The 144,179-nt window shown below is 45.8% G+C and overlaps 1 protein-coding gene and 1 long non-coding RNA gene across 4 annotated transcripts; one reads left to right on the top strand and one right to left on the bottom strand.

The window, feature by feature from the left end:
* Positions 1 to 3,858: 3,858 nt before the first annotated feature.
* On the bottom strand, positions 3,859 to 10,959 carry LOC142831085 (uncharacterized). Of its 2 annotated transcripts, XR_012906750.1 has the most exons (4): positions 10,791 to 10,959; positions 8,573 to 9,199; positions 7,007 to 8,460; positions 3,859 to 4,468 (listed from the first exon to the last, which is right to left on the bottom strand). It is a non-coding gene; the product is annotated as an uncharacterized LOC142831085 (long non-coding RNA). The 2 variants fall into 2 exon arrangements; XR_012906749.1 differs by having other exon boundaries at positions 8,573 to 10,959.
* A 25,921-nt stretch (positions 10,960 to 36,880) lies between these two features.
* On the top strand, positions 36,881 to 127,587 carry SLC12A4 (solute carrier family 12 member 4). Of its 2 annotated transcripts, none has more exons than XM_006121105.4 (24): positions 36,881 to 37,088; positions 78,457 to 78,551; positions 81,834 to 81,965; positions 90,495 to 90,641; positions 94,901 to 94,955; positions 97,427 to 97,557; positions 98,111 to 98,352; positions 101,582 to 101,796; positions 103,814 to 103,978; positions 104,079 to 104,177; positions 105,705 to 105,762; positions 108,048 to 108,222; positions 109,144 to 109,262; positions 109,756 to 109,854; positions 110,457 to 110,576; positions 111,082 to 111,186; positions 111,971 to 112,139; positions 112,733 to 112,928; positions 113,192 to 113,361; positions 115,978 to 116,109; positions 116,197 to 116,304; positions 117,772 to 117,956; positions 124,503 to 124,636; positions 126,636 to 127,587. In XM_006121105.4, the coding sequence occupies exons 1-24, from the start codon at positions 36,947 to 36,949 to the stop codon at positions 126,725 to 126,727; spliced, it is 3,285 nt and encodes a 1,094-aa protein (XP_006121167.2). In that variant the 5' UTR covers positions 36,881 to 36,946; the 3' UTR covers positions 126,728 to 127,587. The 2 variants fall into 2 exon arrangements, with proteins under 2 accessions (XP_006121167.2, XP_014428041.1); XM_014572555.3 differs by lacking the exon at positions 36,881 to 37,088 and adding an exon at positions 64,138 to 64,366.
* The last annotated feature ends 16,592 nt before the right edge of the window (positions 127,588 to 144,179 follow it).

Genomic DNA, 144,179 nt, shown 5'->3' with positions numbered 1-144,179 from the left:
CACTTGGCTTAAAAAATTAGATTTTAAAATGTGGCTATTTTTTATTTGCCTTCTGATGTTTGAGTCTTTAGGTTCGAGGTTTTCTTTTACATGGTCATAAAGTTGAATCTTTTTCTATAGAGAGAGCTGAGATTCTTACATAATCACATGACTTAAGAAACTTAGGCTTTAATAAAAACAAATATTGAAAATACACAATAAAATTAAGTTTGCATTGCTGACTTTATAAAGCTGCTTTGATCACGTGCGGGATCCTGGAAGTCCCTTTACTACTCAGTAAATCTGTTTTTATTATGGCTTCTTTAGGTGATTGTTGTGTAAGGTAATTTATTGTAGCATTAAACAAAGGCCTGTAATTGAACTAAGAATGATCTTTGTAAAAAACCACATGATACCTAGATCATAGTAACAAAGAGAATGCTGATAATTTCTGTAATGCAAACAGGAAATCAAAGAGTCTCAGTCTGAAAGATCCTATACAGCACATCCACAAATAGGGTACGTCTAAACTACATGCCTCCGTCGACGGAGGCATGTAGATTAGCCAGATCGGCAGAGGGAAATGAAGCTGTGATTAAAATAATCGCGGCTTCATTTAAATTTAAATGGCTGCCCCGCTCTGCCGATCAGCTGTTTGTCGGCAGATCGGGGCAGTCTGGACACGATGCGCCGACAAAGAAGCCTTTCTTGATCGGCACAGGTAAACCTGGTTTCATGAGGCATACCTGTGCCGATCAAGAAAGGCTTCTTTGTCGGCGCGTCGCGTCCAGACTGCCCCGATCTGCCGACAAACAGCTGATCGGCAGAGCGGGGCAGCCATTTAAATTTAAATTTAAAATAATCGCGGCTTCATTTCCCTCTGCCGATCTGGCTAATCTACATGCCTCCGTCGATGGAGGCATGTAGTCTAGACACACCCGTAGGTTGCTTGAAGAAGGCCAAGTTCATTATTGTGGCTCTGAAGCAAAGCCCCCTCTAGAACACATCAACTTTTATATTCCTTCGTCTAGCTATAGCCCTGCCTGGTCCTGATCCAGCTGCCTGTTATTACTGACAGAGCCTAGGCACCTCAGCCATGGACTGGAATCCTGTAGTATGTGTCCATGCAGCATTTGGGAGAGAGACTTCCAGACCCGGTTGACAGACTTGGGCTAGCAGTGCTCTAAAGACAACTGTACAGAGAACACTGGGACGTTGTAACTCGGGTGGAGCATGAGCTCAGAAGTCCATGCTGCCCCTCAGCTTCAGTGCTTAAGCACTGTCATGCCAGGCTGAGAGGCTCCTTCCAAAATGCTGTGTAGACATGCCCTTGACCTCTATTCAGACGCACACAGTGAGGCCAACTGGGATATGCCAACACAGCAGCTAGACACCTGTGACTGGCTGGTGCCATGGGCTTTGGGCCGTGGTGCTGTTCCACTGCTGTGTAAACATCTGGGCTCAGGGTGCAGCCCAGGCTGTAAGACCCTGTGAGGTGGGATGGTCGCAGTGTTTGGCTCCAGCGCAAGCTTGTAACTTTACACAACAATGACACAGCCCAAGTCACTGGCATGAGCCAGCTGCAGGCTTTTCATTGTCCTGACTGAAACTCTGCCTTCGATGAGGTTGCCAAGGGTGTGAATCAGGGCAGAAGCCTGTATTCAGGCTTTGTGACAAGGTGCCCACGCCACACAAGGCTTGGAAGTGTTAAAGTGGGGAGGCAGGCCAAATAACTGCCTAGGCTGCACCTGAAGAAGGAGGCAGGGAGCAGGCAACCAGCAGCAAACAGGCTTGTCTGGGAAGGAACCAGGAGGGGCTTGTAGAAAGCCTAGGAGACATGAGCAGTAAGAGCCCTGCAAGGAAATGCTCTATAGTCATTCTACGGGAGGAGGGATCCGCACTCTGAGGTTGATGTTCTGGTAGTTGATTTAGCGCTCACCACAGATTAGCAAACCAGAAAGGGGAAGCCAGAAAATAGGAAGAAGCCTAGGGGATCTGTAGCAAGAGGTAGGACTGTATAGTCCTTGGCTGCTTGTTGTAGGGTCCCTGGGTAGGAGCCCAGTGTAGAGGGTAGACCAGGGATCCACTACCAGACACTGGAGAGGCCAGACAGACAGCTGGTTCCAAAGGACTGCAATTAGCTTGTCAGCTCTCCAGAAGGGAGGCCATTTTGCAACAATGGTGTCTGGTCCATCCACTTCCGGAGAGTTGGCAACCCTAACTGCAATTTCCCTAAAAGTGGGAGGACGTCAGAGGCCTATGTGCAGGGCCAAGCTGCAAACAGGAGGCTGCTGCTCCAAGGGGTGAGAAGGGACTTCCGGTGAAAGAGCTACAGGACAGAGACATGCCAGAGGAGGGTAGTGCCTGGCAAGAGCTAATCCCCACAGGCGCAAGGAGGAGGCACCATATGCAGTGAGTGGTCCCCATGACAGGCTTTTAGAAATGGCTCTCCGTGTTCCAAATCCACATTGCTTGGATTCTTTGTTCACTCTGCATGTTGGTGGGTAGCACCCATTCCCTGCTTACCTTTCATTCCTTGTGTTTAAAGCTGCAGTTAAAAATATGTATTAATCTTTCCCATGGGGAAATCTAAAAACATATTGATTTTTCTTTAGTAAGTTTTTTACCTTCTTTCAGGAAGAGCTTATGCACGACTTTGGATGGGGTTGCCTTTTTTCCCCATCTGTTGTGTTCAGCTTTATTGGAATACAGGCAGTCCCCGGGTTACGTACAAGATAGGGACTGTAGGTTTGTTCTTAAGTTGAATCTGTATGTAAGTCGGAACTGGCGTCAGCCGCTGCTGAAACTGATCAGTTTCAACCGCGGCTGAATCTGGATGCCAGTTCTGACTTACATACAGATTCAACTTAAGAAACCCAGGCGTCCCCAAGTCAGCTGCTGCTGCAACTGATCAGCGGCTGATTCCAGGAAGCCTGGGGCAGAGCAACTCTGCCTCAGCCTTCCTGTAGTCAGCCGCTGGTCAGTTTCAGCAGCGGCTGACTTGGGGACGCCTGGGGCAGAGCAGCTGGGGTGCTGCTGGGTTGCTCCAGTAGCACGGCTCCTCGGTGCTACTGGAGCAACCCGGCAGCCCCCAGCTGCTCTACCCCAGGGGTAGGCAAGAAAAGCCTGGTCTGCTGGGGGGGGGGGCACTAGCTGCACCCTCACCCCCCAGCAGACCAGGGAGACAGGGGTGGCAGGACCGCCCAAGTCCTCCACGGCTTTGCTCCGTCTCCCTGGTCTGCTGACCTGGGAGACGCGGAGCAAAGCCGCAGAGCATGCGGGCAGCGGGACAGTCCAGGCGCGCCGCGGCTGTCCCACTGCTGGCGTGCTCCAAGGCTTTGCTCCCCATCTCCCTGGTCTCCCTGGTCAGCCGTGGGCGGCTTTGCTCCCGGGCAAACGAGCAAAGCCGCCCAGGCGGCGGCTTTGCTCGGGTGTCCCTGGTCTGCTGGGGGGGTCCACGGCTTTGCTGGACCCCCCCAGCAGACCAGGGGGACCGGGAGAAGCTTTTCTCGCCCCGGAGGACACGGGTGGCGACCCGCCGCCTGTTAGCTCCGGGGCGAGAAAAGCCCCGTTCGTAAGTGTGGATCCGACATAAGTCGGATCCGCGTAAGTCGGAGACTGCCTGTATGTTGGCTATAGTCTGAATCTTGCTCTAGGTACTGTGTTTTTAAACCTAGCCATGTTGAGTAAATTAGAACATTTTGACTTATATTTCTAAGAACTGCTTTATCAAATATTGGCGTCAGGTGTGGCTGTACAACTGGAAATAACAACGTGGAGTTGAAATAATCCTGGCCTTCCCAATGTTATGTAGCTTGCACAATTCCATGTTCCTGGAGCGCATGATAAGTGAAATGATTAAAAGAATTGAGTGGAGTGTTCTGAGTCCAGCTGTGTTATTAACTTTCTGGAGCTGTGGGCAAGTCACCTCCTCTCTCTGCCACTGTCTTAAAGGGCAGTATTGTGATTGTGACCACTCACTTGAGTAAAACTTTGCAAGTATAAAATGTTCTCCCTCCCCCCACATGTAATGCTCCCTTTATTTGCATAGACGTACCCACACTGCAGCGCTGTATTCAAAATGCATTCCTATCATCAGAAATAAAACCTGGCCCAGGGACACCTACGCAAGTCAGACTTCTGCTTCCTGTACTCTACCAGATATTTGCTGTTTACTATCTTACTTGAGTCACATTATTTTGTACTGAGGTGCTGACCACTCTGCAACTGATAATTCCAACATCAGCGGCAACGTATGTGAAGAAAAGATAAAGAGACGGTTTTATTCAAATAGCAGTCTGGGTGGTGTAATCTAACCAAACAGCTGCAATGCCCGGGGCTGCAGAAACCCTGAGAGCAGTAGATTCGGTACAACTCTGCTGCAGCGGGAAGGGCAGGATCTAGAGAGACTCAAGGGGAGAGGGGCTTCAGCATCTTCTCCACACTCAGCACAGCTCCAGGGAAGCCACCACAGCAAGATCAGGGGGATCTGAAGAAGGGAATAGAGGGTCTATTAGAAGGAAGTAGTTAGACAGGAGGCCTAAGCCCTACTTAAAGCCACAGCTGCTATTGCAGTTTGTTGGTCAGAGGATTCTAGAACATCAGAACAACCATAGTGGGTCAGACATAAGGCCCAGTATCCTGTCTGCTGACCGTGGCCAATACCACCATGCGATCCCTCCTCTGCCACCCAACTCCAGAGAAACAGAGGCCAGGGATACCATTTCTACCAATCCTAGCTAATAGCCATTGCACCACATCCCGGTTAGGATCTATGAATCTATCTAGCTTTTTTTTGAACCCTGTTAAAGTTCTAGCCTTCACCGCATCTTCTGGCAAGGAGTTCCACAGGTTGACTGTGTGCTGAGTGAAGAAAAACTTCCTTTTTCTGACCCCCCTGGTTCTGATCACACTGAGTAAATGGGACTGAGCAGGACAGAGCTGGAGTTGGTGCAGTAGTCCCTGAATGCAGCATCATTCATAAGGAATTCTGGGGGCAAACACAGAACATTGTACTCACAAACTGGTATAACTAGACTTGACACTCTCCATGTCAGGAAGTGAGAGACAGGCTTGAACAGAAAACTATCCAAATAGTTTCAAGGTGTTAAATGCCTTGTTCTATGCAAAACCTTAACTGGGAAAATTGACCACTAGCTTTCCCAGGGCTCAAGCTGAAGCCTCATGCTTTATCATGAGACCATGGGGCTTGGGTTCTGTCTCCCCACTTCCTGCCCAGGGTCATGTGGTATTTTTTGCTCAGAAGCGGGATGTGGTGCAATGAAGTTTGAGATCTATTGCTCTGGGATATAGAGCTTGAAGAAATAATTCTGCTCATCTGAGAGATCATGGGATCTTAATAGGCCTTTCTCCTGCCTATTGGTTACGGTTAATGTACTCAAGGCCTGTCTCTAACATGCCAAGTGGCAGACGATTGCTAATGCTGTTCTTTCCTAAAACAAAACATTGTTTTTTAATGAATTGCCATTTCTGCTGCTCTTTATCCATCTCATACTCTGTTCCTCTAGTTGTGTAAGGTTAAGGCTAATATTAGCACCTACCTTTTCCTTAGAGTAAACTCTTCAGTACAAGCTGAAACAAAAGACAGAACTATGTAGCACTTTAAAGACTAACAAGATGGTTTGTTAGGTGATGAGCTTTCATGGGCCAGACCCACTTCCTCAGATCAATATGTGGAAGAAAATCGGCACAACCATATATACCAAAGTGATAAAATAAAAAAAAAGTGAACGCATGTGAAATTGACAAATCAAATTTTAGAACAGAGAGGGGGTAAGGGGGGAAGGTAAGTTTCTGTGAGGTAATGACATTAGGGATGATAATTGGAGAAGCTATCTTTGTAGTGGGTGAGATAATTAGTGTTTGTTTAAACTCATACATAAAGAGTCAAATTTAAGCATGAATGACAATTCTGAAGCTTCTCGTTGAAGTCTATGCCGCTGATCTGGAGGTATAAGTTGTCACCAAATTGGAAATAATTGTGGGTGAGAACAGAGTTACACAGGTCTGCTACCAGAATGGCAGTGGTATCCTCTGGAATAGTGTTTCTAATTGCTTGTAATCCGTCTTCATGTGGAATATTGGTGTAGAGAGCTTCTACATCGATGGTAGCAAAGATGGCATTATCAGGGAGGTTATTGATGTTTTGTGGTTTTCTCAGGAAGTCAGTAGTATCTTGGAGATAGCTTCCTGTTCATCCAGAAATATAATTTATGCCATCATGTGCCTAAAGTGTCCATCTGCTATGTACATTGGACAAACGTCTCAGACACTTCGCCAAAGAATCAATGCACACAAAACAGACATAAGACTCTCTCACAGAGAGAAAGCTGTTGCCTGCCATTTCAGCCAGACTGATCATTCACTTAATGGCCTTAAAACATGCATATTGCTTCAAAGAGACTTTAACTCCAGACTTCAACCAGAAGCTTCAGAATTGTCATTCATGCTTAAATTTGACACTTTATGTATGGGTTTAAACAAAGACTCTAATTATCTCACCCATTACAAAGATAGCTTCCCCAATTATCACCCCTATATCACTACTTCACAGAAACTTACCTTCCTCCCTCACCCCCTTTCTGTTCTAAAATTTGATTTGTCAATTTCACATGTGTTCACTTTTTTTTATTATATCACTTTGGTATATATGGTTGTGCCGATTTTCTTCCACATATTGATCTGAGGAAGTGGGTCTGGCCCATGAAAGCTCATCAGCTAATAAACCATAGTGGATGGAGCCCTGAGCCTCTGAATGGGCGGGGCTAATTAATCGCCTGTACTTGTAACTTACAGCTGTAGGTAACTGTCTGTTATGTTTATGAGCATGCTATCCAGCATATCTTTGCATGTGTCTTTTTTTGTCTTGGATGGGACAACCCCCCCAAAAATTATAACTCAAAGGGAGATGCTACTTAAATTTTGCAAATTGCTGCTTTAATATGAAACAGAGCTATTAAAATGGGGTGAAGAAGGAGAAGCTTTCATTTCACCATCAGTTGCTTACGTTTGCATCCCATGACAGTGTGAAGATCTGCTGGCCATCACTTCCTGGAAATGCTTAGAAAAGCTTGATGATGATCAGTTGGAGTTGCACACACAAGCTGGCAGTTTGCTTTCTATTTGTAGCCTTGACCTTAACAATGTGTAAAAAGGTGAGTTAGTAGGGTTTTTTCCAAAGCAAATCTCACGCTTGCTAGAAAATTTGCCCATAACAAATGGCTCATTTTTTAAAAAGTGGAATCTTGAAACTTTATTTGAATTGACCCATGTGGATTTTTTTTTTTAATGTGGAGAGTATAAGGACCTCAAGGCTATGTCTAGACTGCAAGCCTCTTTCGAAAGAGGCTCTTTCGAAAGATACTTTTGAAAGAGCCTCTTTCGAAAGAGAGCATCTAGACTGCACGTTGAACTTTCGAAAAAGCGGCTTGCTTTTTCGAAAGAAAGCATCCAGTGAGTCTGGATGCTCTCTTTCGAAGAAGCCCTATTTACATTCAAGAACGCCTTCTTTCGAAAGAGGAACTTTCGAAAGAAGGCGTTCTTCCTCGTAAATTGAGGTTTACCGCCATCGAAAGAAAAGCCGCATTCTTTCGATTTAATTTCGAAAGAACGCGGCTGCAGTCTAGACGCAGGTGAGGTTTTTTCGAAAAAAGGCTACTTTTTTCGAAAAAAACCCTGAGTCTGGACATAGCCCAAGGTGGGGGTCAAGTAGAGATAGATGAGTGAAATGAGGTAATGGAGTAATTACAAATAACTCTGTCTCCAAAGCTGAGGAAGAAAATGCTGGCTAAAATAACCAGTGCCAGTGAGGAAGACATTAAGGGCACGTCTACCCAGCAGCGTTATTTTGAAATAGCAAAGTGAGTGTCTACACACCCAACCTGTTACTTTGAAATAATTTCAAAATAACGGGCTTCTTATTCTGCATTCCGTAACCCTCATTGTACGAGGAATAATGCCTATTCTGAAATAGCTATTTCGAAACAGGCTGCATGTAGACAGGGAAGCTGAAGTTATTTCATAATAAGTGGCCTCCAGGGCTTCCCATAGGTGCGCTGGTAGCCACTCTGTCCACATTCATCAGAACTCTATAGTTCCCCTTCCCCTGCGGCCCTTAAAGCTGCAGCCACAGGGGAAAGGGCTGGTGGCGTACAGCAGGCCCAGCTTGCAACGTGACGCACAGCAGATCCCTGACAGCTATCGCTGCTGCCATGGCAGATCCTTGTGCTCCCACCAAGCCCCACACGGCTGCAAGGAAGCAGGCAGCCACCATAGAGGGTGCCCTCATGGATTGACGCAGAGAGCCTGGATCTCATTGGGGAGAACACGCCAACATCCAGGATCTCCGCATCAGATGGCGAAATGCTGATGTCTCCGGCTGGATGTCCAATAGCCTGGTCAAGAGAGGGCACAGCTGCACTCTGGACCAGGTCAAAATGAAAATAAAGGAATTCCTCCAGCCTGTGCCAAGAACAGAGAAAAAAGCTTTCAGTCAGGAATGGCCCCCGAGACCTCCCGCTTCTTCACCCATTCACCTCCCCTCCCCTCGTCGTTGTCTCCAGCCTGGTCACACCTGTTGTCTGATTCCCAGAGGGCATGGCAGGGTAGGAGGATGATGCTGAGGAGGAGGTGGCCAGCACAGATATCATGCTGTCTGGTGGACGGGGGCTGGATGAGGTCTTGGGTGCTGTCAATAGCCACACCCTTCCTTTTCTTCCCCCCCCCCCCCCCCCGCAGCTGGGGCAGCCCATGTCAGCAAAGCCAGTGACCTGGTGCGGGGGGGGGGGGGGGGAGGGAGCGGGTTCTGCATTGCCCAGGATGATGACCCTGCACAGCAGGACAGTGTTGGTGGCCTGCACCACCTGTAGAAGGAGACAAACAGAATCACAGAGTTGGCAGGGCCCCCAGGAATTCCCCAAGCCCAGCCGCCCACCCCCCACACCAGGCCCAACCCCAATGAACCCCATCCCTCAATAGGGCAGGACTGAAAAACCTTCCAGGAAGGGAACTTCCACCACTCCCCCTACCTCCCTAGGGAACCCCATTCTAGCAGTTCACCACCCTTCTAAGATGATAGCACCAGAGCACCATATCTGCATGACCGCAGCCCCATCGGTCGATTTCCCTCGCCGTACTGGTTCCCAATAGATTTGTAGCAGTCCAGCGTGGTGAGCTTTCAGATAGCAATGACGACCCGCCTCTGGAGGGAAACGGTGAGTTGCATGTGGGTATCCCATCCCCGAGGGCAGGGCGAGCCACTCACACAGCTCCAGGAAGGTGTCCTTCTACATGTGGAAGTTCTGGAACCACTGCAGGTCATCCCACCCCTCCATGACGATCTGGTCCCACTAGTCAGAGTTGGTGTCCAGTCACCAGAAGCAGCAGTGCACAGTGTGCAGGGAAGGGTGGGTGGGATCATGCTACATGAGCAGTGTGTGGAGAGAGAAGAGGTGCCCCACAATGAGCTGGGGGTCCTCCTCCTGCAAAGCCACAAGGGCAGCCTGCAGTAACTGGACCAGGAAGTGTGGCATGAGGTCTAGGAGCCATCGAGTGCTTAGAGGCAGGTCCAGCTCCATAGCAGAAGTGCTGTGGTGTCTGCAAGGGCAATCACAGCAGGCAGTGGAATGGGCAAAGGAGAAGAGCCTGAGACATGGCTATACAGGGGAGGTTCCTTTAAGCACGAGCCTCAGATGCAGGCTCCAGTAAGTCACTGCTGTCCTGATGCCCTGCCTGAAGTGCTTCCAAGGGGCTGTAAAATGCATTTCAGGCTCTAACCAGTGTGGACACTTCTGAAATGGCTCAGTGCTGTTTTGATGGGCATTTGCAGTGTAGATGCACTGTTTCCAAATAAGCTATTTCGAAGTTTTAATTCTGAAATAGCTCATTCCAAAGTAATGCTGCAAGCGTAGACCAAGTGACCTGGTTCCTTGAGACTAATCTATGATTTCATGATCCTTAAGGAACAAAATGCAAAGTCATTATGGAAGACAGTCATAGTCGCATACCTTGCAGCTGGCTACCTGCATAGAAAGTACAGTTGGGTCATTTCCCTGCATACTCTCAAAACATGCACAGATACAAATTTCAACCTCAGGAGAAAATAGTGTTACTAGTTGTGTAACTGAAAAGCAGAACATCATCAGATACTGATATGATTGTTACCCCAAAAATTCCCACTGAAGACCACCCAGGGTTACACTAGCATGAGTTTATTGCTTGAGGAATTAACACTCCACTATTTGCACTACAAGGTTAAACTAAAGAGGATAGAGTTGCCACCAAAGGTTTAAACTGAAGGGGATAGAGCTGTCATCAAAGGTTTTAACTAAAGAGGGAACCAGCTATCTCTCTCTCACACACACAATCAAACAAGCACACATACCCCTCCATTCATTCATTCATTCATTCATTCATACACACACATTGGCTACGTCTAGACTGGCATGATTTTCCAGAAATGCTTTTAACGGAAAAGAGCGTCTAGATTGGCACGGACGCTTTTCCGCAAAAGCACTTTTTGCGGAAAAGCGTCCGTGGCCAATCTAGATGCACTTTTGCACAAAACAAATCTCAGCTGTCTACACTGGCCCTTTTGCGCAAAAGGGACTTTTGCCCAAACGGGAGCAGCATAGTATTTCTGCAAAAAGCACTGCTTTTGCGGAAATTCAAGCAGCCAGTGTAGACAGCTGGCAAGCAGTGTAGACAGCTGGCAAAATCAGCCGCTTTTCCGGAAAAACTGGCCAATCTAGAAACAGCTATTCATTCCTGCCCTCAGGCACTCACACACTTACACAGGCATATGGGTTGCAGAAGGAGCCTAGGTATGTAGATTCTGGAGGGTCTGTCTGCTCATCGTGGCTGGGGAGCTGGTCAGGAAAGAGACTTGCTGTAGAGAGGAGTTTCTCAGGAGGAAGGGAAGAAAGAGAGAGAGTCTTACATGTACTCCCTCTCCTTTATATTTTGTTTGTATGGCCCCTGTGACTCATCCACCTCATCACCAGGGAGCATGCCCAGACTTCCCTTTATCCAGCAAAGCAGCAGTCTCTGATGACTCATCACCATGTGCTCCAGCCTTAGCCTTGCAGCTTCAAACACAAACACAAACACACACACACACACACATCACTCAGGGGAGAATGCAGTTTAGAGCAAGTTACAAGCAAGGTGGCTGAGAGTTACAAAGATTACAAAGTTGCAGCTTACAGTAAGTTTCTGAGAGTTACAAAGATTACAAAGTTTTACAAAGATTACAGCAAGTTGCAAGGTTTGACAAATACTAAAATGAGTTGTAGTTTAAAATCTTAGACCTTAGTGTTAGTTTATCCTCAGAAAATGCATGTGTAAAATCAAGTAAACTCAGGCGGAGGCTTTTTTTATGCAACAATGATCTCATACACTGATGTGACCTCAGGCAGAGAAATCATAGTTGGCTTGAGGCTGAGAGGTCCAAATGTCCTCCACTCCTCTTTCCCAGAGCTGCTAAGAGGAAAAAACTCAGCACATACCTCAGGACGTATCTAGACTACACGGAACAGAGATGCATATCTTCTTCCAATCGCACTTTTGAAAGCTCTGCTTTCAAAAGTGAAAGTAATTAAGATGTGGCTTTTTCGGCAAACCACCCCTTTACTCAAAAAGCCGCTTTTCCTCAAAAAAGGAGGTTTATGCAGCTTTTCAAAAGTTTACGCAGCTTTTTTACGCTGAAAAAGCTGCATCTTAATTACTTTCACTTTTGAAAGCTCCACTTTTGAAAGTGCGATTGGAAAAAGATATGCGAATTCCTGCAGAATTTGCATATCTTCTTTCGACCATTCCCTGTAGTCTAGATGAGCCCTCAGAGACTATGACTACACTGCAGTTAGACACGAGTGGCTGGTCTGCACCTCCTGACTTGGGCTTCCAGGGCTCAGGCTAAGAGCTATTTAATTGAGGTGCAGATGTTTGCATTTGGACGGGAGCCCTGGTCCTAGCACCCTGCGAGGTGGGAGGGACTCAGAGCCCAAACACTACACCTCCGTTGAACAGACCCCTAACCTAGAGGTACCATATTTCAGGTTCCCAAAAAGAGGACCCTGCTGAAGGTAGGGGAAGCTGGAGAGGATATTTGGTGGCAAGGCTGCATCTCCAGTTGTGGCGCTCCTCCCCCTTCCCCTTCTCCCTCCCAGCAGCGGGAAAATCCAGAGCAGTAAATATTTTAAAAATCTGCCTGGCCAGAGAGGAGCAGACCAAAATGGAGGTTATTGCCTGGGAAATCCAGACATAATTTGGAAACATCCTAAGGCACCCCAAGCAGATTTCCTTATGGCAGTGGTCTCCAATCTTTTTAATCACAAGATCACTTTTTCAGTGTAAGTGCAGTGTAAGCTCTACCTCAAACCCAAATACTTCTTTTCCCCACTTCTCTGAGGCCCTGCCCCTGCTCCACCCCTTCGCCAAGGCCTCACCCTACTCACTCCATTCCCCTTCTTCCCCAAATCTCATTCACTTTCACCAGGCAGGGGTAGGGGGTTGAGAGTATGGGAGGGGACACCCAGAAAGTAGGGAGGTGGGGTAGGTTCTGGAAGGGGATAGGGCATTTGTCTTGGGAGCACAGGGTTGGAGGCTCGAGTCCTTCTGTTCATCCTGGGAACAGCCAGACAGCTGTTCCAGGGATGGAGCTGGCTCCTGTGATAGGAAGGCAGGATAAGGGACCCACTGACAGTGGAGAGGTTAAGTGAGGTGGGTTGTGGAGTGGATTGAATGATAGGGCATTTGCTGGGGGAGCACAGAATGGGATACTAAGAGTCCTGCCACCTCGCTAGCTCAAGTCTCACCACTCTGGGAGTGACCAGACAGCTAACACAGGACAAGCTACCCTCTTAAGGTAGGAGGGTGGTCTGGGCAATAGCCATTTTCCTGGGGAGCACAGGGGTGGGGGCTTAGTCCTGCAGCCCTCACATTAGGAAGGCAGGATAAGGGACATGCTGAAGGAAGTGAGGGGGGCAGGGTGGTGCAGCTCTAGAGTGACTTAGGGGAGAGGGATTGGCCTGGAAGTGCAAGTCCTACCCACCCTGGGAGTAGCAGGATAGCATGCACAGGCTGCTCCACGGAGAGCTGTCCCACACATGAGCAAGGCAGGATAAGGGATCCACTGGAAGTGGGGTGGGTTCTGGAGTGGTTGGGGATAGGGCCTACTGCCTGGGGAACACAGGGCGGTGTGCTTGAGTCCTGCCCCCCATCAGCCCAAGCCCCACCCTGGGAGCAACCAAACAGCCAGCACAGGATAAGGGACCCTCTGAAAGTAGGAAGGTGGTTTGGGTCTTTGAGTAGAAACGAGACTAAGGCATTCACCTGAGAAGAGCAGGGTTGTGGGTTCAAGTCCCAACCACCCTGGGAATAACCAGACAGCTGCCCCACAGATAGAGCAGTAGAGTCAAGGCAGGCTTACTCCTGCCCTGGCCCTGTGCCACTCCCACAAACAGCTGGCATGTACAGCAATGGCTCCATGTGCTGCACCTCATCTACAGGCACCAACCCACAGGTTCTACTGGTCACAGTTCCCTGTTGTTGATCAATGGGAGCTGCAGGAGTGGTGTCTGCAGGCAAGGACAGCATGTGGAGACCCCTGCTCTGACCTCTCAGGGGCTGCAGGGACATTACTTTAATTCAGCTTTGCAAATAAGAAAGCCTCCAGCCTCCAGGAGCACAATCACCACAGGGATAATTACTCCAGACATGGCAGGTTAGGCATTTTAGAACTCACTGCTCAAAGAATTAAATTTAAGCATGAGAGAGAAATGAAAGTGATGAAATGCACAGACCAGTCAAAACCCCAAAATAACCCACTTTGCAAGCAGTAAAAGTAGTAACAACCCCCCATGTAGGTGTTGCGTCGGGAGATAAGAGGGAAGGACAGTGTGTGTTTGTGAGAAGAATAGTGATAGAAATGTAGCCGTGTTAGTCTGGTGTAGCTGAAACAAAATGGATCTGGCCCACGACAGCTCATCTCCTAATAAACCATCTTGTTAGTCTTTAAAGTGCTACATAGTCCTGTATTTTGTTTCCACTGTGTGAGAGTGACAGAGATTTGCGTTACCAAGCTCCCTCCATCCCCTTCTCTCTGTGTGGAGATGGGGTACACAAGTGGGGGGAGGAGAGAAACCCTGACATCAGCCCCCCCCCTCACCCACACCCACACTCTGCACAGCAAGCAGGAGGCTCCCGGGGGGCAGCTCCAAGGCAGAGGGCAGGAGCAGCATGACAGTGGGGGGAGGAGCAACTGAAGTGCTAGTACTGGATAGCTTCCTAGCCAAACTAGTCAGGATCCCCTGTCAGGGGCTCCAAGATCTACTGGTAGATCCTGATCTACTGGTTGGTGACCACTGCCTTAGGGTCATAGTGTGTGCAGACAACAGAAGGGTGTAGCCTGCACCAGTTAGAAAAAAACCTTTGTGTTTGGAATAGGCTGTGGTATCTTTGCAGCATCTAGGCCTAGTACATTCTACTATAGAATGGACAGTGAGTAAAAGGCAGTCAGACAGCATTATAGCCTGTCTGCTGCTTTATGGAGCCATATAGACACTCCGTGGCAAAGCCTGAGCTGCACTAATGTCTGTGTTTGGGGAATATCGATCCCTACTGCTACATAAACTAGTGCATGAAGATCGAGCTGATTTACTAATCAGCTGTCGACTGCTTTAATTCAGCTTTGCAAATAAGAGAGCCTCCAATCTTTCAAAAATGTATTTCAGCCAGCCAGCTCACGTGACACCCCCACTAAGCTACAAACAAAATATTGATGTGACACTGAAGGACATCACTTTCTTTGTGCAAGTATTATTGGTTTTCAAAGCAAGTGGCTGCAGGGCCCTCTGAAACAAACACACTAATCAGTGCCTATCTGAGTAAGGGACGATGCCACAGAGCAGTTCTAAAGCTCTAGCTACACACAGCTGAACTGTGAGTCTCTGTAGTTCAGCTCCTGTCTCTGACATGCATTTGTTGCAAGGAGGTACAGGGTGTGACAGGAATGGCCATTTCCTGCAATATCCTGGACAAAATGTAGTGAACTAATTAAACCTCATTACCTCATTTAAGTTTTTAGGAGTTCATTGTATTAAACATTCTAATGGGTATGTATTATTGTGAGGTGGTATGTAAATGCCTCTGGGGAGAGATGTGACTAATGTGAGTCCTGGGAACTGCTAGGACAGGAGACGAAGAGCCAGAATAGCTGTGGATAGAGTGTGAAGCGACACATATTATGTATTTATTTTTATATATCTATAGATATATAGATATAGTACACAAAATGTAGTGATAAAAATAACATTACAGGACATTTCAGACAAAAAACAATAAAAAAAGTCTCGAGTCACTTAAAAAATTCACAGCCAGTCCATAGATCTTCAGAGAACTTGACAAGGAACAAACATTAACTTAAAAAAACCCAACCCTTTAAAAATACAGTAATATTCCCAAACTAAAAAAAAAAAAGGCATCCCCTTTTTAATCCCCTTGCTTTAAAAAAAAGCAAGTATTTTAAAATTAACACTTCTGCCCTACTATGTCCGGTGAGTTTTCTAAAATTAAATTGAACTGAGAAGTAAATTAGCACAATCTGAAGTGCCTGTTTCACTCCAGCTTGTTGATCTCTGGCATGGTTTCCTCATTTTTTTACTCATGAAGATTATGGCTTTTTTATAGTTTTAAAAAATTCAGGTCTGTCCCAGACTGCAAAATATGAGAGGTTGAAAAACAATAAGGGAGAGACTCATATCTCAGAATAATTGCTTCAGCCTGGCAAACAATAGCCTTTGAATTTTCTTTAAAGAAATACAGTGTAAACCAGATACATGCTGATTCTTTTTTTTTTTTTTTGCCCTGGAATTTAAATATGACATCTGTGTTGGCTTCCTTATTCTGCATCCATGAAGACTTTGAGTTTAAGATGCTTCAGCCCCCTTGCTCTAACCCAATGCCCCAGCTCTCCCCCAGAGCCAGGCACCCCCAGCCCTCCTCCCCCCCCCCCCCCGTTCTAACCCAATCCATCTCCTCTCCCTCAGAGCCAGGCACCCCCAGCCCTCCTCCCCCCCCCCCCCCGTTCTAACCCAATCCTTCTCCTCTCCCTCAGAGCTAGGCACCCCCAGCCTCCCACCACCCCCGCTCTAACCCAATGCCTGGGTCCTTCTCCCTCCAGATGCTGGGGCGCGTGTACAGAGCGGCTGGCTGTGAGCAGTCCGGGCATGCGGCTCAGAACTAACAAGAGCCACATTTCTTTAAGCAAAGAGCCACATGCGGCTTGAGAGCAGCGGATTGGCCACCTCTGTGCTAGGAGCTTAGAGGACTATTTGAAACAATGGGCCAGATGGTAGATGGTATCATGAGCTTTCGTGGGCGCAAGCTACTTCTTCATCTGAAGAATTTGAGCTACGCAAATTGCGTATCTTATTTTGATGCTATTTCAAAATAGCTTCTTTTGTCATTTGGTGCGTCTACACAGTGCCAAATTTCGAAATAAAGTGCTATTCCAAAATGTCCCTTACTCCTCGTAGAATGAGGTTTACAGGGACTTTGGAATAGTGAGCCTGAAATAATGGGCTTGCTGTGAAGTCACGGGATAGCTATTTCAAGATACTCCGGTATCCCAAAATAGCATTGCAGTGTAGACGTACCCTAAATTAGAGTTCTTTGCTTCTCCTTCTGTGTACTTATAAGGATCAAGCCCCCTATCCACGTAATTTGAAAAGCTATATAACCTGTAGCGAGGATCTGTCAGGCTACGTCTAGACTACAGGCTTCTTTCGGAAGAAGCTTTTTTCAGAAGAGATCTTCCAAAAAAACTTCTTCTGAAAGAGAGCATCCACACTGTGAAAGTGCATCGAAAAACCAATCTTCTTTTTCGATAGGGAGCATCCAGACTGAATGGACACTCTCTTGCATGTAAGCTGTGATTGCTAGGGATGGACTGGCCATGAAGGCACCTGTGCTTTTTTCTCTTTCCTCTTCTTCCGAAAGAACTCCCTCTTCCCTGTCCACACAGGATTTTTTGTGAAAGAGCTCTTTCACAAAAAGGCTTCTTCCTTATAGCATGAGGATTACCAATGCTGGAAAAACCCTCTCTGTTCTTTTGATTTCCTTGTGGAAGAATGCAATTGCGGTATGGAAGTTCCTCAAGTTTTGTCAGAAAAACAGCCATTTTTCCGACCAAACTCTGTAATGTAGACATACCCTCAGACAGTAATGGCTGATTTGCCATTGAGTTTTGTTGGATTTAAAGTAGAGACCATCGAATCCCCTGAGCTGTGGAGCCTGTGTTATGTTCAAAACTTAGGTTGAATCAGGCCAAAGTACTGGGGCGGGGGATGTCCCTGGCCTGGGTCAGAGAATGGTCTCGTGGCAAGCTCCAAGAGATGCTTCCAGAGGGAAATTGCCCAGCTTTCTTAGGCGCAGCTGAGAGAGGACTGGCAAATACTGACCCTAGTCATGATGTGAGCTTCCCCCAGGGAGGGGAGGCAGTGTTGGTGGTTGTCGCACGTGTGCGTGCGTGCGTGTGTGTGTGTGTATGTGTGTGTAAATCCCTAAGTCTCACTAAAACTATTCTATTCATGACTGGAGCGAAGAGAAAAATAAAACTGTCCAGCTATCCTCTTTAGACATATGTGCTGGAGACGAGTACACTGTGCCCTGACCTAACCTAGGGCTTTATTTCAAAATAACCCTGCTTAGGTCGAATTTATAAACGGAGCATCCACACTACCAAGCCCATTATTTCAAAATTAGGAGCTGCTTATTTTGAAATCTGTACTCCTGCTTTTCTCGGGGAATAATGCTAATTTCGAAATAGCTGTTTCAAAATAGTGTTAGTGTGAACACTCCAGTGCTTCTATTTTGAAATAACTACAGCCCAGAGTAATTCGAGCTAGTTACTCCTCAGTGCTTCTTGAGGCGCTAAGCTGAGGTAGCATGTCCACATTAACTGAGCCTGCCTCGGACTAATTTCAAGGCTTCCCCATAATGGGGACACGCCAATTTGATTTTGTAAAATTGGGAGTTAAGTTGTATTTAGTTATTTTGAAATAGTTTTCTAGAGTAGACAGGCCCTGAGAGTTTGGATCCAGACCATGTGACAGTAAGAAGGAACTGTAGGTGCAGTGGGTCCCCTCCCTCTTTGACAGAAGCACAAAGTGTGCCAGGGCACATGCTACTTTCATATGCCCCTTCTCTGGGCATGGGGTGAACACATGTAACTCTCAATGGACTAGAACAGGGACCATCATCACTCAAAGAAGAAAGATATTTTCTCAGGAGTTAATTTGGGATAAAACTGTTTCTGGACAAATCTCCCTGTTACATGATACGCTAGTGCCCCCTTGTGGTTTTTAGAGTCTAAGCCTTGGCATACTTTGCAGGACATCTCACCAACAAAAGCAGAACTCCCACAGCTGCAGCTTGCTTGCAAACTTTTGGTAACTATTTTTTGCCTCCTTGGGGATGGAAGGGACCTGCTTCCACAACTGCTTATTTGAAGTAGAAGCCCAAAGCTTTCACTTTATTTGTGACCACTTCTTAGAGCCAACCTCCGGCCTGACCTGGATCACAAGGTGGTTTTGGATTGTTGGCACGATTTTTAGAGGGGTGTATAAAAATAAATGTTTCTAATGAGGAAATTTCATTCACGACACCCTAGTGGACCCTATAGCCCTATATGGGGAGTGTTACCACACTCCTCTTCCAGGAAGTCAGTGCGCACCCCATGCGCTGTACTGGTGAGAGGTTGGCTGGCTGGGCTGGGAGCTCCGGATTCTGCTGGCACTCTGGGCTAGTCCCAGGGACTGGGTGGCTCGGCAGCATAGAATCATATCATAGAATCATAGAATTCTAGGGCTGAAAGAGACCTCAGGAGGTCACCAAGTCCTGCTCCCTGCCCAAAGCAGGACTAATCCCAACTAAATCAGCCCAGCCAGGGCTTTGTCAAGCTGAGACTTAAAAACCTCTAGGGATGAAGATTCTACCAGATCCCTAGGTGACACATTCCAGTGCTTCACCACCCTCCTAGTGAAATAGTTTTTCCCAATATCCAACCTAGACCTCTCCCACTGTAATTTGAGACCATTGCTCCTTGTTCTGTCATCTCTCACTACTGTGAACAGCCTCTCTCCATCCTCCTTGGAACCTCCCTTCAGGGAGTTGAAGGCTGCTATCAAATCCCCTCTCACTCTTTGCTTCTGCAGACTAAACAGACCCAACTCCCTCCGTCTCTCTTCATAGGTCATACGCTCCAGCCCCCTAATCATTTTGCCCTCCACTGGACCCTATCCAATGCATCCACGTCCTTTCTATTGTGGGGGCCCCAGAACTGGACACAGTATTCCAGATGTGTCCTCACCAGAGCTGAATAAAGGGGAATAATCACTTCTCTGGATCTGCTGGCAATGCTCCTCTTAATGCACTCCAATATGACATTTGCCTTCTTGGCTACAGGGGCACACTGTTGACTCATATCCAGCTTCTCATCCACTGTAATCCCCAGGTCCTTTTCTGTAGAATTGCTACTTAGCCATTCAATCCCCAGCCTGTAACAACGTTTGGGATTCTTCCGTCCCAAGTGCAGGACTCTCCACTTGTCCTTGTTGACCCTCATCAGATTTCTTTTGGCCCAGTCCTCTAATCTGTCCAGGTCACTCTGGCCCCTATACCTGCCCACCAGCGTATCTACCTCTCCCCCTAGCTTAGTGTCATCCACAAGCTTGCTGAGGGTGCAATCCATCCCCTCATCCAGGTCATTAATAAAGATGTTGAACAAAACCAGCCCTAGAACCACTCCTTGGGGCACTCCACTGGAAACTGACTGCCAACCTGACATCGAGCCATTGATCACTACCCGTGGTGGCCACACTCCTACCCTGAGCTCCCCCCATACTCCACAGAATCCTGCCCTGTGTCCTGCATGCCACACATACTCCACATCCCTGCTCTGAGTTCCCTCACACAGTATACCTCCCATCCTCTTTCCCTGGCTCCTCCCCCACATCCCCAACCCCTGCTCTGTGTCTCCTACAGCCCCAGTCCCCTGCCCTGAGCCCCCAGCCCTCTAGCTCACACTTATTTCTTACAGGTACTGTCCTGTTGTCCACCTAAGAAAGTACCTTGAAGAAATTTAAATTCTTTTCACCCTGGATGCATGTATTTGTTCTCTCCCCCTCCCCTGCAGAGGTCAAATCAAATCCTGCCCACAATATGCAGGCTGAATATGCACGTGATGCAGAGAGGAGCTGCAAGGAAGCAATGTCCTGTGAGGCCAAATCCTAGTGGTGGATCCCCTGACCTCTCCGGGAGTTATTCTCAGTGGCACACAGGTGATGTTGCTGCAATGGCCCCTGTAATCTAACCCCCCCATGCAGAGAGCCACTTTGGTCCCTCTGCACTTAGGCCACTTTGGGCCCATGAAGTACTGGCAGGGTGTCATCTGGTATTGAAATCTAAAGCTACCATCGTAAAACTCTATTCACGGTTAATTTTTATATGGGCTTTAAGGATTTTAAAGTATTTAATCAAAGTTTTAAGTTGGTGTTTTATATGCCATGGAAGAAACTACAAGCCACTGATGTGACAATTTGTCTTTTCAGGAGCCATAAGGCTGCTGCTGCTGTTCTTGACAGGTTTTCCCTGCATGACTCACTTCTGTTAAAATATTAGGGAACGTCTACACTACAGTGTAAGATCGAAGCTGCAGCTGTTGATTTTCCAGGGTTTGAATTAGCAGGTCTAGTGAAGACACACTAATTCGAACTGAAAGGGATGTTCCGGCTGATGCCGGTAACCCTCCTTTCACAAGGAGCCTGGGAAGTCGAAAGGAGAATATGCTTCCGTCGTCTTCCTGCTATGTAGACAGGCCAAAAGTTGAGTTAAGCTACTTAGACGTCAGTTATACAATTAATGTAGCCAAAGTTGCGTAGCTTAATTCGACTTTGTCCTGTAGTGTAGATGCATCCTTAGTGAAAAGGGATGTGTGCTGTTTGCTGTGGTGAATAAACAAGTCCATACCTGAATGCTTGTTCGTACAGAAGTATAATCCCCAGGTAGATCCATGTGTTGATTGAAATCCTCTCCATATGTTGCTGTACTGCCAAGTTACTGGCTAGGGGGCTGAATCTGTTCCCATTACAGATAATAACAAATCTCCCTTTGACTTCCATAGGACCAGCAGCAGGCCCTAATTTTGTGATCACCATCATGTAACTAGTCAAGGATGGGAGCAGCAGTGATTTACCTCTTTCCAAGATCAAGCCCCCTAACATAGCCTGCAGCTCAGCCAGGTACTGTGAGTTGAGATGATGGAGGTGAGTTTCTCTGAGGTGTGCCTCAACTTTAGATGGCACTGAAAACAGCCCCTGTTAAAAATCATGGGGACCGCTCACTATGTAGGAATGGTGGATGTTAAAGCTGTACTTACTCTTCCATAAGGGAGATTATATATTGAATCTCAGCACTTAGCTACAGTGTAGGTCAGGGGGTTTGTTTTTGTTTTTTTAAGGTTAAGTGGTTAAATGTGATGCAAACTCCTAAAAAGACAATGTCTCAAAGTCATTCTCATAAAATAGCATTTATTGAATGCTAATAAACTTAGCCTTGTAAAATACACATTGAAATCATTTTCACCCTGAGTAGCATCCAGTTTTAAAGGCTCCATCCTACAACCTCTTGGCATAAGTCATGTACACATGCTTAACTTTATTTACAAATGTTTGCAAACACAGATAGTGAGTTATATGGGCCTGTGGAGTCTCAGTGCCAGGAATATTCCAGCCTGGGGCTGGGCTTTATGAAAACTTGACACCTGCCACCCCTCGCCAGCATCCCCTGGTCCCTCAGCCACTTCATATGCTCCCCACCTCCCTGTGTGTCCTCTGGCCCCGCCTGCTGCTCAGGATGATTTAAAATGCCCTGGGGGGCCCTGCCGGCAGTGCAGTGGGGTTAGAGCAGCTTCCAGCCACTCGCTTACCCTGGCTGCCAGCATGTGCATTCCTGTGGCCAGGGGTGGGGGAGATGCGAGGGTCTCCATGCACTGCTCCTGGGGTGAACGGGTCCTAGGGTGGCTTAGGGGATTACCTGGGGGAAGGGCCCAGTACAGGATGGCAGCAGGGGTTGGCCCCACCTCACACACTCACCGTAGTGGTGGGATCTGGAGTGACCTGGAATCTGCCCCACTCCACCCTGCCCCCTCTGCCTCCTACTCCCAGCCTGCAGCAGCAGGAAGCAGTGCACCTGGGCCCCAGGGTGCTCCACTTCTTTCCACCTCGGATAAGGGGGCACAGCAGGCTGGGAGAAGGCGGTGGAGTGGAGCAGGCTGCTGGGCTGCTCTGACTCCCATTGCCTCAGTGAGTGCCGGAGGGGGCATCGACTCCTGCTGTCGCCCAGTGCTAGGCTCCCTGGTCATCCCCTGCTCATGTTGCTCAGTTGAGAGGGCTTTGGCAAGAGGCAGGGGTGGACTAGGGGCTGGGGGAAGCGGTGGAGCAGGACGGGGCCTGCGGTGGGGAAGCTTGCTGTGGGCCCTGTGCTTGGGGCATTGGAGGAGGTTGCCCCTAGGGATGGTCCAACAAACCATACCCCTCCTCCACCCAAATTCCCTCTCAGAGCTTCAGACCGGTAGGGGGGAGGGAGAGTTTGAGTGGGGGAGGGATGTGGGCTCTGGGTATACTGGGCATCATTTGCAAACCTGACGTCCCTGTTTGCAGGGTCAGAGCCACACGGGATTACTGATGTGTATCCCTGGAGGAATGGGGATACACATCAGGAATCTCAGTGTGGCTCCAAACCTGCAGAGCAGCTTCCTCAGTGAGAAGAAAAATATCCACATATGTGGTTTTTGTAATGGTAGAATTACATGGCTGTCATGAGGCGTCAGTGTTTAGGGTGCTGTTTACTTAAATAGCATGTATTCAGTATGCAGTTATAGTACTTGATTTTACTGAGTGCAGACAGTTTTATACGTGTGTTCCAGCTACAGTGTGAATCATTGGCATTTTGTTCTTTACTTACAATTTTCCAATTGCATTGATTCAAAAACTACTAAATGTACTCATATTCTGCTATAAATCTTAGAGAGTTTTGTCTGTCTGTTTGATCAAGAACTCCTCCTAAATGTTAGAAGCAAGGACAATTAAATTCAGAATACAGGTTCCTCTGATCATAATGTAAAGCAACGTAAGGGTTTGTTTGGGCCAGGAAAATGGGATGAGCCTGGAATGGGATTTCATCTCCTAAAACAAAACAGAAAAGAGACAGAATCACCAAAGCAAGTACGGTCCTCAAAATTAACATAACTAAGTGAATGCTGAAAGAGACTGAATTAAGATGAGACAGAAAAATAGGATGAACCTGCCCTAGGATTGTTTCTCAATAAACCTTAAAGAAAAGAGATAAAAGGGAGAAATTTGGATTAGTGCTCTGTTTTGTCACGGATAAATGAATGCTTAAGGTTTGAAAATTAGAAGACAATGTTATTGGAAACCAAACTGACTATAGCTCTTTTTTGTTAAAACATAATGAATGATAAAAGTTTATAGAGATGAAAAAATACACTTGATGGAATTCCCATTTTAAAAAATATACTAGAAAAAATTAAACAAAAACATTTTAACAATCCTTTCTGAAGAAATCCAAAATAAAAATTAACTTCATAAAAATAACACAGTATTTTTTAAAAATACGATCATGTAAGTAAAGCATGTATATTTTCTTCCTATTTTACAAACAAACAAACAAACAAACAAACAAACAAACAAACAAATAAAAACACAAAAAACCTTAACTGAGTTAAGCTCCCAAACAACACTGAGTAAATTTGCTAGTGATAAATAATTCAGCCAAGACACTATTTATTATAGCCTAGGTTCAGATAAATGCAAAATACTCATTCAGCTCTGGGTAGCTTAGTGTTTATTGCAACTATTAGTTCAGAGCAAAGGACCGCAGCTGAGGGTCCTGTGAATTGTTTCCATCTGATTTTAGATTGGTCTGTGCTGCAAGTGATGGAATGTTCTGCATGTTTCAGAACTATATAGAATGGAAACCACTCTGTGAATGGAATGAAAGGGATTTGAGAAAGTAGGAGATGGGAAGAAAATGAAGAAAACATCTAAGTCAATAGGGGAAAAATAAACACAAGACTCCAGCTGGTCTACCTATGATCCTGCTCTTAGTTACTTAAATATAATGTGGAAAATTCCCAAGCAAGCGAGGAGCAATTTTAAGGATCTTTCATATTACTCTGTGAAAACTATAGTGGTATCTTTTCAAAGGATAAGGTTTGATGCGTCTACAGAAGTAGGAATTCACCAGTATTTCTTAAAAGCCTTATGCATGGAAAATGGATAATGCTGCCAGGGTTTTAGGCCTCTGTAACACCTGTAATGAAACACAGTCTCATATGGCACTTGAAAAAAATAAGAAATGACCTTTTCTGCAGCAGCAGACAGATGTCTGCACAACTGCCTGTACAAGCAGTTTGTATCTGATCAAATAAATGACTAAGCTAATAGTAGCAATAAAAACATTACAGGTTGAACCTCTCTAGTCTGTGGTCTGGCAACATCCGTGGTCCAGCATGATTTTAATTAGCTAGATGTTCACTTATCATGGGTGCATGTGACCAAGTTTCCGATGGTCCCATAAAGTTTGTTTAGAGCCACCGGTCCTGGCTCTCAGTGTTCTTTTCTGTTATTTAGTTCTAATTTACCCCAACTGTCCTCTAACTGCACAGTAAGCAGTGGAGGTGTTGGTAATGTAGCTAGACAATATTGACCTCCAGTGATTCAGTACTAGTCAGATCCCAAAGATGCTGGACTAGAGAGGTTTAGCCTGTACATACACTACAGTACTGTACAGAATCCTTTATTTGGTGTAGCCAGGAAATGAAGTATATCATACTTAGAAGGCTAATCACGCAAAGTTCAAAAATGCCTAAGTCCCATTTTCAAAAGTGACATTGTCTCCTAAATTCCTAAGTTGATTTTGAAAATGAGATTTATGTTCCTAAGTCACGTGGTTATTTTAAGAACATTTGCCATTTGGATTGATTTATATAGATCAGGGGTAGGGAATCTTTTTTGGGGCAGGACTGCTGACTCTCAGAAAAATCAGTTGGGGCTGCACATAAGGGAGAAGCAACCCTTTCCCCAAAACAAAACAACCCCCCCCTCATTGACGTGACCCCCTGACTGAGAAGAAGAAAGACGCTCCCCCCCCCCCCACACACACCAGAGCTGAAGGAGGGCAAGGCTAGTAGACTTTGTGTGCTCTAGACCCCCAGGGGAGGTTGGAGGGAAGTGTGTGTGTGGGGGGACAGGGGGAGACTAGAGTGCCAGTGTGGGCTCCCCAATGCTGGTGGGAAGCCCTGAGGCTCAGGGTCTGGATCCGGGTAAGCTGGGGGCTGCATCCAGCCCCTGAGCTTAAGGTTCCCCAACCCTGATATAGACCATTGTGATAAGGCCTCTAAATTTCTCATCTGGATCTATTCTGCTGAACTTGGAGAGATACACGGGACATCACCAAAATTGTTACAGTATCCCATCTGTCAGAGTTTGGCTTAGTATTGCAATTTACAGACTGTGACGAAGTCAGGACTGAGTCTGTCTGCTAGAAGAGTGTAGTTTATTGGGTGTAGCTGTGGCAAACCTGCTCACAGCTAAAGGACCCCATCCCCCCAGCCTTCCAGGAGGATCTACAAGGACCAGGAACTCAACTATTTATGGGGGACAACCAAGAATATAACAGGGACAGGCGTGAAGGTCAAAGGATCAAAACAAGGGAACCTGAAGGGGACATGGAGTAGAAAACCCCAGGCAGTGCCCACTGCTCCTCAAATGTGCCAAGGGAGAACAGTGTGGTCTTCTTGAGTGCTGGGAGGCTGTCGTGTGTTCGGGATACTAGATAACGAGAGGAGCCAGTAAACACCAAAGATAAACTAGATCTCTAACTTTATTATACACAGAAAAGTAAAGGAAAGAAATGCAGAGTTACATCAATTCATTCCAATGAATGGGATAGGTAGCACAGATAATATAATAACACCTACACCTAGGACAGTACACAAGATAGTTAACTTTACAGATATAAGTAGACATGTACCATTGCTATAAATCACACACACAGTTCCACCGTTAGCAACTTACAATTGTCAGATGGAAGGTTGTGGCCTCTTTCTTTCCCCATGCATAAAGGTGTCCACAATGCATTTGCCGGTAGGAACAGGCACCAATTTCTTAACTGCAGAGAGTAAGGTAGTGGGGACCCTTTACCCCATCCCTTCCATTGATTATGTGTTCTGCACCTATATTTATACTCAACTTGGTTGTCCTAATCATCTCTAGCCAATCGATTACATATTGGTAATTATGTATTGTACAAGGCACCTATTACGCTCATATTTGGAGTATATTTTGCCACGCAGGATGTTGCTAAAACTATATGCACAATTGAACAGTTTCATGGCTGTACTCTGTACTTTTTGCTTATTGGTACAAAAGGACCAGTACAAGGCTGCTTGTCTTGTGTGTTTTTGACATGGTCTCGCTGTACCAGGCTTAATCTGCATTGTTATGCAAAACAATTCCTGATTCTCATAGCTCCCCTTTTAACCCATGCCTTGCCTGCCTACTCCATGCCGCATGTAGCCGCGGGCACAGAGTTCGGACTAAGGGGGATTTAAAAATGGCGGCACCCGGGAACATGCAAATGAAGCCCGGGATATTTAAATCCCAGGCTTCATTTGCAACTCCGCTTGCCCTCATTTGCCTACCTAGCTTGAACTAACAAGCTAGTGTAGACATACCCAAAGTTAGAAGTCTGGTCTGTCAGCCCTAGAATGATGAGGGCACTTTTTCCCTGAGTTTAAAAGGTTACTTCAGGTCAACTAGGGACATCCGAATCCAATGAAGAGCTGCCTGTGTCCTTTAAAAACCCCTTTTCTGGCAAGAGAGGGAGGAGGAAGGAAAAACAAGCTGTAGCGTATGTCTAGACTACATACCTCTTCCGGCAGAGGCATGTAAATTAGACTACCCGACATAGTCAATGAAGCAGGGGTTTAAATATCCCCCGCTTCATTAAAATAAAAATGGCCACCGCGCTGTGCCAGCTCAGCTGATCACCAGCACAACGCGGCAGTCAAGACACGGATTGGTCGGCAAGGAGAGCCTTTGCCAACTGATCCTGTAAACCTCGTTTTATGAGGCATAAGGGATTGGTCAGCAAAGGCTTTCCTCATTGACCAATCCGCATCCTGACTGCTGCATTGTGCTGATGATCAGCTGAGCCATCACAGCGCTGTGGCCATTTTTATTTTAATGAAGCGGGGGATATTTAAATCCCCGCTTCATTGACTATGTCAGGTAGTCTAATTTACATGCCTCTGCCAGCAGAGGCATGTAGTCTAGACATACCCTCAGTGGCAGCAGGGAGAAAAGTCTTCTCCTGTGTGGAAGGCTGTTGTCCTCCCTATAATCCTGTTAACTGCTGTTTGGGGAAGTACTGGCAAATTAGCATAATATGGCAACACTCTGGAAAGGGGATGGAGAGAGGTATTAATGCTTGTTTTATGAATGTTTCTTAGTTTCTCTCTCTCACACGTAGGACATCTGCAGAGTAACATTCTAGAGATGCTGTTGTAGGACCATAAGCCATGTTAACACCTTCTCTGTGACTATCACACAATTTATGTTTGAATCCATATCTGGGGTGCTGCATTCTGATGTGTTTGGTTTGGTTGTTCTCACTGCAGTCACTTGGAGGAGGCAAGAAGGGTCTGTGATTTTTTTTCCCATTTATACATCAAGCAGCTGCGTCTTTCATGGTGTGTTTGGATACAGTTCAGTGTGGTTCAAAGTCTGCATGGCAGGTTAAAACTGGGAAGGGGCCTTGTTGGATCAGTAATAAAACGCTTGTTTGGAACAGTAGATCTGGACATTCTGCCATTTGCTGGCTAGATCCAGTGACAGTTGGTGTTCACATGTGATCCATAGTGGCTTTCACAATTTCAGGAGGTGTTGGAGTATGTTATTCATAACCTCCTAGATGGCAAATCTTTGGATCATTTAAGTTCTTATGCTACAGCTACATCTTGAGGGATAGCTGGAGGTTTGTTGTTTGCTAATACAGAAAGCTCCAGGAGAGATGTTAAGGTTCCTGTGATGATTTGCATAGTCTGATTCAGCTGCCTATCCACAAGTTGGATAGGGAAGCTTCTTGTCCACACCGATTCACAGTACCCTCCAAATGAGTACACTAGTGCTGAGGCTACAATATTCACAGCACCAAGACAGTTGATCCCCAGCTTGTTTCGACTAACGTGAAGAATGTCGGTTTGATGTAGAGGCTACTTTGTTGAAGTGGCTATAAAAGTCAGTGGGCAGTCAAGAGTGATAGCAGGATGCATTGATTTGGGTCATGATGTTCAGTTTCACTCCCAAAACTCTACAGTTAGAGCCTTTTGAGTGATTATGTTGTCAAGGTGGAAAATAGAGACTACCAATTTATTCCCAGATTTAATCTTAGCTGCTATTTTAGGACGTACACTTCCATGATTTCATGGTCAGATGAAAGGTCACTTTAAGTTCTTTAAAATTCCAGGCCTAAGTACATTAATAAGTCATCAGCATACGCAAACTTCTACGCTGTTGTTTCAGGCATATCGCTGAGTGCAGACACTGAAGAGTGCTGGAGCAAGAACAGAATACATTGGTAGCCTACTTAATCAAAGGGTTGATCTTCGAAGTATACATTCAGTTGCTAAATAGGGTGTTCAGCAGCCTGTGAATCTGATTACAGGGGCTATCCATGCCAGACTGGCCAGTTTCAGTACTAGACCATCCTTCCGGACTGTGTCATATGCCGCTGAAAACAATATTGGCCTTGAGTTTCCATTGGAATCCAACCCAGTGTCTGTAGTGAGAGCCTGAATCTGGTTGTGGCAACTTCTGTGGAGTCAAAAACCTGCTTGCTCCTTGGGTATTCGGGCTTCCATAGTGGGCCTATTTGGTTCAGAATCACATGTTCCATCATCGTGTCGGTGGTGCTCGAGACAGAGATTGGCCTAACTAGAATGATGATCTGCAGGTTTCCCAGACTTTCAAAGTGCAATGATCTTTGGCTTCTCTCCACACACTAAGGCTACATCTGTTGGAAGAAGGATGTAAACGAAGCACTTCGAAAGTGTAAATGAAGCCTGGATTTGAATTTTCTGTGCTTCATTTGCATAATCGCTTCTTGGCTCTCTTTCGAAAAAGCGCTATTTCAAAATTGAAACCGCAGTCTAGACGTGGTTCTTTAGAAAATAGAAGCCTTTTTCGAAAGATCCTGTAAACCTCAAAAAATGAACTTTCTAGTTCACTACTAGTAAATTGGCTTTCGCCTATCACCTTGTGCCATGTGTGGGATTTGTAGCTCCCAGGTATCTCACCAGGTTCCATGCATGCCTCCTTAAGAGTATGAAGTTGTGTTGTGTGTTGCTTAAGATAAAATAAACTAAAGTGAAGAAATAAAAAACCTTTGGAGTAGGAGAGAGGAGGGAGCAGTGCTGAGGCCAATAAGGCAAAAGAGGTGCCTTTCCATAAGACAAAGAGATGAGATGGAAATCTTAAGCTTATATTTTTAGGTTCTTTCAATATCCTTCGACCAATATTTCCAGTCGATGCGCCTTCAACCACACTACTTTTTTTCCCCTTTAACAGATCCTCAGGAATATATATAGTACTGCTGACTATCAATGGCTGTAGGCTTTGTAGGTGCTGACGTTCTGTATGGTATCCTCATATATTTTAAATGAGTTTTGCATTGACTGATTTGAATCATATACAAAGTTTTCTGTATTAATCAGCATCTCATCATATTGTTCTCATTTAAAAGCAATCCAAACAGAACATCAGAGCTAACTCAGTTTGGCAAGTGTGCACTCTGAATCTTAAAATTCCTTCTACATAATCTGAGCTCTTTGTAAAATTTCTCATCCTTTTGCTTCTAATGATGATCTTTGACACACCATCATTTATTTGCCCGTTACAAAACCTGAAATGTATCCTTAACTGTGATTCCCCCTCCCCCATATAAATTCTGTGGGGATGTAAAATTATGAAGATATGGTTAAATCTAGTTCCACATCCTGGGCATGCATAACCCGAACCTACTAACTTTAAAGTAATAAGTAATAACTTTTTCTTTAAAGGAAATTAGGACCTGTTGTTGAACTGAGATTAACATCAGAAGCTTAGTGGTGTGTTCATTGCAACACATTTAAACACGTAAAACAGCCCCAAATACCATACTGAAATATACAGCACATTTTATAACTACCAGCAGCTGCTGTGCCACCATCTCATGGTGGACTCTAAAAGTCATACTGGCTTCTTTTGTTTGCATGTTAATTACCTGTAATAAAGATTGTACTGTTGATTACACCTGTTTGCCTAGTGTATATGCACATCTTACAACATTAATTTACTGAAGTTTCTAAGTTGCTCTCTGGTGATTGTGCAATCCATTGTTTTGAATTGAATTGCATGGGTGAAATGGAGGGGAGATATTGGCCCTGCAATTGGAAGTTTGATTCCAAACTACTGCTTATTGAACCTAATGAGTCACTTGGGGTATGTCTATACTACCCTCCTAGTTCGAACTAGCGGGGTAATGTAGGCATACCGCACTTGCAAATGAAGCCCGGGATTTGAATTTCCCGGGCTTCATTTGCATAAGCGGGGAGCTGCCATTTTTAAAACCCCGCTGGTTCGAACCCCATGCAACGCGGCTACACGGGGCTCGAACTAGGTAGTTCGGACTAGGCTTCCTATTCCGAACTACCTAGTTCGAGCCCCGTGTAGACGCGCTGCACAGGGTTCGAACCAGCGGGGTTTTAAAAATGGCGGCTCCCCGCTTATGCAAATGAAGCCCGGGAAATTCAAATCCCGGGCTTCATTTGCAAGTGCGGTATGCCTACATTACCCCGCTAGTTTGAACTAGCGGGGTAGTGTAGACATACCCTTGGTGACTTAAAAAATGGGAGTTGGATCCATGCCCTTACTTATTCAGTTTGTAGATGATGCAGGAGCCAATGTAGAATCCAGCTCCTTCTGATTATGAATTCATGGAAGAAGCAGATCTGTTCAGGTCAAAGTGGATACATTTACAGTGAGTTTTCTGACTATATTTGCTTTTTAAATTTCAGTTTGAATAAGGGGAATGAGCAAAATGTCAGGCCATTTTTTTTATATCAGTCAGGGCTGGCGACCAACTTTCCTGGGTCTGGAAGTGGCCAGACCTCAATGCTAGTTAGACCATACTAGGTGGGGGCTCTGGCGGCATTTTAAAGGGCCCAAGATTTCAGTTTCCCCAGACCCTTTTAAATTGCTGGGCCCTGAACAGCTGCCCTCTTTGCCCATCCCATACCTGTCCACAGCCCTGGTCCTAATCAGTTTTCTTATCTCTATCCTGCACTTTTGTCAGATGTTTGCTGACTTTGGGCTCACTGACTTCATTGGAATTTTCTAACATGTAAGCATGACACCCAGATGTATTGATCCTTTCCTCTTTACCTGTGTACCATGTCCATTTTTATTTCAAAAGGCACCTTCAATAACATTTTTAAATCTGTAAAATCAGGTGCTTCACCATTCAATAAGAGCCTGCTTCTGCTGAGCTGACCTGCATATGACTCCTGATGTAATCAGTTGGCTTTGTGTGTTTGAGAATTGCAGGTTTTTTCTCCTCCTTTGGAAAAGAGGAAAGCAAAGGAATATGTAGGTCTTTTACTCTCATCATTTCTGCTTTCAAGGTGCTATCAGTTCACTGAATTCATTTATATATTAACATAAAAATCCAGACCACTTCTCTGTCGGTAATGGGTCTTTTAGATGAGCAGGCCAATAACCTACAATTTTCTTGTTCACCCCTTTGGTATGATGAGAGACAATGGGTGATATATCTTAGGCAAATGGAATGATGCCACTAGAGAAACCGAACATCTGATCCCACAAATGGCTCCTGACCATATCAGTCAACACTTTTAACTGGCTGAGTAACTGTCATTTGTGTCATTCATAAATAATAGTTAGTATTTTCAGTGAAGAAAAGAAATTAAGATGAACAATAAACTGCATTAGTCAGTATAACAGTAAGTCCAGTTACTTTCTTCAATTCTCAGTATGTTATTAGATCCCTAATACCCCAGCTAAAATTCCTGTTCCCTTTTAATCTAGATACTACAAAACAAAGTTATGGAGAAGCAAGGTCTTATCTTTAATTATGAACCTGCCAGTAACCAGTAACCCAAGCTATTTATACAAAAGGATATCTCACCCTCAAATTTGCATAGTTCCCTAGGGGCAAATTGCCTCTTCAGAGATGCAGGTACAATTCCCTTTCAACAACAAAATGGGAGTGGTGGACACAAGTGTGAATGCAGAAGTTTTTTTTTTCTCCGCTGAAATATATTCAGTGCAATAGCTGTAATGAATGGAAACCAAGATGGCTGGTTCTTCAAACGCTTGCACTTTCTGAGACAGTCCAGATACAAACAGTCTAGATACAAACAGAAGCATCTGAAGAAGGCAAATAATTCCCGGCCAGACTGTGACCTCAGACATTTTTAATGCCAACTGCAAGGGTATGTCTAGACTATATGCTTCTAGCAAGAGAGGCATGTAAAGTAGACTACCCGACATAGTCAATTAAGCCGGGATTTAAATGTCCCCAGCTTTTCATTAAAATAAAAATGGCTGCCGCGCTATGCCGGCTCAGCTGATCATCAGCATAGCACGGCAGTCAAGATGCAGATAGGTTGACAGGGAACGCCTTTGTTGACCACTCCCTTATGCCTCGTGAAATGAGGTTTACAGGAGCAGTCGACAAAGGCGTTCCCTGTCTACCGATCCACGTCTTGACTGCCGCGCTGTGCCGACGATCAGCTGAGCCGGCACAGCGCGGCAGCTATTTTTATTTTAATGAAGCCGGGGATATTTAAATCCCAGCTTCATTGACTATGTTGGGTAGTCTAATTTACACGCCTCTGTCGCCAGAGGCATGTAGTCTAGATATACCCCAAGAGTGCAGAATGGTCAAAGAGATCCTTTGAGTCTCATATGTACATTCAAGTTTACCAAAGCATGACGTGAGATCTTACACAAAAGTCGATGTCACACTGGTCATCAATATCATTATGAAATGAATGTACAAATGTGACAAGTTACTTATATATATTGAAAATATGTTCTTAGAGTTTGTGACAGGGCAGGGCTTGGTCACCAGCAAAGGAGAAAAACAGTTTCTCTGTCAAATGAGATGTTTATCCCTGAATTAGTTGTAAATTGAGTATGGCCTCATTCACAATGGGCTTCTTATCAATAGTCTGAACTAAATGCAAATTGCAAGAAAAAACAGAGAGAAAGTAAAAGGGCAGTGAAATAGTATTGTGGACAAGCCCTCAGAAAGGTACTAACAGAAGGAGAAATACAGCAGGGGAGAGAACCTTATCTTGAGGTTTACAACAAAGATATGCTTGACTAGATTTGTGGGGCAGAGAAGATACTCTCTTTGCTGAGGAAGTTATCAGACTGCAGCTTTGCTTCATGAAAAAGGGGTTTCAGTCGAGTGTGGTTGGAAACACAGGGAGGGAACTTTAGGTGAGAGAAACTTCAGATAAGAGGTTAACCTGTTAATTTTTACTCTTGAGAAAGCATTTTCTGACTTTTTATGTGAACTTGATTGACAGGCAACTGCTTTTGCTAATCCAGCATCTGCAGAAAATGATTATAGTTCTAATAACTACTTCAGTTTTGTGTGAGTGTATGACATATGAGGCAGACTTTATTCAACCTCAAATTGAAGGGTTAGAAAATTATCCTCAAGATCAGGCATCCCATAATTGAGAAATGTGGGATTCTTTGCACTTCCCTGTGGAGCAGTTGATACCTGACACTGTCAAAGACAAGATATTGACTAGATGGAACAATGGTCTCATCTGATGTGGTAATATCTGTGTTTTTAAAACCTAAAGTTGAGGTAGATTTTCAGAAGTGCTCAGACTAACTGCTCCAATTGAAGTCACTGGACATTGACTTCCACAGGATCAATGAAAATCCAACCCTAAATATTCAAATATTTTAAAATTAAGAAAATACATGTATCTGGTCAGAAATAGGGAAATGAGAAGATGCTTCACAGCAAAACAAGTGGAATGCTCCAAACCAACCAGACACATTTCAGTTTGTTAACACTGTGAAAAGACATAAATAAAATGTAGATGATAGAAAACTGTTTTCTTTCTCAGAAGTCCTTCCACCTCTCTTATTGCAAAGGGAGTGCAATTGTTCTGGCTTTTCCCAGAGGTGGTCCATCAGTAAATGTGTTAAGTGAACTGAAAAACCTGCATCCCTTTTGGCAGCAGTTGCTCCACAGCATGGATCCTCAAACCCAACTAATTAAGAGTGGAATTATTATTGTGCTCTTGTGAACAGAGAGTTCTCTCACTTGTTTGTCTCCTATTTCTGCTTACAATCAGTACCTTTTGACAAGCAGGACATTCCTCTGTACAGAAGGCAGGATGAGATTAAACAAAACACCTAAGGCAGTGGTCTCCAACCTTTTTAATCACAAGATCACTTTTTCAACTTCATTGTAATGTAAGATCTACCTCAAACCCAAATACTCTTGCCCTGTTTCTTTCCCCCCCTTCTCTGACACCCCACCCCTGCTCCATCCCTTCTCTGAGGCCTCACCCGGCTCACTCCATAGCCCTTTGTCCCCGAATCTCATTCACTTTCACCAGACTGGAGTAGGGGGTTGGGGTGCAAACTCTGGTCTTGGGCCAAGGGGTTCAGAGTGTGGGAGGGGACACCTGGAAGGAAAGAAGGTGGGGTGGATTCTGGAGTGGCCTAGGGGATAGGGCATTTGCCTAGGGAGCATAGGGTGGTGGGTTCAAGCTCTGCCTCACCTTGGCAGCAGCCAGCCAATCAACACAGGATAAGGGATGCCCTGAAAGTTAGGGAGGAGGGTGGGCTCTGGCATGTAAATTAAGCTGGGATTTAAATATCCCCAGCTTCATTAAAGACTTGAATCTCAGAAGGCAAATAAAAAGACTGCACAATTGCTTGGTTTATTTAAAAAATATTTTAAAGCTAATTATGACTTTTTACAGCCTGATTCCTAACCTTTGAACATTTGATATTGGCCATACTGCTGCCTGTTCAGATTCAGCCATGTTTACCTGTTCAGTTCTAAAACTGTTCCTGATAGATATTTGTGAGAAAAGAATAGTGAACAGCTCCACAGCTGTCCAAAAATATCCTTCCCTATCTAGTGCCTCTCAAATTAAGGACCTCCTTCTCCTGCTAATTCACCTTTGCCTCAGAGTAGGCAGGCACTGCCAAATGATCAATGAGATGCTCCCATTGGCTGTCTCCTTGAAGCTCAGCTGGAACCTGTTTCTGCCTCCTCCTGACAGGTTCTATGTGGAGGGGCTTAGCTTGTGGAAAGTGACATAAACATTTCATGCCACAGTCTTAAAAAAAGAAGAGTGGTCCTGTAGCACCTTAGAGACTCACAAGATCGATAGATAGTATCAAGAGCTTTCACGGACACAACCCACTTCTTCGATGAGTGGAGCAAAAGGCACAGAAGCCCCAACATTTAAAAGAGAAAAAGAGGGGAGAGGGGAAAAAGAATAAGTCTCTAAGGTACTACAGGACCACTTGTTTTAATTTTTTCTAAGTTACAGACTAACACGTCTACCCTCTGAGACAGTAGCAGTCTGTTTTCCACAGCAAGAAGAGCTCTGTGAGATTTGCACACAAACTGGCTCAGCTTGCCTGCCTCCTGCTTTCCAGAAATCATCCTTAGGTTCTAGGGGAATTGCTGTCCTGAACAGCCAGCCAAAAAGAAGGGTTCCGCGTGTCTTTTTTGTCCTAAGAGCCTCTATTTAGCAGAGGAGACTAATTCCCCATCTTTGATGGATTGGGGTTCTAGTTGCCTGAAAAGGAAGAATGATAGGTTTCTGAGGTACCTGGGTCGGCCAAAGAGGTGCCCCATCTCTCCATTGGGCTGCCAGGCTGAGCTTCCCCTCCCTATAACTATTCCTTGCAGGAAACCCTGAGTTGGTAATACAATACAGCAAGGAGATGAAGAGATGCTCCTTGACCCTGTCACTTAGCAGAGGGGAAGATGTGGCTTATCTCTGGCTTTACTGTGCTTTGCAGGGGGAAGGGCTCTTCCCTGGTATTGGCGTGGGGATGGGAAAGGCCTGTCTTCATCGGTCCTGCCATTGCTGAGCCTCTTCCCCTACAGTGACTTCTCCCAAGGCCTTATCTCCCCACTTCTGCCCTGACCTCTCCTTTTACTGCCCCCTCCCTTCTCCAGCCACAATGCTGCTTGGATCCCGGCTTTGACTTTTTCTTTCCACTCTCTCCCCCACTTAAGCACAGCTGAATGGGGTCCCTACTCCCAACCTGGCATGGCTGAGCCGGGTCCCCCAAGTCTCCTCCCTTCTTCCCATTGCTGAATGAATTGCGTCTCTCAACCTCTCTCTGCTCAGTGGAATTCTCTCTCTGCCACCACTGCTGCGTGCAGCACCCCCAATGTCCCACCCTGGCACGCTCAGTGATAGTCCCCTTCCCTCTGGATGAGTGGGGTCCCCCAAATCCTCCTCCGAGTCACCGGGATACACCGAACTCGCCTTCCCCCACTGCAGAGCGGAGCGATCCCCTCAATTCCTGGACTGAGTCATGTCCCTAAGTCCCCTCCCCCTCCCCGAGCGGAGCCCCCTCGCCCAGCCCCCCCTTGGAGGCCGGTCGGCCCGCGGGCTGGGTGGGGTGGAGGCGCCCGGGCTGCCGAGAGGAAGTGACCGCACGCGGCTGGAATGCGCAGCTGGCGGGGAGCGCGTCTCGCCCGGCTGGCAGCGACCCGCGGGGAGCCGCCGCTGCCTGCCGAGATGCCGCACTTCACCGTGGTGCCGGTGGCGGACAAGCAGCGCGGGGACTACGACAGCCTGGAAGGGCTGAGCTGGGTGGACTACAGCGAGCCGGGCGGGGCGCGGGGCCCCGCGGACCCCTACGACACGGCCAGCTCCGAGGGTGAGCCGGGCTACGTTCCCCCGCGGGGCTCCCGGGCCAGGCGCTGGGGCGGGCTCAGGACGTGTCGCCTCTGCTCGGGCTGGGGCCTCCGGGCTGCGTCTCCCTTTGTCCGGCGCTGGAAAGGGGGGGGCTCCGGGGTTCCCCCGCCAGCGCAGCTCAGCCGCCCTGAGCCGGGACTGCTGTGGGGACAATGCAAGGGACGGGCGATGCCTTTCCCGGGCAGACAGAGGGTGGTGTAGCCTTGGCAGAGAGTTCGCAAAGTCCAGCTGCTTGCCGGGAACCAGGCTCGTTACAGCAGCTGACGCCGCACACTCCCGAGTTCTCCTTTCAGGGTAGCGAGAGTAAAAGCGCCGGGTTAAAGCCCCCAGCCCCGAGCTGCTTCCCTCCCTTTGCCCCGCGGGCAGCAGGGCGCCTCTTAGCCGCTCGGCGCAGCTCTTGTTTTGTGACTTTACAAAGGGGGCTGCTCCTGTGAATAAAGTTACTCGTTGCTTGAGGGTTGGCAGGATCAGTGTCTGCTCTTCTTCAGGGTCCCTGCTGTGCCTAGCATAAGAGGACTCTGATTACGAACCGGGCCTTTTGGCCACTACAGTAAGACAAAATATTTTAGGAAGCTAAAATAACAGTAAAAGAGCCATACAGTAAATGGAAATGGGTCTCAGACGTGCTTATTCTGTTCTATGTAACTAGAATGCTATTTGGATAGAATATTTGAAGCTGGAATTTCAAATAGCTCCTTAGCACCCTTGGAAAAATCTGTCTGTAATCATGAGACCTGTGATGTTGTGCTACGTTGTAAAGCATAAGATTTACTTGTGAAAAACTTTACCCAGTGACTATCTGTCCTAGCCTTTTGCAGTCTAAGGATGACATGTATGGGAAGATTAACTCAAATGCCACATTTTTTATTTTTAAAATCAATGGGGATCAGAGTTATTTTTGTTCTATTTTCTTAGACATGACCTAATGCAATTGTAGGATAGGCTATCATCTAAAAGTGCTTTTTAAAATTAAATAATGCTGCTTCTTTCCACTAAAGAGTAGTTATGGCTAGTTTTGTTAGTCTTTAAGGTGCTGCAAGGCTATTTGTTGTTTTTTAAGTTTTTCCAGTTACAGACTAACTCTGCTATCCCTCTAAAGTGTATGGCTAGCCTGTCTGTGTAGCACTGTCATTGAACTGGAGACGAGACATAATTTTTGTTACAGTGGTTTTTCTCTGATGCAAAAAGACCGTATGTCCCTGCAATTAAAAAAACCAACCCATCCTTCTGCTTCTGGCCCTATTCCCCCTCAAAACAGTTTGTGCCCTGAATCACTTGTTGATACTTTGTGTTAAATTTAAGTTTTTTAGTGAAGAAGAGTATAGAATTTATGGCCTAGTCCTGCACATGGAAGGATTGTTCATGATTTGTGATAGGAGTGTTAAAAGTTGACAGGAGTAAATATTTAAATGGTCTTCAACTAAATAAATTTATGATAGACTATAGATAAACAATCTAATCTCAGGTTGCTGTTTGCTTTTCCTACTGTGGTTATGTCCTCTCATTCCTTTGGTCTGTAGGTCTGACAGCTACTTTTTTTAAATGTAAAATGAGGGCTTAAATAATGAAGCAAATACTCTGTGCATTGTCTTGGGGCTGCTTTTGCAGCTGCTTCTGCTAGGCAAAACCGCATCTCATTAGCAGTTAATTTATTTAAAGAAGGAGATCTCTCTTAAGAGGGAGGGGCGTATCCTGGGGGCTGATGGTAGGGAAATGGAATTTTAATTAGGCTGCTTTTCAACTGGTTACTGATGTCACTGTTTAGCCTTTGTGGATGTTTCACTGTGACTTTTAAAATGAAATGGAATTTAGAAGATCCACTGTGGGTGACCAAAGTGGCTACAAACTGCAAGCAACAATGGAATTTTAAACAGACAAAATAAAAACAAAATCTAGCTCTGTAAGTGATGGAAACAGGGAGGTTCTAGTGATGCAAGTGACCTTTACATTTTAGTTCTGGTTGTGATCCAGTACTGGGTGGTGGAATGTCAGGTCTCATTGCTATGGGGATCAAGTGGGGGTGCTAAGGCAGCTACCTGCCTGTCCTAGCACCGCAGAGTGCGCTGTGCCCTGGAAGCGGCAGCAGACCCAGATCCTGGGAGGGGGGAGTGTTGGGCGGGGAGCACACAAGGTTCTTTGCACTGCCCCTGCACCGAGCACTAGCTCTGCACTCCCATTGGCTGGGAACCTGCTTCTCCTAAGCACCCCTACTGCGCCACTAACTGGGGCCTCTCAAGGTAAGCCCCTCCTCCCCAGCCCTGACCCCCCCCCAAAGCAGGAGCCCCCTCCTACAGCCCAAAATTCCTATCCTCAGTTTCACCTGGGAGCCCACACTCTAGTCCCATGGTCACCAACCCATTGATCGCAATCGACCAGTCGATCGCGAGGCATTCCGGGCCGCCCATTTTCCCCCACCCCCAAGAAGCCCCACTACCTACCTCCAGCGACAATGGAGGTAGTGGCAGCCTTCTGCTGGGTGGACGGAAGTCCTGAGCTGAGCATCACTTCTGTGGGTTCCGGAAATGCACTGGCTGCTCCTTGCCCCAGGTCTGTGGCATGTCGGTAGCTTACCGGGGGAGTCCCCAGAGGTGCACGCTGGGACTTCCTTTCTCTGCGGGAGGGGGGAGTTGGCCCCAGAGGGGGTGTGTGCACGGGCTTCTCTGCTCCGTGGGAGGGGGGAGTTGGCCCCGGAGGGGGCGCCTGTGCGGGCTTCCCTGCTCTGCAGGAGGTTCATGCCGGACCCGGAGGAGGCGCGCAATGGGGCTTCCTTCTTCTATGGGGGGATAGGTGGGAGGGGTGTTGGCCCCGTAGGGGGAGCGTGTGCGGGTTTCCCTGCTCTGTGAGAGGAGGAGTCGGACCCGCAGGGGGCACATGACAGGGCTTCCCTTCTCTGTGTGGGGAGGAGACCTCTGTCCCCTGCTGCAGAACCCTGTCCCCTGCTGCAGAACCCTGTCCCCTGCCCTCCTGGCACCGTGCCCCCTCTCCCCTGCACCCAGCCGCAGAACCCTGTCCCCACTGGCACCTTGTCCCCTGCTGCAGAACCCTGTCCCCTGCGCTCCCAGCACCCTGTTCCCTTTCCCCTCCCCCCAGCCATAGAACCCTGTCCCCTGCCCCAGCATGCACTAGCACCCTTCCTCAGTCCCATGTCCCCTGCTCCCACCAGCACAGCTGGGGCCACATTAGTGAGGCTTGGAGGGTTTTGGAGGAGTTCTTTTTTTGCATCTCACTTGTGTGGCCCCAACTGACTTTTCTGTGGGTCAGTGACCCCTGACTCAAAACAGGTTCCCTGCCCTTCTCATAAATATAGACAATGCAGAAACTTTGTGTTTGACATAGTATTTTATTTAAAAATGAAGCCTGGCCAACAAACCCCCAATTGGGGCCAAGCCCCCATCTGGCCACAGCATCGTAACACTCCTATACCCCCATTTCCCCCAGACCCTAGATCTGAGCCTATCATACACTGGAACCCCTTGCCCTGAGCCCCTTACATACCCCAATCCAAATTCCTGCACCCTCACATCCAGAAGTCTGTGGCTTGCTTAGTACCCCAACCCTCCATCTGACCCCAACACTGTCCGGCCTGGAGCCCCCTCCCCGAGCCAGCATCCCCTTCCCAAGCTCTTCTTGCATCCAGATTTCCTCCCAGAGCTTGCACCTCTCACCCCTTCCCACACAGAAGTCCCTCATTCCCACCCCAGAGCCTACACATCGTGTCTCAACACAGCGAGGGTACAGCTAGACTGCAGGAGTTTTTTAGGATTCCAGAGATATCCCAGAAAAACTCTTCTTCATCCAGGGATGTTTGTTCTTCCGCTTTTTTTAGTGGAGGAGCAAACATGCTCTTTTGGTAACCCCTGTATTCCTCTTTCCACGAAGAATAAGGGGGCTTCCAAAATAAGGGGTTTTTCTGACATTTGGTCCAGTCTAGACAGGCCAAATGTTGGAAAAACCTCTTCCTACAGAAGAATTGAAAAAAAAAAGCAGCAGTATAAGGGTTGAGGATAGCAAGTGATGGAGAGGAGGAGACTAGAGAAGGTGGGGCGGGGCTTCAAGAAGGGGTGGGACCTTGGGGGAAGGATGGGGTGGTATATCTTGGTTTGTTCTGTCATTTAAAAAGTGATCTTGGGTGTAAAAAGTCTGGAGACCACTGCTCTAGTCAAATTATGTTGGGTTGTGGGCATCAACAGTTTTCTTCAACTGGATGATGAGAAAAAAAAATTTGAAACCCCACTGTTTTAATGTGCCAGGCCAGGGTGTGTTGTAAGGCCAACACAGATTTAGAAAGCTTCAAATACAATCTCCAAGGGTATGTCTACACTACCACCCTAGTTTGAACTAGGGTGGTTAATGTAGGCAACCGGAGTTGCAAATGAAGCCTGGGATTTGAATTTCCCAGGCTTCATTTGCATAAAGCCGGGCGCCGCCATTTTTAAATGTCCGCTAGTGCGGACTCCGTGCCGCACGGCTACATGTGGCACGAACTAGGTAGTTCGGACTAGGCTTCCTAGGCTTCCTAGTCCGAACTACCGTTACTCCTCTGTGTAGGCTGACTGGCTCCTGACTTCTGCAGGGCTGGCTCATTCCTCTGCCTTCGGTGGGCCACAGTTAGGGGGCTGCTCCTGCATCTCAGTTAAGGGTGATGCTTATTGGGTAACCTAGCAGTTATTGTGAACGTTTTTGGATTTCTGTTACCGTATTGCTTCATGACATACAGAACAGATGCCATGATAGTCTCTTGAGGTAAGAGTAATACCAGAAATACGTTGCTTCCTTAACTGCATCCAGCTGCTACAGAGGATTCTGGGTGCTGGGGGATTGCAGCTCTGGCCCACAGGTGGGGGGAGCTGGAGTAGTTGGCAGTGGACATGGGCCATGCAGCTACAAACCACCTTCATGGTATTGTGGTTAAGGGATTGGTCTGGAACCTGAGAGATTGTGGTTCAGTGCTAGGCTCAGCTAGAGGTGTGGTGTTCAGTCTTGGGTAAAGTACTTTGTGTGTCAGATTCCCATCAGTGAAACTTTTTCTCCCTTGCCCCCCTTTATCTGACTTGTCTCTTCAGGCAGTCTGCTTCTGTACCAGACTTTAAATTTCTTTGGTGGGTCGGGACCTGCTGGCCTAGTTTTTTCTTAACTCTGAAAACCTTCAATCTCCAAGTCCCTAAGTGCTTTTTAGGGATTAACCTTCACCTACAAAAATCAGTGTAAGGAATTAGCCCATCAAATTTATTAATCTTCACTGAGTAAAAATGTTTGTTCTTATCTCATCTTAAGCTACTTCTACACTGCACCCTTCTGCCACAAAAGCGTATGCAAATGAAGTATGGAGTGGAATGTCGCCACACTTCATTTGCATAATTAATTAGGGGCCATTTTTGCGCAAGAGGCTTTTGCACAAAAAGGAGCTGTGTAGATGGCTCCTTTTTGCATAAAATCCCCCTGTTGCGCAAGAGCTGTTCTTCCTCATTTTTTCAGGAAGAACAGCTCTTGCATAAGAGGGGGTTTTGCGCAAAAAGGAACCGTCTACACAGGCCCTTTTTGCGCAAAAGCTTCTTGTTAAAAAATGGCCTCATATTATTTATGCAAATGAAGCGTGGTGATGTTCTACTCCATGCTTCATTTGAATAAGCTTTTTCGGAAGAAGGGTGCGGTATAGATGTAGTCTTAATGTGTGGTAATTAACATGAGGTATAATCCATGTGCAGACAAGGCTGTTTGTAGTTTTATCATGAGTTGGTCTTTTCCTCAACTGGCCATAGGAGAAGAGTCTCACTTGTTCCTTCTCCACATGGTGGAGCATTTGATCCTTTCCTGCTCCCAGACACTGGTGGGGGAGGGGATAGAGTAGAATGAATGACCACTGGGATTAGCAGGAGCTACTGCTATCTGATCCATTTGGGTAGAGAAGGGAAGAGAGTACAGGCTTTTGGCTGCATCCACGTTGCCTTACTTAGCTGCTGCTGACGTTCTGAAAGCAACTTCATTTCCCATCAAAATCCCAGTTGTCTGTTCTGCATATTGGCAGGGTGCCGTATCATAGCTCCGTGTGTGCTGCTTTTTAGTTTAGTTGTGTTATACAAAAGTGTGCCCAAAGGGCAACATCTGACATATATCGAGGCTGACAAATATCTGCTGAAAGTTCCATGTTAATGTGTTGTACTTCATCTCTCTCAAAACGTTTTCCATTTCTGTATCCCCCTTATAGAATTTGTGTGGGTTGGGTCACATCACTGGGCATAGGCATGACATAGAGATGATGAATGGGTAGGGCCAGATTAACTCTTCTTGGGGCTCAGGGCTGTTAGATATTTTGGGGACTCCTAGGCTCCATAGTGGGGTCAAAAATGAGGGATTCAGTGTGCGGGGTGGGTAGGATGTGTGTTGAGGCAGGAGCGTGGGGATGGGCTAGGGTGAAGGCTCCAACTGGGGATGTGGGCTCTGGGGTAGTGCTGGGGATGAAGCATTTGGGTTGCAGGATGGAGCTCCAGGCTGAGGCGAAGGGGCTTGGACTGTGGGAGTGGGTTCAGGGCAGGAGGTTGGTGGTGTGGGGTCTGGGTGGGAGTTAGGGCCCAGGAGGGGACTCAGGGTTGGGGCTTGGGGTATAGGATGGAGCTAGGCTACTGTGGTGGGCTTGGAGCTGGGGCTTTGGGTTGGAGTGCAGGGTTTGGAAGGGAGTTAGGGATTTAGGGTACGTCTAGACTACATGCCTCTGTCGCCAGAGGCATGTAGATTAGGCTACCAGGCATAGGAAAATGAAGCGGCGATTTAAATAATCGCCGCTTCATTTAAATTTACATGGCTACCGTGCTGAGCTGACAAACAGCTGCTCAGCTGTTTGTCGGCTCAGCGCTGTAATCTGGACGCGCGGGTGTCGACATCAAAGGCATTTGTCGACCGCCCAGGTAAACCTCATCCCAGGAGGCATACCTGGGTGGTCGACAAATACCTTTGATGTCGACACCCGCGTGTCCAGACTACCGCACTGAGCTGAGAAACAGCTGATCAGCTGTTTGTCGGCTCAGCGCTGTAATCTGGACGCGCGGGTGTCGACATCAAAGGCATTTGTCGACCGCCCAGGTAAACCTCATCCCAGGAGGCATACCTGGGTGGTCGACAAATACCTTTGATGTCGACACCCGCGTGTCCAGACTACCGCACTGAGCCGAGAAACAGCTGATCAGCTGTTTGTCGGCTCAGCGCTTTAATCTGGACGCGCGGGTGTCGACATCAAAGGCATTTGTCGACCGCCCAGGTAAACCTCATCCCAGGAGGCATACCTGGGTGGTCGACAAATACCTTTGATGTCGACACCCGCGTGTCCAGACTACCGCGCTGAGCCGAGAAACAGCTGATCAGCTGTTTGTCGGCTCAGCGCGGCAGCCATGTAAATTTAAATGAAGCGGCGATTATTTAAATTGCCGCTTCATTTTCCTATGCCTGGTAGCCTTATCTACATGCCTCTGGCGACAGAGGCATGTAGTCTAGACGTACCCTTAGAGTGCAGGAAGAGGCTCAGGGCTGGGGTAGAGAATGGGCGTGCGGAGTGCTTACCTGGGGCAGCTCCTGTTTGACAGGGTGGGGGAACAGGTCACTTTGCCCCTCACCTTCACAGCTCCCATTGGCTGTGATTCCCAGCCAATGGGAGCTGCGGGGGCAGACCCTTCAGGGAAGAGGAGAGCGGGGATGGCACTTCTTGGTGTTCATGGCCACCCGGCTCCAGTTGCAGGGAGCAAAGGAATGGCAGTGCGCCAAGCCGCCTTTCCCCCCTCCCGTGTCAGGAAGGACTGGCCAGGAACATTGGAGTTTTAAGCGCTACAATTCAAGGCTCTGGGCAAAGGGCCCTCCTGCCCAGCCTGGGGCCCTAACTTGCAGCCCCTAAAAGCCTTTAATCCAGCCTTGTGCGTGGACTTGCTGCCTCTACCGACATGCTAGCTCCTTGCCTCAGGACCCATAGTTTGGAGGTTCGAGGAAGGGGGAAAATCTTTTGTCCCTGTTTGCCAGTGATCTCCAGACTTGTAGTTAGGGATTGGGAAGTGAAGACCCCTTTCTGTTTTCTGGACCCAGCAAAGGAAAACTCCAGGTCCGGGGAGAAGACAGCTGGCCCTTCTTTTCTCTCCTGCTGGGTTCCATCCTTTTGTGACTGCACAGAGAAGACGATAACGCCCTGTGTCTCTTCTGTGCTTCTGAGACCCTCCCTCCACCTTAATGTAGAGGTGTAAGGCAGTGGTTCTCAACCAGCAGTCCAGGGTCTTTTGGAGGGCAGTGACCAAGCACTGCCAGCATTAAACGTGCAGGGGCCCAGAGTAGAATACAGACACCCCACTGAATAGGGCCCAGGGCCCGGGGCCCTGAAGCCTAAGCAGTGTAGATTTGCAGGGGCCCATGTTGCAGAGGACCCCAGGCAACTGTTCAGATTGCTACCCCTAATGCCGGCCCTGTTTTTATATGCAGAAAGCCAGTTGCTGTGGCACTGGTAGGTCATGGAATGCTTATAGCAAGTTAGGGGCCAGAGGGGAGTGCAAAAGAAAAAGGGGGAGGATCTCTAGTAGGGAAGCATCCAGTGCAAGGGAGAACCAAGTAATGAGGCACTCAGAGTGAGGCAAGCTCCTACGAAAGGCCGGCAGTGCCACCTGGAAACTCTGCAAGTAGCCGACTGGAACTGAGGATGGGCACAGGGGAGGGGAGCAACAGGCAGCAGAGAGTGTTCCAGGATGTTCCATGGCAGTTGTGAGTATGGCATGTGAGTAGGCTACTGGCAGTTGGTGGGAGCTGTCACCCCAGATAGGCTGTTATACGTTTGTGTAATTGGAATGTGTACATTTACAATTCAGTTCTTGATTCTGCCCAAAGTGCGTGTGCTGTTATGTGGGCAGTCCATGCATACATGTGCAGGTGTCACCTGGCAATAAGCGTGCTGGCAGTAGGGATGTAATAGTATAGTCAATTAACTGATAAGCAAAAGCTTATAGGTTAACACTATAGACTAGACACATTTCTCCCCTCCCCCGCAAGTCATTTTTTTAGCAGGCTAGCAGCCTAGCTCAGTTCCAGCTCGCGCTGGGTCCAGGCGCTCAGCCTGCCCCCCTTCCCATCCGGACAGAGGCTGCTGCCACCCCGCACTGCTGCCTCTATATCAGAGGCAGCAGTGCGGGGCAACAGGCAGCTGGTCTGCGAAGGGAGCTGGATTTTAATCTGGCTCCCCTCATGAACTAGCTCCTGCTAGTGGCAGGGGACTCCGTGGGAGTGGGGCCAGAGCACACTGGCTGCCGGCCCCACCCCCGGGGACTATAGAATAGTTGAGGAACTGATAAGAATTCATGCAGTTAATTGACTATTCATTTAACTGATATTTAACATTCCTCGCTGGCACACTATCCATTTCTTCCCCTGTGGGCCAGTGAAATGATCCCTGCCACCAGGGTTGAAGTGGTGAAACTAAACACAGTTATTTTTGTGAGCTTCTTACTTTGGCAGCTTGTTAGTAAAAGCCATGTTTAAATGTTGCACTAGGTAGCTCAGTTGATCATCTGGATGGCCTAATATGACTGAGTTATTGTTTGATCCTGCAAATATAGATTTTATCATGGTAATGCTGACTGTCAACTAGAGCCCGTGTCTCATGCTTTGATAAAGCTGTGCCCCTTTGTGATTCTAGGGGAAACATAATGTGATTCTTCCCTTCCCTCAGACCATGTCTGATTGCTTCACGGAAGTTTTCGTTTTCAATGTTTTAATTTTATTTTATAGGGACATAAAGTGATGCCTTACAAACTTAACTGAAGGGTAGAATTTCACCATTGCAGTTTCTTGTCAAAACTAGTATAGCGCTGTTAGTTTGTAACTAAAAAAAAGCTTATAAAATGAGTGTTCCTATAGCACTTTAGAGGCTAACAAAAATATAGATAGTATCATGAGCTTTTATGGGCACAACACACTTCTTCAGATGACAAATATGGAGCAAGAGACACAGAGGGTCAAATATAAAGCAGAAAAAGAGAGGAGAGGGAGAGAAGGAAAAAACCTGTCAATTACAGTGGTTGTCATTTAAATGAGGCCTTAAGTACCTGATACTTAGCTTCTGATATCATTTGTGTGTTGAATATAATGGCTCATCCAAAAGATGTCTTTGTTCAGCCCCTGGCTAAATGTGTCACATTTGCATATGAAGGCCAGTTCCCCAGTTATTTTCACTAGTTGGTTCCTGAAATTATTCTGTAAGAGGACGGCCACGTTTAGATACATTAGAACAGTGGTCTCCAACCTTTTTAACCACAAGATCACTTTTTTCAATGTAAGATCTACCTCAAACTCAAATACCCTTGCCCGGCTTCCTTCCCCCACTTCTCTGAGGCCCTGCCCCTGCTCCACCCCTTCTCTGAGGCCTCACCCATCCCACTCCATCTCCTTTCCTCCCTAGATCTCATTCTCTTTCACCAGGCAGGGCTAGGGGGTTGGGGTGCAGGCTCTGGTCTTGGGCCAAGGGGTTCGGAATGTGGGAGGGGAGCACAGGGTGGTGGGCTTGAGTCCTGCCTCCCACCCCCCTGCCAGCGCAAAACCGACCCCCTGCTCCCTTCACCCTGGGAGTGACTCGACAGCCAATACAGGATAAGGAACCCTCTGAAGGTAGGAAGGTGGGCTGGGTTCTTGAGTGGACTATGGGCTAAAGCATTTGCCTGGAGAGTGAAGGGTGCTCAAGTCCTGTCCACCCTGGGAGCATTAGGACAGCCAACATAGGCTGCCCAGTGATGGAGCCGGCGGAGCTGGCTCCCGCATTAGGAAAGCAAAATAAGAAATACAGAGTTGGGGGCTTGGGTCCCTCCACCCAGCCAATATCAGCTGCCCAAGGATTGAGCCAGCTTCACATTTGGAAAGCCGGATAAGGGCCCCTCTGAAGGTAGGGCTGTGGGGTAGGTTCTGCAGTGTCCTAGGGGATGGGGCATTTGTCTGGGGAGGGCAGGGTTGTGGGTTCAAGTCTCAAACAGCCAGACAGCTGTCCCACAAATGGAGCAGTGGGGTTAAGGCAGGCTTACTCCTTCTCCAGCCTTGCACCACTCCTGTAAGCAGCTGGTATATACAGTAATGGCACCGTGTGCTGCCCCCCATCTACAGGCACTGACCCCACAGCTTCTACTGGCCACAGTTATCCATTATTGATCAATGGGCACTACAGGAGTGGTGTCCACAGGCAAGGACAGCATGTGGAGACCCCCTGCTCTGACTTTCTCAGGGGCTGCAGGCACATACCAGCCACTTCCAAGAGCACAGTTACCACAGGGATAATTACTCCAGCCATGCCAGGTTAACCCACTTTGCAAGCAATAAAAGTAGTAACAACCCCCTATGTACGTGTTGGGTCTGGAGATGAGAGGGAAGGACAGTGTGTGTTTGTGAAAGTGACAGAGATTTGCATTGCCAGGTTCCCTCCAGCCCCCTCTCTCTGTGTGGAGATGGGGTACAGGAGTTGGGGGAGGAGAGATACCCTGACAGTCAGCCCCCTTCCACACCTACACAGCAAACAGGAGGCTTCCAAGGGGCAGCTCCAAGGCAGAGGGTAGGAGCAGCATGACAGTAGGTGGAAAGGCAACCGAAGTGCCAGCACTTGATAGCTTCCTGGCCAAACCAGTTAGGATCACCTGTGAGAGGCTCCAAGATCTACTGGTAGAGCCCAATCTACGGGTTGGTGACCACTGCATTATTAGTTGTTCTGGCAAGTTAAAATGTTTCCCCAACAGGTTTCTGTGTGATACCATTTTTAATATCTGTTTTGTATCCATTAATCCTTTGTCATAGAGACTGTTCAGTCTGGCCAGTATACATGGCAGAGGGGAGTTGCTGGCAGTTAGTGGCATATTTGGATGTGTAGTTCTATGAGCCTGTTATGGTGGCTTATGTGGTTAGGTCCTGTGATGATGTCACTTGCATTGATGTGTTGACAGAGTTGGCAATGGAGTTTATTGCAGGGGTAGGTTCCCGGGTGAGTACATTTGAAGTGTGACGTGTGGTTACTGGAAATAATTTGTTTCAGTTAGGGGATTGCCTGTAGATAAGGATTGGCCTGTCTTCCAAGGCCTGTGAGATTGAGGGATCGTTTTCCAAGATAGGTTGTAGATTGTTAATGATACGCTGGAGGGGTTTAAGTTGGGGGCTGTAGATGATGACCAGTAGTGCTCTGTTATTTTGTTTGGTGGGCCTCTCGAAGAAGCTGATGCCTGGGTATTTGCCTGGCTCTGTCAATCTGTTTTTTCTATTTAAGTTTTAAGAATGCCTGATTGAGATCCTGAAGGTGTTTGTCTCGGTCTGTGGGATTGGAGCAAATCCGATTGTATCTTAGGGCCTGGCTGTAAACAATTGTAAATCAAAATAACCAAAAGTGCAATGCAAGTAAAACATTGTTAATGAAAATATTTAACATGTGACTATTTAATTCTATCCATTGGCTAACTTGCTCACTTGTAAATAAAACAATCTATTCAGGTACTTCTTACTCTCCCTGCTTATGGCTAAACCATGACACCTCTCCTCATGTGAAGAAGGGATGTAAATTAAGGATGTTAAGGACTAGTCGACTGTCTGACAAGCAAATGCGTATCGGATAGTCAGTCGACTAGTTGATTCCTCCCCCTGCTTCCCCCCGCTGCCTCTATCAGATAGAGGCAGCAAAGGGGGGAGGAAAAAGGGGTTACTTCAAAGCAGCAGCGTTGTACAGCTGAGCCCGGGATCAGCTGTGCAGCGCTGTCCCTTTGAAACGCTGAGGCGGCAAAGAGAAGGTTTGAAATACAAATCTGCTACCTTAAATCTGATCTTTCATAAAGATTATTACTCTTTCCAACCCTCAGAAGGCTAAGCAGTTCACTGCTGTGATGTGCTTGACTTCTGCCCGTACAGATATGACAGTCTCAGATATAAGCCCTATGGAAAGCTGTTTATTTTTCAGTGATGTGTGTGGAATTGAGACTAATGGGCTTGATGTCACTGACCTAGTTTGGGCAGTGGCCACCTCTGGTTTTGCCAATGCACTTTCACGCTTATTTGCTAGTTGTATTACAGCTTTAGTTGAATCCATGGAACTCAGGGAACAGTGCTCTAATCAGGCTAGTAGTATGCTTACAAGTTGTGTTGCTGCATGACTGTGGGGTTTTTTTTTTTGATAGCTGCAGATAGGTAATGATGGCCTGATGCAACAAAGCTATTTATATTGTAAGCTGGTATTTTTAATGGTTGGGGGAACAGAAGCATGAAATGACAATATCTAGACAGTATTTGGTCCTGCCATGAGGGCAGGGGACTGGACTCGATGGCCTCTCGAGGTCCCTTCCAGTCCTAGTATTCTATGATTCTATAGCAAGACTATATATTTTCACTTTAGTCTTCTTCCAAAATAGGTATTTTAAAAATGTCTGATGACAGTATCTGTTTCCAAATAAAGGTGAAACAGCTCTTAAAACTTGGAACACAGCCGATGAAAAATGTGCATGAAAATTCTTATCTGCTTTTTCAGGGATCCTAACTCTGGTATCCCCAACTGGTCTTTTTCCATTTAATCTCTGCTTCATTCTGTTTTTCTTCCTCTACCATCTCCCCGGTTGCTTACCAGTGTTTGGTTTCATTAAAAGCAAATAGCATCCTTTCTCCTTTTCCCTACACCAATAACAAAATTGCCTGATTATGTTTTTATTGATCTTTTAAAACTTGGCTTTCACAGTGAAGCCCCATGCTAAGTGTCTTAATCTCCACTTTGCAGCCCTATTGGCCAGTAAATGCAGCCAGGCATAAACACCATTCACTCAAGTTTAAAAAAAAACCCTCTGCTGCTCATGATTTTCTTTTTAAGTGCCTATAACGAAATGGGGGACACTCAGTGTCACAGAGAAAGAACAACATTTTGTGGTAAGTTCTTTGTATATAGAAAACTCCAGGAACAAGTTAAAACATTAAATTCATCTTGACAGAGTCATTTAAGATTGCTTTCCCAGATTTAACAAGCAGAATTGTTTGATAATGCAGTGAAGCAAATACCACTGTTTCTGTTAGGGCAACAGATATTTAGCGCATCAATGCATATTTCTGTTTGATTTGGCAGGCAACATCTTTATTTCTTAATTGTTTCTTTTTAATAGTGATTTCAACATGGATAGTAATGGATAAGATTAGTATGTTCCCTGTCTTCCTTATGACAGATTAGTGAAAGCAATCAGTGCTATTGTTGTACTGTAGCTTTTTCCTCTTGATACTACTCAGGAAGCGTGTATTTTGTAGTGTTTATGTGTACGCTGTACTGTGTACAGTTGGTTCTTCCAACTGTGGTAGACATTATTTGAGTGTTTATGGCATATTAAGAGAGACAAGATGGGTGAGGTAATACCTGTTATCAGACTAACTTCTGCTGGGGAAAATGACAAGCTTCTAAGCTCCACAGAGCTCTATGTAGCTTTTGAGCTACATAGAGCTTCTTTAGAGCCATATGCTTGTGGCATATGCAGTCAAGTAAAGTCTTCCAGAACTAATGTTTTTGAAGTGGGCAACAAAACAGAAAGCTGTATGTGAGTATTCCACGTCTTGTAACTAATTCAGGTTCTTAATTTCTGAATGCCTGTTCTCCGTCCTGTTTTTAATGTATAGTTTTTTAATATTCACTTGAAACTTTGTCCCAATGTCAGACAAAAATGTATTTGAACTTTTCAGCTTGCAATGTCAAATTTTGACTGCTAAGTGTCTTGCAGTTGCAAATATTTACAATGTAAAGGTCTTGGTGTATGAGACTTTTCTTTAGCTATCAGATTAATTGCAGGAAGCAAAAAAAAAAAAAAATCCTTTAAGTTGATATCTTAATTTATAAATTCCACATGCCTAACACCTTAAGAGAATGCACGTGCCCTCAGTTAAAAAATAATGGGAACACTTTTTAAAGATGTTATTCCAATGACTATTGAATCTGTATGGTTTCTGGATAATAAAGTTTTCATTATAATGTAAGCACGGCGAGCAGCTGTTGAGGACTACATTCAGCTACCGTGTTGGAAGACTATAAGGAAGCTTTATGGTAGTCCATATTTATTGCAAATGCTTTACTGGTTATACAGAAGAGTCCTCAAGTGATTTTTGTATGCAAAATGGCAGCAACACTAGACAGACCTGCATACTGTGGAGCGGGGTTTGTTACACAGAATATCATAAGTTAGGGAATCGCTTGCCAGGTGTGTGAAACGGCTTCCAGAGCACTAGCCTGTTTACACAAATCTATCAGACTGAACTTTATAAGTGTGAGTGAATACAATGTTCAATAAGGCATACTTTTTTTTTTATCATGCATACTTCAAAATCTTTTATACGTGTGCTAATCTTTCTGCCTCACAATTAATCCCAGTTGTTATGGAACTAAATCACAAAAGAGCCAACAGCAGGAACAACAAAAGCTTCCGTTTCTTAGAGATGGGCAGCTCTTTAACATCCAAGTAACAAACTGCACATTGCGGTAGTCTGTCAGGCAGACTATGGTTTGGACTCCTTTCAAGCCAATTAACCAAAATAAATCTACAGTATTTAGTGCAGGGGTGGGCAATAATTTTTACTACTCCAAGAATTTGGTAAGTGGTCAATGGCAACACTCTTCCATTATATTAATGAAGTAGGTGTGGGGGTCTGGGATGGAGGTTGGGTGCAGAAGGGAGCTTGGGGTAAGAGACTGAGGGTGTGGGATCTGGGAGGGAGTTTGGGTGAAGGAGGGGATTGTGACCTGGGGCAGCAAACTGGGGTACAAGAGATGGGTCTGGGAGGGGAGTGTGACCTGGGGTAGGAGTGCAGATGTGTAGGTCATGACATGGAACAGAGGATTGGGATGCAGGGTCTGGGAGGATATGGGTGCAAGAGAGGATTCTGGCCTGGGGGAGGGTTATAGGAAGAGGGAGTGCAGGGTCTGGGAGGGGGTTGTAACCTGAGGAGGGATGTAGGAGGGGATGCAGTCTCTGGGAAGATATATGGGGACTGGAGCAGGGGTACAGAATGTTTGTTACATGGGGTGGGGACAGAGGGTTGGGGGATGGAAGTGCTGGGGTGCCAGAGTCAGGCTCTGGCTGGGAGACCTTACCTGGATGGCCAGCAGACCAGCACATTCTTTAGGGTCCCTGCCTTCCATGCTCCTGAACTGCTCACAGCAGCTACAAGGGCCATGTTAACTGCTGACTACACTGAGCCCAGGAGATGAGCAGGGAGGGGCACTTCACATGGTGCCTGTCCTGTAAACAGGCAGCTGCTATTGGCCAGAAACCAGCCAGTGGGAGCTCCTGGGAGCAGGAGCAGTATGTGAAGCCTCTGCCCCCTTCCCTTGCCCCTGGGTTCTTTCAGCATTCACAGAAGCACATGGCCCTGCAGCTGGCATTTTTGAGTGCCCGAGGGGTGGGACAGATAGGGAGCCAGCTAAGGCTCCTGTGGAATGAATTCGGGGGCTTGGCGGGCCTGATCTACCCGCAGATCATATTTTGTCCAGTCCTGATCTAGAGCATGGATATAACAGAGTTTACAGCAGGGCAACTGCACTGCTGAGACTCTCTTATGTAGTCATTGTAAGAAGGGATGGTTCCTACTTTGAAGTAGGAATAAGACCCTCCGGAAAAGGGCACTTTTTCCGGAGGATCGGGGCCAGTGTAGACGCTCTTTTCCGGCTTTTTTAAAAGCCGGAAAAAAGCGGCGGACATTTTTATTTAAATGCCGCGGGGGATATTTAAATCCCCCGCGGATTTCCCTACGACGACTGGTGAAATTTACATGCCCCTTCCGGAAAAGGGGCCAGTGTAGACGTAGCCCTAGGGAGTAACTGCTAAGATTTGGTACAGTTACATGATTATTCAATTAAACAATATCTAACATCCCTAGTTGTAGGAGAGGGCGCTCGTCAGTTTGGGTATGTCTACACTACAATGTTAGTTCGAACTAACGGACGTTAGTTCGAACTAACATTCATAGGCGCTACACTAGCGCTCCGCTAGTTCGAATTTAAATCGAACTAGCGGAGCGCTTAGTTCGAACTAGGAAAACCTCATTTTACGAGGATTAAGCCTGGTTCGAACTTACTAGTTCGAATTAAGGGGTGTGTAGCCCCTTAATTCAAACTAGTGGGAGGCTAGCCCTCCCCAGGTTTCCCTGGTGGCCACTCTGGCCAACACCAGGGAAACTCTATTGCCCCCCTCCCGGCCCCGGACCCCTTAAAGGGGCACGGGCTGGCTACGGTGCCCGTGCCAGGTGCAAGCCTGCCGGCACCCAGCCAGCAGACCCTGCACCTGACACAGCACAGAGCCACCCACCCGATGTCCCCCAGCCCACCCCCTCTTCCCGGGACCAGGCCGGCGGCTCCCGGGAGCTTGCCCGGGACCGCAAGAGGCGGGCACCTTCCTGGTCTAGTGCAGACATCGTGGACCTTGTCCACGATCTCCGCACTAGGCACAGGAAAGTGGCCGTCTAGGGCAGGAGAGCTGCCAGCCTGGCCACCCAGGAGCAGGTGTGCATGAAAACCAAGGGGGTCCACTGAGACCCCCGACCTTGAACCCTGAGCTTACAATGGCCGCCCTGGGTCAGACCAAAGGTCCATCTAGCCCAGTAGCCTGTCTGCCGACAGCGGCCAACACTAGGGACCCTGGAGGGGATGGACCGAAGACAGTGACCAAGCCATTTGTCTCATGCCATCCCTCTACAGCCTTCCACAAACTTTGGGCAGGGACACCACTCCTACCCCCTGGCTAAGACTACTCCATGGACCCAACCTCCATGACTTGATCTCACTTCCCTTTCAACTCTGTTCTAGTTGTAGCCTTCACAGCCTCCTGCAGCAAGGAGTTCCACAGGTTAACTATTTGCTTTGGGAAGAACAACTTTCTCTTAATAGTTTGAAGCCTGCTACCCATTCCTTTCCTTTGATGTCCTCTAGTCCTTCTTTATGGGAACTCATGAAGAACTTTTCTGAATGCACCCTCTCCACCCAACCCCTGCTTTTAGAGACCTCTATCCTGTCCCCGCTCCATCTCCTCTTTTCTAAGCTGAACAGTCCCAGTCTCTGTAGCCTCTCTTCATCTGGGACCTGTTCCCAACCCCTGATCATGTTAGTTGCCCTCCCCTCTCCCAGCCTTTCTCTTCCCCTCTCCCACCTCCTTTTCCCAGTCTCCCCCAGTTTTGTTCAATAAAGACAGAGTCAATGTTGGAAGAAACGTTTTCTTTATTTTGTACATCAGGAAGGGGGGCTAGGGAGGGGTAAGTGGAAGGAGGTGAGGGAGGAATGGGGTACGAGCCCCCGATGGGGAGGACTGGGCTGGCTCTGCGGGCTTCTGGGGGTGGAAGCTCTCCTGCAGCCTCCCAATTGCCCCCTCTTCCCAGATGGCAGCCTGCGGCAAGTGCAGCTGGTCTGATGGCCGAGTGCTGTGATGTGCCCAGTGTGGGCACTCCGGGCACTCCAAGCCAGGACTGGTTTTCAAGCGGGGCACCCCTGAGAACTGTCTGTCCGGGGTGGGGGTCGGGTCCCTTTAAGCGCAGCCCTCGGCTAGCCTGAGACAGCATCTCCACGCTCTAAGTCCTCCTCTGATGCCCTGCCGGCACTGCTTCCGGCCATCCTTAACCCTGCTTCAGGGTCCACTCAATGTGGACATGCTAGTTCGAATTAGCAAAACGCTAATTCGAACTAGTTTTTAGTTCTAGACGCGCTAGTTCGAATTAGCTTAGTTCGAATTAACTAATTCGAACTAAGTTAGTTCGAACTAACTCTGTAGTGTAGACATAACCCTTTCTGCCACTCACAGGAGGCCGGAGTAGTTAAGCTATGTCCATGTGAGAAACTTTCCCATCAACATTGTGCTGTGCACGCAGGTGCTTATGTTGGTGTAAACTATATTGTTCACAGGAATACTTATTCACCCCCGAGCAATGTAATGTATGCTGTCAAAAACTATAGTGTAGACACAGCCCTAGGCTCTTTGCTGCAATGTTTTGCTAATGGTAGGTGTACGTTGGGAAAAAAAAGTTGTTAAATAAAATATTCCTTCTCTCCATGCATGAAAAGATAATTCTGTGGATCCTATAAGAGAGCATTTTTCCGGAGTGCATAAGTATTAGGTATTTTTGCTCCCAGTCTCTTCACAGACTTTGTTCTTTAGTAGGTTTGGTATGTGTTAGTGGAGTTTGTGAAGATAAGAGTCAGAGTTCAAGGCAACTACACCTGTGTTTCCCCTCAGTGGTTCAGCAGGGGCACCCACGCTCAGGCTTTCATGGGGGGGAAGAGCAGACACTCATCTTACTGCCTTGTGTCTGGGCTACTTGCAGGCTGTAGTTTCCTGCCTTTATTGTGTTATTCCCAGCAGAGACAGGTTCTTCAAGCACACCTGCTTCCTTTCTTTTCAGAGACACTTAACAGGCCTAGTTGCTCCAGTTTGCTACAAAGTACTTTCTGTGTAAGCCTCTTTTATTCCTTAAGGTAAAAGAATTACAGAGAAAACATTAGAAACAATAAAAGAAGCTACATGCATGCTAATAAGCTTACTAGAGACCATCTCAACCTAGGCTCTGGAAGGAGCAGCCCTTCAGCACCCTAGCCACCAGGTTCCTTTGTGGTCACAAATTCATCAAAGCTTCAGCTTCAGCATCTCCTTTTGGAGCATCAGTTAGCACAGTCTTTCCAACCCCTATTATAAGGTTGGAAGAGGTGGAGGTGTGTGGGTGGCTTCAAAGCATGTCTGTTAGCCTCCTCTTCCTCCTACAGAAGTGCTGTATAATTCCACAATAATACAAGCATAGTGGACCTCCTAATTCAGTAAAGTTTAAGTTTATTACTTTAAATGCAGTCCAGGTATTGTAGGAAACTCTCAGTCAGTATATCAAAACTGCTTATTGGTATGGTTCCATAAAAGGTGGAAGGATAATCTGTTCTCCTGGATTTCAAGTCATCTACCCTGATTTCTATGCTGTGTGGCATAGTCAGGCCAGAGGGCTCCTGCAGGGTGGGAGAAAGGTAGCCCAAAAAGAGAGAAAAGACCTGCTAAATAGAAGCAGAGGGCAGCAGGGAAATTAGTAGCAGCTGGGAGGGAGCTGGCTCAGGCAGATTGGGGCTTGCTGAAGGTGGTTTGGGGGAAAGGGGGAAGAGAGAGTGAGAGGACAGGAGGAGAAGTATAGGAGAGACAGAGCAAAAGTTTGAGAGTGAGTCATACCAGCTTTAGTGTAGAAACAGCAGGGGAGGGAGTCCCAGGAGCAGTGGCTGGGCTCCCTGCCACAGAGACCTGCTACAAGTCCCAACTTCTGGGGAAAGGGGTGAGAGACTGGCCCAAGCAGAGGCCTGGGTAAGAGGGGCCCTTGCCACAACTGGAAGTTTGTGAACAGGTATTTTCTTGTATATTGATATTCTGCATTTTGTAGGTTTTTGAGTAACAGTCACCTAATTCAGTGGATTCTGGCCCTAGATGTAAGAATGACCAGTCTGGGACTTCTAAGTGCCAACAAATGTCTTCCCTGCATGTCAGCATACACCTTCCTTGAATGAAAGCTGCCTAGAAGAGTGAGAGGAATCCATTTCTGCTGAAATATTTAGCATTACAAAATGTCGTGCTGAGTTTCTGATGATCTTTTAGTCATTGTTCTGCTCTGTATGCCCACAGGCATACATTTACCTGGCAGTCAGAGTGGAAAATTAAGTAGAAAACTAGCTGCCACTCTCCATCTTACAGCCCAGTGCTTTTTCTTATTCATTTTTAGGCAGGTCCTGTGTATGAGAAGTTTCTTAATTAGGGCATCAGATATTGTCTGAGAAAATATATCTTTAGGGGAGTCAGACCATTGCTGTCTTGGCTTTCATCTCCATTTCAAAGACATAAAGATGCTTGTTGCATGCCATTTGAAATAGTTTGTTTAACTGAGCTAGGGTAACTCCAGAGAAAGCAGACTTGTTGGGGCTTGCTATTGCGTACTTTAAATGGTTGATTACCACAGTCAGAAACACATTTTATACCTTGGAGCACACACTTTTATAAAAAGATTTATAGCACCACCACCTTATGCTATAGCACAGCACTGAACTTGGTCAGTGCATGCAAAGGCTGTCTGCATGGAAACTCAAGGTGTTGCCCATAATCAGTGGGTCTTTGCTGAACCAAGTTTCAAAATGTGGCACCCTGCTGCTATTGGTCTCCTCATTCAGAGAGAGACACTGCTTATGTGTGTTAAAGATCCCACTCTACTTTTGCCTTTCATAAGGCATTCCATCAGCCTCCTCATATTCCAAATCTGGTAGTTGCCTTCCGTCTTTCAAATTCCTCCTTCAGTTTTCTAGTCTGTTAACTTTCTGGCCTAAATTGCCACTTAGTGCGCTAAATAGCTTCTGTTTAATTCCCACAGTGGCCTTCATTTAAAATGGCGTGTGAAGACATCGCTGTACACAAGGAAGCACACTGGGCTGAATACTGCTCCCTTGACAAGAACAAAAATAATAAAAAACCATACCCCAGGCATATTATGATGCTGCCCTAGTCACAAGAGTCCATTGCAAAAAGAGTGCAGCTTCTTCTTGAGAGCCAGGTACTGCTCTGAGGACAGAAGAGCTGTGCAAGGGCCTGAAATGACTAGGTTTATGGTAGAAGCCACAGTGCTTACCTAATACCATAGGCAGAGACAGAAAGCTAATAGCAGTAAATCATGAGTGTGCATCACTTGGAGCAGTATCCTACTTGTCCTCTGAAGGGCTCATGTATTTAACAATCTGGTAGCTTAATTAAAAAACCAACAACAAAACAATAAGAAACCTTCCCTCAGTGGTGTGGGCTAGGGATGTTAAATTTAGATTAATGGGCTAATCAAGTATCGATGCAGGTTGCATTGACTATTTGATTAGTTGATAAGAGCACCTCCACCTTTGAAGTGTAGCAACAGCCCCGGGGCTCTCCGAAGTGTTTCAAAGCGGCAGTGCTGCATTGAGCCTGGGGTGTGGCCCCAGGCCCTGCCACATGGTGCTGCCACTTAGAAACACCCCCTTCTCTTCCGCCCCCTCTCGTCCCCCCTTGCTCCCTCTTTCTTATAGAGTCAGCAAGGGGAGGGAAAGGAAACGAATCACTCATATCCCTAGTGTGGGCTGGATGAAGCTTATTCAGAACCAATTATTATCAATTCTGTGGTGGGTTGCTTCACTGGTGGTTTTAATAGAATGATTTAGGATTAGAGTCACTACATACCTGTGAACAGTTATTTGGGCGCTGTGACTAAGACTATACAGAACAAGGAGGAAGACATGATCCCTGCCCCAAAGAATTAACAATCTGAAAGTGGTGAGCTGCTCCTTCTTTCTATGGCACAAATGGTGTTCTTCTTTCTGAACCTCTTTGCTAATTATGGAGCCCTCCCTGCCGTTTCCTTTTAGCTTGACTGGCTATGGTGAACATTCTCTTCTAGATGTTAATTGGCACAAAATGTAACAAGGATTAGCAAAAGCTATTTTCCCCTTTGGAGAAATGGCAGTGAGCAGCTACCCTATTGTCCACTTTATATAACTGGATTGCAGATCTGTGGCTACTTGTCATCAAAGGGGAAAACAGACCTCTTGGGGGAAGATTGAAACAATTTAATTTTAAAATGTCAGTATCTGACTCCACTATGATACATTTTTCTGATTGGAAATCTTCCTTCATTAAACATTTCTACCTTCAGCTTCTGGGCATGGGATATTATAAACTACCCTGCTGAATGATCCCTGAAAAATAGGGATGTATAATGAATTGGGGCACAACTGATGGTGCTGCTGGCTTCAGGGTAGTCCATATTACAGCATGAGAGGTTGATGGTTTGAGAGGAAAACCTGCGATTCAAGGGTGGGAAAGGGATTTAGGTGATGAAACTGAGCTGGTACTTGAAACTTAGCTCTGTTCTATGCATATTGACTAGAACTTAAATTTTGTATAAGTACGGTGTATCTCATTTAATGCTTGATTTAGGATTTGTTCTCCACTAGGATTTCCTAGGAAGAAAGATGTCTGTAGTATTTGGAAGGTCATGATGGGATCCAGGGTGCATTTTTGCCAAGGTTTGAAATAAAAATATCAAGGATGTTTATCAGAAAGTGTTTCCTAATCCGTGCACATGCAGTCTGATTCTGTGCATTAAAGGTTTCAAGGCCCCACAGAATACAGCTCATCGCACAAGTCATTTGCATCAAAGTTGCCTTACACATTTACTGCCTGGGGACAAAACCTTTTAGGGGTCTGCTAGAGCAGGGCTTGGCAACCTTTTCAAACTGAAGAGCCAAACTGCATTAACATTCAGAGCAAGTGGTCAACAAAGAGCCAGAATAAGGATGCCCATTTGCATGACTGAAAATAGACAACTTAATATTATTGATAATTGACATAATGACTTATAGCACAAATGAAACATTGTACTCACAGACTATTCAGTGGGACTTCTGCTGCTGCTGGGGTGCAGTTTGTGGATGTGGAGGTGCAGGAGTCAGGGGTTGAGGCGTATGAGGGGCTCAGGGCAGGGGGTTGGGGTGTGAGAGGTGCAGGAGGCAGGGCAGGGCATTGGAGATGGGAAGTAGAGAGAGTGTGTGTGTGTGGGGGGGGGAAGGGGGTCTGTGCCCGGATTACCTTACCTGGCTGGGGCTGAGTTGCTGCATCCGTGCAGCAGTGGCTGGACAAGGAGCCGGACCAGGATCACCACAGACAGATTGTGGCCTCCCCTCCTACCTGTGCTGCAGCAGGAGGTGGGGGCTGCCATCAGCCCTTCCTGTGGCTAGATGGGGCTGGACTGTGGGGCCTATCCCAGGATCAGGGACGGGACACTGTGGCCAGATGGGGGCTGGGCCCCGACTGGGGCCTTGTTGGCCAGGCTGTCGCAGTCGAAGCCCAAGGCGGGCCACTGCGACATGGCTGTTGCAGTATTCATAGGGCCACTGGGGCTGGACCCACGGGGTCTGCCTCAGGAGCATGGCAGCTTGGGACAGACCACAGCAATCAATGGGGGTTGGTGCTGGGCCGCTGCAGCCAGATGGAGGCATCTGCCACCACCAGCCCCTCTCACTATTTCATCTGGGAGCTCACACGCGTCCCCTGCAGTGCACCTCAGCCAGCCCTTTAAACGAGCAGAGTCCCCCAGCCGGTTCTTACTGGAGCGCACCGCCTCACTTCCATCTCTAGTTAAAGGTGAAATAGACAAAAAAAGACCAAACTGACACGAGGAATTACGCATTTTTAAACATTTTTTGAATTAATCTTTCCTTTTACTTTAAAAAGTTGTCTGTATTTTGGGAATGACAAGAGAGCCATATTTGGTTGCTGACCCCTGTGCTAGAGTGAAATAGCCAACGCATCAAGATAACCTTTCTGTTTCAGGCTGTTTTTACTAGAAATGCTTCTTTGTAGACATTCTCTGAAGCAGAAAGAAGGTTCTCCCGTCAGTGTAGTTAATCCACCTCACTGCTGACCTAGCACTGTCTACACTGAGGGCTAGGTTGTCGCTCAGGGGGTGTGGAGTTTTAGCATCCCTAAGTAACGTAGCTGAGTCAACCTAACTTTTTAGCATGGACTGACCTTAAAGAACTTTTATGCAAAGCCTCACACACAACTTTTACCAAACCTAAAGAGAATCTTTTGGGTTTCAGGTGTCTCTCTCTTTTGTAGTGTGGCCATATCCTCTCCCAGCAATGTTTATACAGATTGCTGTCCCTCAGAGGTGAATGTGGGCTGGTAAGGACATATTAAAGTCATTGCCCCTTTTGCTCTCCTCAGTCGATGGCCCTGCCCCTAGGGTCTGGCAGGGCCATCGACAGGGTGGATGAGGGTGAAGAGGGAAGCAGAAATGGCATTTAAACCAGGGCCTGGTGACTTAAAAGGGCCTGGAATTAGGGTTGCCAGGTGTCCGGTAAAAAAATTCAGAGAATACCAGACACCTAAAATGTCCGAATTTTCCCCCATCCAGGAGGCGAAAATGCCGGGCACCTGGCAACCCTACAAACACTCAGCGTCTGGCCTCCCTCTCCCCCCAAGTCTCCCCGACTCCCAACACCCCCAGTCCCTCAACCGCAGCCCCCATGCTTACCTGGTTCCACAAAGCTGCTGGCACAAAATGGCTGCCAGCAAAAAGACCAAGGATTCCCCTGGATTTTAGTGCTCAACCGCTCCCCTGTTCCTATCCCTGCACTCACTCTAAAAGGGGACACTCGTAAAGCTGTTTTAATACTGTTTTATTTTACATTTTTGGGGGGCTTAATAAGTCCTTGGAGCACCCCCCCTTTTTTTGCTCAACAACTTTGGTCTCCCCTCCATTTTTTCCCTTCAACAGAATTCCCCCCCCCCTCTTTTTTTTGGCAGGAGGAGAGGAGTCGTGTGTGTATGTGTGTTCAGTATTTTTGTTTCAACCATCTGGCAACCCTACCTGGGACTCCTAGCTGCTATTAATGCAACAGTGGCAGCTGGAGCTCTGGTGTAAATCCTGGGCCCTTCAAATCGCCTCTGGAGCCCTGAGGCTCCCAGCTGCAGCCCCAGGGTTCCTTGTCGCCGTGGCAGTGGTAGCCATGAAGGGCCGGCCAGCAATCCCACCCCTTCTGCTTGAGTCTCTGCCCCTTCCCGAGCCACCTGCCCCCCTGTCCAGGACCCTAGCTACCTCCTGGTACTGAATTTCACCCCTCCTCATTCATGACCACAAAACTTCCTTGCTATGATGACTGCAATTGCTTATATTTGGAGGCAGAGTATGTTCTTTAGCTTTTTTTCTGGCGCTGGGAATAAGGAGGAACCAAAACAATCTGCTTGGCCAGCTCTCTGCAGACTATGAGTGGTCCACAGGAAATAATTGGAGAACCTCTACTGTGGCAGATGCTGGTATAAACAAAGATAGGAGGCATACATAGGCACTGCATAATCTCAGATGATTAAGGAAAAGGCCCAGTTTGACTTCAGCTCTTCACCACACAGCAAATACTGTTTGTTCAGTTGTAATTAATGGAGTTGGGAAGTTGAAGAAAGACCACTGAGCCATCCTCCTAGATGATAAAAAAAATAAGCTTTCGGTTTGAAATACCAAAACACCCGGGAACCGCATCTTCGACTCCAGAAGAATTTCATGCACAATACTGTGTTGGTCTCAGATAGACATTCAATTGTTTCATGTCCTGCCCAGTGTGGGTATTAGTTTGTGGTATTGCTACAGTGGAGTGTGAAGACTGCTTTAGGATCCTTTTTAGCCAACAATAGGTGTCATTTTCAAAAATGCATAGGAGCCGGAATCCCACTTTTCAAAGGCAACTGGGGCTTATGGGTATGTCTATGCTACATAAAACATCCATGGCTGGCCTGCATCAGCTGGCTTGGATTCATAGAGCTATAAACGTGCAGTTTGGGAGATGTTTGGGAGGGTTCCAGAGTCAAGACTGCAGCCTGAGTTGGAACATCTATACTGCACTTTTATATCCCCGCAGCCTGAGTCAGCGGTCACAGGCCAGCTGTGAGTGTGTTACTGGTGTGTAGACAGTCAGTCACTCAGGCAGTTTTATTTCGTGTGTTTTCAGGGTGTCTAGAGGCAGCGCTTGACTTATCATTTGCAATAAAACAAATCTAGGTAAAATGGGGAGAGTGTCATCCAATTCTGCAATCTTTAAATCTAAGTTTGTATCTTTTCTCTAAAGCTTGCTTCTTTCCCACACTCATTTTTCTGTAATCTAAACTTTCATATGTCTCCTCCATTCATTAGTAACTTCAATAAAACATATTGAAGATGGAAAAATGCATCACTGTGATCATGCAAAAGCTGAAAAGCCTGGAGGATAAATGTCTCAGAGCCATATACTTCCAGTGCCATTAACAAGCTTGGTCACTGTAGACTTGTAACATGAGTAGCAGATTTGTGGCATGAATGCCTCTGAAGATGGTAGGTTGGTGTCTTCTGACTATAAATAGCTTTGAATTTTAGCAGTAGCATTTTCAGTAAGTTATGACATTACATAGTTTGTTTCTGTTGAAAGGATTATAGTTTCAGGATTGTATCAATGTCTGCTTAGTCTTCCTGTGAGAAACCATAATTGCTTTATGAGCCAAATCAATTCTGTGCAGTGCAGCAGTCAGTTTGTCCGAGGCAATAGTTAAAAGTTCCTTTGGAAGTACTGTATTATTTGTTTTAGTAGTTCTGGCCCTTCAGGGCTGCACAACAAAGCATGTGCTAACTAAATGCTCTCTGAAGAATAGAGAAGAATGGTAAACCAAATTACAGAAAATGGCAAACAGTTACCACTAAGGGGTAAGTATTGCATGTTGATATTAATACTATAAAGGAGTGCCATGTTCTGAAGTTATCAGTGTGGCTTATTTATGAGGAGTAAAATAGAGGGACTTGTTGTATTACTAATCACAAACATGTAAATTGCTAAATCATTTGAATTGTGCAGTTCTCATTGGCATTGTTATGGCTGGGAATGTATTATAGTCTTGCAAAATGCTGGGGAAAGGTAGAGTCTGTCATTTCATAAGTCTGCTGTTACATCTGCGTACTAAATAAACCATGCAAATAATGGTATGGAATATTGAGCTGGGAATTGCACTTCATCTGTTTTAAAACATATTAATGGCTTATTTTTGAACAGTGTTTAATTTGTAAAATCTTTGGTTTTCTTGTACTAAATCCTTTTCAGATGCAAAAGCTGTTGTTGCTGGCCATAAATTCATTTTACATGTCTTATCTGCAGTGTCATGTGCAAATTGAGCTGTTCTTAATCAACCTTTATTTTGCCATTTAAAATCCATTAAGTACAAAGTCTTGATTAAAGTGGTGACCCAGTGTTAAGATGAGCAACGTACTATAGGTTAAAAGATGGCAGTGAACAGTTTTCTCTTTTTGAAATAGCCATAAATATTAATGGGTTGGTTTTCCTACTTGGCTGTAAGCTGTTGTGGCTAATGGAGACACATCTGTTGTAATGATGTTCAAGAGTAAATGTGTCAGTGTAAACTCTGGAATTCAATTCTGTGTTTAAAGCACAACGTGATCCCTTTTGCATGCTTAGAAGCAGCTCAGGTACAGATCCGAGATCCTAGGTAAAACTCTACCCTATCATATGCCCTGTACAGCCCCTGTTGATGCATTGAAATTCAGGGCAGATTTGACTTTTCAGTGACCATGTCTTAAAGTAGAGATTAAACCCAGAGTAGCAGTGAGCATTTCAGCAGTTCTTCCCCCAACCTTTTCCTTCAGTGAAATGGGTTCTGAAGTCCCAGATGGTTTCCCCTAGCAGTCACTTCGTCACTGTCAGTACTTTTCTCAGTATGAATATAAAGTAAAATTGTGTTCTGTCAGATAAAATGCCATTTTATTTTCCTGATGTTCACAATTGGAGATATATAAATGTAGGGATTTAAAAAAAAAAAGTCAAACCCTTCATTCCCTTCAGTATGTTAGACTTCAACAGGAGTTTTTGGTCTGTGGTGTTTACAGAGTTGAGTCACCAAAAGGTTGACTGGCTTAAGATACAACTGTATTTACACTTTTTTCAATTCTAAAAAAAATGAACAGGTTAAAAATCTGATATAGCCATGGGACCTGTTTTTACATTTTTAAAGAATAACGCTGCTGACAATTTAATTATTGATCAAAATGCAGTTAAAGCAAAAATAAATCAATATTCCTCATCAGATTTGTGACCTCAGCTGCTTTTGGAGAGAATGTAAATGTGTTACAGCCAGAAATTTGCATTATGTTAACACAGTTTAATCAAGCACTATTCAGTGTTGTCTAGAGAGAACCAACCATGTTTTTAATAGGCTGTAAATTCTGTTGTCTTATAAATTATTATTTCTTTTGCCTTTTTAAAGCAGTTTGAAGCCAATAGCTTTAAAAATAAATAGAATGTGATTTTTCAGTTTTGTAGTTTGTTTGGAAAACTCTGAAGAAAACAGAACAATTGCTAATTTTCATGGAATTTTACCAAGGCTTTGGGAGATAGGTTTATTCAGTAGAAGTTCTCATGCAATTTTGAGTAGCTAGGGAACTAGGGATATTAAATTTCAATTAATCAGCTAATTGAGTAGTTGATGGAATTTCCAAGAGCTCGCGGTTCTTGCTACGTTTCAAAGGCCTTGCGAGGTTCAGTGGGGAACTGACAAGGGGAGGCGCAGGCACAGCAGGGAACCCGGAGCAAGTGGGGACTGAAGCAGTCCCTGCTTATGTTGGGTTCCCCACAGTACCTCTGCCTTTGAAATGCAGCAAGAGCCATTCATAACTCTTGCTAAGTTTCAAAGGCAGAGGCACAGCAGTCGGGACCGGGCGAGCAGGGACTGCTGTAGTCCCTGCTCACCTTGGGTTCCCTGCTGCACCTTCGCATATGGAATATTTTCCCTGCTACCACTGAATTTCCAATTGCTAGTAACTTCTCTCCTTGACAATCATGAAGGCATATTGTTAAAACTTTATACAGGGCCGGCCCACAACATTTTGGCACCTGAGGCGGGGAGCTCAAATGACACCCCATGCCCCCTCGCTTGGGCCAAAACTTTGAAAGGTCTCAATTCTGCCTTCTTCCTCTTCTTCTCCTCTCATGGTACTGCTCTTCTGCCTACATATGCACCAGCAGCAGACACAATTTTCTACACTCTGGGTCCTAGTGGCGCCCCCCCCCCGCAGTCTGGATCCTAGTGGTGCCCCCCAAAGTCTGGCGGCTGCTCAGTTCGCCTCATGGTGGGGCTAGCCCTGACTTTATATGAGAGAGCCACTTGTGTTGCAAAAACATAAATATCTCCAAAACTCTTCAGTTTGGGGTAAACTTTTAAAATCCGTTCTACTCTTGACTAAAACATGGTGTCTGAAATTTGAAGTGGAATTGTTGGGCAGCAGAAAGCTAAAACACAGCCTAAAATTAGTGGAAACTAGCTTCTATGTTGTTCCTCTGTATTGAAACTACATGTAACTCTTGCTTCTGGCGAGAACAAGTGTCCATGTCAGTCACTAGTACAAATGTGAGAGCCTCACCATGCACCTAGAATCTGCATATGTAGTTTGTGATAGTGTTAACATGTAAATGGTTACATGCAGGGTACGTGCTCCCTCCCCTACACTGCTGCCTCTTTATCAGGCTTGTCTACACTGTAGAGCCTTTGCTGGTATATCTATGCCAGTGGTCACCAACCAGTACATTGGGATCTACCAGTAGATCTTGGAGCCTCTGACAGGGGATCCTGACTAGTTTGGCTAGGAAGCTATCAAGTGCTGGCACTTCAGTTGCCCCTCCCCCCACTGTCATGCTGCTTTTGCCCTCTGCCTTGGAGCTGCCCCTTGGGAGCCTCCTGTTTGCTGTGTGGGAAGGAAAAGGGGGGGGGGCTAATGTCTCCCCCCCACTTGTGTACCCCATCTCCACAGAGAGAGAAGGGGATGGAGGGAGCTTGGCAATGCAAATCTCTGTCACACTCACACACTGTGTGTGTGTCTGTCACTCTCACAAACACACACTGTCCTTCCCTCATCTCCTGACCCAACACGCACATGGGGGGTTGTTACTACTGTCACTGCTTGCAAAGTGGGTTGATTTTGGGTTTTGACTGGTCTGTGCATTTCATAACTTCCATTTCTCTCTCATGCTTAAATTTAATTCTTTGAGCAGTGAGTAATTATGCCTGTGGTGATTGTGCTTCTGGAAGTGGCTGGCATGTCCCTGCAGCCCCTGAGAGGTCAGAGCAGGGGGTCTCCACATGGTGTCCTTGCCAGTGGAGGCTGTGGGGTCAGTGCCTGTCGATGAGGGGCAAGCTGCTTTTAGGAGTGGTGCAGGGCCAGGGCAGCAGTGAGCTCCATCTGTAGGGCAGGTGTCTGGCTGCTCCCAGGGTGGGTGGGGCTCAAACCCATGGCCCCCAGGTGAATGCCTTATCCCCTAGTCCACACAAGAACCCAGCCCACCTCCTTACCTTCAGAGGGTCCCTTACTCTGTGTTGGCTGTTCAGTCACTCCCCGGGTGGGTAGAGATGGGACTTGAGCTGCCAAGGCGGGGTTGGGGACTTGAGTCCACCACCCTGTGCTCCACCCCCTAGCCACTCTAGAACCCATCCCACCCCCTTATCTTCTGGGCATCCCTTATCCTGCCTTCCTAATGCAGGAGCCAGCTCCATCCCTAGGGCAACTGATGTTGGCTGCCAGGTTGCTGCCTGAGTGGGGTGGTGATGGGATTTGAGTCCACCACCCTGTGTGCCAGATGCTGGTGCCATATCCCCTAGGCCACTCCAGAACCCACCCCACCTCCCTACCTTCAGGGTGTCCCCTCCCACATTCCAAACCCCTTGGCACAAGACCAGAGCCTGCACCCCGGCCCCTTACCCCTGCCTGGTGAAAGAGAATGAGATTTGGGAAGGAAGGGGAATGGAGTGAGTAGGGTGAGGCCTCAGGGAAGGGGTGGAGCAGTGGCAGGGCCTCAGAAATGGGAGAAGGAAGCCGGGCAAGGGTCTTTGGGTTTGAGATAGATCTTACATTGCACTTAAATTGAAAAAGTGATCTTGTGATTAAAAAGGTTGGAGACCACTGGTCTATGCCAACCGGGGCCCTTAGCACAGATGCTGCTAAAGGCGACAGGAGGAGTTCTGCCAGCATAATCACTAAGATGACAAAAGCACAGTGTTGTCAGTATAGTCCTATCTACACCGGGACTACAGGCAGTCCCCGGGTTACGTACAAGATAGGGACTGTAGGTTTGTTCTTAAGTTGAATCTGTATGTAAGTCGGAACTGGCGTCCAGATTCAGCCGCTGCTGAAACTGACCGCCAGTTCTGACTTACATACAGAATCAACTTAAGAACCCCAGGCGTCCCCAAGTCAGCTGCTGCTGAAACTGATCAGCAGCTGATTCCAGGAAGCCCGGGGCAGAGCAACTTTGCCTCGGGCTTCCTGTAGTCAGCGCTGGTCAGTTTCAGCAAAAGCTGACTTGGGGATGCCTGGGGCAGAGCAGTTGGGGTGCTGCTGGGTTGCTCCAGTAGCGTCGCTCCTCGGTGCTACTGGACCAACCCAGCAGCACCCCATCTGCTCTGCCCCAGGCATCCTGATTCAGCCGCTGCTGAAACTGACCAGCAGCGGCTGAATCAGGACCTGGGGCAGAGCAGTGGGGGTGCTGCCGGGTTGGTCCAGTAGTGCCCAGAGTGGCGCTGCAGGACCAATCGGCAGCGCCCCAGCTGCTCTGCCCCAGGGTCCAAAACAAAAGCCTGGTCTGCTTGGGGGGGGGGCACACTAGCTGCGCCCCCCCCCCCCCCAGCAGACCAGGGACACGGGGAGCAGAGCCGCAGCGGCAGCGGGGTGCTGCGCCTCTGAGGCTTTGCTCTGGCAAAGTCTCAGAGGCGCAGGACCCCGCCGCGGCTGCCGCTTCAGTCCCGGTGCCTGTGGTCTGCTGGGGACGGTCCCCAGCAGACCACAGGCATGGGACTGAAGCGGCAGCAGCGGCGGTTCCCCGCATTTCTGAGGCTTTGCTCTGGCAAAGCCTCAGAAGCGCGGGAACCCGCCCGGTGCCCCTGGTCTGCTGGAGACGGTCTCCAGCAGACGAGGGGCACCGGAGCAGCTTACAAACCGGGCTTTCTCGCCCCGGAGCTCGCAGGTAGCAATCCGCCACCTCGACCTCTGGGGCGAGAGAGCCCCGTTCGTAAGTCCGGATCCGACATAAATCGGATCCGCGTAAGTCGGGGACTGCCTGTATTGCTGTATTGGGTAGAGTACCCTGGGATAGCTCTCAACTAGGAGTGTGTGACATCTTGGGACTTCTTGATACCACCTGGCAGAGGGCAAAGGGAGGGTTTAGAACTTAACAGGGATCCAGTGGGTCAGATGTAAGTATAGTACCTCACCAAAGCGTGAGGTCTGTACTGAGAGCCAGCAGCCCATTGCTTGTCATAATTGTGATGTGCATGTAAGACTAATATTTAAAAAGCTCTAAATATATAATGAAAACCAGGTCTCGACAAATCGCAGCGAAAACCACTCGCCAGCCCCACACTGCGCATGTGCGAACTGCTGTGAACGGGCTGACTGGCTGAAATCTACTCGCCACGGGCGAGTAGATAAGTGGATTTGTCGAGCCCTGCTGAAAACTGTTCTGAAGGGAGGGCAAATCACCAACAGGTGACATTGGGCCAGTTCCCTTCAAGCACGGGATAATAGACTCTTTATTTCCCTGTCTGGCCATTGTGTATTGTCTGCTTCACAGTGGTAGTCCAATTGCATATTGAGCCTAATGCTAATCAAAAAGTTGTGAAATTGACAAAGGAAAGTGGTCACACTGGAAAATAAATCCAATCAGCAGCAGGTGTCCATGAAAACAAAAGGCTGTGCTGATATACCTGAGGGTGCCAACAGACACCCTGCATCTTCCACGGACAGAGCCAGCTAAGAGGGGGTATGTCTATACTACAGCACTAATTCGAACTAACTTAGTTTGAATTAGTTAATTCGAACTAAGCTAATTCGAATTAGCGCATCTAGACTTAAAAACTAGTTCGAATTAGCGTTTTGCTAATTTGAACTAGCACGTCCACACTGAGTGGACCCTGAACCGAGGTTAAGGATGGCCGGAAGCAGTGCCGGCAGGGCATCAGATTAGGACTTAGAGTGTGGAGCTGCTGTCTCAGGCTAGCCGAGGGCTGTGCTTAAAGGGACCCAACCCCCACCCCGGACAGACAGTTCTCAGGGGTTCCCCGCTTGCAAAGCAGTCCTGCCTTGGAGTGCCCTGAGTGCCCACACTCGGCACATCACAGCACTTGGCCATCAGCCCGGCTGCACTTGCCGCAGGCTGCCTTCCGGGGGGGGGGGGGGAGTGTCAATCAAGGGGCTTCAGGAGAGCTTCCACCCCGAGGAGCCCGCAGAGCCAGCCCAGTCCTCCCCATCGGGGGCTCGTACTCCGTTCCTCCCTCACCTCCTTCCATTTACCCCTCCCTAGCCCCCCTTCCTGATGTACAAAATAAAGGACACGTGTGTTCAAAAATAGAAACACTCTTTACTGAACAAAACTCGGGGAGACTGGGAAAAGGAGGTGGGAGAGGGGAAGAGAGAGGGTGGGAGAGGGGAGGGAAACTAAAATGATCAGGGGTTTGTAACAGGTCCCATATGAAGAGAGGCTAAAGAGACTGGGACTTTTCAGCTTAGAAAAGAGGAGACTGAGGGGGGATATGATAGAGGTCTATAAAAGCATGAGTGGTGTGGAGAGGATGCATAAAGAAAAGTTCTTCATTAGTTCCCATAATATAAGGACTAAAGGACACCAAATGAAATGAATGGGTAGTAGGCTTCAAACGAACAACAGAAAGTTCTTCTTCACAAAGCAAATAGTCAACCTGTGGAACTGTTTGCTGCAGGAGGCTGTGAAGGCTAGAACTATAACAGAGTTTAAAGAGAAGTGAGATAAAGTGATGGAGGTTGGGTCCATGGAGTGCTATTAGCCAGGGGGTAGAAATGGTGTCCCTGGCCTCTGTTTGTGGAAGGCTGGAGATGGATGGCACGAGACAAATGGCTTGGTCATTGTCTTCAGTCCATCCCCTCCAGGGTACCTAGTGTTGGCCGCTGTTGACAGACAGGGTACTGGGCTAGATGGACCTTTGGTCTGACCCAGTACGGCCATTCTAAGCTCAGGGCTCAGGGTCAGGGGTCTCAGTGGACCCCCTTGATTTTCATGCAAACCTGCTCCTGGGTGGCCAGGCTGGCAGCTATCCTGCCCTAGATGGCCACTTTCCTGTGCCTAGTGCGGAGGTCGTGGATGAGGTCCACGATGTCTTCACTAGACCAGGCGGGTGCCCGCCTCTTGCGGACCTGGGCAGGCTCCCGGGAGCTGCCAGCCTGGTCCCGGGAAGAGGCAGAGAGCTGGATGGCAGCGGGTGGCTGGCTCGAGCCGTGGCAGGTGCAGGGTCTGCTGGCTGGGTGCTGGCAGGCTTGCACCTGGCACGGGCACCATAGCCAGCCCATGCCCCTTTAAGGGCCCTGGGGCCGGGAGGGGGGGCAGAAGAGCAGGACCAACCCCAACTAAATCATCCCAGCCAGGGCTTTGTCAAGTCGGGACTTAAAAGCCTCTAGGGACGGAGATTCCTCCACCTCCCTAGGGAACCCATCCCAGTGATTCACCACCCTCCTAGTGAAATAGTTTTTCCTAATATCCAACCTAGACCTTTCCCACCACAACTTGAGACCATTGCTCCTTGTTCTCCCGTCCGTTACTACTGTGAACAGCCTTTTTCCTTCCTTTTTGGAACCTCCCTTCAGGAAGTTGAAGGCTGCTATCAAATCCCCCCTCACTCTTCTCTTCTGCAGACTAAATAAGACCAGATCCCTCAGTGTCTTCTTGTAGGTCATGTGCTTCAGCTCCCTAATCATTTTGGTTTCCCTCCGTTGGACTCCCTCTAATGTGTCCACGTCCTTTCTGTAGTGGGGGGCCCAGAACTGGACGCAATACTCCAGATGAGGCCTCACCAATGCCAAATAAAGGGAAATAATAACTTCTCTAGACCTGCTGGAAATGCTCCTCTTAATGCACCCCAATATGTCATTAGGCTTCTTGGCTACAAGGGGACACTGACTCATATCCAGCTTCTCATCTACTGTAATCCCCTGGTCCTTTTCAGCTGAACTGCTACTTAGCCAGTTGGTCCCCAGTTTGTAACAGTGCTTGGGATTCTGTCCTTGTTGAACCTCATCAGATTTCTTTTGGCCCAATCCTGCTATTTTTCAAGGTCACTCTGGACCCTATCCCTACAGTCCAACGTATCTACCTCTCCCCCTAGATTAGTGTCATCTGCAAAGGTGCTGAGGCTGCAATCCATCCCCTCATCCAGGTCATTTATAAAGATGTTGAACAAAACCGGCCCTAGAACTGATCCTTGGGGCACTCTGCTTGAAACCAACCACTAACCAGACATCGAGCCGTTGGGCCTGACAATCTAGCCAGCTTTCTATCCATCTGACAGTCCCTATATCCAATCTATATTTCCTAACTTGCTGGCAAGAATATTGTGGGAGACCTCATCACATCCACTGACTTCTCCATGTCCACAGAGCCAGTAACCTCATCACAGAAGCTAATCAAATTGGTCAAGCACAATTTGCCCTTGGTGAATCCGTGTTGACTATTCCTGATCACGTTTGGGTTATGTGGCATAGGGGTGCAGGAAGGGGATAAAGAGTGGGGGCATGAAAGGGTTGGGGTGCCAGAGGCAGCCTCTGGCCAGAAGGTGCTTACCTCGACAGTTCCTGGTCAGCAGACCAGCAGGTTCCTTTACCAGGGTTTCTGCTTTCCATGCCTCTCACATGCTGAGAGCAACTACAGAGGCCATGAACTGAACTGAATGCTGGGGGCTGGGGAGAGGAAGGGTACTTCATATGCTGCCTATCCTGCCAACGGTTTGTGGCCAATGGAAGCTGCAGTACTGCCGGGAATAGGGGCAGTGTGGGAAGCCTCTCACCCCCAGCTCTGGGCTTGCAGCATTCACAGAGTCCTGCAGGAAGCTTTTCGAAGTGCTTGGGTGGGAGTGGGAGAGGCAGGGAGCTGTCTGAGACTCCCACAGGCTGGATCTAACAGCTTGGTAGGCCTCATGTGGCCCACAGGCTATATTTTGCCAGACCTACATGAGGCAGACAGAACACTCATGCTCTATTCCAGTGTGGCAAGCCCTGTGAAAATTACTTTGCACTGTACATTATTAGACAATTGCTCTACAAATGTATTTGTTTCGTAGCAGAAATGGGGGCAGTTTATTTGGTGTTACTCAGGACACTAGAAGCAAGTAAAAACCAGATGAAAAGAGATCGTTAGGGTGTTCTAATCCCAGCTGAAATGTACAGATTGCTCAAGAAGAGTTGTTATGCTGAAGGTGATTCTGGTACATTGATATATCCATACTCCCAGTGAGAGTATAACAAATACAGCACTCTGCCTCTGTAAGTAGCCAAATCTAAGGATTGATGGAGGTTAAAATAACATGTCCTTGTGGTGAACTTGACCATAAACCTCTAAGCTTTTGGTTATTATTGGGGAAGTGTTCAGTATTTGAAGGGGGCTGAAATGGGACCAAAAATGTGGCTGGCACTGGACAAGTGGACGTATACAGTTCAGAGGCTCATTTATAATATACACAGTCACTGCTTTGTGACTTCTGCAGGTGGTGTATTATCCCATTTAGTGGCACTGAGGTCCCAGATTTGATGCTGCCTACAGATGACTGGGGTCTGCCAGCGCTGCATATTGTAAACCAGTCTAGCAGCACTGCCTCTTAAAGTTGCTCAACACTTCTCATAAATCCTTGTTTTCAAATATTTACATCTTTGCCAAACTTAAACAATTGGGGCTGAAATTTCCCATGCTGAGTGACGGTCTCAGTTGGGATTTTTTCGTAAATTTTCAGCCAAAACAGTTGAGGATTAAATTAGAGGTGACAAAATGCTGTCATATTAAAATATTCAGATGACGTTTTCTTTGAAAAGCCTCTGTCCCCAAAACTTTAGGGCGGGGATTTGAACCGGTTGAGGGGGTAGCTTTTGTACCATGAATGTGCCTTTGTACTGTCCCCTTGAAAATCTGCCCCAAAATTGTTAAACTTCAGAAAAAAATTAACAAACATGCTCAGTAGAGATTTCTTAGATTTTTAGGAGCTGCATTCCTCTGAAGACCCATCTGTTGGGCACACCATGAGCTAAATAGGACTTTCTCTGCAATGGAGCTGTTGCAAGTTCTGTTGGGGCTGGGCACCTGAACTGACAGAGGCTCTGTCCTATGCTCTGAACCTGATCGCAAAGGAGACAGATTTGATCTAAGGTGAAAGGGAGTAAATTGGAGTGGACACTGTGTTGGAAGGTGGTGGGAGAGGAGAGGGAAATTAAATGGGGATTGCAATGTGGGAAATGGACTGAGAACCAGTGAGGTGGGAGGGAAGACTAGAAGCTGGGGTCGTCGGGGAGAACTGGAACTGGCTAGGCAAAGAGAGTGGCATTAAGGGGATGAAGATGATGGGAGATTAGGGCTGGGAGCCAGTGGGGATGAGAGATGTGGGGGAAGAGATGGATAGTGTAAGGGGCTGGGTGTGGTGGTGGTGAAATTAGAAATAGCTGGGTGGGGTAGGGGAGAGACAGGACTGGGACAGTTTGGTGGAGTCGAGGCAGAAGTCAGTCATGGAGGTGTGGAAGGGACAGAAGAGTTTGTGTTTACTAGAGAAGTGGTTTCCAACCGCCAGCCCACGGCGACTCTTGAGGGCCAGGGCTGGGATACACTGCCCAGCACCTCCTCTCCCGCTGCAGCTGGTGGAAGAGACGTGTCCTGCCTGGCCCTTCAGACAGACAGGTAGGGGTGGGGTCTCTTCCAGTCACGGAAGAACAGGTCGCTTAATGGCGGGAGGGCCACATGGAGTCCTGCATGGCAGCCTTAGAGCAGCCATGACCCGGGCAGCAGCGCTCAGATGGTGGCTGGGAGGCAGCACAGGGCTAGGTGAGGGGGAAGAGCAGGCATTGGGGTTTCTGGGGATGGGGCTAGTGCTGGGGGCCTCTGGTGGTGGTGGGCTCTAAGGGGCAGGGGTTGGCACTGAGGTATTTGGGATGAGGGACTGGCGCTGGGGAGCTCTGAGGATGGGAGGCTGGCACTGAGGGGTTGAGTGCCGGGGTCTCTGGGGTCAGTGGCTGGTGCTGGGGAGTAGTGGAGGGCTCTATGGGTTAGGGCTGACACTGGGGGATTCTGGGGACTGGGGCTTTGGCAGACCAGTAGCATTTTCTTTGCATATTTGCATATTCATTATTTGGATGATAAATATGCACATATGCAAATAAAATGTTACCAGACCACCAAAAGATTGTGAATGGATTTGCTGGACCTTGGTATAAAAAGGGTTGGGAATCACTGTGCTAGAACACATTCCCCTGCAAAGCCTGAACAGAACTCAAGATTACTGAAAGCAAACTGAGGAAACCAGATGACTAAGTTTATCAACAATTTTAGGATGACAACATACTTCTGCTACCCATTCCTCCATTAGCTCAAGTGGCAGAGGTGTGTGCTGGATCTGAAGGTGCCAATCTTCCTGATGGGTGTTAAGAGGCCACCTGTTGAAATCAGGACTTAATTCCAGCACAAAAGGGCCACCCAATCAGTTGTTTTCAGTGGATAAACCAAATCGCTTTGCCTACATGAGAGTATCTGCTTGTGAGTTTTGCTTTTACTAACTAAAACAAGTGGATACACAATGTCTCTACTTTGCAGCAAACAGCTGTGCTTTTTCCCATGCCTTCCAAGATGAGAATTGTACTGAAATGGAAAGATATGAACTGATTCTTTTCATTATAATAATTATCCAGCTAAACATGCTGAATGTTTAAACACACTTGAATCATGTGATGCTGCACATAAAGAGGAGGCTTCCGCTTGGCTTGCCAGCTACATGCTACCAGGTTTTGTAATTTTGTAAAATGTGTCCAGGTTTCATTATATTGAAATAGATGCCTGCACTTACATAGTGCTTATTCAACAGAGGCTAGCCCAGTTGATTTAAATTGCTTTAACCACTGTTGAATTAGTTGTAAGATCTAATTTTTGAAAGATGTTTTCAACTTCTCAATCTTCTTTTTTTTCCTTACAAATTCAACACACATTTCCCTTTTAACTTGTAGGATATCTTTCTGTTTAGATATTCTTTGCTATTCTGTCACTTTCTTTAGTAGTTCAGTTTTCTGAAAAAAGTGACTAGAATATCTTTTAGGTTCTGTTTGTTTTCTTTTAGGGACATGAATCTGTAAAAACCTATGCCTATGTATTGGAAACCCATGGAATACAGTTCAGAGTACAAAAGAAAAGACGTTGTCATGATTATGAGGGTTAGCCAGCAGCCTGGGGATTAAGGGGTTAACTACACCTAGCCAGGTGGAGTGACCAATAGGAATGTAGGTGGGACTTTTCAAACTGGGACAAAGGAATTTGGGTTTTTTCCCTTTCTCCCTTTTGTCTCAGAGAGTTCTCTGCAGCTACAGAGAGGGACAAGCATGTCTCTCTCTCTCCAAGATACCATTCTTCATTTTCTGTAAGTAGGGTAAAGTTTAGGTAGTTTCGTTAGGTTTTATTGTTTTATGGATTAGGTATGGGATCTGAGATCTGGCACTGTTTAAAAGATGTTTTGGCTTTTCTTTGTAACTAAGTTCTAGGCCCATGGAGTTTCTCCATGAGTATATTTTGTTACCTCCCTATCTAGTCATTATGTTTGCAACAGAAATATTGTTGTAATAATAAAAGTTCTTTCTTTTCTTTTTATTAACCTGGCAGTGGTTAATGGTGTACCCTGATTTTTGTTTTAGGGGTAAGATTTCCCAAATGATCTTTCCCCTGATTTCTTTATCAACATTTGGGTGGTGGCAGCGGAAGTTTTATTCCCAAGATCTAGGGTTTTAAGATCTTGGGGGGAAGTTTTATACCAAAGCCTGGTAGATAAGGCTTTGGGGTACACTTGCTGGCCCCCACTTCTGCATTTATCATGCCAGAGTGGGGAAGGAGCCATGACAGATGTGAATTTAAGAAATGCTGATCACCCATAGCTCTAATGGCAGCTGCAGATGCTAAGAGTTTCTGAAAACTTGAACCATTGCTCCATTGTGCACAATGTCACATCATTTTATGCCAAAGTACCCTTAAAATGTTTTGATACTGAAACTATTTTAAAACTCTCTATAGGTCCTCTGTGCTATGCTAAATTTTCTTTCACATTATACAGTATATCAAAGCAATGAATTATTTGTTTGTACAGCATCCAAATGTGCTAGCTGCTAGTTTAGACTCTTAAGAAGAATCTTTATTCCAAAGAGCCTGTAATTTTTAATGAACAAAAACAACATGAAAGGGAAGGGTTTACTGTAAATGAGAAAGTGGATATTTGTTTACATCATTTAGAGTTTGCAATAAAATAGAAGGAAAATAATTTGCTTAACAGATTAATATAATATTAAATAATATTGCTTAAACAGAAAATCGTGTTGCAAATCATCGGTATTTTCTACCTCTGATTTTTCTTATTTATCATAGTACTCTAGTAAAAGAACTTAGAAAGGAAACTGTCAAGGTTATTAGGTCCAAGACATCATTTTGGCTGCAGTCCCACCTGTAAACTTCCCCTCTGGATAGTTTTGTGTTACTTCTTGTCTTTCTCAAAAAAGATTGCGCTCACCACTCAAAGCAAAATCAATAACTGTTTCAATTTCTCTGTGTCATGGTAAATCAAATATAACACAGTTGGGCCGTTTACATTTATATGCTGAACAAAACCTGGGATTTTAAAAATTGTTTAGAACAGCTCATTCCTGTCTTCCTTGAAGAGTTGACATGCTCCATGCTAAACTTACCACAAACTTCTTCTTTATTCTCCCTGCAGGTCATGGCAACCATAAAGAAAACAGCCCTTTTCTCAACAGTTCTGAAGCTGGCAAGGGAAGCGATTATTATGACAGAAACTTGGCCTTGTTTGAGGTAAAGTTTAGCTTTCCTTTCCAGACCACTGGACATGAGCATCCTTGAGAGTAGGTTACAGAAAATAGGAGCTGAGGTCTTTAACTCTCTCATCAGTGAAAGATGGGGATGGAAGCTACAAGTTGAATCCTCTGAAATCCAGGATTCTGCTGGACCACAGATACTGCTGAACCAGAAAGCCCCGGCTGGCCATGTTCAGAAATGCAGCCCGGGCCGCGGTGGCGGTGGGGAGCCCATCCCCAGCAGGACTGGCATGACAGGGAACACAGCCCTGGCCAGGGCTGATGGCAAGGAGCGCAGCCCTGGCCAGGGTTGGAGGCAGCGGAGCCAGCGACCAAGAGCACAGCCACGGTTGAGGCTGCTGGAAAAGGGAAGGAACGGTGCAGCCCTGGTTGGGGCTGGCGAGGTGAAGGCCGTGGCCCCAGAGATAACAAGGTCAGCAGCCAGGAGTGTAGTCCTGGCTGGAGCTGGCTGTGGGGAGCGCAGCCCCGACCAGGGCTGGAGTCAGTAGGGTCAGCAACTGGGTGTGCAGGCCAAACCAGGGCTGCACACAACCCAGGGGCCAGCCACAATCCAGGGTTGGCACAGTGGGGGATGCTGGCTCGGTGCAGGGCTGCAGACAGTGGGGCAGGTGGCACTGAGCGCAGCCTCAGCCAGGAGCAGAGCCTACAGCCAGGCAGAGCCTTGACATCCCCTTGTCTGGAAAACTCTGTGATTTGGGACCACTCAGGTCCCGAGGGTACCACACATGGGAGATTCAACCTGGGCAGCTTTTGAAGTTACAACTGGCAGTAGATGCCTAGTTCCCATCTAAAGTCAATGAGCCAGATACTTTAACACCATTCGTGCCTTTTAAAAATTGTTTTAAAGTGTTAGGTGGTCTGTCATAGCTCTTTAGCAAGTTTGACATGCTGAGAGGATGTTTTGAGGTTCGCATAAGATTGGAGGAATCACTTCCTACCAGTACAACTGTTTGTCTACTTGTTCGGGTTTTGTTTTTTGTACGGCTGGGATAGAAAGACATCAATTCGCATGGGGAAGGCTGTATTTCTGAAATGGGAAGCTCTGTATATGAAGGGCAGAATTTTCAGATTTTAGTGCCTAAAGTTGGTTATTTAGCAGTCTTAATTTTCATTGGTCCTGGAGTTCCTATCTTCAATTGTAATTATGGCTGTAGGGTTCCTCTGAATCAGGCTACTCAGGTGGCTAACATACAGGTACTCCTCTTGGAACTTGTGTATTTTGTATAGAGAAGAAGTTAGTACTTCCAGAACCCTGATATAAGTGTCAGGTTCCATTAATCTTCCCATTTGCTTCCAGTTGTCTCTTATTATAGTGCTGCCTGTTGTTTGTACCACTCCCGTAGAATTCAAAGAAGCAAGAACCCTTGACATTTTCTTGAAGGGAGAATTCTCAGCCTCCATCCTGTTACTTCGGTTCATGAGAGGGCACATTCTGAGCTTTCCTAAACTCTCCAATTCCCAACAGGCCATTTAGATTAGTTGCTGCTGAGTGACTGCTCCATCAGGTCACAACAGCTCTATGATAGCACAAGCTGTTTCCATGATGCTGAGCCAGAATATAGAGGCTTGTGCTGAGGAAGTCTAGTTCCTGTAAGATGGAACCAGTCACAATGCAAACTTCTAATTTCTACTCCCCTCACTCTAAGCAAAAGCTTAACTGAGACCTCTCACTGATTCGTGGACAGATAACAAACCAGAGCCTGTCTCAAGTCTGCCAGGAAAGAGACCTTATTCTGGCTGGAGTTTGCTTTTGAGTGGGATTGGGAGCTTTGTGGGTGGCTGTGTTAGAACAAAGGGAGTTTGTATATTTGCAGGGCTTGTGGAGTCTGCGTGATGGCTGAGGTTGGTGTCACTGAGTATGTTGACTTTTCTGGCGATTTCCCTGATTTTTAGTTATTACAGTAGTAGCATAAGCACTTGAGAAAATGCAAGCCTGCCAGGTGTGCTCTGTGTGTGGGATGAGCATGAAAGGAGATGCAGAACAGAAATTTCAGGACAACAGAACTGTTTTACAGAGCTAATACAGGAAAGAATGCAGAGAGAATACAGAGAGGAGACACTATAAGAGTGAGTTATCAAAGTACTCTATAATCACTTCGCGAAAGATCCCAGCTGGTGTCAAAATGAAACAACTGGCTCACTTCTACCACATTCCCCCAGAAGATAGGATGAAGCTGCAATATGGGTATGTGCCTGTCTGCCCCTCGAGCACATTGGTGCAAAATACCAACATCTGGGCATGCTCTACCTTCAAAGACAACCACAGAGTAAGAGGGACACTGCTGGATGTGGGGAATCTAGGGATAGGGAATTATGAGACCTTCAAACAAACATATACGTTTTGTGTGGCTTATCCTACCTCAAGCCTATTTAAGGCCCTGAATTAGGATATTGATATTAAATCTACCAGGATGTGCCCATAACACTGCTGTGGTTGGGGCTCTGGCCACCAGATCTGTGGCTTATTTGAAGAACTAAGAATTTTTTTTTTAATGTTAACCCATGATATGTGTATTAACCAACTGCAAATTGTTCACTTTCCTGCAATCCTGGACTGTGTCTAGACTGGCATGATTTTCCGCAAATGCTTTTAACGGAAAAGTTTTCCGTTAAAAGCACTGGCAGAAAAGAGCGTCTAGATTGGCATGGACACTTTTCTGCAAAAGCACTTTTTGCGGAAAAGCGTCCGTGCCAATCTAGATGCGCTTTTCCACAAAAAAGCCCGATCACCATTTTTGTGATTGGGGCTTTTTTGCGCAAAACAAATCTGAGCTGTCTACACTGGCCCTTTTGCACAAAAGCTTTGCGCAAAAGGGACTTTTGCCTGAACGGGAGCAGCATAGTATTTCCGCAAGAAGAACTGATTTCACACAGTAGGAAGTCAGTGTTCTTGCGGAAATTCAAGCGGCCAGTGTAGATAGCTGGCAAGTTTTTCCGCAAAAGCAGCTGATTTTGCGGAAAACTTGCCAGTCTAGACGCAGCCCTGGAATTTAGAGTTCTTTTTCCTTGCGCTTCAATGCTAGTGCCTCACAAGTGGAAGGTGAGTCCCCTCTGTCTTAAACTTCCTGTGACAGTAAACCCTTCCTAAGTCTGCTTTCAAAACCCAAATGTCCGTTAGCCAAATCAGACAAAATTAATATTTATTCTATTGCCTCCTCTTCCAGCGAGTATACCAAAAGTTCCAGCCCTTCCAGGGAGCTATAGGAGCCTCCTCTTCTTTCTGATTGCTTTGGCTTACATGTGCTGTTTTACTCCACAGGAGGAACTGGATATACGACCAAAGGTATCTTCTCTGCTTGGTAAGTTGGTCAACTACACAAATCTCACTCAAGGAGCCAAGGAACATGAGGAGGCGGAAAATGCTGACGGCTCAAGGAGGAAAGTATCAAAAGTAAGTAGAACTTCTCTCCGTGGCCAGCTGGTAAATGAGGTTGCTTATATGTGCAGCTGGAGAGCGTGGAAATTCCTCATGCTTCATCAGATTTCCTAATGCTCTGGGTCTAAGGATCTAATACTCTGCCAACCCCTTCACCACTGGATCCACTGGGAGCAGAACTGGCCCCCAAATGAACACTGTGAGTTGCTTGTAATGTCTTGCTTCTAGACCGAGGCTATTGCCCTCGAAGATCAAAGGTGTGAAATAATGCTTAAGCATTTCAGTGCACTTTGACAGGCTTAGTATGTATTATTCTCAGGAAGTTTGATGGAAAGTAAGTCTTCCAACATCATACAAATCGTGTGTTTAAATCTTGCCACCTGTTTCTGCCACCTTTATTGACCTTAAATAGAAACCTAATCTGAGTCATCACACTGATTTCACAGCCATTTTTAGAGGTGGAAGGTGTGTGTTTAAGGTTTCCTGTTTGCAGGAGATGGGCTTTCCTGGCCATCTCTAATACTATTGCAGGTGAGGGTAGTAGCCTGATTTGAGGGTGCTGTGCACCAGCATCTCCCTTTATCTAGTATCTCTGAAAATCAAGCCATATGCTCCAGCAGGGTATTAAAAATCAGCACATTAAGGCTAAACTTCCTTCTTAAAGGGCTTGCTGCTTTGCTTGCAGATTTCCAAGCTGAAGTTCAGCCAAAGATTTTCAACTAAACTGCAGTGAAACTTGAACAGTCTGGAATTTATTGTCATCCTGCATTGCCATACGCAGAGAAATCTGCACCCACTGAAACAACAGAGAGGCAGTAACACTGAAGGCTGCTGTTTTGCTTTCAAAGAGAATGCATGTTAACCCAAACATGCCAAAGGTCGATTCCAGAACCCTCACTCCACATGGAGTCCCCTCTGATTTCAGTAATCACTAAACCCAACTAAAAATTAATTTTCTGTAATCTGGGACCACAAGCATTAAAATGCCTCAGAGTTGTGATTATTATGACGATGAAAAGGACAGAGTTAATTTACTTAGGCAACTGTGCATTTTGATATCTTCACATAGTTGGATTTCCTTTTAGGTATATAACTTTAACTGTGTGTATTCTTAAATACTATAGAAATCTCTATAACAGTTTGGGAATAATGACTAAAATCAATGACCAGCTGTTGTCTTATACTGTTAATCTATGACATTGCCTACTCTCAGTTGATTATTCAGTCTCTTCTAAAAAATGGGAGAAATCACCCTCTTACATAATGTAGGGGAACAGGGTAGATGAAACCCTGTAAACTACACTTTTTTTGGCCATTGTTAAAGACCGTTAATGATTAAATGGAACCTCACTGGTCATGGGGAAGCCAGCCATTTCTTCTCCCTTTGGAAGGCAGAGCATTTGGTAGCTGTCTCTAATCTCACTGAGAAAGAGATTAGGCAATGATGGAAAACTGAGAAGCTGTCAGTGCCTAGCACAGTCATTCTTAGTGGTGTTAAATATTCTGTATTTAAATACTGCATATACTGTGTAACCCACTTCGGCTGGGTCTTCTCCACCCGCTGATCTCTGTAGAACACATACCCAGGGCGTGGGAAATCCCCAGAACAATGCAGCTACACCTTCCTAACTGCTGGCATAGTCAGCGCTCTATAATGGGAGGGCTTCAGTGTGCTGGAGTACCAGGTCTGATGGGAGAATCTCTACCAGTGGCATAGGTAGCTGCTTTCCTAACTGCCACCGCAGCAGTGCGGTAAGTGTAGACGAGCTCTGAAAGTGAATTTCATATAGCGAGCCTTCATCTGCACTATCACAGTTGACCCCTTTTAAGCTCCACCGTTGTGGTTTGTGGCAGGGATATAAATATGCAGGTAAAACGTTAATTGGTTAAACAATGTAATTGCAGTCTTTTAATTGGTTAACTGGCTGGCGTCCAGTCAGCCTGCTGGTTGGGGGGCTTCTCCAACTCAGCCCTCTGCAGGCAGGGATGGAGGAGGAGGAAAGGGCTACTCTGGTTGGCTGGCCAGTGTCCAGCCGCTCTGCTGGTTAACCAATTAACTCGTAAATATGCTATTAAGGCAATGCTAACTGGTTACTCTCGCATATTCCTAGTTTGTGGTCTTCCCACAGTAGAACTTTTCCTAGTTTGTGGTCTTCCCACAGTAGAACTTGACATGATTAAAGCACATTTTGTTCTCATTGTATGGGTAGGACAGATTTTTTTTTCAAACCTTGTTCCTTCATTAGCCTCTAGCACATCTGCCTGCACAAAGACAGGCTTGTCCTAGCCATGTTAGTTACTACCCTGATGTGGGACCTGCAGTGTTAACTTTATGTAGTGTAGTTTCTGGCTAACATGTTCACAGCTTTTTAATACTTTACCCTGAACTAGTGTTTCAATACAGCATCCATGCTGCAACTCCAGTTAGTGAATTTCTGCCTAGAGTGTGTCTTTTGTGAAGGGTACTATAGTAAAAGACCCACTGTGTGTAATTTAAATTTAACAGTAGTTGGCATAGTAACATAAAAGTGGCGGGAATGTCAGGCATCTTATGGAATACAAAACTAGGAAGTTGAATAAAGACATGAAATACTGATTCATGTCATTAAAAAAGGAATGCAAAGTTATGGGCAAAGATAGTGGAAGTTCCCTGCATTGTGAGCCCCCGGAAGCTGAGGAAATGTCATTTTCCTACAGACTTCCCGTTTTTATTTTTAAAAGTTTCTAGTTTTCCTTTTGAAGTGAAAATACTGACACAAAGAAACAGTAGCAACGAGGCATGAAATCCCCATTTATCTTGGTGGGGAGTTAAACTCTGACACTCTGATTTTAAATATTATCATTATTAAATGTTTTTTGCTGGACAATATGCAGATACATCCAGCAAATCATAGAACTGGCAGGAACCTTGAGAGGTCATCAAATCCAGCCCCCAAACACCATCTAGACCAGTGGTTCTCAAACTTTTTGGTCTATGGCCCACCCCACTCAATGCAGACTTTTCCGCAGATCACCAGCCAGCCACCAATGATGACAAAATGGGTGCAGGGGAGTGTGGGGTCTGACAGGGAGGCAGGGTGCAGGAGCGGAATGAAGGTGGGTGGTCCGAGGGGAGAGAGGGTGCAGGAGTGGGGTGGGGTGGGGTGGTGGTTCTGGGAAGGAGGGAGAGTGTAGGAGCAGGGTGGTGGTCTTGGAGGGAGGTAAGGTGCTGGAGCGGCCTGAGGGTGGGGGATCTTGGAGGGAGAGAGGAGTGGCTTCGGGGTACAGGGTCTTGGTGAGAAGGTGTGTGTGTGAGGGCGATGGGAGCACTTACCTGGCTCCATGTCTTCTGCCACTCCTGACAGAGAGCCCTCTGCTGCTCTCATTGGCCAGGATTCTGGCCAGTGGGGGGAGCAGCAGGGAAAACCTCCAAGCGAGTGGTGGGAGGGGGAGTGGCAGCATGTAGAGCTGCTTCCTTCCCCTGCACATCAGATCCAGCCTACAAGACTCACGTCTGCCCTGCAGCGGGAAGCCAGCACTGATATTCCGACCGCGGGGGCGGGGGGGGGGGGGGGGGCTGGAGCACCAGTGCAGGCTCCTTGTTGCTGGGGCAGGGTCAAGCCCCGAGCCCGTGGCTCATCTGCAAGATGGTCACAGACCACTAGTGAGACACACTTTGAGAGCCACTGATCTAAACCATCTCTGACAGGTGTTGTGTAACCTGCTCTTAAAAATCTCCAGTGATGGAAATTCCACAAGCTCCCTGGGCAATTTATTCCAGTGTTTAACCACCCTGACTGTTGGGAAACTTTTCCTAATGTCCAACCTAAGCCTCCCTTGCTGCAGTTTGAGCCCATTGCTTTTTGTCCTATAAATAAAATAACAAAAATACAGGGGCTTTCTGGTGCCCACCCTTCATCCCTTTAATAGTGACTGTGCGAGCCAGCCTGCTTGCCCAGCCTGGGGCCTCTCAGCTGAAAGTAAATTGCATGTGCTGACATGTCATTAATTTGAATTACGCAATGTTGTTGTAACATGTTAGTCCTAGATTATTAGAGACACAACTCATTTGTCCAAAGAAAGATATTACCTCCCCCACCTGGTCTCTTCAGGCATTTGCACTGACATTCCATAGGGAAATGCTGCAACAGGAATGGGAGCTTTCTTTTGGCTTGGACTCTGTGAATCTCTTTTGTCCAACTCTTTGTAGACTCATGTTATCAGAATGAATTGTTAATGGTCTGGCTTTTCCACCTTATCTCATACCCGAAATGATCATTGGATGTGGAATACTCAGCTGCATGAATAATGTAGTCTTTCTATAAATAAAAATAATATCTCTGCCAACTGCCAACAGTAGAAATATAATTCAATCTCTCAATAAATGCTTGTCGGTACCAAGCTTTTTCAGCAGAGCCGTATTAGCACCGGCATATTTGCCTTCCAAAATCACTGCCACTTAAAATCTGAAAACCCACTTGTATGCAAGTGCAAAGAATTAAGGCAGGTGAGTGGCAGACATGGAAAGCTGATAGCATGCTTTATCTGCTACTTCAGGGTTCTCAGACTGCTAGCCCTGGAGCAATGCCTGGTCGGGGCAGTTGTGCAATCTGGCCCAGGAGTCCCTGAGGCAGGAGGGGGAATCTCCATTTCTGTTCCCCAAGCCATTCCCAGACTGCATTGTGCAATTGCTCCAATTTGGAATGGCCTGTGGGCTGGGAGTTTGAGACCCCTGTGTTACATCATCTGATGCTTTAAGTTTTGCAGATAATTTTTACGTTCTACTGGTCTCACTAAAATTACAAAATTGAAGGAGACTTGAAAACTTTCCACAGACATTTGAAGTGTGGGAAACTACGTTATATGGAGTAACTTAAAAAACAACAGATAGTCTAGCAGCACCATAAAGACTAACAATCATGTAGATGGTATCATGAGCTTTCATGGGAGCTACCCACTTCTTGGTTGTACCCATGAAAGCTCATGATACCATCTACATGTTTTGTTAGTCTTTAAGGTGCTGCTAGACTATCATTGTTTTTTATGTTTTTCCAGTTACAGACTAACTCGGCTACCCCCTGAAGTTTATTGTATGGAATTTCTGTCTAGAAAAATAAAACAAAAGGCCTTTAGAAAACTTGCTTGGCTTGTGAAAATTTTAAGAACAGACAAACTTAGTGGAGTATAGCTCAATGTAACTACTTCATCTCGCTTCAATATTGCCATACATTTTGGCTGTGTCTACACTGGGCCACTGATTCCAGAAAAGCAGACGCTTTTCCGGAATAACTTGCCAGCTGTCTACACTGGCCGCTTGTTTTTCCGGAAAAGCAATGATGATCTACTGTAAAATTGTCAGTGTTTTTCCGGAAAAACTATGCTGCTCCCGTTCAGGCAAAAGTCTTTTTCCGGAAAAACTGTTCCGGAAAAGGGCCAGTGTAGACAGCACAGTAGTCTTTTCCGCAAAAAAGTCCCGATCACGAAAATGATGATCGGGGCTTTTTTCCGGAAAAGCACGTCTACATTGGCCACGAACGCTTTTCCGGGAAAAGTGCTTTTCCGGAAAAGCATCCTGCCAGTGTAGACACGCTTTTTCCGGAAATACTTATAACGGAAAACTGTTCCGTTTTAAGCATTTCCGGAAAAGGGTGCCAGTGTAGACGTAGCCTTTTAGTATTCAGTGTTGCATAGTTTTGTAGCTCTTTGCTGTGTATCAAGATACATTACCAGTTACTTGCTGTCTGTTCAAGAGGGCAGCAGGGGTCTTTGTTCTGCTTTTTAGATGAGTATGAATACTCTTTGTTGTAAAACACCAATATAGTTATGCTGATTCAAACACCAGATTAGACAAACATCTGTTAGGGATGGTCTGGATAATACTTAGTCTTGCCATGAACAATGTTCCCTCTAATTCAGTGGTTCCCAACCTTTTTGACCATACAGACTCCTTTTCAGTCTATTAAAATTTCATGGATCACCTTCCCTGGGAGAGGAAGAAAAAAAAAAAAGGAAAAGAAAAGTAAGGATTGGGCCCATCAAGGTGGGCTTGATCCTTATTTTTAAACTTTCCATGGATCCCTGTGGTACTATTGTGGACCACAAGGAGTCCGCGGACCATGGGTTGGCAACCAGTGCTCTAATTTTTCCATCCACGTGCAGAATAAATTTTGTTATGTGAACCACAGCACGTGCAGATATGCACCACCAGTAGAAAACACATGGTATTGGCTGTGAGTGCCCTGCTAATCATCTGGGTGGCACCTGCATCTCTACTGGGTGGCTGCCCAAGCACTCAGCTTACAGGGAACATTGGCCATGTGTCCAGGGTACTGGACTAGGAGACTCCATAGGGTCCCTTCTGGTCCTATGATTCATGAATATTAAAAATCCCATATTGGAAATCAGATTAACTACTTCAGCTCCTACAACTTAACTGGGCAGTTCAACTTTATGCAAGTGTCTGTTTTTCTGGTTCTTAGGGCTTGTCTATGTCATCATCAGTTACTTGCTTTGGGCAGCTGGTAATGGCAGTTGTCAATTTCCTTGGGTCCTGCAGCTAATTGTTTTAAAAACCAATCAGGCTAGCACAAGGGGAGTGTTGTCCTTCAGAATCAGATCAATAATATTCATCAGTTACATGTGTAAAGCTGATCAAAGTGGATATCACACACGTGGAAGCATGGTCTGCCTAGCTGCAACAGATAATTTTCAGAGATGATATAAGAGTTTTTACTATTTGCTAATTGTCTGCATATCAGCTTGAAATATTTTATTAGCTCTGTGCAGTCTTTAGCATAGTATTTCAATTGTCCTATTCAGTACTGACAAGATTGTTGATTATAATATCTTCCCTTTCTATCATATTTGCTATTTCTGACTGCAGTCTACTGACTAGTTTCATACAACCATTTACAGTAGTGGCATCTGCTGATATAACATGTTGCAGAGAAGGGCTCCAGCATTGCAAATCACTGATACAAATGTTTTTGCTAGTTCTGTGGCTTTATTTCTTTGGTTGCAGTATTTTTAATGGGGGACAAAAACAAAACACCCCCCCGTCCCCTCAAAAACATCTGAAGTGCATTTAGTAATCTTGTGATTTGGGATCTTCTAAGCTTTGCAGTTCTCAAAGTATATGATGAATGCACTAGGGATGTAAAAGCTGCCTCAAATAGTTAACCAGTTAAATGATTTGTTTAACTGGTTAACCACTGGCCATGAGTGAGGGGCTGCTCCAGACCCGGCTCTGGCAGGCCACAGCTGGTGGAGATTGCTCTGGCCCCATCTGCTGTCACTGCTGGGGGCCTGTTGTCTGGGCCCCTGTGGGCAAGGTGGCTGCTTACACCGGCCAGGCCCTCCAGTTAACCAGGTATCTGTTAAATATAGTGGGGAGACTAATGTTTAAGTTAACCAGTTATTTTTTACATCCCTAGAATGCACAATGTTTTCCCTTTTTGATTAATATTGTAACTTGGTTTAGAAGCGGTTGCAGGGGAAGAGAGATCAGAGGAGTTGAGCTGCTGATCAGAAAAGAGGAGGTGGAAGCACCAAGTTACCAGACAGAGAGAAAGGGGAGCCCCAAGCTGATGTCAAGCACACAAATGATGCCTTGAGTGAAGGGGACCAAGGAGAAATGCAATACTGAGTCCACACAGCCGCTTCATATGCTGCAATTTTCTGGTTGAGGGATGTGAACATCCCCTCCCCTCCCACCACAGCAAGTTACAAAGCTGTAAAATGCCTCTTGGAAGTGGTTTGCATAGAGCCCAAGGAGAAGAGCTCTCTCATGTAGGCCATGACCACACTTTCACTTTAAGCTACAGCTGCACTTCAGTTTTAGAGGTGTAGATCAGAGATGGAAGTGACTAGTCAAGTAGTGACTTGACTAGGTGCTTCCTCCCCCCACCCCCTTTGCTGCCTCTATCAGAGAGAGGTAGCAAGAGTGGGGGAGCAGGAGCCAGGGCTGGAGGGAGCTGGCTGAAAAGCCAGTTTCCCCCCCCCAGCACCATCTTGGGGAGCAAAAGAGACAAAGGTGTAGCGGGGGCCCAGTGAGAGCTGGCTATCGCTTCCCATAGCTTTCATTGGCTAGGAATGGCAAACTGCAGCCAATGGGAGCTGCGAGTGGCTATACCTGCAAACACACAAGTAAATAAAGCATCCAGTGGCCTGCCAGGGGCTAACTCTGATGAGCTGCGTTGGGCCAGTGGATTGCTTATTGCCCACCCCAACCTAATACAACAGAGTCTAGCTCCTTACTAGTGCTTGTAGGTACTATCACAGCATTCATAATAAATAAAAAAAGATATGTCAGCTGGTAACTGCTAAGGAGGTAAGGCTGACTTGAATAGCTAGCTATGTGGTCCAAATTTTGTTGCCAGTCAACTAATGGTTTTGTTTTAAACTATTCTCTTGAGATTTTTTGGAAGTACAGCATTGTAACGTTTGTGCATCTTTTTATAATAATCTAGCACAGCATGATGTAATTTAAATAGTTCAAATCTGTTTTCCTAAACCTTGTTTTGAGTTACCTCAAATTTTATTAACTGGGTATGTGCTTATTTTTAGTCACCCAGCATGGGCACCCTGATGGGAGTGTACCTTCCATGTATGCAGAATATCTTTGGTGTTATTCTCTTCCTTCGGTTGACATGGATGGTAGGAACAGCAGGAGTTCTACAGTCCTTCTTGATAGTCTTGATCTGCTGCTGTTGTGTGAGTACATGATCAAATTAAGACACTTCTCTTACCATGTATATACCTCTGGCAAAGTTTTTTTAGTGCCTCTCTAAGGGGCTGTACTTGTGTTTAGGACCAAGACTACAACAGAAACATTGGCATCATGGTAATGTCAATTATGGGTGTGATTTTTGTTTTCTGAGCGTGGGATAGTAAACCTCACTATGCTGGTAAAAATCCTAATGCAGATATAATGGTGTAAATTGTTTTTGCCAGTGTAACTTGGGCTGTGTCTGCACCAGACGTCTGCAGGTATTGCTATGTTGGTCAGGATGTGAAGAGATCCGTGGCTGGCAGAATCCCCTGCTGTATCCGCAAATTGGCTCTGTACAGATGTTTCTATTTTGCTGGGGAGATGAGAGGGAGATTTACCAAGTGCTGTTTTGCTGATACAACTGTGCCCATAGGCACTCTTTTCCAGGATAGTATACTGGCACATCTGTGCTGCTAAAGCACTGCAGATGTAGCCTTTTTTGGCTCAGGGAAACCACATAGCCTATATTGCCAAAAGCATTTTTTTGCTGCTATAAGCGGTGACTAAATTAGGAGGGTCTGCTGGCAAAGCTGTGTCCGCACACCTGCTGTATGGGAAGCCTGGCCTAAGTTAACAGGGTCGTGAAGAGTGGTGAAGGAGGCCCTGCTGTGGTCTATGGGAGAATCTAGTTTGCGTCTCTAAGATAAATGGCTCAGATTGCATGTGCACTCTGACCAGCTAAGCAGCCATGCTCTTGTATGTGGGATTTGGAAATTCAAATCTCTCCATACCATCCAAACAAAACTTGACCATAAATGTTTCAAGTTTTATGAAGCTCTTCTCTTTGGCTGTTGTTCAACTCTTGGTCTCTTTGGCACATCTATTATACCTTATGCGGAGCCACACTCATCTCCTGGCTCTCACCAGGGTTGGTTTTGTTGCAAGGTGACCCCGGCACACCCCCAGTTTTAGATTTCCCCCAGAAATGTATGTCCTGTATTACCCTGCCCTTTCCTGGACAATACAGGTTTACATAACGTCCATTGTTTCTTTAATAGACATAATGTGCACACAACTTGCCACCGCAAATGTAGGTTCCCAGATGCTTAAATTAAACACAGCTGGATCAGATAAAACAACCACAAAGAGGGTATGTCTACACTACCACCCTAGTTCGAACTAGGGTGGTTAATGTAGGCAACCAAAGTTGCAAATGAAGCCCGGGATTTGAATTTCCCGGGCTTCATTTGCATCTTGCCGGGCGCCGCCATTTTTAAATCCCTGCTAGTTCGGACTCCGTGCCCGTGGCTACACACGGCACGGACTAGGTAGTTCGGATTAGGCTTCCTATTCCGAACTACTGGTACACCTCGTTCCACGAGGAGTAACGGTAGTTCGGAATAGAGAGCCTAATCCGAACTACCTACTCCGTGCCGCGTGTAGCCGCGGGCACGGAGTCCGAACTAGCAGGGATTTAAAAATGGCGGCGCCCGGCAAGATGCAAATGAAGCCCGGGAAATTCAAATCCCGGGCTTCATTTGCAACTTTGGTTGCCTACATTAACCACCCTAGTTCGAACTAGGGTGGTAGTGTAGACATACCCAGAGAGAGATTTAAAGCGAGTAAAAGTAATAAGGCATAAGTCAGCAATGGTTATAAGAAAATAAAGTTAAAATGCTACTCGTGCCTAATTTAATAACCTATATTAGAGTCAAAGCAAAATTTTTCACCCCATGCTTTCAGCTTGCTTACTGACCAAATCCCATAGGTTAGGACTGCTTCTCCCAGAATCCAGTGAATGCCTTCTTTGTCACATCAGGTCAGGTCAGAAATGGGTACCTTGGGATGTTTGTCCTGCCTTTTTATAGTTTTATAGTTTTAGTTTTAGTGCCTCTCTAGAAAAAAATTTCCAGCTGGGTGAAATGAGACAAAAAAATCTGTGGAAAAAGATGCTCCCTGCTGCTTTTCCCTTTGTTTTCCTTCCTGATTGATGAGTCCGTGTACTGCTTAAATGCATAATAAACAGAGCACATGTTCCTTTGAGATACACCTGTTTGCTAACCTCAATTTCATCAGTATAGTAATAACATCATACTCTAGATCTGTGGTCACCAACCCATTGATCGCGATTGACTGGTTGATTCTGAAGGCTCGACCAGTTGATTACAAGGCTTTGGGGGCCCCCCCGGCTGCCCTCCACCCCCAAGATTAATGCCACGCTGATACTACCTCCAGGGACTATGGAGGTAGCGTGGCCTTCCTGCGGGGTTGGGGGGAGTTCTGCAGCTGTGCTCCAGGTTCTGGAAGTGCGCGGGCTGCTCTCCCATCCCCCCCCACAACAGCTGGTGCGGTACCTAAAACTCCAGTCCGTTACATGCTGGGACTTTATTCCCACGCTGCCTTCCTGCACGCAGGGGAGTGTCTGGGACTGTGCTGGCGCCAGCTGCTCGGGCAGCACGTGCGCCTTGCTCCTCTGCTCCCCGTGGCAGCTCTGGGACTCCCCCTCGACCGGGACTCCCTGTCCACCCTCTCCCCATGTGGGAAGGCAGTGGGGGAATAAAGTCTCCAGTGCACTAGCTCCAGCTTCTCGGGTGGCGTGCGCTGCCCCAGCAGTTGGGGCTGGCACGGTCTGGGATTCCCCCTCCCACCTGTGCAGGAAGGCATCAGGCAAGTGACGGACCAGCGTTTCAGGTACCACACTGCTGTTTGGGGGACGGAGGAGCAGTCCATGTACTTCCAGGGCCTTGGCATGCAGCTTCAGGATCCCTGTCCCCTCCTCCCACCCAGACCCCCACAAGTACCCTGCCCCAGCACCCATTGGCACCCTCCCCAGGCACCCACTGTCACCCTGTCCTCTGCCCCAGCACCCACAGGCACCCTGCCCCAGTATCCTGTCCCCTGCTCCCACCAGCACAGTTGAGGCCACAATAGTGAGGTATGGAGGGGTTGTGTTTTTGTATCTCACTTGTGTGGCCACAACTGACTTTTCTGTGGGTCAGCGACCCCTGATTCAAAACAGGTTTCCCACCCCTCTCATAAATAAAGACAATGCAGAAATCTTTTGTGTTTGACATAATATTTTATTTAAAAATGAAGCCTGGCCAACAAGCCCCCAGTTGGGGCCAAGCCCTCATCTGGCCACAGCATCATAACACTCCTGTACTCCCCCTCCCCAACCCAAATCTGACTCTATCATACACTGGAACCCCCTGTCCTGAGCCTCTCACATCCCCAAACTCCTGCATCCCCACATCCTCAGTCTTCTGCTACAACACTCTTGCACCATTCACACTCTGCAAATCTGTGTCCTGACCCCATCATATGCCCAGCTTCCCTGCCCTGAGCCCCTCACACACCCCTACCCAAACTCCTGCACCCTAATATCCATAAGCCTACGGCTTGCTCAGCACCCTAACCCTCCACCTGAGCCCAACACTCCTCACCCTAGAGCTCCTTCCCCGAGCCAGCATCTCCTTCTTCACATCCCCCTGCATCCAAATTCCCTCCCAGAGCTTGCACCTCTCACTCTTTCCCACATCTAAATCCCTCATTCACACTCCAGAGCCCGTACCTGCTGTCTCAACCCAGTGAGGGTATGGCTAGACTGCACCAGTTTTTCTGGCAAACACGCTCTTTTGGCAGCCGCTGTATTCCTCATTCCATGATGAATAAGGGGACTTCCAAAAGACGGGGGTTTTCCAACACTTGGCCCAGTCTAGATGGGCCAAATGTCGGAAAAATTTCTTCCAACAGAAAGATCGAAAAAAAGTGGTAGTGTAGCCGTACCCTGAGAGTGTATAAGGGTCGGGGATAGCAAGTGATGGAGAGAAGGGGAACAGAGAGGGCGGGGCCTCAAGGAAGGGGTGGGGTCTTGAGGAAGGGGCGAGGTAGATCTTGGCTTGTCCTGACATTTAAAAAGTGATCTTGGGTGTAAAAAGGTTGGAGACCACTGCTCTAGACTATAGACGCTTATAACTTCACACTGCAGTGTTGTCATACATATTTTACCAGATCAACACATTGAATTTTCAAATGGTAACTTACAAGGCATAGTTTGTCCAGTTATTATTGTAGTATTATTATCATACATGATGTGAATACAGGGATAGAGTCTGTCACTGCAAGATAGAACAGAAGTGTTGGAAATTCATACTTAAGCGTAACAACTTTTTCTATTTCACTTATTTTACATTACAGGAAAATAATTGAATTTTTGAGATTGTTACTTATGTAAATATATGTACGATCTTGTTCTCCACAGACTATGCTGACAGCCATATCAATGAGTGCAATAGCGACAAATGGTGTTGTTCCAGGTAACTCTAATTGATATGAGGAATAAGAATAGCATATATGTAATCCTTTTTTTGCTCTAATTTCCTGATTGTAAATACAGCTGTAGACATGCAAATATGTATGCTAACTAGAAAAGTGGTTTAATAAATGTAATTTTTTTGTTACTTTCCATTGAAATGGGGGGATTAGTCAAAGAGGCAAACTAACATCCTATCACGTCAAGTGAAGATCTGTATTGTATCTTCTCCAGAATTTTCAACCCCAAGTGTTTAAAAAGTCATGAGAGCCTCTTCCCCCTCCTCCCCGTCAGATTGGCTTAAGAGTCATGAGATTTTAAAGAAGTTCTGTTGTTTTTCTCTTTCATTAAGGTATATTTGGGTCACGTTTTTAAACTCTTGATCTGCTACCACGAGGACTAGAACTGCTTTAAATGAAAGCTGGGATTCTCCTCATATCACATACCTCCTGGATTCAGCTCTTTAAAAAAAGAGTGACTTGCTAAAATAATAAATTGACAATATAGCTTCCCACCTATAAGAGAAACAGGTCCTGTACTAAAATATCTATCATTGCTATGGTCTCTGCTATTTTCTGAAGGTTTTTTGCTTCATATCCCATAAAGTTGAACTTCACAGCAGATCAGTATTTAATGCAGAAGAAAAGTGGTTTAGTGTATTCAAAATGTGAAATCCAGGAACTTTAAAATGTAGTCCACTCTTTGGAGTGGTGATACTAGTTAATCTTTCATTGGACATTAGAGAGATTTGCACTGCAGATAATGTAGTTCATTTGTATTTTTTATTAGGCATAATCCATCATTGACTCTGTTTGTCTGTGCATATGAGAGTTTCTCTTATTTGAAGAGAGTGAGAATATATGTTTTTGAGTCTTAACAAATTTGAATTGAATAAGATATTGCAAAATAGACTATGAATACATAAATACCCTAAGTAATCTCAGGATTTAGAGCCCTAGGAAGCACTGCAGATTAGTTTGAATTACTTTGGGGAGTAATTATTTCAAAACTAGCCAATTAGCCCGTCATAAGACGGGATTTTCAGGTCTCTCCTCCATGTCGGTCTTCTCTCCTGAGCCTCCGGTCTCTCGCTCAGTCTCTCTCTCTCTCCTCCTCCTCCTCGTCCTCCTCCTACTGCCTATCTCTCTGTCTCTCTCTGTCTCTCTCTCTTCTCCTCCCCCTCCTGCTGTTTGGGCTACGCACTCCCCGTGCTACATGGGGGAGCGCATAGCCCCAATGGTCGCTTGCGCCACTTGCTCCCACGCAGCGGCCTGGTTGAGCAGCGCAGAAGTCAGCCGAGCGCCATGGCGGGGCGGTGATGTTCATGGCTGGGGGTGGGGCCTGGAGACGCTATCATGCGGCACGTCACCACCCCGCTCCCCTTCACCTCTCGCCGTGGCACTCGGCTGACTTCTGTGCTGCTCAGCTGGGCCACCGCGGGGGAGCAAGCGTCTGTTTGGGCTCCCCTGTGGCGGCCCGGCTGAGCGGCGCAGAAGTCAGTTGAGCACCACGGCGGGAGGCGAAGGGGGGTGGGGTGGTGACGTTCATGGCCAGGGGCGGGGCCTGGAGACGCTGTCATGCGGCACGTCACCACCCCGCTCCCCTTCACCTCCCGCCGTGGCACTCAGCTGACTTCTGCGCCACTCAGCCGGGCCGCCGTGGGGGAGCAAGCGGTGCAAGCGGCCATTTGGGCCCCGCAATCCCCATGCAGCATGGGCCGCCCAGAGGGAACAGCCAGCATTTCAGCAACAGTGCCCCCCAGAGGGAACAGCCAGCATTTCAGCAACAGTGCCCCCCAGAGGGAACAGCCAGCATTTCAGCAACAGCGCCCCCCAGAGGGAACAGCCAGCATTTCAGCATTACAGACTCACATACCCTGGGCTACGATATATATATATATATATATATATATATATATATATATATATATATATATATATATATATTATATATATATATATATATATATCATATCAGCACCGGCATGTCCACACTACTGGTTTTTGAAATAACTATTTCAGAATTAGCATTATTCCTGATGAGAAGCAGGAGTACAGATTTCACATGCCTTGCCCCATTACTTTGAAATAACAAGCTTAATAGTGTGGACACTCGGCTTATACATTCAACCTTGGGGGTGTTATTTCAAGATAAAGTCCCAGTGTAGACCAGGGCAAACTGATTTATTTGGATATAAATCATTTTGTCAGTATGCATCTGATGAAGTGGTTTTTACCCACAAATGCTTGTGCCAAAATAAATCTGTTAGTCTGTAAGGTGCCACAGGACTCCTCGTTTTTGCAGATATGTAGATAAGAGCTATATTTGTTTCATTTGCTATTGTATAAACAAAGATGTTTTTGGTACAGCGCTAAAAAATAGATAGCAGTTTATAACTTTGTATAAAGATTTTAAAATGGTGAGTTCATAATATAAGCATTGTGGAAAATACCATCCCTCTTTCCTGTCTTGCAGCTGGTGGCTCCTATTTCATGATCTCAAGGTCATTAGGTCCAGAGTTTGGTGGAGCTGTGGGATTGTGCTTTTACTTGGGAACAACATTTGCAGGAGCTATGTACATTCTTGGTGCCATTGAGATTTTATTGGTGAGTAGTAAGGCTTGTGTGTCAATTCACAGGCAGAAATTATGCACAATTCCTGCCTCATAGGGATAGAATTATTCTCATTTTGATGGGGCATAGAGGATTAAGGTTTACACCTTCAAAAGTAATTATTGGATTATTTTTTTCTTTTCTGGTGGTCTGACTTTTAGAAAGTGCAGTATCCACCTTCTGGAAGCCAGGGCCCTTGAAGATTTGGGTATCAAAAACAGAGACTCCCAAAATCATTATTCACATTGGAAAATGTAGGTTGAAGTGTGACTTGTTCCAAAACACGTGATGAGTCAGTGGCATAGCTATGATTAATTAGGTGTATTATGGAGCTTGAAGTAGAAAACTGCCCATATTGATAAACTAGTCTACAGGGTCAAGGATCCTAGCTCAATGTATTTTGCAAATACTAAATAGTTTTACAGTGAGATAATTTTTCTGTGTAATGCTTATTTAAAATAGAAACAAATGCAATAAGTGAAAGTATAGTTGAAACTTTTGTTGTCTTATTGCAGACATTTAGCTAACTTGTTGTTTTCTATTTCAGACATACATAGCTCCACAAGCAGCAATTTTTCATCCCACTGGTGCCCATGATTCATCTACTGCAACACTGAATAACATGCGCGTTTATGGAACCATATTCCTCACCTTTATGGCAGTGGTAGTTTTTGTAGGAGTGAAATATGTTAACAAATTTGCTTCTCTTTTCTTGGCTTGTGTAATAATATCCATATTGTCCATTTATGCTGGAGCTATCAAGTCCATCTTTGATCCACCTACCTTTCCGTAAGTAATCTGTCTGGCTGGGCATGTCAGCCTCCAAGTCAGAAATCTCTTTAGTTGCAATTTGCAAGCATTAATTCAATGGGAGCTATTTTAAAGTTACTCAGCAAATATGCAGCACAATCTATTAAAAAAAACTACTTTATGAACGGCCAGTTTTATGTTGCAGTGAGCTTAGTTCAGTGACTGTGTTTTCTGGCTTCTCTATGTAAAACAGAGCTTTTTAGCCTAAAATAAACCCCTTGTCTATCTTCACCATCTGTAGCCAGTTTCACTAGGATGGGGTCTAGGAAGTTGCCCCTTTTCAACCTGTTCCCCCCTCCTACAGAAAGAGAGAACCGGATGCGCATGGCATTGGTTCATTTTGTATTGCAAAGTAGCTTTAGTTCTGAGTCAGAGCATAGTTGACTCAGCTCTGTTATTTTTATGCTCAATGCAGGCTTGTGCAGTACAAGGGAATGCATGGCCAAGGCAATGGGAGAAGGAGATTTATGCAGTTAGGGTAGCTTAATCTGACAAATTTTTCACTTGATCAAATAGTCTAATGCTAAATGAGCAGCCACAACCCTCTGCTAGTCCCCGCTGACAGGCGGCTTGTGGGGGGCACGAATGGGAACCCCCAAACTGTGGGCTGGAGGGGCAAAGGGATGGCACATTGAGAAGGCTAGCAGGGGGCTGCCCACAGCAGGGTGCCCGGCTGAGTCACTTGAGGGAAGGACAGGACTTCCCTGCACTCATTGGCGGGAGGCAGAGCATGCTGGGGCAGTTGATCTGCTTGCCCTGCTGGTGAGTCTGGGAGGCAGGCAGACCCCTGCTGCCCATGGCAACAGTGTTTCCCTCTCCTTGCTGCTTTCTCTTACTTAGCGAATGTTTCCTTCTGCTCATGCTGGAAGTGGCCTCAAGTCATGAGGCAGGATCCAGTAATCCTAGGCCATCCCTGACAGCGATTTGTGCAATCTGTTATTACATACCTTCAGTTAGGGGGATTCCACAATCTCCTCTGGAAGCCTATTCCTGAATTAAACTATCCTTATAGTTAGAAAATGTCTCCTAACATCTCTCTATATCTTTAAAAAAACGTTTCCTGATGGACTATAGAGTGACATCATAACATCACTCTGGGTCCCACCTGCCTCTTCCCTCCACTTTCTCCAGAACTCTGCTGCTGCGCCAGGCCTGCGAGGTGTCAGAGCAACCCTCTTTCCCCCTCAGTGGCCGGCGGGAAGAGAGCTGGATGGGAGGGAGGATTAGGGTTAGGTTGTGGCCGGGGGGGGGGGGGGGAGGAGGAGAGTGGAGCGGGAAAGGGCTCAGGCTGGTGTGGCTGGAGGGGGGCAGGGAGGGAGAAAGGGTCCAGGCTGGTATGGCCCCAGAAGGCTGGCGAGCATAGCGAGCAGGGGGTGCAGGCCCCTAGTCTAATCTAAATCTGCCTTGTTGCAAATGAATACTTTTTGTCCTGCTTTCAGCGGACGTGGAGAGTAATTGGCTAAAGCCCGTTTTATAACAGCCCTTCACATATTTGAAGACTAGGGATGTTTAACCAGTTAAATGATAGCGCTTATCCAGTTATAGTTTTAGCCTGCGTCCTGCCACCTGCTATGCTTCCCACTACACGTTTAGGTATTTAAAATCTCCCAGTGCCATCAGGTGTAATGGTTTGGATATTTCTCTAGGAATGCCTCATCCACCACCTCTTTGTGATGTGGTGTTCAGTGGTAGAGCATCATCCATGTTTTTTTTCTCTCTTCATCCAAATATGTTCAACTGGTCTGCATCTCCTCTCCTTCAGAACAAGTGTATAGATGTTCCCGAGGACAGCTCAGAGGAGAGCCATTTTAGGCTGTAACTTTAAAAACGAGTAGTCCTGTGTGCACCTGAGAGACTAACATACTGTTGGGATTTTGTGGTTCCCAGAGAGTCAGGTGCTGGGCAGAATCAGGGGTCTTCGATACTTCAAATCAATTCAACAAAACTTTACTCAATGTGCACAAGGGGAGAGCCCCTGGTACTAAAATCAGCCAGAGCCCCTCGAGCAAGGAGCCCCTCCCCTTGCTGTTTTATAGCACGTGGCAGTTACATAACAAGTTATATAACACAAACTTCTAAACCAATCAGATTCAACCTTTCCATATATGGCTTTGTTTGTCACATGCTTGTACTTCTCCACTCCACATGTTGAGTTCACACCCCTCCTGTTGGCCTTTTCTAGACTGTTCCTAGGGTGGTGAGCCATAGCATGCTTTTTTATGCATATCTACTTTCCAAACCACATTTTGTTTAAAATGAACACATGCATACCCTTCAATACATACATACATATATATATATATATATATATAGTATCATGCGCTTTTGTGGGCAAAACCCACTTTTGGAACGGATTAGGAAGCCTAATCCGAACTACCTACTCCGTGCCGCGTGTAGCCGCGGGCACGGAGTCCAAACTAGCGGGGATTTAAAAATGGCGACGCCTGGCAAGATGCAAATGAAGCCCCGGAAATTCAAATCCAGGGCTTCATTTGCAACTTGGGTTGCCTACATTAACCACCCTAGTTCGAACAAGGGTGGTAGTGTAGACATACCCTCAGATATTTGTTAGTCTCTAAGGTGCCGCAGGACTACTTGTTTTTATGTCCTTGATGTATAATGCAGCACCTCCCTTTTGTTCTGTGCCTGTCCTTCTGAACAAGCTGCACACTTCTCTACCAATATTCCAATCCTGAAATTTATCCCACCAAGTGTCTGTGATGCCAGTTAAGTCTTAATCTGTTTTGGGAGCTGCTGATCTGACAATGACCATCTATCATGGCAGCCATTTGTAATATAGTGTGCAGGAAAAGGACTGAGGTCCTGGTGATGGGACTAGTGTTAAAAATGAGCTAAAATAATTGTGGGAGTTAATCTATGAATAAGGGATGAACAAAAGGTTCAAGATGATTTCTGTGTAGTAGTATTTGATTCTAAAATTAGAAAGAGACACTTTATTACCTGTCAAGTAGGGACTTGTTTATTAAAACAATACACCATCAAAAATGTATGTTCCTGGTTCTGCTGCCCAAGAGATTCTTGAGTTTGGAAAATTGTTACAAACTTGTTACAAAATTGTTAGGGAGTAGAACCATTTTAAAATGCCTGTGTATGAGAAGGGAAACGTTCCATTTTCCAGGTATCATCTGATGTGAGTAACCATATTTGCATAGTATGTGGTTCTAAATGACTGTCATTCCCCTTCCAGGATTTGCATGCTGGGCAATAGGACCCTGACTAGAGATCATTTTGATGTCTGTGCCAAAACGACAATTGTGGGCAATGTTACAGTGGCCACCAAGCTCTGGGAACTTTTCTGCCATAGTTCTAACTTAACCGCTGAGAACTGTGATGAGTATTTTCTGCTTAACAATGTTACGGAGATAGCAGGTATTCCTGGAGCTGCAAGTGGCATTTTAAAAGGTATGGTTCAAAACACTGGGATCAGAGGAAATCCTCATGTTAAGAGACATGCAAAGCAGTTGAGGAGGATTGAGCTGCTCTTTGCTAGAAAAAGCTCTGAAGAAATGTAATGACAGTTAACAAAACCCTTGTGAAGAAAACTGTTAAAATACTTTAAGGAGCAGATTGTTTTAATCACTTGTCTAGATAAGAAGTTTAGTCTGAGTTTTACAAAATTGACAAAATAGCACATCTGATATTTGCACTAAAAGCTCAACTGCATTAATATTGTATGGTGAATTAACATGGGCATAGGTTGGGGAGTAGTGTTAGGATGTTACATACCCAGATTTAGATTAGATTCTAGCTGGAAGAAACTTAGATGTGTGTGTATGAAGGTAATTTATCTGTGTCCTTCCTGTCTGCAAACTTGTCCCAAAGATAAAGTGTGTAATACTACAAAGTGCTCACCACAGAGAGGAATTAGAGGGAACATTTGCTGTGTAGAGGTGATATGTATATCTTCCTAAAGTTCCTATTTAACAAGAAAGATTAGCATACCGGTAGTTCTTAAGATATTTGCACTGCTTATTCCCTGCAGTGCTGAAGCTTTAGTTAAATGTAAATCCATATACTGCCATAACACTTCCTAAAGTATAAAATAACCTCCATCCACAATGCTGGTCAGGTTTCTGGTCTGGTTTAGGTTTCTTCAGGTACTATGTGTATCTATGTTCTTTCATTTAATATGCCTGATGAGTGTGACAATGCTAAAGTTATATTGCTTTGGTAAAAACAAGTGTATTTAAGTGAGAAGTTAGAATGATATTGTATCAGTTCATTAATATAATAGAATAAAAATAAATGTAGCATAGACCCTTCTAGGCAGTTGCTTTGTATGGGAATAATCAAAATATTCAGTGCTCTTGTGTAATGTTTCCATGAAAATACAGGTTGCACTTCCCTGATCTGGCACCCTGGGGACCCGATCAGTCCTGAACCAGCAAATCTGCTGGAACAGGGGAGGTCAGTGCTGGCTCCGCTGCTGCTTCCAGCTGCAGGGCTCTGTGCCAGTGGTAGCGGAGGTGCCAGCATTGATCAAGATGGGACTGGAGGGGGGATATTCAGAAAGAGGTCGGTTGACTGCAGAGCCCCGCAGCGGGGGCCAAGAATGCAGCCCCATGGGGCTCTGCAGCCATCCTGTCTCTTTCCCCGAGCATCCCCCCCTGGTCTCCGCTCCTCACTCTTCCTCCCTTAGTTTGAGTGCCAGAAATGAACTATTTGTGGTACTCCAGAAGCTTTGGGAGGATGAGGGAATCATGTCTGAGCACAGGACATGGCTTTGCTCCATGAATGTTCTTCCTTGGGAGCACCCATGAGGATGCCAGACCGTAGGGCTACGTCTACACTGGCATGATTTTCCGAAAATGCTTTTAATGGAAAAGTTTTCTGTTAAAAGCATTTTTGGAAAAATTGCGTCTAGATTGGCAGGATGCTTTTCTGCAAAAGCACTTTTTGCAGAAAAGCGTCCATGGCCAATCTAGACGCAGTTTTCCGCAAAAAAGCCCCGATTGCCATTTTCGCGATCGGGGCTTTTTAGTGGAAAAGAGTACTATGTTGTCTACACTGGCCCTTTTGCGCAAAAGTCTTTTGGAAAAAGACTTTTCTCCGAACAGGAGCAGCATAGTATTTCCGGAAAAGCACTGATGATTTTACATAAGATCGTCAGTGCTTTTCCAGAAATTCAAGTGGCCAGTGTAGACAGCTGGCAAGTTTTTCCGCAAAATCATTTGATTTTGCGGAAAAACTTTCCAGTCTAGACACAGCCAAGATGTTTCTGGATTACAGAAGCCCAGATGATAGTAGTCCAATCTGTGCAATGGAAATGTTTAACTATAGTAACCCACTAAGTTTTGCTCTAGCCTGTTACTGCTTTGGGGAGATCCTGAAGAGTTCAATAAGTTAGGTTTGGGTTAATTTGTGTTTATTACTCCTTGTGGTGATAATTCTCTTTTCCTGCCCTCCTCTTGGCCTCTAGATAACTTGTGGAGCAATTATATGGAGAAAGGAGAGATACTGGAAAAGGCTGATCATCCATCAGTTGATGTACCTGGGCTGAAAAGCAACCTTCACCTTTATGTGTTTGCGGATATAGCAACTTCCTTCACAGTTCTAGTTGGCATATTCTTCCCTTCAGTGACTGGTGAATATTGGGAAAGGGTATTGTGGGATTTTTAACTACCTTTCCTTGATGTGTTGTGGTGTTTCCAAAGATATTTTCTTAAACTGAAGTATATGTTTAGGTATCATGGCTGGTTCAAACAGATCGGGAGACCTCAAAGATGCACAAAAGTCAATTCCTGTTGGAACAATTCTGGCTATTGTCACTACATCACTAGTCTGTATCCTTTTAAAACTAAAATAGAATCTAGCACATTGTCACTTAGTTGAAATATTACTGTGTTTCTTTTCATTGCTGTGTTTTCAGTTGATATAAATACTACTGTAAAACGTCATATGCCTGTGAAGGAACATAAACATTAGTTCAATTGGGAGTATATATAAATACCTCCCCTTTTTACCTCTTCATTCTGAATGCTGCTATTTGCTCCTTTAATCAACCGAATTAGCAGTCAGTGGTTTCTTGGGCTGGCAAAATGTGTTAAAAACACTGCCAACTGGTAAGATGAAGAAAGGCCTTAATGCAGGAATTTCTAGTCCACGGTACCTTTTTAGACAAATAGGTTTTTAAGTTTGAGGAAAGGGAGGGCAATATCTTATATCTAATATTTTGAAAGTGAATGTCTGTGTAGAAGGGCAAGTAAGGCAGCTACATTGTTACATAAGAAACAAAATTGAGGAGGGGTGAAAAGTTAGAATAAAAAGAATCATTGTAGACTAGAACACTCTTAAAATTTGCTGCTGATATTCTGCTAACATGCTCTTTTGCAAACTGCATATGAACCAAGATGGCACATGACCTGAAGCATGCATTGGGAATGAACCTGTCCTCTGCCCACTTCTGCGAAGCTGCATCAAAAGTAGAAACGTAAACCTGGTTTAAAATGTTAAGCAGTTAAACTACATGTTTAACAACTGGCCCGGAGCGCAGCACATTGGGCGTGGCTGGGGTGAAGCTGCCTCCCGCCCCCATCTCCTCACCGAACAGCACACTGCAAGCAGGGGCTGCTCTGACTGGGACATTGTACTTCATGTCAGGCTCCTCTTGTCACAGGTACAGAGTTGTTTGTATGTTAATGTCCACTGACCAGATGGACTTGTGGCCAGACAGTGACCTTCTAGCTTCTGATGGCCCAGTCACCCAGGGGGCATCCCAGCCAAATTGTATGCCCTGGGTCCCACTCCCTCCTTAGTTTTGCTGTTAGAGGGGCGCATGGAGGCAAAGCGAGGGCTGCCTGGGCCCACTCCACCTGCTCCCCATCCAGGGCCCTAGGGGTTTGATAAAGTGTCCGGGTGCGTGATTGATCTATCCCAAGATACACTTTCCCTGGGTCACTTCCTGCCAGACTGGAGCTCTTCTACTTGGTGCATGGTTGCTGGCTTAGACTCCACTTAGTCTGTTCATGTCCTGTTCAGTGAGGTTTTTTTAGGGCTTTCAGCTCCCACCGGGGAGTTTTGAAATGTAAAACTAATTTTATTAAAAACATGAATTGTGTCTCTTTAAGCCAGTCTTTCTGACATTTGAATTTTGGAACAACAATTTGTTCATGTTAGTCTCTCATTTATTTAAGATGCATACGTCCGTTTGGTGGTGGTAAAAACTCGCTGCCCCACATACCTCAAATTATCATGCTATTCATATTATATTACACAGGAGCAAATATAGAGCTTTAATGATGTTCAGTATAATTGCATTGATTTAACACGTCTAAATAAAAGTATCTTCCTTAATGTACTCTGTACTCAAGACTTTAGCAGCGTGTTACTATTTGGAGCCTGTATAGAAGGTGTTGTTCTTAGAGATAAGTAAGTGATGACAAACTATTTTGCCTATCCAGGCAGTCCCCGGGTTACATGGATCCAACTTACATCGGATCCCTACTTACAAACGGGGTGAGGCAACCCCGCACTAGCTGCTTCCCCCCAGCAGACCAGGGAGACGCGAAGCTAGCGCCTCTCTTCCCCCCCCCCCCCCTCCCCCAGCAGACCAGGAGTGGCTTTTCTCAGCAGACACCTCAGCTTGAGAATAAAGGACTGAGGGAAGTGAGATGTGGGAGAATAAAACTGAGCTCTGGAGAAATGTTTGGCTAGAGTTTCCCCTACAATATGTACCAGTTCCGACTTACATACAAATTCAACTTAAGAACAAACCTACAGTCCCTATCTTGTACGTAACCCGGGGACTTCCTGTAACATGATAGGGGAAGTTGAACCCTGTCTTTGGACAATGAATGTTTTATTCTTTGCCTTCACCCCTGACTAGAGCAATCTCTTAGTCGTGTTTGCATTCAAAATGCGAGGGATAATTTGAAAGAATGGGTTCTGCACTTCCCTTTGCTTTGTGTAACTGCTCCCTCTAATATCAAGCAGTATAGGGTCTTCAGAGGAATATTTTACCCATTTTGTCTTGCATTACATGTTGTCTTTTGAGTTCCAAGGGAAATTGGGTTTCAAGATTGATTTCTTGACATTACAGTTGATTTCCGGAAAATCAAAAACCCAAGGATATTTCTTGAACACTTAACTTCCCCGTTGCTCCCCGTTGCTCCCCTGTTCTCCCTTTCTGCCTCTGTATTAGATCTAGTGAAATTTTCCCTCAGAAATAAATAATCTGATGAATTTGTCCCTTTTTCCTCCCAATAAACTCTTTTTTAAAAATTTTTTGCAAATGTATAGACTTTGTGAGAATTTGTCTAATAGTATAAAAACAACGAGGAGTCTTGTGGCACATTAGAGACTAACATATTTGTTAGGATAAAAGCTTTTATGGGAAAAACCTACTTTATTAGATGAGATGGAGTGGAAGTTACAGAAGCAGGGGTGTGTATATGTAAGGAAGAAGTTGCTTGTATTAATGAAGCTACTCAAGTCAGGGTGGAAGTGAGCCATTCACAGCATATGGTGCAGAGATGTGAATAACCAGAGAGGGGAAACTGTGTTTTTGTAATGCATTAACCAGATGAGATCCGTATTCAATCCTGTTGATAGTGTTGAATTTTCAAATGAATTCCAGTTCAGCTGTCTCCCTTTGTAATCAAGTTTTGAAATTCTTTTGTAGAAGGATTACTTTAACCCCCTTGGGCAGTGAGTAATGGATTTGAAAGTGTTTTCCTACAGGTTTATATGTGTTACCATTCCTTATGTCTGATTTGTGTCCATTTATCCTTTGGCACAGAGACTGTCCAGTTTGGCCAATATACATGGCAGAGGGGCATTGCTGGCACTTGACAGCGTATGTTGTGATTGTGTCTGCTCATATGTAGTTTTGTTCACATATGGATATTTATACGAAGGACTGCTGTTTCCCTTAAATGTTTGTGAGACCAAAATCCCACTTGTGAATTAGGACATGAACATAGTCAAACCTAAGCAGTCATTTGTAATTTGAAAAAATGTTGCCATATTTGATGATCATTTTTCTTACCCTTAAGTTCTTAACCCTGTAAATCAAGTACTGATAGTTAACTGAATTCTGGAATGTACAAACAGCATTTTTGAAAAGCTGCCATAACAAGATGACCTTCTCTCAAGGGACAAGCAGGAGAGCTGTTTGTTAATAAAGTTTGGAATGAGGCTACAGTCTGGTTGAAAAGATCTGTCCTTATTGAAGCAGCCTGGGGTCGGCGTGTCTGATATTGGGGACTGTACAACTAATTTCCACATATAATGGTGGTGATTGCACACTAAAAGAAAAATGTAGGGGCAGAAGAACATAGGTGTCTCTGGTTGCTTAAACAAAGAGGAGAGCTTAGCTTCAGTGTAATAAGACTGGCTTTTCACCAGGTGAACCAAAAGGAGTGCTTAGTTAACAAGGCAATAGAACTGTTATAAATCATTTAAGATAGAAGTGAGTTTCTAGATGGCTGTCCTTGGAAAATGGGCTCAGCCTTCTTTCCAGTAGTGGTCAGCTTGTCGTAAGGGGTCACTTGGGCTATTAATTCAGATACTTTCCTATATTGCAGTTTTCTGTTCAAGAAGTTGCCGGAACTTTTGGTTTAAGTCTGATAACATGTTTTTTGCTGGCTTATACTTGGGTAAGATAGATTGTCGAAGTGAAATGTAAGACTGGCTCACCTTTCTCTATCCTACAGGTATGGTGATGCAGTGAATAAGAACTTAGTGGTGGGCACACTCTCTTGGCCCTCACCTTGGGTCATTGTGATAGGCTCATTCTTCTCTACCTGTGGAGCAGGCTTACAGAGCCTCACTGGAGCCCCACGGCTACTGCAAGCTATAGCCAAGGACAACATTATTCCTTTCCTATGGGTTTGTAAACATTCAAAAATGTTCATTGTGCTGTCCCAGCATATGCAAACCCCGTGGCCTAGCCAGCGGGGTAAAGTTACGTTCCTGGAGACTGGCAGAAGGGAATCAGAATACGTCGAGGCAGTTGGTAGAGATCAGAAACCTGATCCCTGAGTTGTAGGGTGCTGGTTATTCTGAAACCAGGCCACTAAGCTTCAAGCCCCCAATCTGTGCTCGCAAGCCCACCAGCCCTATTATTGGCCCTGCCTACACTTTAATCTGGTGCTAGAAGGAGTGGGGTAAATGTAAGTGCTGAGATTGCTCCAGTCCCTCTTGTATGGGGGATTTGGACCCTCATGGTCATTCTTTCATCCATTCTTCAGCGTTTCTGTCAGAGAAGGGAACAATCCCCCTTTGCCTCAGTTAGGTTTTGTTGCTGAAGCAGCAGCCATTTCTTCCCTCTTCAGTGGTTGTCTACTGGTCTCTGACTAGCTTCTTGCTTAATCCTGTCAAAAGCAGGGAAATGGGAAGAAAGGAAGATTGGACCAGGATTCCCCACTGTACAACTGGATTTTTCACTATGTCCCTATTTTATGTGAGGGCCTGTGTTTATGCCCCCCTCCAACCTCCCCCCCCCCCCAAAAAAAAAACCCTGTAGGTTTTTGTTGAAGGGAGGATTTGAATGAATGTTTTGTGTATCATTAAGGAATCTAATGTCAAAACTAAATAGAAGAGAAATTAGGGTTAGAAGCTAGTTGGACTCTTGTCTTTGTCTTTCAATGAAAGATATGAAACCCTCAACCCCATGCTATCTTTGAAGTGGAAAACAGATCGTATTTTAGAGTGATACTGAACCTATTTGTAAGCAGTGTCAAGTTAAGGTACGAATCAAGTTTGATATAGTACAAATAATGTTCCTCTTTTTCTCACCCTTTCCCCCAGGTCTTTGGCCATGGGAAAGCAAACGGAGAACCAACATGGGCACTTCTGCTAACAGCATTAATTGCTGAACTTGGAATTCTTATAGCTTCTCTTGACATGGTGGCACCAATTCTCTCCATGTAAGGAGCTGAGTCACTATAAAAAGATATCTATGGCATGCGTCTGAATTCTGCTAACTTGATTGCCAGTTAGAATCTCTAGTTTAGATAAATACAATAGTTACTGGAATTGAAGTTCCATTTATTTAAGGAAATCAAATGACCTGACATCCACCTTAAGTAACATGTAAATTGTCATGTCTCTGAAATACATTGTGAATGAACATTTTTTTCTGCCAAAGCTGGATTGGTGTTCCCTTTAGAAGACTGCATCATGTCTGACGCTCAGCAATTGAACAGAAAGAATTTTGGTTAGATTCATTTGTAAAGAGTCTCTTACATTTACACCTAATTTGTATTAACCATTTAGGTCTCTCTCTAGTAACAAATCACAGGATTAGCCTCTTGTTGCAAAACAGATACTGGTTTTGGTATTATGTGAGTGGCAGTCAAATCCTTCCATTATTACAGTTTATGTCAAAGACTAATATGTGCTAAATTGTTCCTTCCCCAGGTTTTTCTTGATGTGTTACCTATTTGTTAATCTGGCATGTGCAGTACAAACACTTCTTAGAACTCCAAACTGGCGGCCCCGGTTTAGATACTATCATTGGTAAGCAAATGGCTCAGTTATTCTTTCTAGCCCATGTGCTATGTTCTCCAGAGTGGGTTTGGAAGAATGTTGTTAACCCTTCATATGAGGGGAAGCGCACCCTAACAGAGGGGATGTTAGAGTGTGTTTTCTGCTGCTGATCACAGGTGTGGAGTGTTTCTCAAGGAGGCTTTTGCCACTAGTCATGAAGGGCCTTACTCTCATTTCTGAGATCATTTCTTGCTCTACCTTCGGGTGGCTGAGAAGATGGAATGAGTCTGCAGTGCTCTGGGGCTTTCGGGAGGGACTTAGTCAAGGTTGCTTCATTCCTTCTGTCTGCTTGCTAGCAGTCGTGGAAGAAACTCCTCTGTTTAGAGTGGACCAGAATTGTGGCGATTAATGTGGCATCGGGGATGGATGATAGGTTCTCTTTATTTCCTCTGAGGGGCATGGTATTGGCCACTGTCGGAAGGCAGGACACTGGGCTAGATGGACCTTTGGTCTGACCCAGAATGGCCGTATGTAAGTTCTTATGTTAATTAAAATAACCAATAGGTTTGTACCTTCACGCTTTTAGTTCTTTTCCCCCAGGTACTTGCTAATGCCTATTTTTTCCTTCCCAGGGCCTTATCATTTTTAGGCATGAGTATTTGTCTTGCATTGATGTTCATTTCATCCTGGTATTATGCTCTGGTGGCTATGCTCATTGCAGGCATGATTTACAAGTACATTGAATACCAAGGGTAAGTATTTTTGGGCGGAGCAGGATAAGGGGAAACTTAAACTTACTTGCCATTTAATGGTTCAGCACATGAATGAGCATCAGCTTGTGTCTATGGCATTAGTTTTCTACACAAGAGTATTTTTGCAACTGCTTTGTGGCGGTCATTGTCAAAAGAAGGTATCTCTTTGACTGGTAGTTTGGTCACATAACTTCATCTTCACTAATCATGTGGTGAAGTACATGGGGGTGTTGTTCATGCACAAAGATGTCCCAAAGAAATCACAACCACAGACAGGAGCAATTAACATATTAGAACTAGAAGGCTTCCTGCTCCACTTGTTGTGCTTGCTTGAAATACATTTTGTATTTCAGGCCTGTGGATGCATTGTGTCGTGAAGCACATCTGTAAATGAGCTGTAAAGTAATTGTGACTTCCATGCAAGAACACTACCTAGGTATTATAGATTGCGTTTCATCAATAGATCTCAAATCATGTATTTACTAAAATATGTGGTTCTTTGCAGTGCAGAGAAGGAATGGGGTGATGGTATTCGGGGGCTGTCACTCAGTGCTGCCAGATATGCCTTGCTAAGGCTGGAAGAAGGTCCTCCCCACACCAAGAACTGGAGGTAGGCATACGTCTAGACTGTATTGCTATTTCAAGATACTTCTGGTATCCTGAAAGAGCAATGCTGCATCTTTAAAAGCGCCCACTGTTTCCCGAAATAGAGGGCACACTATTCCGGCATCCCTGTAACCATTGTTCCATGAGGGTTAAGGGATTTGTTGGAATAATGCCTTATTTTGTGTAGACAGTGCCAAATTTCAAAATAAGCTCTTTCGATTTAGATTTGGAATAAGCTACGCAATTTGCAGTGCCTCCACAATCGACTAGTTGATTGCGATGACCACTGATATAAATCATGGTTTTCTGTTACTCATTGCTGAATGTTAGGAAAAGAAAATCCAAATGTTGGCAATGTCAAACTGAAGTATGTATCTCACATGGCAGAAGAAGGTGAAATTCTTTTGTCTATTTGGAATGTGATCTTAATTCCCACGTTTGGTACATAGTAGCCATATAGACTGAGAATATAGCCATATTGCTCAAATGTAGTGTACAGTGTACTTGAAAACCAGTGTAAGTAAAATGCTAATGCAGATTTCTTAGACTAGTAAAATATTTTCTTCAAAACCACATGAAAGAAGAATCTCCAGACAGTATTCCAAATCTGCTTTGTGTAAAGAAATAAAATATTAAGTACTGCACTGTTAGTACATGTTACCGAGATAGTACTTTGCTGTTGTTGGTATCAGTGTTAACATTAAAGCATAATTCAGATAACTAGTGAGGCAAATATTTTTTCTTAAGTTTCACAAGAATAATTCAGACTACTTTTTCTTTTCTTCTAGGCCTCAATTGCTGGTGCTTCTGAAATTAGATGAAGATTTGCATGTGAAATATCCAAGGCTGCTAACATTTGCTTCTCAGCTGAAAGCTGGCAAAGGTTTGACTATCATAGGTACAGTGATCCAAGGGAATTTCCTGGAGAGCTATGGCGAGGCACAAGCTGCTGAACAGGTGTGTGGTTCAAATACTGACATATAACAACAACAGTATTACACACATGTAGTGAATGTTTATTAAACTTTGTGGAAAGTAAAGCAGGCTCCAGAAAGCAAAGCTCTTAAAACATGTGGCTAGTATGCCTGTTAACCAAAGTGCTTAAGAACATGCACTGATATAGTGATAGAAGATGCAGAGAACCCATTGCACCTTCCTAATGCTTAATCATTTACATCTACTTATTCACAACATGCCATGACATTCAAAGGCATGTCCTTTCCTCCCCCACAGCAGGTCTTCAAGAGGTGGGACACAGTACTTAAAAATGGAAAACTAATTTATATATCTATGGGATAACATCTTGCTAATGATAAAATTATTGTTCTGTTTATATCTTGCAGCCTTATTATAAAGCCTTATTGCATATAAGCCTATACTACATATGATTCTACTATCCTTCATTACTCTGAATAGGGCAGTAAACTTTTGTCCCTAATGAGTATAGGGAGATTCCAATATGAACATGCATCAGAAATATTTTAATCAGTGGATCTATATAGGGTGTCCATTTTAAAAGAGAGAACCTTTTCCCCTTGCCTATCTTTCAGACTATCAAAAACATGATTGAAATTGAGAAAGTGAAAGGATTTTGTCAAGTTGTTGTAGCCACTAAGGTTCGAGAAGGAATTGCCCACTTGATACAGTCCTGTGGACTAGGTGGCATGAAACACAACACAGTGGTTTTGGGATGGCCATATGGCTGGAGACAAAGTGAAGATGCAAGAGCCTGGAAAACATTTATAGGTTAGTTTTAATATGTCATTTTGTTAGACACCCAGAATCAAGTTCTGTATTCTTAATAGAACAGATTTATTCCTTTCCCACTGTTTTGCATGAATGTTAAAAAAAGCACTAGGAAAATAATGGCATACATTGACAGGTCCATGTCTACATGCCATTCCAAATGGTTTTTCATAAACACTATCATCTTTATTCACTGACTAGCCTTTTCCACTATTTCTTATACTAACAATGGAAAGTTGACTGTTTGATTTCTTCCCCTTCAGATACTGTGCGCTGTACAACGGCTGCCCATCTGGCTCTGTTGGTGCCCAAAAATGTATCTTTCTATCCCAGTAACCATGAACGTTACAATGAAGGCAACATTGATGTGTGGTGGATTGTGCATGATGGAGGCATGTTAATGTTGCTTCCTTTTCTACTGAAACAGCATAAAGTAAGGATAAAAAGAGCAGATGAACTTGTTCTCTAGCCTGCTAATTTGTATGAAGTAGAAAATGTGTGGTGTAGAACAGAAACAATAAGTGATAAATCCTATGTGGGCTAGATTTTTCAGATTTAGAATTAATCTTCATGCTTTTCTCCCAGAACACTTTTTTGTTATCTACGATATACTGTGTCTGTGTATCTGTGAGTCTGTTTGTTCAAGAACTCCTCCTAAATGGTAAGAGCTAGGACCACTACATTTGGTCCTGCACCCCATCCCCTGCCCATAGCTCCTCTTTACCCCCAATCCTGACTCCTGTACCCTCACAGCCCCTGCCCCTGGCTCTGAAGGCTGCCGGGTAGATCTAGTATATTCATGAAAATGTTTTTGACCCACGTGTAAAATTATATTGCTCATGAGCAGAATTTACAATCACAGAATGTATTTTTATTACACGATCATAGCAGTAGTGGTCATACAAACTCATATGTCTTTGCCTTTAAAAAAATTAAAGAATTCTTAAAGCTTGTAGTGCATTGTAACTTTGATCATTGAGAAGATAGAGCCTTTGTAGCTATGTTTGGGTCTCACTCAGTCTTCTGTTGATAGCTATGTGGATTTAATAAGAAGTGTACCATGAACGACTCAGGTGACTGCTTATGGTTACCATTTTTGCAGGGGCTGCAGGACCCAATGAGTGTCATAATTTAAGCACTTGATATATTTTGTTGCAGCATAATTGGATTATATGCATACAAAAGGGAAAAAATGTCAGGTTATGTGACAAGTGTTGATTAGGAGGATGGTATATTTTTTTAACCAAAGACAGAATTCATTTGTACTAATCATTTGTAGTACAGTTTGAACCTCTCTAGTCTGGCACCATTGGGGCTTGACCAGTTCCGAACCAGAGAATTTTTTGGACCACAGGAGATCACTATTGTCTAGCAGCATTACCAATATTTCCATTGCTTACTGGGCTGTTAGAGAACATTTAGGGGTAAATTAGAGCTAAATAATGGGACCGCAGGAAACTTGACCACGCTCATGAAAAGTGGACATTCGGCTAACTAAAACCATTCCGGATGAGGGATGTGAGAATTCTGGATTAGAGAGGTTCAACCTATACCAGAAGTTAAACTAAATTTAATAAAGTTACTATTTTCATGAACACTACCACAATAGTGTTATTAGTACAGCTGGTTGAGAAATGACTGTCAATTTAATAACTATCATTTTTTTAATTAAATTTGATTATTTTGAGAAATGATGACCAAACTGGTTGAAAACCAGTAATAAAAATTTAATGAAAACTTTAAACAAATTAATTGCAACTTCACAAATTTGAAAACTTTCTCTAATCGAGAAAGAGATGACTTTCTACATCTCATACTTGCCAATGAGTGAACCCCTCCCTCCTTGCATTATCATTGCTTCTGCATTTTTGGCCTCCCTTGGAAGAGGCTGCCTGTTCTTCCAAAGTGTGGTGGTTATTTATTAGAGACAAGAGGAGAAATCTAACTGGGATTTTTCTCATGTTATATAGGCCTTTTGCTCCGGCCTCATGGCTCATACAACTTTTCTTTGTTATTTTTAAGCCGAAAGAGGGGCTGGATACAAATTTTCTCCCATAGGTCTGGAGAAAGCGCGAAAAGACATCCACTAACCTTTTATTACCAGGAAAGACACTTAAAGCAAGCTGATTTAAAAAGTGCTCAAATACTATAGTATAGTTTAATAATAAGACCGTGTATGTGTCCAAAATGTTATGATTTTAAAATAGTACCCTTGGGACTTCTGGGTGGTATAGGAGCCTTGCATTTTTGGTGACTTTCCTAATTTATCCTCTGCAGGTAACTTGTAGGTCCCCACATCATGGCTTTAGGCTGGATGGGGACATATTAAGCTGGCTGCAGGCACTTCTGCTTTGACCAGTAGGGTCACCTGATAAGGCCAAAACACTTTTCAGCCAATGTAATAGCTATTATTAGTTTTGTCATAAGAAAAAAAATGTCATCCTTCATCCACATCAGGGTTTGTTAAGTTTAAAAGAATATAAGGATCATACAATACCCAGAGGAATGAAATATGGATTTGTGGCAGTCTCACCATCAAGTAATTCAGGGTAAATGAGTAGTGTTCTAATGAGGTATTCACTGTCCCATCTCCTCTCCCCCAAAAAGTCATGGGGTTTGTCAGAATAAACATAGCAGTGCAAAATGTGTAGGTTCACTAATGAGAAATCTAACTGGGATTTTTCTCATGTTATATAATCCGTAGGTCTTTTGCTCCAGTCTCATTGTTCATACAACTTTTCTTTGTTATTTTTAAGCTGAAAGAGGGGCTGGATACAAATTTTGACCCTGTTTTAATTAATGGCTCATTAACCATATTTGGTAAAGCCATGGTTAATAATCTTATCAGTTTGTCAACAACGTGCTTGTAAACTGTGTTAGATTTCTGTGATGGGAAAGTCAATAGTATGGATATTTTAAAAAGAGAATCCACAGAGCCCAGTGCAATAACTACACTGGAAAACACTGGTGCTGTATTTATTGCACTTCTCTTTTGTGTAAGAGAAATTGTTGGTTCTAATGCTTTGAGAGCTTGTATTTTCTCCCATAGGTCTGGAGAAAGTGCAAAATGAGAATTTTCACAGTAGCGCAGATGGATGACAACAGCATTCAGATGAAGAAGGACCTGGCTACTTTCCTTTATCACCTACGAATAGAGGCAGAGGTAGAAGTGGTAGAAATGGTAAGGAATCAGTCCTGTTTCTCCTTGGGGTTTGAATGCTTGTGAATTATTTGATTACAAAGAGGAATATTTTTCTGATTTCTGCAGCAAAACAGTGACATTTCAGCTTATACCTACGAGCGGACTCTAATGATGGAACAGAGATCTCAGATGCTGAGGCAAATGAGACTGACCAAAACAGAGAGGGAGAGGGAGGTATGTCATTCATTATAAAAAGAGCTCGCATCAATGAATCCAAGTGCTGTCCTTGGTAGCATTTCAAATCCTTCCCATAGCACAGAAAATCCTTCATGAATTAATACCCAGAGACCTCCACCATCTGGAAAAAAGTGAAGATTTTGTGCAGCCTTTTTAGTTGCTGTGCCCGGAAACTGGATTTATTCCTGTTGGTTAACATCTTGGCCAGGGGTGAAAGTAATTGCCTGAACTTGCCGGTATGTCTGAGTCCCTGGCCAGGTGGGGAAGGAGGGGCCTTCTGCGCCCTCAGAAGGGGCAATACCTGGGGCAGAAGGTACAGGGCTGGAGGCCAGACCCCTCCCCCAGCCAGCTCTTCATGGCTGCTGCTGTAGTGCTGGCAATGGCAACTAGAAGCTCAGGGCCTTTTTAAATCACAGGGTCCCAGAGTAGCTGTTCCTATTGCTCCCAATGTTAGTGGTCCTGCTGGTATGGCCTAGCAGTGTGGCCTTGGTAATGCTGCCAGACCCTACAGCAGGGCCGCCAGTGAGGGGCATGGCAGGGTGGGGAGCAAAAGGGCCTGTTCTGGCCACTTTCATCTCTGATCTTGGGTGCACTCATGGAGCCATGCTAGAAATGCTTTGTACTAGGAAAGAATTAGCATGGTGGTCATGTGAGCCATAGAGATCCCTTTGTGCATTTCCCTTTATGTGATGGTCAGTTAGTTCAGAACATTAAGTCTCAGAAGGTTTCTTGAAAGTCTCAAGAGTTTGTGGTACAAATGATATCCTGGGTTTGTGCCCGCTCACGATGCATTCTCTTTTGCTGGTATGGGAAATGTCATGTCCTGGCTTCTGTAGAACAAGACAACTAGTTCACTTGGCCACCGAAGCTATTCAGTTTGTATTGTCCTATATTATCTTATGATGTTAAATTCTCTATTTCTCTGTATAAAGACACCCCTCTTGGTATAAATTCTGGTTGACTCATGTGCACCATAACTCCATTTGCTCTTCGTGTCAATGAACTGCTGACTTCTATCTTGAGCAAGGGATGTGTAAACTCCTGGGTAATCAGTTAACTGACTAAGCGGGATCCAACCTCCAGATCCAGGCTGGGCCTGGGCTGGCTCCTGGCTCCCAGACCTGCTCTGGATCTGCCGTTTGAAGCAGACACTGACTGCAGCGGACCTGGACTCCCCATGGACAGAGGCTGCTCCGGACACTGGAGCACCCCTGGTCTGCGGTGGGCCCCCTGCACAGCTGGAGCACCCTCTGCTGAGGGCAGGCAGGAAGCAGCTCCAGCCTCCATTGTTCAAACAGAACCAGTAAGTGTCACCTACGTGGGTGATGCTTACCAATTAACCTTTCACATCCCTATCTTGAACACAGGCGAAGAGTGCCATGAAATGAGAGCTGTTTAATAGGTGAAAGGGATCCAGGAAAAGAGACATTAACCTGTTCAACTTTCCACTTAAACACTTTTCAGGCACAGCTGGTAAAGGATAGACACTCTATAATACGGCTGGAAAGCCTGTACTCAGATGAAGAAGATGAGGGGGAGTCCGTACCTGAGAAAATTCAGATGACATGGACAAAAGACAAGTGTGAATCTGAAAAACGGAACCGGAACAGTGCAGTAGAAAACTTCAGAGAATTGATCAGTATTAAACCGTGAGTCTCATTGGAGGGGATACCTGTGTTAAAGTCTGCTTGTGCTGCTGTCCAGTGTCCCTAATGACAACATAATTTGACTTCCTTATAAAAATGTTTTAGTACCGCACAGATGTGTCTTGCATTTAAACCTTTGAGGCTTTAACAGTGTAAAGTCAGCAGACTTAGTCACCCCAATAAAGAGCTAAGATTAAAGGTGGAATCTGGGTATGAATACTTAAAACAATAAAAACATTTCCATGTTCTAGAATCAGCAATTTAGTTGTGGGTTCCTGTAAAATGGAAGAATTGTTTGTAATCCCTTATGTAATGTGTTTCTGAACCATTCAGCACTAGGTTATTGCTAGCTAATGATATAACTTATGGCTGAGTACACGCCGTAAAAATTCCTGAATATTTGAAATTTCTATTCATTGGTATAGGTAATTCTAGTATATTACAGTGAAAAATCATAGAAATTCTGAGGTTTTGTTTACATTTAAATGGTGCATTCTTCCCTCCCTTTCATGCTTTCAGAGAGTGGGAAAACCTGTAAGTTGATTTGTTAATTATTTTAAAATGATTTTCTATTGTTGGGAGTGGGATGATACAAATTCTCCCTGGATGAAAAAGAATGTCATTTTTAGTCTACTTGTGATGTTGTACAATGGGCCTGATCCTGCATGCTTAAAGTTGAAGGGAGACTTGCCCTTGTCTTTAAAGGGTGCAAAACCGGGTCCTGAATTCTTAAGGGAATAGGTGTCTTAAGTTTTCTAGCGCTGTAGTTTTCTCATAGGCTTAAATATGATATGCAAAGGACATGGTCAGATTTGTTTTGAATGTTTTTACTCTCCATCATTTGCAATAGCTTGCAAGCACTTGAAATGAGATTCTTTTCAGGTCCAGTTTTGTCTTCAGATGTCCCCAGTCCTGCCCCAAAGGAACACCAAGTCCACCAGGGCTTCCTGAACAATGGGGCACATGTTGGACTGGAAGAACTGCAGCTAACTGCATCCTCCAGTTCTGAGAGGACACTAGGGTCATAGTAGGCTGCAGCAGCAGGCTGCGGTGGGGGTGGGGGAGAGGGAGGGTTTCAGAGGCTTGTGGGATTGGATAGATTCCTCTTTCCTCCTTTTCACTTCCCCACCCTTCATAGATTGTTAGTGCCCAGTTTGGGAGAGTAGTTTTCTCTACGGGCATGTCTACATAGGAATACAACCCCTGTGGTGTGGCTGTGTCAGCTGACTAGGGCTTGCAAGGCTTGTGCTGTGGGGCTAAAAATTGCCGTGTGGATGTGTGGGATGGAGCTGGAGACAGGACTTGGGACTGTCCAGCCTCACAGGGTCCTATAACTGGGGCTCCAGCTAAAGGGTGGGGTGTCAACATAATCAGAAGTGTTACATCCACAAACCAAACTCTCATTGATCATATGGCAGGAATCGCACTGTTGGCAGTCTCTTCTGGAGGCTGAATGAGCCATTCCTTACACGCCTCTAGGGATGTTAAATATCGGTTAATTGAATAGCCAATTAACCTCATGAATTCTTATCGGTTACGCAACTATTCTATAGTCCCCGGGGCGGGGCTGGAAGCCAGTACACTACGGCCCCGCTCCCGAGAAGCCCCCTACCATTCCACGCCCCTGATAAAGAGGCAGCAGCGTGGGATGCCAGGCAGGAGCTGGTCTGTGAGGGGAGCCAGTTTAAAATCCAGCTCCCCTCGTGGACTGGCTGCCTGTCACCCTGCTACAGAGGCAGTAGCGCAGAGAGGCAGCAGCCCTTGTCCAGAGGCGGGTGTGAGCTCCAAGACCCAGCACAAGCCGGAACTGAGCTGGGCTGCCTGCCCCCTAATACGCTTTAAATGGAGAGCTGCAGAGGGGGTAGGTCCCAGACTCAGTGTGAGCCACAACTGAGCTGGGCTCCTGGCCAGCCTGCTAAAAGAATACTCACGGGTGGGGGAGGGGGAGAGAGAGGAGAGGAGATGAGATGCATGTAGTCTGTAGCATTAAGCTTTTGCTTATCAGTTAATCAACTACAGTATTACATCTCTAATGCCTACCCTACAGTTAATGGCATTTTCCCAGCTCTGGATAAATGCCAGTTTTAAGAGTCACCTTGAACAATCTTTTGGTCTTTTTGGATCTTTTTCAAACGGTTTATTACAAACATAACAATTCCTTCCTCATCTCCCATAGTTGTAGTACATTCATTTCCTGCCTCTCTTGTCTGATATTTCTATTTCTGACATGGCAGAGGCAGAGACAGGGCTCACATTTTCAAAAAAATATGTGAAAGTATCCTGACATCACAAGGAAAGTACAGGCAGTCCCCGGGTTACATGGATCCGACTTACATCGGATCCCTACTTACAAATGGGGTGAGGCAACCCCGCACTAGCTGCTTCCCCCCAGCAGATCAGGGAGACGCGAAGCTAGCACCCCTCCCCTCCCAACAGACCAGGGAGACGCGGAGCGGCTTTTCTCAGCAGACACCTCAGCTCGAGAATAAAGGACTGAGGGAAGTGAGGTGTGGGAGAATAAAACTGAGCTCTGGAGAAATGTTTGGCTAGAGTTTCCCCTACAATATGTACCAGTTCCGACTTACATAAAATTCAACTTAAGAACAAACCTACAGTCCCTATCTTGTACGTAACCCGGGGACTTCCTGTATTCCAAATTGGGCAAGTTGCATCCAGTTGTAATCTTGCTCCTAAACATTTTCTGCACTAGCACTTCTCTTGGTAAGGCAGGGCAAATGAGCCATATCGGTGTATCTGCTGCTTCTGGAATATTTTGGGAAGATTATTCCACTAGAAAATGTCACAAATATGCAACCCTATAAATCATTAAAAGATAAAAGCTAACATTAAACTGACTCAAAAACAAAAAAGCCTTCAGAAAAGAAATTAGTTCCCTAAAGTCTATTACTATAATTTTTAACATGTAAAATGGGTTCTTACCTCACTCCATTTTATAAAATATCTGATTTTGATTGAAAACATTAATAGAAATAAAGAAATTCTTATCTAAGTTACAAAGGCAAATTGGTTTTCCCTTTAGGTCTGCAGCTGTCTGTCTTCTGTTTTTTTAACCTCACTAGTGCCTAATTTCCTAATGGAAGGAGACATCATACAGGAAGATCTGGATGATCTTGTAAATTGGAGTGATGGCAATAGGATGAAATTTAATAGTGAGAAGTGTAAGGTTATGCATTTAGGGATTAATAACAAGAATTTTAGTTATAAGCTGGGGACACATCAGTTAGAAGTAACGGAGGAGGAGAAGGACCTCGGAGTCCTGGTTGATTATAGAATGAGTATGAGCCACCATTGTGACATGGCCGTGAAAAAGGCTAATACGATCTTGGGATGTATTAGGCAAGGTATTTCCAGTAGGGATAAGGAGGTGTTAGTGCCATTATACAAGGCATTGGTGAGACCCCATTTGGAATACTGTGTGCAGTTCTGGTCGCCCATGTTTAAGAAGGATGAATTCAAACTGGAACAGGTACAAAGAAGGGCCACTAGGATGATCCGAGGAATGGAAAACCTGTCTTATGAAAGGAGACTCAAGGAGCTTGGCTTGTTTACCTTAACCAAAAGAAGGCTGAGGGGGGACATGATTGCACTTTTTAAATATATTAGAGGGATAAATACCAGGGAGGTAGAGGAATTATTTAAGCTTAATACCAATGTGGACACAAGAACAAATGGATATAAGCTGGCTAGTAAGAAGTTTAGACTTGAGATTAGACGAAGGTTTCTAACCATTAGAGGAGTGAGGTTCTGGAACGGCCTTCCAAGGGAAGTAGTGGGGGCAAAAGATCTATCTGGTTTCAAGATTAAACTTGATGAGTTTATGAAGGGGATGGTTTGATGAGATAACATGATCTTGGTAACTAATTGACCATTCATTATCAGTGGGAAATAGGTCAATGGAGGGATGATAGGAGTTACTATAGAGAACTTTCTGGGTGTCTGGCTGATGAGTCTTGCCCACATGCTCAGGGTTTAGCTGATCGCCATATTTGGGGTCAGGAAGGAATTTTCCTCCAGGGTAGATTGGCAGAGGCCCTGGAGGTTTTTCGCCTTCCTCTGTAGCATGGGGCACAGATCACAGCTAGAGGATTCTCTGCATCTTGGGGTCTTCAAAGTATTTGAAGGCTTCAATATCTGAGATATAGGTGAGAGGATTATTCTGGGATGGGTGGGTGATATTTTGTGGCCTGCACTGTGCAGGGGGTCAGACTAGATTATCATAATGGTCCCTTCTGACCTTTAAGTCTATGAGTCAATGAGTAATCTTCTGGATAAAAATGACTCCCTGCTCTCCAGCATAGATTGGTGTGATGTGATCATATTTTCAATCTAATGATGCCTGAGCACTTTTGTGGGATTGAGCTCAGTGCACTTCCTAGATACGTGGGCCGGTGTTGAGTCCCACGTCACCAGTTTGAGTTTTTTGAGAAACATGGGGGCTGTGTCTACACTGGCATCCCTTCCGGAAAAGAGTTGCTAATGTAGCACATCGCAATTGCAAGTTCCGCGGGGGATTTAAATATCCCCCGCGGGATTTGCATTTACATGGCTGCCGCTTTTTTCCGGCTTGGGGAAAAGCCAGAGAAAAGCGCCAGTCTAAACGTTATTCTCCAGAAAATAAAGCCTTTTCCGGAGGGTTTCTCATTCCTACTTTCAAGTACTTTCAAGTAGGAATAAGAAATCCTCCGGAAAAGGCTTTATTTTCCAGAGAATAACGTCTAGACTGGCGCTTTTCTCCGGCTTTTCCCCAAGCCGGAAAAAAGCGGCAGCCATGTAAATGCAAATCCCGTGGGGGATATTTAAATCCCCTGCGGAATTTGCAATTGCGATGTGCTACATTAGCATCTCTTTTCCAGAAAGGATGCCAGTGTAGATACAGCCAGAGTGCCCAGGGTTGAGGATTTCTTCTGTGCTTTGAGAGGGGGATATTCTGTCTGTGCGAATAATGGACTAATGGTTTGTAATGTGCCCTGAAAAAGAGGCAGCGTAGGGACCAGACTGATTCTGAGGGAGTAACATTCAGCACAATTTACCACACCTGCATGCTGGCTGTGTTGACTGGTGCATGGCAGGAGCATAGCCACCTTGCAAATGAGCAGTAATGGCTCTGTAGAGCCTGCTTTCCTTTCTGTACTGAAACCTGAGGCCTGGATCCCCATGCAGGAGAGTAGGGGAGCAGTGGCTTATTCCCTGTGTGGGGATGCATAGGGCTAGTGATTTATCCCATGGTTCACAAGCACAGATCCTTCTCCTATAATGCCCTGCTTGAAAGCCCTACAGGTTTGGTGGAAGGCTCCTTATGTTGTTGTAAGTTGTTGGCCGTGACACTTGAAGAATTTCAACTCAACTCTAATCTGAGGTCACATTGGATGACCTTGGTATTTATATTTGTATTAGCACATTTATCCAGCATTGCTTGGGTCCTTGGCGAGGGGCAGGGGGCTTGGGGAGTGTGAAGGTGCAGGACACAGGGTTTATATGTGCGGAGAGAGGCTCAGAGCAGAGGGGTTGGGTACGGGAATGCAAGAGTCCGGTTTAGGAGTGAGGAGGGGCTTGGGCAGAGGGCTGCATGTGTGTTTGTAGGGGAAAGGGCGGGGGCTAAAGCCCCTCTCCCCGATATTCATACCAGGGCTTCTTGCTCTTCTGCTTCCTGACCCTGTCAGGGAGCGAGAAGACTCTGTCCAGCTTGTCTGCCCATGTGTTCCCCATCCAGAGTAAGGAACGCAGCAAACTGCATTTTCCCTTTGCTCTCTGACTAAGAGCAACAGCCACCTATGTCCCTGTATGAAGGGGGGGGGGGGCTTTTTCCTACAAACACACACGCAGCCCTCTGCCTTAAACCCCTCCTCACTCCTAAACCTGACTCTTGCATCCCCATACTCCATCCCTCTGCTCTCCCTAAAGAGTGCTTGGGGGAAGGGAGGAGGTTCATGGCTGGGGCATTCGCAGATGGGGGTAGGGGAGTTGCTGCCCCCAGCCAGCCCTTTCACCTGCCTGGTGATTCTTTCTCTCTGTCTGGTTTTATGAGAAGCAATCCCATTCGAGGCACATCCCCCTTACCTTGCTTTAAATTCTGATAAGAGGAAGCTATATACCAAATTTGATGGCCCTAGCTCTTACAGTTTAGGAAGAGTTCTGGAATAAATGGAGACAGACAAACTCTCTCAAATACATAAAAGATTGTTGATCTTATTGTGTCACTTAAGGTAAATTTTCTGTTTCATGCAGTCTGGCAATAGCTGCTTAGGGGACACCAAGGACAGCAGTGGAATAGGAAATAAGTTAAATGAAATCTTTGGAACAGATCACAAAATCCAGTGGAATAGTATTAGCTCTAAACACGTGGCAGTACAAATAACTCTATGCCTTTAAAATACAATCTGGAAATAATTGTGCATACTTGATTAGCTGGCATTTCAAATAGTATTTGGTAGAAATGGTCTTTGTGAGCTATTTTTTGTAGTGATTTATTTAAAAAATTCAGATTTACAAGTGCTTTTTTCTAACAAGAAACATGTGATTCTTCAACAGGAATCAGTCAAATGTCAGAAGAATGCACACAGCAGTGAAGTTAAATGAAGTAATTGTAAATAGATCCCATGATGCCAGACTTGTTCTTCTCAACATGCCTGGCCCTCCAAAGAACATAGATGGTGATGAAAACTGTATCCTTTGAAGGGAAACCAAGTTGATACACAATATCTATCTCTCTTTCTAACCAAGTTCTCATACTATGCCTATCAAAGATATGTATTTAAACCAAAATAAGTGTAACTTACCGTTCCAATGGTGTGAAAGTAGTAATTCAGGACAGTTGAGATACAGTAAATATTTTTACGGGGAAAGTCACGTCTGCGGTGAACACTGTTCTGTTTTGTACCCAGGATGCTTTACTAATATCACCTGTCATCTGCACTTCTTTCTTAGTTTCATTTTCTCTAATGGGCCTGCCTTCACAAGCTGTGGTAACAGTAAGGAAATTCAGTAGCAGTAATTTTGCTCCCTACACAATAAGGCTAAAAAATTTGCCATTACTTAGTATGGAAATGATGTTTGCTCTTTCAAGCAATAGCAGTTACTTTTTTCTTATTGCTTCAGGAGGTAAACAAGTTGGTCTGCGCAGGATGAATTAAAAAAACATTTGTAAGTCTTTTCTTATTGTACTTTGAAGCAGTTAATTTTACACAAAATTTAACAAGCAAAATGGGGGAAAGGGGTTAACTCACTGATTGGCTTCTGAAGATGCACTTACTTTAATTATAGAACAAAAGAAGTATTTCTGACATGGTAACTTCAAATCTATAATCTATTTGGCCCTCTATTTGGAAGTTCCTAACAACTGAAATTGCCTCCCATGGTTCAAAGCTTAAGGAATAGATGTAGAATGGGAGAAATTTCTGGATAGATACAATCCATAAATTAGCTGAAACAAAAGACAGGACTATGCAGCACTTTAAAGACTAACAAGATGGTTTATTAGGTGATGAACTTTCATGGGCCAGACCCACTTCCTCAGATCAAATTGTGGAAGAAAATTGGCACAACCATATATACCAAAGGGATACAATAAAAAAAAAGTGAACACATATAAAATAGACAAATCAGATTTTAGAATAGAGATTTGTCTATTTTATGTGTTCACTTTTTTGATTGTATCCCTTTGGTATATATGGTCATGCCAGTTTTCTTATACAATTTGATCTGAGGAAGTGGGTCTGGCCCACAAAAGCTCATTACCTAATAAACCATCTTTTTAGTCTTTAAAGTGCTGCATAGTCCTGTCTTTTGTTTCAGCAACACCAGACTAACACAGCTACACCTCTATTACTATTTTACATGAATTAGCTGTCCCTCTGCTTTCCTTAGCTCCTCCTACAGTTGGCGTGGATTAAAATTTCCTGGTGGACAGCTGTCCACTCTCGCCCCTTTATAGACCCAGCTTGCATTCTGAAGTAGGCAGTGTTTGAAAAAAATTTAGTATGTGGTTGAAACATGACTCAAAATATGGCTGAGATAACCCATACATGTGTTGCCTGATGCTATATTTCTTCACAAAGCCAACACAGATCTGTTAGATTTAATGAGTTGCAAGAAATTAATTTACTGGCAAGATATAATTTGGCCTTTCAGTTGGTTTCAAAATATAAACATTTACAAAGTATATTCTGCCATGAATATGAAATATTTGTATCAATTTGAGAAACTTTAACTCTACCAGCTTTTCAGAAGTTTAATTTATCTGGTTCTTTAAAAGTTTTCTCATACTGTTTAAAACAACTCTAGCCGCACAGCTTGCAATTGACTTCCTGATAAATGTATCAGCCCCAACACGGGCTGCACTAGGGATGGACTTGGCTCCCATGTTAGGGATGGACCTGGCATCCCGTGTATCAGCCCCAACACGGGCAGCACTAGGGATGGACCTGGCTCCTGTGAAGGCAAGATAAGGGACCCTCTGAAGGTAGGGAGAAGAGGGTTGGGTTCTGGAGTTAAGAACCCAATTAAGAAGTTTGTTTTAGAGAAATTACTCAAGATTCTTAGTTACACTCATCATATTGGAAGGCTTATTGCTGTTGTATTACTATTCAGTATAAAGGATGCCAGTTACTCTCCATCTGCATGTAAGTTATAAAATGTCTTTAGTCCTTGACTTTGTTGATTCAGACATGGAATTCCTGGAAGTTTTGACAGAGGGTTTGGAAAGAGTATTACTTGTTAGAGGAGGAGGTCGTGAAGTCATCACAATTTACTCTTGATTTTAATACAGCTTTTCGCACCATTGCACATATACCTTCTTGATGACAAAAGACATTCCAGTTTTAAATGGAGAAGAAAATAGGTTCTCTCTCTTTCCCTTTCCAAACAAACACAGACTTTCCAGCATCCATACTGTCTCTTCAATGAGTATTAGGTTTATTTTCACCAACCAACCTTTATAGTATACTATTGATCTTAGTACTGGTTCCATTGGTTTTCTGTCAGGTGACACTCCAGTTGCTACATACATATCTTTTGTATTGCAGAATGACACCATCCAACTGGCAACACAAGTGAATCATGAATCTACAATATTACTTGGCTTCTGCTTTGATACTCTGGCATTTGTGAATGTAGTTTTAACACTAAACTGGTTTTAGAAAACAATGCTAATGTGCAGTGTTTTTAGAAATTGTATAAAGTTAGAACTTGACAGTTACTGTAACAAAATTTTAAAAGCTTTTATATTAGTTTGTGGGGATAGAGAATGACATTATATAGCAGCTAGTTTCTGCAAAAGTTCAGCTGTACTGCATTTTCTAAACAGGAGACTAAAATGTAGGAACTGACTGACAAAGCTACAGTTCTGTGGGTTCCTTTCCAAAAGTACAGTTTGAGTTTTGGATAAAAAAGTATACTTTAATACATTTATAGATTTAAATAAATTATGTTGATATAGCTGATTATGTATGTAGAATGCTACAGAGAATGAGTAGCTTCTGAGACTTTTGGGTCTGTGGCAGAGGCAGATCCCTATTTATTTTTATATTTATTTGTTAGAAACATTGGAAACATGAATGAAAAAAGTCTCGGTGTTTCACAGAGAGGTTTCGTAAATAAATTTCAACTCATCAGTGGATCCAAGAGAAGTCCTGTGCAGTTCTTCCCTATTAAAAATTCCTGCAGCCCGTCATTGTATGATTCTGAGTATAGTGAAACTCCAGTACGTGGAAGTGTGTGCTGCACACAACAATGTGCGCAAGACTTGCACAAGTACAGGAGCTGCTTTTTTTTGTAGGATTGGGTTTTTTTGTTTTTGTTTTTTTTAAACAACCAAGACCCCTTTTGATTAATGGATCTCTCTCTCTGAAGATTTTTACCAAGCCCATTAAATGATACTGTACAGCAGGATCATATTTTTTCAATAAAATGTGCATACACTCCATTATTAAACAGTGTGGAGTTCCATATTCTGTAATGCAATAGCTAGTGTGCACCCGTCACTCTTTTCTATTGTGTGGAATTGGAATTGTTCAGCTAAATCTGCATAGACTATCTGTCAAAGGCAAGAAGAATTGACACCCCAGCCGAAGTCTTGTCTGACATTGCCTGATTTGTAATACCCCATAATAAATAATGGGGTGCCAACACAGTATGGGAGTAATGGGAAGGATTTAAATATTTATGAGGTGATTGGAATAATGGAGACGTGGTGGGATGTCTCACATGACTGGAGTCTGTTGAGGCTAGCACCAGGTCTGCCAGTCCAGAACCACTCTGCCACTGCCCTGAGCTTGGCTGCAGCATGAGCCAGCAACCCAGTGGCAGCCAGCCCTCCACCGCTCCCCAGGACCAGGCTGCCAGCTCCCAGGAGCCTGCCAGGGGCCGGAAAAGACAGGTGCCTTCTTGGTCCAGTGTGGAGATCATGGACCTGATTAAGGTTTGGGGGGAGGCCTCCAAGGTCCATGATCTCTGCACTAGATGGAGGAATGTGGCTGTCTACAGGTGGATGGCTGCCAGCCTGGACCCCAAAGGCCACATCCGAACCTAGGAGCAGGTTCAGATGAAAACCAAGTTGCTGCGGCAGGCCTATGCCAGGGTCACGGCGCTGCTCCCAAACGGGCAGACCCAGACAGCTGTCCCTATTATGATGCCCTAGTCTGCATGCTGGAGGGTGGGACGGTCCGTGCCCCCCAGGTGGTCATTGACCGTGGGGCAGAGGGCCCTGACCAGGGCATGGACGAGGAGGGGGCCAGGAGCCCAGAGGAAGCATGCCATGCAGCCAGGGCCCCCGAGCCGTCCCAGCAGACCTGTCGCCGGTGTCGTCTGAGGCCAGGGAGGCACCAACATGTGAGTGCCATCACTGTCCCCGTATGTGGGGGCGGGAGGGGAGGGAGACCAGGGACCGCTCGCGTGGGCCTTGCTGGCCACGGCTCACGCAGCAACCTCTGCATGTGCCATGCCATCCCTAGGCATGTGGCCCCAGCTGGCTGCCACACAGGGGCCTTGGCCTGTTATCCACATGCGTGTATGTATGAAGGCACATGACATGCTCCTGACCCCGGGGCGGGACACAGCAGGACGCCCTCCCTCCACAAGCCCCCTCTACACAGAGGCAGGGGACATGTCCCCCCCACCATACACACTATATACAGAGCAGAGGCATGGGTGCAGTCCCAGGCCAGCTCCCAATCCTGGGAATAGCAGGACATCCTGAACATGGCCTGTGTGCAAGCACATCAGCTCCGATGGTGCAGAGACCTGTCGTCCTTGCCTTGCAGAGAGGGGCTGGGCTTCACCCACTGTTTCCCCAGGGATAACTGACCACTTCCTTTATTTTTCCACAGCCGCAGCAGCAGCGAGTGCAGGGCGCACCACATCCTCCCGCACATGGGCACTCAGTAGGCTGACCCGTAACCAGGAGGAGTACCAGCGGCAGCACCTGGCGATACTGCGGGGCCTGCACCGCACCCTGGACTACTGGATGCATGAAGACCTGCAGCTCCGGTGGGAGAGCTGGCGGGAGCTGCTTGCCCAGGGCTGTGCAATCTGCGACCACCTGCAGACCCTGGTGCACAGATTGTTGCCTCCTGCTGCTCCAGCCCCTGCTGCCTCCCCAGCTACCACTCCTCCTCCCACTCCTGCTCCCCCTTCCGCTTCTTCCTCCCCACCTGCCCTAGCCTCAATACGCCCCCCCCCCCCGGGATGCCAAGGCCCCCACACCCACAGTGCTGGGAGACAGGTGGGCCAGCAAGACCCCCAACTCTGAGCTTCTTCTCCCTCTTTTTCCCCTTGCCTCCCCCTTCCAGCTCCCTCCTCTAGGTTTATGCCTCCCCTTTCTTCCCCTCATTCCCCCCCAACCCAGCTTTGTTCAATAAAGAGAGTTTGTTTTCATCCACACGTGTCTTTTTTGTACCTCAGGAAGGGGGGTTAGGGAGGGGTCAGTGGAAGGACATGAGGGTGGAATGAGGCACAAGCCTCCAGTGGGGCAGACCAGGGAGACTTCACTCCTCCTCCGGGTGGAAGCTCTCCTGCAGGGCCTCCCGGATACGGAGAGCCCCCTGATGGGCCTCCTGGCTGGCAGCCATGCGGGGCTGCATGTACAGGCTGACCAAGTGCTCGGCCTCTGCCATCCAGGCTGGCAGGAAAGCCTCCCCCTTCCTCTCACATAAATTGTGCAGCACACAGCACGCCGCCACCACATGTGGAATATTCCGCTTGGAGAGGTCCAGGCGGGTGAGGAGGCATCTAAAAACGGGACTTCAGCTGGCTGAAGGCACCCTCCACCATGAAGCGGGCCCTGCCGAGCCTGGCATTAAAGGCCTATCGGGAAGGGTTGAGGTGTCCTGTGTAGGGCTTCATGTGAGAGTTGTAGGGGGTAGGCTGCATCCCCCACCAGGCACACAGGCATGTCTACGTCCCCAACCCTGATGTGGCATTCGGGGAAGAAAGTCCTGGCACAGGAGTTGCAGTACACCCGGGCGTCGTGTGCTTTGCTGGACCAGCCCATGTTAATGTCCACAAAGTGGCCCCGGTGGTCAGACACAGCCTGCAGGATGATGGAAAAGTATCCCTTCAGGGAGGCCTGGTGGTCCGGGGCACGGATGGGGATGTGTATCTCGTCAATTGCCCCCCGCGGTTGGGGAAGCTCAGGCTGCCAAACCCCTTGATCACCGCATCCACATCAGTGAGGCGGATGACTGCGGAGCAGCACTCTGTTGATGGCCTTGACCACCTGCAGAGGGACACACAAAACTGAGTGTCACTGGGGTGCCAGGGTGGCTGAGTGTGCTCCTTCCCCGCCATTGCCCTGCACCCCTGTACTGCCCAGGAACAACCCCCATGTAATCCTCAGCCACACAAAATAACTCCTGACCTGATGCCCTACCAGAAGTGGTTTCAGCTGCCCTTAAATGCGATTCAGCGTCCAATCAGTGTGGACGTACTATTTCAAAATAGCAAAATGCTATTTCAAAATGCATTTTGTGTTTAGATGTGTTATTTCAAAATAACTATTTTGAAATTAGATATTTTGAAATAACGCTGTAGTGTAGATGTACCCTAAGAGAGCAGTATGATTGCTCAGAGCGTTCTAATATATGGAGGGAGAAAACCGTGCTGAGAGTCTCTGAGTTAAGCTTAGAGGCGGGAGCAGTAGAGGTGAAGTTGTGATTGTTGTCTGCTATAGACTTCCAGATGAGGTAGACAAGACAACTAAGAGAAACTCCCAGATCACATGCCCTGGTTCTCATGGGGGACTTTAATCTCCCTGACATCTGCTGGGCGACCAATACAACAGTACACAGATGATCCAGGAAGTTTTTGAAGAATGTTGGGAATAACTTTCTTGTATAAGTGCTGAAGGAACCAACTAGGAACCATGCACAGCTTGACCTGCTGCTCACAAACAGGGAGGAACTAGTTGGATAAGTGGAGGTGGGTGGCAACCTGGGAAGCAGTGATCATGAGATGGATGAGTTCAGGATCTTGACAAAAGGAAGAAAGGAGAGCAGCAAAATACACACCCTGGACTTCAGAAAAGCCGACTTTGACTCCTTCAGAGAACTGATGGGCATGATCCTCTGGGATGCTAACATGAGTGTGGGGGGGAAGGAGTCCAGGGGAGCTGGCAGTATCTTAAAGAAGCCTTATTGAAGGCACAGAAACGAATCATCCCGATGCACAGCAAGAGAAGCAAATATGGTAGGAGACAGGATTGGCTAACCGGGGAAATCCTTGGTGAATTTAAGCACAAAAAGGAAGCTTACAAGAAGTGGAAACTTGGATAGATGACCAGGGAGGAGTATAAATATATTGTTCAAGAATGCAGGGGAGTAATCAGGAAAGTGAAAGCATAAAGTTGGTTAGACGGTCGGGCCCAACGGGTAGTCAACGGCTCAATGTCAGGCTGGTGGTCAATTTCTAGTGGAGTGCCCCAAGGATCTGTTCTTGGACCAGTTTTGTTCAACATCTTTATTAATGACTTGGATGAGGGGATGGATTATACCCTCAGCAAGTTTGCAGATGACACTAAGGTAGGGGGAGAGGTAGATACATTGGAGGGTAGGGATAGGGTCTAGAATGACGTAGACACATTCGAGGATTGGACCAAAAGAAATCTGATGAGGATCAACAAGGACAAGTGCCGACTCCTGCACTTGGAACAAAAGAATCCCAAGCATTGTTACAGGCTGGGGACCAACTGGCTAAGTAGCAGTTCAGCAGAAAAGGATCTGGGGATTACAGTGGATGAGAAGCTGGATATGAGTCAACAGTGTCCTTGTAGCCAAGAAAGCTAAAGGCATATTAGGGTGCATTAGGTGGAGCATTGACAGCAGATCTAGAGAAGTTATTATTCCCCTTTATTTGGCACTGGAGAGGCCAGTACTGCGTCTAGTTCTGGGCCCCTCATTACAGAAAGGATGTGGGTGCATTGGAGAGAGTCCAGCGTAGGGCAACCAATATGATTAGGGGGCTGGAGCACATGACCTACGAGGAGGGGCTGAGGGATCTGGGTTCATTTAGTCTGCAGAAGAGAAGAGTGTGTGTGTGGAGGTGAGGTATTTGATAGCAGCCTTCAACTTCCTAAAGGGAGGTTCCAAAGAGGATGGAGGGAGGCTGTTCTCAGTAGTGACATATGGCACAACAAGAAACAATGTTTTCAAGTTGCAGTGGGGGAGGTCAAGGCTGGATATTAGGGAAAACTACTTCGCTAGGAGGCTGGTGAAGTACTAGAATGGGTCTCTTCCAATTCTATGATTCTATGACCTAAGTTCTATTGCAAAAAGATGTCCCATGTCACATTATGCAGATGTTTCTTTGATCTAGTCAATGACTCCTAGATGTTATTACTGGATGGTTACAATTAATAATGTACAAAAAAAATCTCCTTTACTGAAATGACAGGGGCTGTGATTTTTTCCCCTTTTTAATTAGGAGATGTTGAGTTATGTCCCTGTGTATATTGGGGTTACCATGGTGGGGAGCACAGTGAGAACTGTGTAACCTGGGGGTGGATAGAGAGATACCAGTGTGGAATTATAGCACAAAGTCTGGTTTTCTGATCTCCTCTTTCTGTTGCAAGTCCTGCTCTCTTCCTTGCTATCAGCGTACCCGGGATGCAATCCATGTGCGGGCAACTCTGTGTCCAGCATGCCAGGTCACTGACGGGTGGGTGCTACACTGAACTGCTCCTCACATTCTATGCTTGTTCTTTCCCCCTTCTCAACACTCCGAATAGCAATCTCCACAAAGATGATTCATAAGGACCTGCCTCCTCGCAGGAAAAGGGACAAATATGTTGGGGGGGAGGGATGAATTTTGAAGAGCACTGGCATTATTTTTGGCATGAGCTTAATTCTCATGAAAGGACCACAGGGCTAGCTCTGTATTGAAGAACTGAATTTTTTTTTTTTTTGGTTAATAGTAGCTGGCAGCCTTAATCATTTTTACTCTTTGTTTCAGAACAAGTTGAAAAAAGTATAGCGTGCTTAATATTTGTGATGAACAATAGCAGTTGTAAAGACATCTTCCAATGAGTGGTAGTGTGGAAAAGAACATGTATAAACTTAAGCTGTTCACAATCACAATAGCTTATTTGCCAGTTTTATAATAGAGGAGATATTATTCTTGTTGGTTTATTCCTTAGAATTTATTAGAACAGCTCTGAGGAACTAACTTTTTTTTTGTCCCCACATCCACTCACCATATTTAAACTTTCCAGAGCTACACCATACTGAAGAATCAACAAGCTATATTTGTTCCTCATGGAAATCATGTTCCTATGGCATTTGGCATCATGCAACTCAGTTTTATTAAGGAGTGTTAGTGCCATCTACTGCATGCTCAAGTGAACTGTAAGACTTTATCCTTAACTTCTAATGTTTGTTGTTTGTGCTGCTGAGCACGTTGGGTTAGCTGTGTTGGAATGTAGGCAGGAAGCATGCAAGATAGATTTTTAAAAAGGACTTCAATGGAATATACAGACAGCGAAAACAAAATTGGGCCTGGTCCTTGGTATTTTTATAGTGAGTTCAAATTTCTCACCCACCTCCCCAAATTTCTCAGCCTCTCTTGTTGGGTGTAATGGGGAGAGAGGGGCAATAGTCCAGTGAAAACTCATGGGAGAGATGGAATGGGACAGGCAGAATAAAAAAAATCAAAGCAAAGAGGTAGTATCTAATTGAATCACCTTAACTGCCTCTTGATGGAACTGTGGGTATTTCCAGTCCCTTCCTAATCCACACAGCTTGTACTTATTCATATTTCCCCCAGGTGTTCTGTTTTAGTGTTAATCAAATGGGTTTGTGCATATGAACTGATGTGAACCCATCAGTAATGGGGGAGATTCACAAAATGCATTCACACTGGAAATGATACAGTTTATAACAAGCCGAGAAACATTTAGCATAAATTTCAGGACACAAACAAGCTCATACATGAAATTATTTCTTCAGAAATTTCTGTATTGGTTATAAAAAAATGTAAATATCATAGGCCAAGATGACATTTTAAATTGCAAATATCAATCTTTGTCAGTTAAAAAAAGATAGCAGTATTTGTACTATCCCTGCCTGCCTGGGACACCACAAATGTTAATGGAGTACAAGCATCAGAATTTCTGCTGTTACTTGTAGACGCCATTTTTTATTAAAGTGACAATGGAGCAATGTTTTCCAAGAGGACTGCTGTGGTACTTTGCTATTGAAGCTTAACTTTTACAGTGGAGAGAGATTCTGCAAAAAATGTTGATGTTTAGACCCTCAACTCCACAAGAGGGAACTAGAGTGCCAGGCACTTGGGAGAGTTGTTCACATGAGGAAATGTGCATTTGATTGTTTATGAACCACCCGCTGAGGGGCAATTTTTAGTGAATTTTTCATGTTATTTATTTACAAAGATAATCCTGAGGGCACTGTAGGTACCTGTTACGTGATTAGATAAAGAAACAACTTCTGCTCGTTAAGACAAAACATAGATCAAGTTCCCCATTTAGCAGTGCCTTGTGGTATGCTCTGAAGGTTGGCAGATTAAACTTGCTCATCATTTAGCCCTGGTTTGTATGAAGGTACTGCCAAGGCTAGATGCTTGATAAAATTCAGAGCTGTACTTTCAAACAAGGGGTTTTCTGTATTCAGCAAGCACAGCACCTGCTAAAGCCATAACAATCTCGAAAATAATCCTCCTCTTAAGAACTGGGTAAAAACAGCAGGCCTGGAAAGTAGCTGAGACGGTGTCATTCAAATCTTGGTGATTTTAGAGGAAACAATCTCTGCTGCCTCACTGCAACTACCAGGTGCCCTCCCAAGAGTTTTGGTCATGGCAGGCCACAGCAGCTGTTACAACACAACATGGCAGATGACAAGCCTGAAGAAAATCTCTCCCAATCACTACTCCCATGCCAGTCTCCAGCCTCTAACAATAGAGACCCTGGCCACTTGGACACTCACTATGAAGTGGAATAAAAGAGATGTATTTTCCAAAATCAACACCACAGCCTAAAACCAGGAAATAGGTCAGCCCTGTCACCACAGGCCCAATGTCTGATCTAAGTAGCAGTGTGGAGGTAAGATGGGACACAGCCAGTTTCCTGAGCAAATTGTCATCAGTCAGGTTTTGAGGTTTGTCCTGCTGGGTTCCTGCCTTCTCTAGTCCGTTGATGATAAACATTTGGCTGCGTGCATTCATGGGTTTGCTCCCCTGTCTAAGTGTGTTAACCATGCACAATTAATTAACATGACAGACTCCCGGAGAGCCTTCAGAGACCACAAATTAGATAAGGATTGAAATCACATGAGCAGGTTTATTGCCAAACAACATACACTAATAGTTGTCAGGAGACAGACTCGCCACTGTGCCGCTACACCTTATGTAAGCCGTGGCAATGGACTAACACTCATTAAGTGCCCTGGATTTACAGCGCATCCTCCTCCCTATGGTCAGCTAGTGATCACCCTTTGAGGTGCATTTTTATACATAGGTACAAACAAGCCACACATCACTGACATATAAGGTTGCCTGCCACCCTCTGTTACCTGGTTACCGCCCCTTACCTCGCAGAAGTGGGTTTACTTACTATTCATCTATCTACTGACTATCTATTGTGATGTCAACTTCGACCCAGTCCTGAACCTAGGTCAGTATGTACTTTATTTATGAGAAGGTAGTTGGGACCAAGATGTTTTTCAGTGAGGCATTCTGCTAGAACCCCTCTGGAATTTGCTTACAGCCTGTGCATGGTACCTGTACCTGGTACTTTATGCTTAACCTGGCTTATCCTATTTCTCTTTAGCCAAGCCTCTTTCCTGCCTGCAGTTTCACTGAGCTAAAGTCTGGCTCACTAGATTTCAGGCCTACTGATTTTATGTTACATACCCTCTGCAGTGGTCCAGGTATGATGCACACCTGCTCTTTTAGTTCCTGAAGCTGCACTGGGTGCTGGGTTCCATTTGCTCAGCACAAGATGCAAAGGGGGCTGGCGCATTTACTTTTAGGCTGTTCTCTGATAGTACATGCCCCACTTTTTTGTAGGACCACCAGGTGGCAGTCAAAGCCCCGGAAGCAATGGGGCTGAAGGTATCAGCCAAGGATTGGCCATGCTGTTATAATTAACCTGGTGGTATAGCAACAAATACCATTGTGCAGTAATGTGCAAACTGAACATCTCATTGCTGACAGGATGATGGCATATTAGTGAGCTGGTCCAATATGAGGCTGAAGTATGGTTAGGAAGGCACACTGTGCAAGTACACTGCAGAACCCCTGAGATTTTCTAGGGCTGTGATTTTGTAAAATGGATATATTAATTGGGAGTGGATGGGCAAACTGATGCCCTGCATGTTGCAGAATTTAGAGGCTTAGATAAAAATCCAAACTTTGTGCAAGAAATCACAGAACCACACACCCATAAAGTAGCTTGTGTTCCTTGCTTTTCAGCAGGGCCAACTGTGCTCCAGTGCTGGGGCTTTCTTTTCAGATGTGGAAATGAAAATGAGTCATTAAAGTTTGAACCTCAAAATGTAATGTCGGGTGAGGATGTCTTGATTTGTACATACTCAATTGACTTGCCTACTTTTTTTGTATGACTGAGTACAGAAATGGGTCACAGTCCAGCGAGAATTGGCTTGCCTTAAGGTAGACTATAGCTCCTCTCTTTGAGTGTCTGACAGAAAACATGGGGGTATACTGTTAGCTGTATGAACTGTTGGTCTGGGGAAACAGTTATACAAACTTTAATTTTAAAGACTTAATGAGAGCAAAAAGTGACTTAAATGTAGCTCTTAGCAAAAATGACACAGCCCTCTTCATGTAGTTGAATACACAGGACATCTGTCAAGTGTCTCCTTATTTGAAACAGTTTTTTAAATTTATAACAAATGTGTGCTCTGTTTTGTTTCATATTTTTCTAGCTAAACCCTCAATTTGGTTCTCAGATTTAAAAAAAGGGGGAGGGGAGAGAAACATTAAAGAGCAAAATGAAATGCACTGCCTCATAATAAGCTGGCAAAATTCAAAGCTGAATGTATTTTTCCGTAGGTCCCTTTCATCTGCTTTCACCTGAGAAACCACATAGCATTTCCCATAATAAAATGCCAATCTGCTTTTCTCTTTTAAGGACAAGCACAATGCACTTCCTCAGAGACCAGCTCTCCTGAAGTGAAGGCAAGCACAGTCCTCCTTATTGTCTGGAGACTTTAAACCAGCATAATCCTTGTCTTGCCAGAAAGGCAGAGGTTAAGCCATTCATTCATAAAGGGTGTGTTGGGTGCTGTTCCTTTCATTACCATCCTTGGCAACTTGTCTGCACTAATAAAGCTAATTTCCCTGTATAAAGGAGTGGACAGCTGAGAGAGCAAACAAAAATGAATGTTTAAAAATACAAATCAAATGAGCACTTCTGTTTTTCCTCTCTTCCTATGATATGTAGTTGTAATTGGGTCTTCATGATTACCTTAATTATTAGCTCAACTTTGAGAAAACATGAAATGTCACAATATTAGTCTCAGTCTACTAACGTAATTCCAGGATTGTGTTGTACCTGGTAAACAAAAGTGTAGGGCTAGAAATTGATGCATCAAAATTGGTGTATCAGAAATTAGGCTTAATTGGTGGATAAAATAGTGAGGGGATGGACTGTTTTGCCCTTTGGGGGTCCTCAAAATACTTCAAAATCAGGGAGAGATGCAGAAGTGCAACAAATACTGAGTGACAGAAAATGGGATCCACTGTAACATATTCACAATTCTACAATGGAAACATGAACCCAGGGACTTATCCCTGCAACAAACCCCATTGCCAACTCTGTCCATAACATCTACCCTAGTGAAACCATCACAGGACCTAACCACACCAGCTATACCATCAATGACTTGGTCACCTGCACATCTGCTAACATGATAAATGCTTTTATGTGCCAGCAAAGCCCTCCCCATGTACATTGGCCAAACCAGACTGTCTCTACACAAAAGAGTAAATGGACACAAATCAGACATCAAGAATAGCAACATACAAAAACCAGTGGGGAGCACTTTAACATCACTGAACACACAGTTACTGACTTGTAAGTTGACATTCTTGGGCAAAAAACAAAAAAACCCCTTGAAAATGGACTGCAATAGGAAACTACTGAGCTGGAATTCGTATGCAAATTTGACACAGTCAGAAGGGGGTCTGAATAGAGACATGGAATGGCTCACGCATTACTCTAAGTAATTTCCCCTTCAGGTCCTCTCACCTTCTCAGCACTGTTGGAGGTGACCCACATCCTCCTTGAATTAAGTAGCATTGTAATTACACTCCCCTCTCTATCCCTGCTTTTCTTTTACTTCAAGCATCTGAGGAAGTGAGTGATATCTCACAAAAGCTTAAGCCCTATTACATTTGTTAGTGCCACTAGACTCCTCAGTTTTGCTGAAACAGACTAACCCATCTACCTCTCTGAAACCTGTAACACCACTGAGTCTTTGTCATCTGATGCTGAGAGCTGTCCTTGCTGAGCCAGAAAAAGGGACCCTGATGATATTGCCACCTTCACTGGCTCCACCTGACTCCCAAACACCAAGTGGCGCATGAGACTTCCTCCCTCTGCCCCCTCATTTCTCTTTCCCATATCTTTCCTTTTTACTTTCTGGGTCATAAATGTGTAGTTTAGCCAACCAAAACCATGTATTTTTACAACATTGCTGTAAGATCTTTGTAAAGTACCATCTAAAAGACAATCGATCAAGGGATTTTGCCTCCTAAACACTCCCTCACCTTCTAGCTGGTGAGAAAGAGAATAAAGGTGTTAACATAAAACCTGCCTTAGTATTTTACCTCTCAAATGTTTGAACCATTTTTCTGTCTTTTCTGCATTGTTAGTATATGGTTACACAGATGTTTGTCAGGGTGCTACGCAGGCTGAAGTAGCTGTATACCAAACCCAAACCTTGTTGAAAGCTTCTGAATGTTGGACAGTGATTGGGTTTGACCCCCTGAACCCATCTATTCCAGCTAAATTAATACAATAGGCAGATTTAGCTTTGTAACTCCCATGTCTTTGTTCTGTATGTTGAGGGCGAGATCCTCAATGGAATTCAAGCTCCTCACATCTATGACATGCAGGATTTCAACTGAAGTTTGGGAACCTAAATTGTCCCTGGGCCAGTCTTTAAATCTTGTAAGATACTGCAATGGCTACAGCTCAGAGTTCTCAGTTGCTCATGGCCACTTATCCACTCTGGTTTTGTCCTTAATCTAATGAGCAATTTTAGATTTTAAAAGCTGTGAGTTTCTCCTTGTGCCTCATACTCTGTGTGGGGAGGCGTACCTCCCGGGTCCAGTTGTCGGGGTACGACCCCCCCCCTCAAATCCCGTCTCTGACGGTGAAAGGCTCACCCTCCTGCCCTCTACATTAGGGTCCTAGATGGCGGATTCGCCGCTTGGGAGCGTAGTGCGCGCTTCTGCCGCGGCCACGCCCTCGATGCCTCCCGGTGGTTCTCAGCCGGGGGAGGGAGTAGGGGGGCCCGGGCCCGCCCTCACTCACAGGCCCCAGCCCAGGGCCCTAAGAGCAGGTCCGGCCGGACCTACTCAGCCGGCGGGGGAATCTAACCTCGAAACCCTCCGGCTCGCCAGGCCAACTCCAGCCCCTCCCCTGGGCTGCTTCCTACTCCCAACCCGCCACAGCAACTGCTGCTGTGGCACTTGCGCCTGCCTCTGCCTCTGCCTCTGACCCTGACTCTGGGCCTCTCTTCCCCGCCCCTCACTGCAGCTTCCCGCTGTCCTTTTAAACTACCCGCCGCCCTCCTACGTCATCCCCCCGCGCTGCTCCTCCCCCTTGGTGCGTCCCCGGTGCCTCCTCCCTGACGTCATTCCGTCGGATGTCGGGGCTACCACTGCGCCCGATGGCGCCCTGCCCGGCGGCGACCGTGCAAGCTGTGCAAACCTGCCGCTTCTCCCCGGCAGCGCCGAGCAGCGCAAGCGCCACCACCGGCTCCGTGCGGGCGGGTTCGCCTCGGCGGGGCAGAGGCGTTCTGCCCCGTCACACTCTGCTTACCCAGGTTTTCTTCCTGCAGGCCTATGGTCAGTATTTGCTTGAAAGGAAATAGATCTAAACAAGCCATAACTGGGTAAGACCATAAGTCTGACTTTAAGAAGTGCTGAGCAATGCCCATGGCCTTGCAGGCAACAGGAGCTACACGTGCTCAGCATCTCTGAAACTCAGGCCCTAGAACTCTTAGGGGTATGTCTACACTACCACCCTAGTAGAAATGTGAAAGCTGCCAGATTGCACAGACCCTGTTTACAGTGCCTATACCGTCTGCTGCTTATTACACATCAGTCATTGCCCCATCCCAGAAAGGCTTGACATGTAGTATGGAATGAATGAAGGGGGAGCAGGGGTGGCAGGTTTGCAGAAATATTTTGGTGCCCAGAATGCCCAAAGCCCACACTCCTCTCCTACTCCCTCCCCCTCCTAAGGCTAAGTCTACACTGTAGCCTTCTTGTGGAAAAGCTTATGCAAATGAAGCTCGGCATGGAATATTGCCACACTTCATTTGCATAATTAATGAGTAGCCATTTTGCACAAAAGCCTCTTGCACAAAAATGGTTCTTAATTAATTATGCAAATGAAGCATGGCAATATTCCATATCAAGCTTCATTTGCATAAGCTTTTCCGCAAGAAGGCTATAGTGTAGCCATAGCCTAAGGCTCTCAGAGGGAGTTTGGATAGGGAGGGGGCTGTGAGCTCTAGGAGGGAGTTTGCCAGGTGCAAGCAGAGGATTGAGATGCAGGAGGGACTGCAGGCTCTGGAAGGGACTTTGGGTACAGGAGGGGTAAGAGGAGTGGGTCTGGGGGGCTTGGGTGCAGGTGGGGATCTGGGGTGCAGGCTCTGGAAGGGAATGTGGGGGCTGGGGCTGGTCTGGGGCAGAAGGTGGGGGGTCCTGGGAGCAGGCTCTGGGAGGGAGTTTGGGGGCTGGAGAGGCGCAGGCTTTGGAGGAAGTGGGGTGCACAATGGTGTGTGGGTGGGGGTGTCACACTTACCTGGGGGCACCCCTGCCTGGAAATGGCTCCTGCAGGTGTGGGGGCTCGAGGTGCTGCTGTCCTCCTGCTACCTCACATGCTCCTCCAGCCTCCTTGTCCTCCCCCTCATCCATCCTCTGGGCCTGCCACCACCACTGGCAGCACAGCGCGGTGAGAGGGGGAGGGGAAGGCGGTGTCTCTGTGGTGTGCACTGCTCAAGCAGCTGGAGCAGCCCGCGGAGACCCCTCCCCCTCCTCAGGCTGCAGGACACACGTGCTGGCAGCAGCCACGGGGAGTGAGTGGCGGGAAGCCCCCTAACTCCGCTGTGCTGCTGGTGGGGGCAGTGGCCCCTCCCCTCCTGACAAGGAAGCTATTTCAGGAGGGCCGTGGGGGCAGCAGCACCGGGATGTGGCTTCCTTTTCTTCCCGCTCCCCTGACTATCAGGGAGCGAGGGGAAAGTCCGTAGATTGACTCCTCTGCCCCCTCACCAGCCAGGAGTGAAAGACAAGCACACAAGCCATGGACTATCCCCTTGCTCCTGGATAGGGGAATGGGAAGAAAAGCAAGCGGCTAGGGTTACTAGGGGCCTTCAAAAAAAATACCGGACACACTTGATCTCAAATGGGGGGGGGTCGGCTGGGGGATATGGGGGGGCTGGCTGGCAGGAAGCAGGGCTGGCGGGGGGGGGAGGTCAGGGACAGCGGGGCTGGCCGGGGGATGTGGGGGGAGAACTGGCCAGTGAGAAGCAGGGCTGGCGGGGGGAGGGAGAGAGTCGGGGGGAGTGGGGCTGACCAGGGGAGATCAGGGGGTACGGGCTGGCAGGAAGCAGGGCTGGTCAGGAGGGGTTCAGGGGGAGCAGGGCTGGTGGGGGGAAGTGGGGGGAGAGAATCGGCTGGCGGGGAGTGGGACTGACCAGGGTGCAGGCAGATCCTGGGGCGCTGCCCGTCCTGCGCACGGTCCTGGTGAAGCAGAAGCGAGTCTGGCCCAGGGGATTCCCTCCTGCTCTGGCCCCCACCTCCACCTAGTTGCATACTGCCTGGCTGGTAGACACACTCACGCCGCATGAGCATGTCTACCAGCCAGGCAGTACGCAACTACATACTGATACTCCTAATACTAGTAAAACTTACCTCATTAGAAAATACCGGCCTCTTTACACTTCGGTATTTTGTCAATTTGTTTCCCGAACAGAACCCTCAAATACCAGACTGTCCAGTTCAAAACCGGACACCTGGCAACCCTACAAGCAGCATCCCAATACACATGGCTGCTGCCCGCCCTTTCCCTCCCGAAATGGCACCCTTGCCTCAGGGGCATTTTAAATCATCGGTGGGCTGGGGCATGCAGGAGGCAAAGAGCGAAGGTTGGCACCAGCAGCAGGTGAGTTTTGGTGGAGCCGAGCCTCAGGCCAGGAATGTTCTTAGTGCCGGGGCACCATGAGTCCAGATAGCTCGCTGCCCGCAATGAGTTTATTATGGGGCAGGTGAATTAGCCTCTTTCTAATGTATTAGTTCTGCTTAGTATCTTTCACCTGCAAGGGTCCCTCACAGGAATACTACAGACACTCAAACATACTTATCAGCTATAGATACAGAATACTTCAGCCATCGGCTTCTGCCCTGATGACACAGGGCAATTCTTTAATGGTTAGGAGCTGTCATGAGAACTTATTCTGCTGAAACTGCAGAGGACAGACCAAATCCTGGCTACGAGAGTCTAAGGTCTTTAAAATCATGGGACTGGAAGGGACCTTGAGAAGTCTAGTCCAGTCCCCTGCCCTCATGGCAGGACCAAGTGCCATCTAGATCATCCATAACAGATGTTTGTCTAACCTGCTCATTGGAGAGTTTTAAGATGGAAATTCCACAACCTTGCTCAGCAATTTATTCCAGAGCCCTCGGCACAGCGATTCAAAAGGACCTGAGACTCACAGCCACCTCTACCATAAGTACCATGGTAGCAGGAGTCCCAGTCCTTTTAAATAGCCTCCTTAGCACCATCTGGCACACTCTGGGCAGCTGTGAAGGCAGGCTGGGTGTGCTATGGGCAGTGCTGAGGGCTAACTGCCCTGCCCTTTCTGCCTAAGGCCCTGGGTCTTCTGGGAACACGGAGCTCGAGCCCCCAACCCTTTACCCAGGGGCTCAGCAAATCTGTCAGCGCCCCAGAGCCATTTCATGGCATGTTCACAGCAACATTATTGTTTATTTTCCTGCCTCTCTGCTTTTGCCTTGGGCTGGAAGCAAAAGTGTTGCCCTGGTGAGAGAGGGGCTTTTTACCTGGGCTGTGTCTAGACTGGCAAGTTTTTCCACAAAAGCAGCTGCAGAACTAATACATTAGAAAGAGGCTAATTCACCTCTTTCTAATACATTAGAACTAATACATTAGAAAGAGGCTTTTGCGGAAAAGAGTCCGTGCCAATCTAGACGCTCTTTTCCGCAAATGCTTTTAACGGAAAACTTTTCTGTTAAAAGCATTTGCGGAAAATCATGCCATTCTAGATGTAGAATGGAATCATGCCATTCTAGATTCCTGTTGTCTCTGGGCTAAACAAGAGCAGAAAGTTATGGAAAAAAGCTTATGTGGAGAACACTTGTTATTTCTTTACCCACTCTCCTCTGCAGCTGAGGGTTAAAGCCTGAGAACACAGCCCAGTTAGAAGTGAGAGTGCTTGTTTAATTGGACAATTCTGAGAACACCAAAAATTGGACAATTATGTATTTATTCTAATT

The sequence above is a fragment of the Pelodiscus sinensis genome, chromosome 12 (genome assembly GCF_049634645.1).
Source record: "Pelodiscus sinensis isolate JC-2024 chromosome 12, ASM4963464v1, whole genome shotgun sequence".
NCBI classification, from domain to species: Eukaryota; Metazoa; Chordata; order Testudines; family Trionychidae; genus Pelodiscus; species Pelodiscus sinensis.
This window is presented reverse-complemented; position numbering and strand designations above follow the sequence as displayed.

Bases quoted from the DNA above. Each gene is read 5' to 3' on its own strand.
- SLC12A4 (XM_006121105.4), top strand. From the start codon at position 36,947: ATGCCGCACTTCACCGTGGTGCCGGTGGCGGACAAGCAGCGCGGGGAC. The intron at 37,089-78,456 runs GTGAGCCGGGCT...TTCTCCCTGCAG, and splicing joins CGACACGGCCAGCTCCGAGG to GTCATGGCAACCATAAAGAA. The intron at 94,956-97,426 runs GTAACTCTAATT...CCTGTCTTGCAG, and splicing joins GACAAATGGTGTTGTTCCAG to CTGGTGGCTCCTATTTCATG.